This window comes from Silurus aristotelis (genome assembly GCF_946808225.1).
Source record: "Silurus aristotelis genome assembly, chromosome: 16".
NCBI classification, from domain to species: domain Eukaryota; kingdom Metazoa; phylum Chordata; class Actinopteri; order Siluriformes; family Siluridae; genus Silurus; species Silurus aristotelis.
The window spans coordinates 12984495-13128673 of record NC_139589.1 but is presented as its reverse complement, the minus strand read 5'-3'; the positions used below and the strand labels follow the sequence as shown (position 1 = coordinate 13128673).

General features: G+C 36.1%; 6 protein-coding genes and 1 long non-coding RNA gene across 10 annotated transcripts in view; 5 read left to right on the top strand and 2 right to left on the bottom strand.

Moving 5' to 3' along the window:
- The first annotated feature begins 44962 nt into the window (after window positions 1-44962).
- Window positions 44963-46307, top strand: LOC310738574. Its single transcript, XR_014537116.1, has 2 exons — window positions 44963-45038; window positions 46015-46307. It is a non-coding gene; the product is annotated as an uncharacterized lncRNA (long non-coding RNA).
- Window positions 46308-55151: 8844 nt separating this feature from the next.
- htr1ab (5-hydroxytryptamine (serotonin) receptor 1A b) lies at window positions 55152-56889 on the bottom strand. The gene has a single exon (XM_083564277.1). The coding sequence runs from the start codon at window positions 56679-56681 to the stop codon at window positions 55422-55424; it is 1260 nt and encodes a 419-aa protein (XP_083420403.1). The 5' UTR covers window positions 56682-56889; the 3' UTR covers window positions 55152-55421.
- Window positions 56890-58976: 2087 nt separating this feature from the next.
- Window positions 58977-69079, top strand: rnf180b (ring finger protein 180b). Of its 3 annotated transcripts, none has more exons than XM_083565183.1 (7): window positions 58977-59144; window positions 59755-59853; window positions 60521-60607; window positions 61466-62146; window positions 63563-63770; window positions 64938-65063; window positions 67921-69079. In XM_083565183.1, the coding sequence occupies exons 1-7, from the start codon at window positions 59127-59129 to the stop codon at window positions 68103-68105; spliced, it is 1404 nt and encodes a 467-aa protein (XP_083421309.1). In that variant the 5' UTR covers window positions 58977-59126; the 3' UTR covers window positions 68106-69079. The 3 variants fall into 3 exon arrangements, with proteins under 3 accessions (XP_083421309.1, XP_083421311.1, XP_083421310.1); XM_083565185.1 differs by having other exon boundaries at window positions 58985-59144; window positions 64938-65067; window positions 67931-68062; XM_083565184.1 differs by having other exon boundaries at window positions 59004-59144; window positions 59723-59853.
- A 5936-nt stretch (window positions 69080-75015) lies between these two features.
- On the top strand, window positions 75016-80522 carry rgs7bpb (regulator of G protein signaling 7 binding protein b). The gene is made up of 6 exons (XM_083564275.1): window positions 75016-75417; window positions 76381-76547; window positions 76639-76769; window positions 78624-78768; window positions 79311-79381; window positions 79483-80522. Exons 1-6 carry the CDS (start codon window positions 75265-75267, stop codon window positions 79572-79574), a joined length of 759 nt encoding a protein of 252 aa, XP_083420401.1. The 5' UTR covers window positions 75016-75264; the 3' UTR covers window positions 79575-80522.
- A 5817-nt stretch (window positions 80523-86339) lies between these two features.
- c6.2 (complement component 6, duplicate 2) lies at window positions 86340-98565 on the top strand. Of its 2 annotated transcripts, none has more exons than XM_083565063.1 (18): window positions 86340-86573; window positions 87965-88123; window positions 88205-88361; window positions 88458-88602; window positions 89055-89202; window positions 89356-89494; window positions 89648-89839; window positions 90784-91024; window positions 91112-91234; window positions 91951-92117; window positions 92593-92818; window positions 93342-93510; window positions 93596-93713; window positions 94261-94393; window positions 94620-94814; window positions 96470-96557; window positions 97365-97597; window positions 98184-98565. In XM_083565063.1, exons 2-18 carry the CDS (start codon window positions 87978-87980, stop codon window positions 98354-98356), a joined length of 2793 nt encoding a protein of 930 aa, XP_083421189.1. In that variant the 5' UTR covers window positions 86340-86573; window positions 87965-87977; the 3' UTR covers window positions 98357-98565. The 2 variants fall into 2 exon arrangements, with proteins under 2 accessions (XP_083421189.1, XP_083421190.1); XM_083565064.1 differs by having other exon boundaries at window positions 86346-86555.
- A 492-nt stretch (window positions 98566-99057) lies between these two features.
- On the bottom strand, window positions 99058-115501 carry LOC310739290 (complement component C7-like). Its single transcript, XM_083565082.1, has 18 exons — window positions 115248-115501; window positions 113953-114017; window positions 113604-113679; window positions 113368-113509; window positions 112399-112543; window positions 111503-111641; window positions 110939-111073; window positions 108902-109145; window positions 108094-108207; window positions 107842-108008; window positions 106543-106771; window positions 105691-105862; window positions 105522-105609; window positions 105280-105412; window positions 104017-104205; window positions 102808-102895; window positions 99742-99923; window positions 99058-99242 (listed from the first exon to the last, which is right to left on the bottom strand). The coding sequence occupies exons 1-18, from the start codon at window positions 115251-115253 to the stop codon at window positions 99073-99075; spliced, it is 2484 nt and encodes an 827-aa protein (XP_083421208.1). The 5' UTR covers window positions 115254-115501; the 3' UTR covers window positions 99058-99072.
- Window positions 115502-127109: 11608 nt separating this feature from the next.
- The window catches only part of ghrb (growth hormone receptor b), a 24519-nt gene continuing 7449 nt past the window's right edge, over window positions 127110-144179 (top strand). The window contains exons 1-5 of the mRNA XM_083565165.1: window positions 127110-127234; window positions 130377-130809; window positions 137055-137144; window positions 141682-141814; window positions 142060-142232. Coding sequence (XP_083421291.1) covers window positions 137066-137144; window positions 141682-141814; window positions 142060-142232 — 385 coding nt within the window. The 5' untranslated portion in view covers window positions 127110-127234; window positions 130377-130809; window positions 137055-137065. The remainder of the gene's footprint in view (window positions 127235-130376; window positions 130810-137054; window positions 137145-141681; window positions 141815-142059; window positions 142233-144179) is intronic.

Below are 144179 nucleotides of genomic sequence, written 5' to 3'. Positions count from 1 at the left end.
TATAATTTGTCCATTTATAAACCTTATTTGTCCCAATGTCATCCCTTCCCATCCTCAGTCATTGTTATTATTTTTTTTTTTTTTTCATTCTTTCTGTACACTCAGCATTTTGTCATACTCAGTATGTAGCACTCAGTCTTCAAGAGAGAGTTTTGCATGACAAACTGCATTCGTTCATGAATTTTCATGAGAGTGAAGAATGAGAACATGATGAGAACATGTTATATGTTTATAGCTGCTACATAACATGAATAATAACAGAAACTATAGTTTATAAAATAAAATAGCTAAGTAGATAGTAAGTAAAATTGTCATTTTTAGTAAATTCTAAAAAATAATTACACAAACTGCATGCTGTTATAAGAATGTATTCTTTATCAGACAGTCTCAATGTTGATTATTTTCTTATAGCAGAAACAGTGGTTAATTGCTTACTTCTTTTTATTGTTATGTTCCTTGCCTATACCATGTCTGTAAATGCTGATACCAGGACACATTTTAAGTATCTGTCACATGTAGTCTACTTAATCAGTGTTGGAAGTGCACAATAACCCTTTAATAGTTAAAGTGTGTGTATGGTTAGAGTGTGAAATTTGTGCCATTGCAAGTATAAAGGAGTGGCACAATTGTGTTTTACTGAAATAATGGCACAGAGAGAACCAATACATCAAATCAAAAGTTTTCTAGCAGTCTGTTAAGATGAAAGGGTTTGGATTATTTTCCAGATCAAAGGCACGTCCTTTCATTTAAAAAGCATACTTTTTGCCCCATAAATAGGAACTCAGACACTGCTGTGATACTACAAGGAAAATATTACACTTTTTTTTTCTTGCTAACAATTCAGTTACAGCCGCACGCCTATTGTTCTGCTTTATGGTGAAGCTGGAGATTTACTGCTGATACGGAGTGAGGGAAGAGTGTGAGATGTCAATATAGAGTGATGAAATCCATCTCTTGAACACACCAAGATAAACATCAGCATGCCGTCTAATCTCGGATTCAGCGTCCAGGCACGAAATAGCTTCACTACTCAATATTCTTTTCAGAAAATTGAGTGTAGCAGAGAAAAGCGGTGTGTCTCAGGGGCAGATTGTTAGTCTCTGAGTGTATCATTCCTGTGAGCCACATCTATTTCTGTTCCTTCCAAAATCTCACCATGATCAATGATGACAGTTGCAAAATTTGAGGGGAAAATCAGCAAAAATCTCGTCAGCTCGCCTCTCAAACCTGCAGAGGCAATACCAGCAATACTACCACCGAAAGGAAAGAAAATACATATCAATTTCTTTTCCATTGGGAAGTTGTTTGTCTTTATTTAAGGCTGCTTTTTCAGATTGGGCTCATTATTACAAAGCTGCGATAGCAAAGCTTTCTGTGTTTCTCCTCTAATGGCAAACTTGTTTTGGAGAATATAATATTTTAGTATCAAAAAATGGAGTGTAACATAAGCCTGTAAATCAAGTTCCAGCACTGTTTCTAAAATAAAGATATTTTTCCTTTCACTTGCAAAGTTGTAGCTTCATACAAATGATAAGTGTCAGGTATAAAATAAATTCTTTGATACAGTTTAATGTAAGTTTAATTTAGCAACTGAGGTTTAAATGCTTTGTAGGCATCGTCATACATAAACAATATTTATTTGTACAATGTAGACATGATTAAACACTTTAAATAGATAAAAACATTAGATAAAAATAGACATTTCCCACAGACAAAGATATTTTACACCCTTCACATCAGAATGAACAATTTATGAGTGCTCATAAAGATAGCAAGGTTAAAAATAATAAATAAAATCAAAATCTCAGAAATCAACAGTTAAACAATACAAAACGGTAAGAACACATATGATATCAATACAGAAAAATATCCTAACTAGCACAGATGATGAGCAAACTGAAAGACTTTGCATTGCCTTAAAAGTCCTAAGGTCCATGCAATTTTTTTAAATAGATGAAGGGGTTTATAACTCAGATGTTTTTGCCTTCTGGACATCTTCTCAGAGCAGATTTTGGGTCTGATTCCCCACCCACCCCAACACCACAAAGGCAATGCATGATTGACCCTGCCGCAAGGTTAAAAAAAGTGGGATTCATTTTCTTCAGTCATGTCCCAGGAGGCATTTTTTCTACCATGACCAGGAGGTTACCTTTACTAGGTGGCTTTGATCCATCGCAACCCCTTTTTTTAAGATATAATATAGCCTAAGACCTGTTAAGTTTGCTATTTCAAAAACAGAATGTACCTCTATGTAGGTGTAGGGACCTTTAGAAATGTGCTTTGTTTTCAATGTTGTACAATGTCAATTCATTTATTTTATTTATATTTCAAAATGTAATATTACATAAAGCATTGTTTTATTGTTTAGATATGGGTTTGTTTTATATCCAGTGAATTAATCTGTTAAATGTAAGTGTATTATTGTTGGCCAATGACTGTTGAGTTAAAGGTTAAAGGTCATCTAATGATGAGCGTTACAATGCGGGAGGAGAAACGCACATGGCGAGAAGAGATGCGTGCAGGCTGTGCGTGCTAAAGAAAACAGAGGTTAACATAGTTTCGAGACTGAGTATATTTGTTGAAATATTAGGGCACAAAGTATAACGAAACTGTATTAGTTTTATCTTGTTTGATTTTCTCAAAGTAAAACAACGTGTGTGAACAGTGACTGCAGACGGGATCTAGTTGGATCTGGGACTTTGTTTGCGACTGGACGTGTTGTGTTGTTGCTGCTGTAAAGATTGCATGTTTACACTGTGCTTGGATCGGCCTGACTCTTTACGCAGAGGAATTGATCACTATGGTAACCGGGAGTTGACGCTGTTCGCGTTTCATCTTGTTTTCCTCGGATGGATGTAAGTGAATCTATTTTCCAAGTTTGTGCTTAAGAGGATTTGTCATTAACTCTTCACACTGTGAATGTGCACTAACTGGGCCCCAACGAAAAATACTAATGTATGTGACTGAGATGTTGGTTCATATAAACTGCATACAGAACTAAAAGAGTTCTTATAGACTAAAATACTATGCATATTGTCTAATTGGGTTCTTTGTTTTATTCTTTTGTATTGCTTTAAATGTTTTGAGGTGTTTAATTTTACTTTAATTTTACTTTTCATACCATTTGATACAAGTATTTTGGTTTTTATTTTCTAAATATTTCATCCCCTACCGTTGTTTGATGGTTTCATATTTTTGTTTTAAACTACAACTACAGCAAAAATAAATAACAGAATAAGAAAATAAATATGGGTTGTTAATTTACTAATTCTCATTTGTATTCTAGTGTGTCATTAATTGGAATAGTTAATTTACTTACCAGGGTCACTGTTACTTAAGAAGATACCACTAAGAAATATTGTGATTTGAGGATATCTGATTATTGTAATAAGAGACTGATGTAAATAATAGAATACTACCAGCCAATTCACCATTCACCTGCCGGGAATCCAGGTTTCTTAGTTAGTTCAATATTTACTTATTGAAAAATAAGTAAATTGTAACCTTTAGGGTTAAAAAGGGGGTACATAGGTTATGAACAATAGTTCAAGAATTCCCATAGCACATTTCTGATAATTGTCTGGAACAATGATGGATCATTTGAGTCCACAGGGCATTCCCTGGTACTTATAGTGTCCTTCGTTGTTCTCAAAAGCAGTTGTGCCATTCATATCAGAAAGAAACAATTAAATCAATTATTTTTTTTATACTTATTTAAGTATAAGTAGTTCTTGAGGTCTTCATATTTACATAACATTTACAAAGACTGCATTGATTGTTTTTGGGTGACATACAAAAAACAAGACCAAATAAACTGTGCCTAATCCAGGTAAATTAGAGATGGACAGTAGGAGGAATACAGGGACCTCATAAATATGTTTGTGGCATGGTGCCAGAAAAGCCATGTGCTCCTAAATTTGAAAAAAAGCTCAACAAACTGAGCTGGCTGTGTCAGGGGTTGCTCACTAGAGAGTTCTGAGGTGGTTGTAGAAAAGACATGGAAAAACACACAGAAAAGAACTCACAGCCATCTGATCCATGACCTACTGATGAAACAGATAGCACACCTTTAGCAGAAGTTAAATAGAAAAAGGCAGTACATGAGGTTGTTTGTACCACCAGCGTTTAAACTGTATAAAAGCTCCAGTGAACCACAGTGAAAGCCCAGCACAGTTATCCACAAATGGCAAACCTTCCCAGGAGTGGCCGGCCGACCAAAATGACCCCAAGAGCACAGCGATGACTCATCCAAGAGGTCACCAAAGCTCCCACAACAACATCCAAGTGCAGGCCTTACTTGCCTCAGGTAAGGTCAGTGTTTATGACTCCACCATAAGAAAGAGACTGGGCAAAAATGGTTTGCATGGCAGAGTTCCAAAATGAAATCCACTGCTGAGCAAAAAGAACATAACGGCTCATTTCAGTTTTGAAAGAAAACATCTTGATGATCCCCCAGAATTTTGGGAAAATACTCTTTGGACTGACGAGAAAATTTTTTTACTTTTTGGATGGTGTGTGTCCAATTACATCTGGCATTTCAGAAAAAGAACATCATACCAACAGTAAAATATGGTGGTGGTAGTGTGATGGTCTGGGGCTGTTCTGCTGCTTCAGGACCTGAAAGATTTGCTGTGATAAATGGAACCATGAATTCTGCTGTTTACCAAAAAATCCTGAAGGAGAATGTCTGGCCATCTGTTTATGACCTCAAGCTGAAGCAAACTTGGGTTGCCTTTCAGGACCTTAAGCTGCGTCTAATCGCTTTTGGAATGCGCCTGAGTGTTCATGCTCTGAAATAATGTGTGTAATCAGTCAAAATTTGGATGCTGGCCGTCACCGGCACCAGCTTCTGTTTGTTCATAAAGCGCTTTGTGTGCATGTGTTGAATTGTCTGTCAATTGTTCGTCAGAAAATAATAAAAAAAATATATATATATATTCCTGGGAGTGGAGCACGCTAATGCATGTCAATGCCATCGCTCCGCTCCTGAGCGGCACTCTCCAAGGAGAGAGCTCGCGCTCTCGCGGTTCTGCACCCGCTCTCACTGAGGCAGAGCGGTGTGGCAGTTCCCCGGGCTTGCAAATGGACCTCGCAGAGGGCTTCGAGGCGGGCTTGTCCCTTTCTCCAACCTCACCTGCCTGGTCCACGGCTTTTGGCAGTTTTTTCCCCCTGCGACAAGATAATTAGCTCCTCCTTTCTTCCTCTGAGGAGGAGGGGTGGCGTGCTTTGCAAGCTAGGCTTGAGGAGCTATAGAGTTGGGGGCGGAGCTAGATCGGTTCCTGAGAGATCTGACTGTGCACACTTTCTGTGCATGATCTGCGCATATTGCGCCGCGTTCATTGTGCTGCACACATTCTGCTCGCATTTTTATGCGATCGCTCCACTCCCAGAGACCATTCCTCCAGGTAAAAAAAATAAAAATAAATAAAAAAATAATAATGATAAAAAATAAGCCAGTAAGCATTTTCGGGGGGTTGTGATCTGTGCCATAACCAAGCTACATAATTTGGCCGGCTCATGAGCTGAAAGTCCCTCAGTTCAGTAAGCTGGACGACCGCTCTCTGACACCAGGTCGCAACCTCCATGTCGGGGTCTTCCATCCTTTCCAGACCTGCACACTGAGGTGTCAGCCCCTTCTACGTTGTATTTACACATCATGTACACAAGTACACGGGTATGGAGCGATGCTGCGGGTTGAAGAGATGCTTGCGAGCTATCTCTCTCCCAGGAACCAAAATATGTTGTGCTCGGCAGGTCTTATGGGAATGGCCCAATCTACTTTGGCACATCAATTGCCTAAAGATGCTAGACGGGCTTCTAGCGTTGAAGCATTTTCTCTCAGACCTCAGAGATCACCATGTATGGGCAACACCGCAGTGGTTGCTTACATCAACCATCAAGGAGGTCTACGCTCACGCCCCCTGTACAGGCTGGCGCACCAGATCCTCCTGTGGGCCCATGGGAAGCTCCTCTCAGTTAAAAGTTCACATCCTGGGTCAGTTGAATGAAGCAGCAAACACCTTGTTGAGACAGGGGTTGAAACCCAGGGAATGTGGTGGACCAGATTTGGGAGAGAATCGGCAAAGTTAAAGGGGATCTGTTCGCGGAGTTCTGGAGAGAGTTCGCCAGGACAGAGTTTGCTCCTCCAGGTGGCTGCCTGGTTGGCTCAGTGCTGGATTTTCTCCAAGGACAGTTCGCAAAAGGGTTGTCTGAAAGGGCTCTGTCCACCCTGAAAGTCTACGCATCCGCCATTTTGTGGGTCAGTCTCTGGGCAGAGACCCTCTTGTGATGCGTTTTCTTCACGGCACCTGAAAGCTGAGGCTGCCAGTGCGACCTCTGGCCGAGGCATCTTGGAAGCATCTTTTTATCAAGACTGCGTTCTTGTTGGCCATTTGCTCTCTTAAGAGAGTAGGAGATCTACAGGCCCTTTCTGTGGCCCCCTCCTTCCTGGAGTTTACTCCAGGTATGGCCAGTGCCAGTATGCACTGGACACCTAAGTTCATAGGACGGGTCGCTGTAGACAACCTGACCAACTGCTCATCGGCTACGGCCCTCCGAGAAGAGGCCTCCCTATAATAAGCAGATCCTTAGCAGATGGATCATTGATGCCATCGCATTATCATATGAGTTCTCTGGTCTCACCGCTCCATTTGGGTTCAGAGCTCACTTCACCTGGAGTGTGGCTGCCTCAAAGGCTTAGTCCTCTGGAGTACCCCTCTAAGACATTTGCAACACTGAAAGCTGGTCCACCCTGCTGACCTTCGTCTGGTTCTACATCCTGGACCGCAGTGCCACTCCTGGCCAGTCTGGCATGATTGGACACTCGTTCCCAAAGCGTTTTGACATTACTCGAGTTCCTGAAAGGAAACGTATCTAGGTTACATGTGTAACCCTAGTTTCCTGAGGGAACGAGACAATGCGTCTCTAAGCCACATTGCCGGAGTCCCTTCCTTCTCATTACAGAAGCTGGCGATTGTCTCACTCCATGTGCACTTTATACTTTCTGGTCGTGACGTCACCCCACTGGTGAAGGCCAGCGTCCAATTTATGACTGATTACACACATTATTTCAGAGCATGAACACTCTGCGTGTTCACAAAGTGTATAGACGCAGCGTCTCCTTCCCTCAGGGAACTAGGGTTACATACATGACCTAGAGATATATACACACCAGCAAGTCCACCTTTGAATGGCTGAGAAAAAACAAAATAAAGACTTTGGAGTGGCCTAGTCAAAGTCCTGATCTGAATCCTATTGAGATGCTGTGGCATGACTGTAAAAACGCGGTTCATGTTTGAAAACCCTCCAATGTGGCTGAATTACGACAATTCTGCGTTGATGAGTGGACCAAAATTCCTCTACAGCACTGTAACAGACTTACTGCTATTTATCACAAACGCTTGATTGCAGTTGTTGCTGCTAAGGGTGGCCCAACCAGTTATCAGGTTTAGGGGGCATTTTTTTTACACAGGGCCATGTAGTTTTGGATTTTGTTTTCCCTGGATAAAAACCTTCATTTAAAAACTGCATGTTATGTTCACTTGTGTTATCTTTTACTAAGTTTACTAATATTTAAATTAGTTTGATGATCTCAAACATTAAAGTGTGACAAACATGCAAAAAAAAAGAAACACTTTTTCACACAAGCCAACATTATGTGTTCTAATATATTGTTGGGTTCTGTTAATGTTGTGATGATGGTGAAAAGAACATTGTTTAACACCTTTCTACAGAATCTCTGATAGGTGTTCGGCTCTGGTAAGTGTGAAGGTCACGGAAGTGTGAAGGCGTTTGATTGAAATAATTTTAATTGCCTTCAGATCATTTAGCAAGCACTCTAGTCAAGTGGATGGGGCAGAGTAAGTGACCACCAGTTATCACAGATTAAAGGTGATTTTTGAGTAACTCTTTGATTTTAATTGACTCTAATGATGAGCCAAATAATGCATGGGGTTCTATTTACTTTCATTTATACGTTTGTTAACATATCACATTAGTTTGGTGCACAAAAAAGAGACAAACAAAAGCGTAAGTAAGGGCTGGTAAAACATCTTAAAGCAATTATTGCATTTGAATGAGTTAAAATCTGCTTATGCATTAGAGTCATTTATATTTCCTTTGTGTGCTTTTTTGTAAGTGTTTTGGTCTAAGTAAAATGCACAGCAGATCTGTCCATCTGTACTGATAATAATAATAATAAATGTGAAGGTAAGTGTACATGTGCAGACTACAGATGTCCAATAATATCCACAGAGTTTCTACCGCATCAAAAGTTAATCATTTTTATGATGCAATGCTCATTGTAGAAACATTTTTCGTCCTCCCTCCCTCATTGATTTTAAAATTATTTTTTTTATTTTTTTATTGTGTTTCTTTTTTCTTCAAATGAGCTCTGGTGTGTATTTGAGATCATCATTCGCAGTCATCCTCTTTTCTCCAATGACACCAATCAGCCTCGGGTCGCGGTGAGAGTATCTTCAGCTGCCTGAGATGACACGTTTCCTCTCACGTTGATTGCTGTCATTTCAAACTGACATAATAAAAGCTGCGCATCTTCTTGTGCTGTCATCATATCTGATCTTTTCAATTCTGCACTGATTGTATGAGTCATGATGTCAGCCTGTCCTTTTTATGCTATAGGTACCATATACGATAATGATAAAATGAATGATTAGAGTATATAATATACACAGTTCGTTTTCCACTTAAGTCTGGCTGGTAAACTTATAACTTTGATAATGTAGATGGAGTGTTCTAGAAGTGAAGACAATTTTAGAGCATGCTTGTTGTCTTTTTTTTTAATGAATGAGATTGCTTTGAATTTGACGTCACATCAATCACGGCTATGACTCAGATGTTTTAGGTCAGTGCTTCATGAATGGTCCAAAGCAACAGTAACAAAGGAAATGAGAACAAAGAAGAAAAGAATAAAGGTGAATTTTGTTGAATTTTTTGTTTTTAAAGATAAAGCAGTTACATGTTCATCACACAGACACTACAAAAATGAGGTGATCTTATGGTCAGAGAGTGTTACTGGAGGGTCCAGCAACATTTTCACAAAGTATTTATTGATAAACACACACTGTTTTCGAGCTGCAAAACTCCAACACACAAAAAGGTTTTCACAGATGCAGAAATACACAGTGACAAAGTGTCCAGAGACCATTGTTTTTCAATGAGAGCTGGCAACTTACAGTGAATTGAGCAACAGCAACCATTGAATTGTTGGATGTTAATGTGTTTAGTGTTTTTTTATCTTCAGTAAAGTTTAATTCATGAAATATGGAATGACTTGGTGTCAACTACTAGTGGAATTAAATATACAGAAGAGCACACATGATCTGTCTCCTGATTTATTGTTAGAAGTGGAATGCTAGTTGCCACCCACTGACAAAAGTTACCATGGCAACCAGTAGTAGAAATGCCTACTGCCTAATGTCATAATACAAAGACTGGCGACTTGAATCAATAAAATCGCTCTATGTGTGAATGAAGCTTAGCAAAGCACTGCGACTGGAGTCTTCATCAAATCTCCTAATGTTGAAGTTTGTATCAAGAAACATGTTTCTTTGTTAAATGGTAGTGCACTTTTAAATGTGCTAAATTATTACTTGCTTGCTTATAGTTGGATTATATGGAGCATTTTCGATCAACATAATTTAAAAAAAGCAGCCTCTAGCTGGTATAATAAAAAACAATATATACCACAATTCTGTTTAATTCTTAAATCCTATTGGTCAAAAGACTTTTTGCTTTTCTTTTGGCAATATGACAAGTTTTATTAATTCAAATGACAGAGAAATAAAAGAGAGGCTTGTGAGGGGAAAAACTGTTTAAAGCTGCTATAATGTAAATGATAACAGGAATTTATCTTGCAGATATTTCATAACATATACAGTACTGTGCATGTTTTAGAAAAATAATGTGTGTAAACTAAGAATGATTTTAAAAATAAATGTGTTAGTGGTTTATTTTATTTTTTATCAATTCACAAACTGGAAAGGAAATGAACAGAACAGAACAGATCAGAAAGCCAGATCAAATGAATATTTGGTATGACCACACTTTTTCTGCAAACCAGCATAACTTCTATTTATACTATATACTATAGTGTATATATGTGTGTATATATATATATATATATACATATATATATATATATATATATACATATATATATATATATATATATATAGTGAGGAAAGTATTTGAACACCCTGCTATTTTGCAAGTTCTCCCACTTAGAAATCATGGAGGGGTCTGAAATTTTCATCGTAGGTGCATGTCCACTGTGTGAGACATAATCTAAAAATCCAGAAATCACAATATATGATTTTTAAACTATTTATTTGTATGATGACAGAGCTCTAGGAAGGGTTCTGGTCGTCCCAAACGTCTTCCATTTGAGGATTATGGAGGCCACTGTGCTCTTAGGAACCTTAAGTGCAGCAGAAATCTTTTTGTAACCTTGGCCAGATCTGTGCCTTGCCACAATTCTGTCTCTGAGCTCTTCAGGCAGTTCCTTTGACCTCATGATTCTCATTTGCTCTGACATGCATTGTGATCTGGAAGGTCTTATATAGACAGGTGTGTGGCTTTCCTAATCAAGTCCAATCAGTATAATCAAACACAGCTGGACTCAAATGAAGGTGTAGAACCATCTCAAGGATGATCAGAAGAAATGGAAAGCACCTGAGTTAAATATATGAGTGTCACAGCAAAGGGTCTGAATACTAAGGCCCATGTGATATTTCAGTTTTTCTTTTTTAATAAATCTGCAACAATGTCAACAATTCTGTGTTTTTCTGTCAATATGGGGAGCTGTGTGTACATTCATGAGGAAGAAGAATGAACTTAAATGATTTTAGCAAATGGCTGCAATATAACAAAGAGTGAAAAATTTAAGGGGGTCTGAATACTTTCCGTACCCACTGTATATATATACTATTGCACTGTTTTTGCAGGTAAGTTCCAAACATATTGGAGAACAGACCACATATCTTCTGTGCATGTAGGCTGCCTCAAATCCTTGTCTTTAAATGTATTCGCAGACAGACTTGATAAACTTTTATGTAATTTTTTTGGCTCTATGTTTTATTATTGTCCTGCTGCAGAATACATTTTTAACCAATCAGGCTCCTCTCGGATGGCTTTACATAATAATCTGCCCATATTTCTCAGCACTGAGGACACCATTAATTCTAACAAAATGTCCAACTCTATTTGCAGAATATAGATGTTTTGGCTCATCATTCCACAACCACTGCTGCCATTTTTTTGCACCCCAGTTTTCATGTTTTCATGCATATATAGTCATATAGCCTTATTTCCAAGTCAGAGGTATTGCTTTTTAGCTGCAATTTTTCCATTGAGACCTCTTCTGGCCAAAGGTCTCAAGACAGTAGATAGGTGTACCTGGGACCCACTGGTTTCTGCCTGTTATGTGCTGATGGCACTGATCTTCTGATGTTAAAGGGAAGTAAGCATGATGTGAATTTCATCCACTGCATTATGTTTCCTTGACTGACCACTGCATCGTCAACATTGGCATTTTTTTAATGTCCACCTAATGACTGTTTTTAGACTTTCATATGAAATTGATAGTCTTCAGCACCTGCTTGGTATAATTGTGTGATCATACACCTGACTCTGGTCCTACAAAATCCCAGACTTTGTGCAAGTGTAAAAAATGTGTAAACGCAAGAATAGAAAGCCAAAGGGTTTGATTTGATTTATATTTATTTTCTGTTCTGTTCATTTGTCTTTTTATTTTGTTTATTTTTAAAAATCAGTTTACACTGTCATTTTTGGAAGCATTCTGACTTCACACAAGTTAGTTAGTTCAGAATGCCGCAGCAAGAGTTCTTACTAGGTCAAGAAAATACGATCATATAACCCCAATCTTATCGTCCCTACATTGGCTTCCTATTAAGTTTAGAATAGACTACAAACTACTGCTACTCACTTATAAAGTACTAAATGGTTTGGCTCCCATGTATCTATCCAGTCTCTTAACACGCTACAATCCGTCACGCTCCCTGAGATCTCAAAACTCTGGGCTTCTAGTAGTTCCTAGAATAGCAAAGTCCACTAAAGGCGGTAGAGCATTTTCACATTTAGCTCCTAAACTCTGGAATAGTCTTCCTGACAGTGTTCGGGGCTCAGATACACTCTCCCAGTTTAAGTGTAGATTAAAAACATATCTTTTTAGCAAAGCCTACACATAACACACATCACACACATCACATCACAACCTTGTGCTCCAGAATATATGATCACATGCACATTATCAACTTGTGCTGTTAATATCATGAACAGCAGCTACGCTAATTCCTCTCCACTGCTTCTCTTTCTCTCCCCATCCCGAGGCATCCTGAGGTTTGGCCAGCTCCAGTCACGTCCCACCTCGTGAAGATTATGGACCTATGGATGATCATGGAGAAGTAAATGCCGAGTGTTTAAAGGCCCTGGCATGGAGAAGCTGATGCTGGATCTATGATGATCACAAATTGTTCTGTATTGTTGAAAGATTTATGACCAAACTTTTGATGTCACCCATATGAGGATGGGTTCCCCTTTGAGTCTGGTTCCTCTCAAGGTTTATTCCTCATATCATCTAAGGGAGTTTTTCCTTGCCACTGTAGCCACGGCTTGCTCATCAGGGACAAACGCACACCATTCACCTTCACTGTTGTTTTCTGTAAAGCTGCTTTGAGACAATGTCTGTTGTGAAAAGCGCTATACAAATAAACTTGACTTGACTTGACACAACTTTTGTAGAGTACTATGTATACATTTAACTTTAAATTGTTAAAGTACATGACAAACAAATTCATTCACACTTACCTGCCCAATCTGGTATTTATTAGTGTAAACACCTGTCTAAAGGCAAGATACTTGCCTTTAGCTTACTATTTTGTTAAGATCTGCTCACACTGTGAAGTGAGGATAAGGCAGTGAATACGGCAGTTTACTGAATATGTTGTATTTTGAGTTTTGTTTTTGTCTTCGAGAAAGCCAGTGACCACATCACTAAGTAGAGCTGAGGAGTCAATATGACAGTCCCCAGAGGGGGGAAGCAGTCTGTTCAAATCAATCTAAATTAATGTGAATACAGCAGTAGTGTCTGGTTTCCTGACTGTAAAACACTTCACAATTATTAACAGTCTTCACATAAAAAAAACAACAATGAATAAATAAATATATAAAATCAATTAGACAGTAGTGCAAAAAATAATGCAGTAAGTGATCTTAAATACATATTTTACTTTTTGTAGGTTTGCTTTTGATAATGTTTATTATTATTTATTCGTATGTAATGCTATATATTGTAAAACACAAATACTGCCACCTTTTTAACTGATGCACTATAAGCAAAAGAAATATGAACACCTGACCATCTCACCCATATGTGGTGCTTCACTAAAGTCGTGCTGCAAAGCTGAAAGCAAACTATTTTATCTGATGTCTTTATATGTTGTAGAATTTCAATTACATTTTCACAAGAACTAAGATGCTCAAACCTGTTCTATCATTGCAATTCCCCCCGTGTACAAAGCAAGGTCCATAAAGACCTAATATGCCAATGTTGGAATGGAAGAACTGTACAGAGCCTGGCCTCAACCCCACTGAACAGCATTGGGATTAATTGAAATGCCGGCTGTGCACAATTCCTTTTTGCCCAACGTTTATGCCTGACTTTATTAATGCTCACTTAGCACAAATCCCCACAACCACAAATCTACTGACAGGCCTTCCCAGAAGAGTGGCATTTAATTTAATGCAACCCCATTTCCAAAAAAAGTTAAGACACTGTAAAATGTAAATAAAAACAGAATGCAATGATTTATAACTCATAAACCCACATTATATTCTCAATAAAACAAAGAAAATATCAAATGTTTATACTGCAGAAATGTAGTATCATTAGCACTTTAAATAATGAAAAACTGTACTTTTAAATTTGATGGCTGCAACCTATCTCCAAGAATTTGGGATGGAGGCAACAAAAGGCTGATAAGTGTTAATAAATGTTAACATTTTGCAACTAATTAGGTGAATTGGCAACAGGTCAGTTAATAAAATATTTTTTTTTAAATTAAATATATATATATATATATATATATATATATATATATATATATATATATATATATATATATATATATATATATATATAAAGATTGAGCATAATAATAATATCTTAGAGACTTAGAGTCTCTCAAAAGTAAAGAAGTTCACCAATCTGAGAAAAACTCTTTGTAGAACAATTTGAGAATATTTTTCCTCAACATAAAATTGAAAAGACTTTGAATATCTTATCTCCTACAGTACATAATATCTTATAAAGATTCAGAGAATCTGAAGAAAAAAACTGTATGCAAGCGGCAAGAATGAACATCAACACTGTATGCCCATGCTTTTTTGGACCTTTGAATGTCTTTCTTTTCTAATGAAAATCACTGCACGGGCTCAGAAGCATCAACAGAAATCAATGTCTGTGAACACAGTTCAACATTTCATCCACAAATGAGGTTAAAGCTCTATCATGCAAAGAAGAAGCCATATGTAAACAGGATTCAGAAAGGCCATTATCTGTGCCAAATCATCTCTTTTGGCACATCTCTAGGCATATCTGAGCCAAAGCATGTTTAAAATGAGGTCAAGAGGGAAAACTGTTCTTTGGTCAGATTAATAAAAAAATATAAAAATCTTTTTTTGGAAACTATGAACGCTGCATCCTTTGGACTAAAGAGGAGAGGGAGTATCCGGCTTACCTTCAGCACTCAGTTCAAAATCCTGCATCTCTGATTGTAAGAGGGTTCATTATTGCCTATTAAATGGACAGCTTGCACATCTTAAAAGGCACTATCAATGCTGTTTAAGGCACCATCGATGCTTAAAGCAACATATGTTCCATCCAAACATTGTCTTTTTCAGGGAAGCGATTTTTCCAGCAAGACAATGCTAAACCACATACTGCATTAATTTCAGCAGCATCAATTTTGCTATTTAGAGTCATGGTGCTGAACTTTCCTGCCTGCAGTCCAGATCTTTCACAAATTAAAAACTTGGCACACCATGAAATTAAAAATATGACAAATAAGAACCATGGCTGTTGAGCAGCTAAAACCCTGTATTAAACAAATAGGACAACATTCCAATTGTTGTAGCCAATAAAAAAAAATTATAAATCCCTTTTAAAATGGTATATTTCCTCAGTACAAACATGTGTTGTCTGTGGTCTATTCTGAATGCAATATGGAAGCCATGAGAATGAAGAAAATTATTAATTGTTGCACTGTATGATCTCAATAAATGTTTGCCTTTTTACTCTATTTTTGATGCTAGTGATCTTCTAACAACAGATCTGTAGTTTATTTGTACATAGCTGTGCCAAGTGCTTCATATAATTTTGTGCTATTCTTATATTGGTGGCTTTTAAGAGGCACATCAAAAGCAGTATTCACTCTCTGAGAAACAAAAATTCTCACATGGACAAAATTTTGTTGGTGTCTGTCTTTGGTTGTAATGGCATTAAAATCAGCTGCTAGCAAACATGTCACATAATACTCTCTAATACCACTGAGCCTAACAAGGTTCCTAAAGTTTTACCTTAAATCCCAGAATGTTATTATTATTTTTTAACTATTTGTATTTATTTTTATCCTTGTATATCCTTCTTATCCTTGTGTTTGTGATGGTCAATATCCAGCTCTTTCATGTGTTAAATGCTTTCTGATTTTTCCACATAGTGATGGATTTTGAAGACAGTTTACATGTGTACAGTGTTTGTATGGCAAATCAGAATAATTGTGTATATTGTTTAGTTTGGACAGTCATGTTTGCCAATAATTCTGCTGCTGACTATAAATGCAAGGATGAAAACATATGCATTTTGCTTTTTTATGACACTTGGCAATGCTGACAAAATTATTATCTGCCTGATAGACATTACTGTCTTAGCGAAAGAGAATTAATCCACAGTGACACATAAGTATAGGTCTCATGGTGAAGACAAGCATGAAAACAGGAATCAATCCTCAGTAGACAGCAGGGGTAAACAGAGACAGGGTCAAAGGCTGCAGGATTCATGGCAGCTTTTGAACATAATCAGTAAGCTCAGTGAAGCTTTAAGTATGATGGGAGGAAGAAAGTGGAATCAAACCTCCTACTGGCTCTTCATTCAACATACAATATTATACTACACATCAACAATATGACTTTTTATTAGCTAGAGGTTTTTTCAGAGGTTCAGAGGGTCTGTATATATATTTTTTCCTTGCTACTACTTTAAAATCACAGGACAGAAAATTAGGTTATGTTCCACCATGTTTTTGAGAAGATCCAACACAAATAGACATTTCTAAGGTGGTAAAAACTACAAAGTCTTGTCTGTCATCAGTGCCTGACTTCACTAATATTTTTGTGACTGAACAAGATCCAAAATCTAGTGTAAATACTTAGCTAAAAGAATTGAAGCTGTTATGGCAATAAAGGGGAGACGAATTTCGAAACAGGATGTTCAACAAACACTTATGGCCAGGTATTCATATCTTCTTCTCTTTGAATGTATTCTGTATACTCCTGTGCCATAAATAGGCTATGCACAAAATAGAACAATACTAAGCTTTTAATGGAATAACAATAATTATGTTTTATATTAGTGAACAAGCCAATAATAGCATGCGATTGCATTTGTTCAAATCCCAATGTAAGGCTGATTTACCCCACCTATATTTTATTTTTTTTGTTCATTTGTTTGCTATTAGTTTTTTTAATCTTCAAGCAATATTACTCAACATTTAAGCAGGAGATTTTATTCTTCTTTTATTGCTTTATATTTGGTATGCTACTAGCTATTATAAACCATCGTCAGTGGTTCCTTCCAGTCAAAATACAGTAAATATATTTTCCCGGTTATTTAAGGAGACTGCATTAATTAGAGACACACATTTATTAAAGTTAAGCCATGACCCTTACCTTAACCCAAACCGTTACTGGAACCCTAACCATATATATTTTTAGCCCTATTTTCTGATAAAAATGGGAAAAAATTACCTTTGGTATTTCTTTCAGCATAACCCATTTTGCTATGTCCATGTTGCTATGGAGCCAGACAGAGGCAGTCGTGCTAATTGACACGAAAAAAAAAAAAAGGAAATTCATGTCCATGAAGATGAATCAATAGATTGAAGTTCGTGACTATATCACGAAATGCAGTGAGGCTGTTTGCATCGCAGAAATCTGTAATATATGGAAAAAGTATATACTGTATGTATATATACAGTGAGGAAAATAAGTATTTGAACACCCTGCTATTTTGCAAATTCTCCCACTTAGAAATCATGGAGGGGTCTGAAATTGTCATCGTAGGTGCATGTCCACTGTGAGAGACATAATAAAAAAAAATAATCCAGAAATCACAATATATGATTTTAAACTATTTATTAGTATTATATATTATATTAGTTATATATACAGCTGCAAATAAGTATTTGAACACCTGTCTATCAGCTAGAATTCTGACCCTCAAAGACCTGTTAGTCTGCCTTTAAAATGTCCACCTCCACTACATTTATTATCCTAAATTAGATGCACCTGTTTGAGGTCGTTAGCTGCATAAAGACACCTGTCCACCCCATACAATCAGTAAGAATCCAACTACTAACATGGCCAAGACCAAAGAGCTGTCCAAAGACACAAGAGACAAAATTGTACACCTCCACAAGGCTGGAAAGGGCTACGGGGAAATTGCCAAGCAGCTTGGTGAAAAAAGGTCCACTGTTGGAGCAATCATTAGAAAATGGAAGAAGCTAAACATGACTGTCAATCTCCCTCAGACTGGGGCTCCATGAAAGATCTCACCTCGTGGGGTCTCAATGATCCTAAGGAAGGTGAGAAATCAGACCAGATTTACACGGGAGGAGCTGGTCAATGACCTGAAAAGAGCTGGGACCACCGTTTCCAAGATTACTGTTGGTAAAACACTAAGACTTCATGGTTTGAAATCATGCATGGCACGGAAGGTTCCCCTGCTTAAACCAGCACATGTCCAGGCACATCTTAAGTTTGCCAATGACCATTTGGATGATCCAGAGGAGTCATGGGAGAAAGTCATGTGGTCAGATGAGACCAAAACTTTTGGGTCATAATCTCACTAAATGTGTTTGGAGGAAGAAGAATGATGAGTACCATCCCAAGAACACCATCCCTACTGTGAAGCATGGGGGTGGTAGCATCATGCTTTGGGGGTGTTTTTCTGCACATGGGACAGGGCGACTGCACTGTATTAAGGAGAGGATGACCGGGGCCATGTATTGCGAGATTTTGGGGAACAACCTCCTTTCCTCAGTTAGAGCATTGAAGATGGGTCGAGGCTGGGTCTTCCAACATGATAATGACCCGAAGCACACAGCCAGGATAACCAAGGAGTGGCTCTGTAAGAAGCATATCAAGGTTCTGGCGTGGCCTAGCCAGTCTCCAGACCTAAACCCAATAGAGAATCTTTGGAGGGAGCTCAAACTCCGTGTTTCTCAGCGACAGGCCAGACACCTGACTGATCTAGAGAAGATCTGTGTGGAAGAGTGGGCCAAAATACCTCCTGCAGTGTGTGCAAACCTGGTGAAAAACTACAGGAAACGTTTGACCTCTGTAATTGCAAACAAAGGCTACTGTACCAAATATTAACATTGACTTTCTCAGGTGTTCAAATACTTATTTGCAGCTGTATCATACAAATAAATAGTTAAAAAATCATACATTGTGATTTCTGGATTTTTTTTTTTAGATTATGTCTCTCACAGTGGACATGCACCTACGATGACAATTTCAGACCCCTCCATGATTTCTAAATGGGAGAACTTGCAAAATAGCAGGGTGTTCAAATACTTATTTTCCTCACTGTATATATTAAAATATATATCTATATATATATATACACACAGTAAATACTTTCCCCCCATATATATATTATTATATATAATTGCTACAAATCCTTTTCTCCTTCCTTAGGGTCCAACTTCACATACAGCTTTCCATATGCCTTTTCTTTTGCTTTATCCACATCCCTCTTCACCTGCTGCAGCAGCTCCTTGAACTCCTGCCTTCTTTTCTCATCACTCCGTCAATCCCAATTCTGTTCCGCCAAACTCTTTCTCCTTATGCTCTCCTGCACTTCCTCATTCCACCACCATGTCTCTTTTTCTTCCTGTCTATTTCCAGATGTCACACCAAGTACATTTCTAGCTGTTTCCCTTATCACTTCTGCAGTAGTTGCCCAGTCATCCAGCACCTCTTCACTATCACCAAGCCCCTGTCTGAACTCTTCTCTAAATCTCACACTACAGTCTTTCTCCTTCAGTTTCTCTCCTTCTCTTCTTCTTCACCTCCAAAGCCAATCATTCAGAACACCATCCAGTGCTGTTTAGCTACACGGTCCCCTGCCTTACACCCTAGAGTCTCCAATCTCTTTCAGGTTGCATCTCCTACATAGAACATAGTCCACCTGTGTGAACCTTCCGCCACCCTTATACGTCACCCTATGGTCCTCCTTCTTCTTAAAATAAGTATTTACCACTGCCATTTCCATTCTTATAGCAAAATCTACCACCATCTTCCCTTCCCTCTCCTCAAGGCCATACCTACCCATCACCTCCTCATCACCTCTGTTCTCTTCACCAAGATGCCCATTGAAGCACCAATTACCAAGCTTTCTTTCCTAGATACATTCTCCACCACTTCATCTAACTCACTCCAGTATTTTTCCTTCTGCTCCATCTCACAGCCCTGGCCCTGGCATGTGACCAATTACAGCAGCCCCATAAAAATTAAATGAGGACATAAAATATAAGGATTTATAGCTTTCAATTTAGTCAAATCACACACTTATAACCATTTAGTATTAGTATTAAAATGGGACGAAATTTTATGTTAATTCTAAAAATTGTAAATAAAATGTTTTTAATGAAAAAAAAAAAAAACATTTTATATATATATATATATATATATATATATATATATATATATATATATATATATATATATATATATATATGTATATATATATATATATGTATATATATATATATATGTATATATATATATATATATATATATATATATATATATATATATACATATATGTATATATGTATATATATATATATATATATATATATATATATATATATATATATATATATATATATATATATATATATATACACACACACAAAAATATATAGAAGATACAACAACTATGTTATATTGATGCAGATAGCAGACTCATATATCGCATAAGCATTACCACCCTGTGTGATTTGTGTCTCTTTAAGTTTGTAAGAATCAATCAGGTTAGGAAAAGAGGCTAGTCTGTCACCTCAATACACAAGGGATTTGCGATCCACATCTAAATGACGTCACCAGGGGCTCAAGGGAGGCAAATGTGCATTTGGACTGGATAGACTCTGTCTCAAGTCCAAATAAAAAGATGTTCACATTATTTAAGCCTGATTGCTTTAAAGCAATGTGGGCTTTGACACTGTAATATCATAATATATCTCCTGCCTCGTGAGGGAATTGGACTCTTAGTAAAAAGACGTTTTGCTGGTCTTCACCATTATAAAAACTATATAGAGAATTGTTTCATTTATATTTTAATCTATTTATGTTCTTAGGACATAACGTAGGACATAAATGATTGTGAAATGTTTACTAGGTAATAATTACCACATGATTCAGTGACACTTTTTACATTGTGCTAAATAAAGTTGAAAAATTGAAGCACTTGCAGTTAGGAAACCACTAATTGAAAAATATGAGGTTTAGCATTTACAGGGTCATTACCAAAGTTTCCATTACCTCTTTTCCCTTCATAACAAAATGTGTATAACTTTTCTGTCACCCTCCCGCTGTAGTGTGAGGCTGTACAATACAATTTTTATGAGTACAATACAAGTTAATTAGTTAGCTAGTGTACCTAAATGTTTGACATTAGATAACTTGTTAAAATTATTATTCTTTTTTTTTTTTTTACTTCTGAACCTGTTATGAGTTGCATACACCTTGTTTATGGCTTGTATTATTAGCATTATTGTCTGTTTAGTTATTATATTGTATTGGTTTAGCTATTATAGCTAACTAAGAAAACAATATATTATATTGTATAATATATTATAATATATACCAATATATTATATTAAGGCCAAGTATGTTTATAACCCAGCCATTTTGGATGCACAAGCCAGTGCACTCTTAGTGCCGGTCCCAAGCCCGGGTAAATGGGGAGGGTTGCGTTAGGATGGGCATCCAGCGTAAAACGTGCCAAATCAAATATGCGGATCACAAATGAGAATTTCATACCGGATCGGTCGAGGCCTGGGTTAACAACGACCGCCACAGGTATCGTTAGCCGACAGGGTACCGGTGGAAATTGGGCTACTGTTGGCTGAAGGAGGAGAAGGAGAGGAGGAAGACGTCTACAGAGACGGCAGGAAAAGGAGCAGTGTAGGAGACTGGAGGTTCGGGTCGGTACTTTAAATGTTGGTACTATGACGGGTAAAGGGAGAGAGGTAGCTGATATGATGGAGAGGAGAAAGGTAGATATGCTGTGTGTTCAGGAGACCAAGTGGAAAGGGAGTAAGGCCAGGAACATTGGAGGTGGGTTTAAACTGTTTTATCATGGTGTGGATGGAAAGAGAAATGGTGTAGGGGTGATTCTGAAGGAAGAGTACAGTAAGAGTGTAGTGGAGGTGAAGAGAGTTTCTGATAGGGTGATGATCTTGAAGGTGGAGGTTGAAGGGATGATGATAAATGTCATCAGTGCCTATGCTCCACAAGTTGGCTGTGAGATGGAGGAGAAGGAAAGATTCTGGAGTGAATTAGATAAAGTGGTAGATGGTGTACCTAGGAAAGAACGATTGGTGATTGGGGCAGACTTTAATGGGCATGTAGGTGAAGGGAACAGAGGTGATGAGGAGGTGATGGGTAGGTATGGTTTTAAGGAGAGGAATGTGGAAGGGCAGATGGTGGTAGATTTTGCTAAAAGGATGGAAATGGCAGTGGTGAACACAAGAAGAAGGAGGATCATAGGGTGACGTATAAGAGTGGAGGAAGGTGCACACAGGTGGATTATGTTCTGTGTAGGAGATGCAACCTGAAGGAGATTGGAGGCTGTAAGGTGTTGGCAGGGGACAGTGTAGCTAGACAGCATCGGATGGTGGTCTGTAGGATGGTTTTGGAGGCGAAGAAGAAGAGGAGGAAAGTAAGGATTGAAAGAAGAATAAGATGGTGGAAACTGAAGGAGGAAGAGTGTAGTGTGAGGTTCAGGGAAGAGGTCAGACAGGGGCTTGTTGGTGGTGAAGAGGTGCCGGATGATTGGGCAACTACTGCAGGAGTGATGAGGGAGGCAGCTAGAAAAGTACTTGGTGTGACATCTGGAAATAGAAAGCAAGACAAGGAGACGTGGTGGTGGAATAAGGAAGTGCAGGAGAGCATTAGGGGAAAGAGGTTGGCAAAACAGAAGTGGGATCGACAGAGTGATGAGAAAAGTAGGCAGGAGTACAAGGAGATGCGGCAGCAGGTAAAAAGGGATGTGGCGAAAGCCAAGGAAAAGGCATATGAGGAGCTGTATAAGAGGTTGGACACTAAGGAAGGAGAAAAGGATTTATACCGATTGGCCAGGCAGAGGGACCGAGCTGGGAAGGATGTACTGCAAGTTAGAGCAATAAAGGATGGAGAGGGAAATGTGTTGACTAATGAGGAGAGTGTGTTGAGAAGATGGAGGGAGTATTTTGAGCAGCTGATGAATGAGGAAAATCAGAGAGAGAGAAGGTTGGAGGATGTGGTGAAGCAGGATGTAGATAGGATTAGTAAGGAGGAAGTGAGAGCAGCGATTAAGAGGATGAAGAATGGAAAGTCGGTTGGACCAGATGACATACCGGTAGAAGCGTGGAGATGTTTAGGAGAGATGGCAGTGGAGTTTTTAACCAGATTGTTTAACAGGATTCTGGAAGGTGAGAAGATGCCTGAGGAATGGAGAAGGAGTGTGCTGGTACCGATCATTAAACATAAGGGAGATGTGCAGACCTGCAGTAACTACAGGGGAATTAAGTTGATCAGTCACACCATGAAGTTATGGGAAAGAGTAGTGGAAGCCAGGATGAGAGAAGAGGTGACCATCTGTGAGCAACAGTATGGTTTCATACCAAGGAAGAGCACCACAGATGCCTTATTTGCTTTGAGGATGTTGATGGAGAAGTATAGAGAAAGACAGAAGGAGCTGCATTGTGTATTTGTGGATTTAGAGAAAGCGTACGACAGGGTGCCGAGAGAGGAGTTGTGGTATTGTATGAGGAAGTCAGGTGTGTCAGAGAAGTATGTGAGGGTGGTGCAGGACATGTATGAGGACAGTGTGACGGCAGTGAAGTGTGCAGTAGGTACGACACACTGGTTCAGGGTGAAGGTTGGACTGCATCAAGGATCGGCCCTGAGCCCTTTCCTGTTTGCAGTGGTGATGGACAGGTTGACGGACGAGGTCAGACAGGAGTCTCCCTGGACTATGATGTTTGCAGATGATATTGTGATTTGTGGTGAGAGTAGAGAGCAGGTTGAGAAGAGCCTGGAGAGGTGGAGATATGCGCTTGAGAGAAGGGGAATGAAAGTCAGTAGGAGTAAGACAGAGTACATGTGTGTGAATGAGAGGGAGGGCAGTGGAGTGATGCGGTTGCAGGGAGAAGAGGTGGAGAAGGTGGAGGAGTTCAGGTACCTGGGGTCAACAGTGCAAAGTAATGGAGAGTGTGTTAGAGAAGTGAAGAAAAGAGTGCAGGCAGGGTGGAGTGGGTGGAGAAGAGTGACAGGAGTGATTTGTGATAGTAGGGTATCTGGGGAAAGTTTATAGGACTGTGGTGAGACCTGCGATGTTGTATGGATTAGAGACAGTGGCATTGAGTAAAAGACAGGAGGTGGAGCTGGAGGTAGCAGAGCTGAAGATGTTAAGGTTTTCGTTGGGAGTGACGAGGATGGACAAGATTAAAAATGAGTTTATTAGAGGGACAGCACATGTAGGATGTTTTGGTGACAAGGTGAGGGAGGCGAGATTGAGATGGTTTGGACATGTGCAGAGAAGGGACATGAATTATATTGGTAGAAAAATGCTGAAGATGGAGCCACCAGGTAGGAGGAAAAGAAAAAGGCCAAGGAGGAGGTTCATGGATGTGGTGAGGAAAGACATGCAGGTAGTTGGTGTGAAAGAGGCAGATGTAGAGGACAGGGTGGTATGGAGACGGATGATCCGCTGTGGCGACCCCTAATGGGAACAGCCGAAAGAAGAAGAAGAAGAAGAAGAAGGCCAAGTATGTTTATGTTTTTGGAACATAAACATAAACATAAAGAGGTTGTAAAACACTACATCTTTAGGGACAATTATTTTCACTTGTTATTTTTCTTGCTAATTAGTCATTTATTTTTATGTATGAATATGTGTGACCATGTGACAATGTATTTACTTTTTATCTTTTGGTTGCAGGTTTGGCCCTTGATTTTCAGACCTAATTCGCTTATTAATTTGTAATTGCATATTATTTGAATGATTTCATGAGTTTAAATAAATTCACGTTTGTCTGTATATTATTCACAAAAAATAAGTGCATATGACTTTCCAGTAAGGCTAATTGCCCCTGCAAATGAGCCTTGCCATTTAAGTGTGTAGTAAATCGGGACCTAAATGACCTTGTTTGCTTGTTTTCATTTGTTCTTTTGGGTAGGAACTTCTTCAGAGTAGGACCCTTCTAAGAGTCTCCAGGTCCCTTCTCTAATAAATTCTTTATCCCACCCATGGCTGCGGTGGTGCAGCTGAGCATGGTGAAGTCACACTGCACTAACTGTGCTTGTGCCACTTCAGGCTTGTTCACAGACAGGAACTAATCAAGAGGATATGGGGTGAAGCAAAACAGCAACACCACTGAAACCCTGCTTAAGTAATATTTTTGTATTTTGGTCACATACTGTTGATGTGCTGTGTGACTCTGGACTGAAGTGAGTTTTAAGCTAGCCACTCATCATGTAACTTTTACATTTGCATTTATATTTAAAGAATTTCACAGGCGGCCTTATCCAGAGCAACTTACAGACTTTCTGGTCTCCATCAGAAATGTCCTTGTGTGGGTATAAATAGGTCATGGTCAAAAGCCCTATTAGAACTGGTTGCCGGTAAAGTAATTATTACATGAGTATCTCTGGGATTTTAGTCTTGTCCAAATCCTTCATTTAAAATGTTTTACACACTGGGTTTGGAAATATCACACTATATTTTACTTTCTGTGATATGACCAGTAGAAATAACCCAAGCTAATACTGTATATAGTAAATCCTGTCTGAATTGTTATGTTGGAAAGAATTTCATTATAATCCTGTGGGAGAAGGGATGTTCCTTCTTTGTGCTTTTTTCATTTTATATATATATATATATATATATATATATATATATATATATATATATATATATATATATATATATATATATATATATATACACACTCAATGATGTGCTTTGTCTTCTTTAGTATATTTAAATACCAAACAATAACACAGACAATGTTTAAAAGGACTTTCTGCAAAAGAAATGTTTAAAAGGACTTTCTGCAAAAGATTTTCTGCTAGTTTCTTGCATGAAAATGAGATGTATGTAACATCATTTACGGGCCATGCATTTGGTACCTGGGCCTTCAGTGGGGACTTATCCAACTTAATCCACCTTAATACCAACACTATCATGTCACAATTATAGAAACCATCAATACTATATAAAAACACAATATATCAACGGGTAGCATAACAGTTTCCCTCTAACCAACCAATCAGAGGATGGAAAAATGCTGACACTATTCTGGGCCAGCTAGCTTTGAAAATTTGAAATCTGATTGGGTAAAGAAACATACACATTTAGTCTGTTAGACATGGCAGCACATAGAGGCTGAAATCTGATTGAACAAAAAATCTAACATCCACATACACGTACTGGAAGCCGTGTAGCCAAGAGAAAGGATACAAAATGAATAGAATAAACTGTTGGGAAAAAACTTCATTTACAAATACTACAAATATTAGAATTTAGGTTGTAAATGTAGGTTAGTGCTTCTGATAGTGTTTAGACCAGCAGAGAAGGCTTTGCTGGCCCTGACGGCCCACCACTGTTTAACATACATGGAACATCTAGCATCAGAAACATGCACACATTTTGAACACAGCCATATGTGAAACAATTATAGTTGCTTCAGTCCTCTGCCAATGTCATTTATTCAAATCCTGTCCAAAGTTCACAAGAAAAAAAAAACTTAGAAAAATAAAATATTTAAGATGAACCATTTATAGCTTGTTACAGGAAAGTAGCAAGAAAAGCACACAAATCAAGGGATTTGACTTATAAAATTATTTTATGGAACTATTAAATTAATGCTGTTTCAAGTGTTTGCTGGTGATGTTGGAGTTTAATTTTAGTTCGATAAGAGAGACTCCAGCTGTCCAGCCAGCTAACAGAAGTTAATTCAATCACCTAAAATAAGGACAGCCTTGCAGTATGTCTTCCTTGTGCCTTGAGAGATAAAGTATCGAAACTCAAGTGGAGCTTTTTAGACAGACATCTGTGTTTAAAATCTGCAGGAAGTCATTGGAGGGAACAGAGCAATAGAATGATGTGTGAGAAAATGGAAAGGTTGAAACCAAGTCTTGCAGGTGCATTCTGGATCAATTGTAGGGTCAGATAGTGAGCAGGTTTTGAGAATGACTGAACAAGTACCTAAATGGCCTCAGAGGACAATAATTGCCTGATACATCTGTTGTTATAAAGGAGAAACCTGCATGTCTGAATCAAGTTAGCAATGACAAAAAGAATATTAGGTTGTCCAGCAAAACCCAGGGTGCACTGCTAGATGCAGGGATTCCTGAATCATTGAAATGTTGCTTGCTTTACTTTTTACACATATAACCTTGAAAGAGCCAAAAGTATGAAGCACACAGGCAAGTTTTATAGGTCCCTCAGGATCAGTTTGTAGTTATTGACTGACAGTTGATTCATTTGGGACTCGCCTCTCCTCTATCATTAGCCAATCAATGCTGTTAATTGCCTAGCACCTCCAGACAGCTGGAATGATTTATTGAACCTGTGCATATAATATTGATTGCAATGACACTCCATTCACTGATTATAGCTGCATCCCAAAGCTGCAGCCTCTATGAGGTTCTACAGTGGCCTCAGTATTTAATTATGCAAAATGAGACATTTAAATAGGGCAATTAGCAAAGCTTTATCCCTGTATTTACAAGCATCTTCATGTTGTAATAGAATATTTGCGTAAAGTATATTTCAAGCAAAAAAAAAGGTTAATTAATTGACAATAGAACAAAGCAAATAATTTCTAGATAGATTTTCTGCAGTTTTTCATTTAATACTAACATATATTATGATTAAGATTCATTTTAATTTGCCATATCCTATACTTATTACTATTAATACTTATACAGAAACAAATGCTTGAAAAAGACAAATTCAGATTGAAACAATTTTAATCGGTCAGTCATCACATTATCCATATGTTACACACACTATGGCTGCTATATCTTGTACAAAGTTCTAAAGTAAAAAAAAAAAGATATTTGCTTATTTTTAAAATAGCCTATTAAATATAAAAGATTTAAACTGAAAGTCATGGCAGGTAATGAAGTGGCATTTGTATTGCTGTGCATGTTCAGGAAAAAATGAACTGCATTTATTTCAGTCCAAAAACTTATCACAAATCCATCTTCCCTCAGGTCACCTTGTAAGAACATCTGCCCATTTGCTATTATAAAGTCCCAGATGCTCATCATCTTCAGGAATATATTTGGATGAGAAATGTAAAATTGTAAGACAAAATAAATTCTGATTTAGCTGACAGATTGTGTGCCTGAGGTGGAGATTCAGGTGTAATAACTAATAAACTTTATTGCCATAATGCAATGGCTGATTATTTTAAGTCTCAACAGAGAAGCTATCTCTCCTTAGTGCCAATTAAACCCACAGTAAATACCTTCAATCAGTAGTTACTTTCACACTCAGTTTTGTTTATTCATCTAGCTTATGTTGTACAAAGAAGATTAGGACAGTTGCTTAGATGCGTAATAAGGAGTCAATCAACTGTAGGATGAATCTTGATATAGACATTTTTTCCCAGCTGTCCATATGTAATAGAAAGGAAGTTCTGACTCTTGCCTGCTTTAACTGCTGTGAAAGCATGCATGTGTGGTGCATTGGTTGTAAAAAAAAAACAAAACAAAACACTGTTTAAAGTATTACTAAAACAGGTACTACCCTCAATTATTAGAAAAGTATAAGTGTTGGCAAAAGCTAAAAATTAATTTACGAAGCCCCATAGTAAAATATATTTGATAATACATTTAAAAAATTTATTTAAAGTATATTCCCGTTGATATTTGACATTTTTTAGTGCATTTGGGTCTGTTCGTCAATGTGGATTACTCAGTTCGCTGGATTTTTTTTGCTGATGAATTGACATGATCCAGGATTGTTTGCTTCTTTAAAGCTTATCCTTGAGTTGCTGTCATAGCAACAGGTCTGTAAGCTCAAACCTGTTTGGGAACTCTATTATGTCACATAAACAGGATTAGATCATGGCTTTATAATGGATAATCTGGGAAGTCTGTCACAGCCATGTCCTCTCCATTTCTATGAGAGCAACATGTTAATGAATAATATTCAGATTCAGAATATTCAGATTCAGCTATTCAGATTCAACAATGAATGCTAGATAGACTGGCATCCGTTAGTGCAGCACGATAGTTTAGTTTTGGAAAGATATTATAGCATGATTAATTTGTTGGACCCTGATACTAAAATTTCAACCTGCCAAGTACAGAAAAAAAATAGTAAAATAGTAATATGTAAAACAATAAATAATAATAACAAAAAAAAAAAAGCACAACACACGTACAAGGAAACATGTACACATTTTATTTGTCAGCGTTTTTTTGCCAGTTGACTGTATATACACAGTTGATCCTTTTCAAGCAATGCATGAATATGCAATTATCTCAGACAACTCAATTCTGCTATACTAATCAAATCCACACGTGCTTGAAGAACCTACTTAGCCAGAACATAACAACCATGATTAACTCATCCTGATCTGTCATTTGATCTCAAATATAGTTAGCAATGAACGAAGAAAGGGCCCTAGGGAGACTAGGAATGGGAACATGTTTAATTATGACTTTTTAATTATATTTATACCCCTGTGAAACATCATAAGTTAAACCATTAAAATTCTGCCAACTTAGTCACTGATAGAAATTGCCAATACGTACATCACTGCCAGTTGTTTGGAAGGGTCTCGAGAGAAAATACTCTACTCCAATTTAAATACACAAACCACTGTTTGCATAGTACTACTGGAATTTCCTATGGGATCAGGTTATATGGTCAGACCAATATATAGCTTTTTGACCATAAACACCAGAGGTAGATTTGGCCATTTGGAAAAGTACCTTATGCAATGGTTAAATATGATGGTGGCTGTAACTGGGTTTACTTTTTTTTATGCCAGAGTGACTGGACATGTTTTAGAATATACTATGTAGCATCAAATATCTATCAAATATCAATAGATATTAGATGAACACCCAATTGCCTCTGTCAGGCTTAAAATAGGCAAGGGTTGGATCTTCTAGGAGGACAATGATCCAAAACATACATCAAAACTAACACAAAAATGGTTTATTGAACAAAAATATAGTAGAAGACTCAGAGCTGTTTTGTTGGCAAAAAGAGGACACTACAAACTTATGAGTAATAAGGTGGCAATTGTGGCATACATATATGTAACAAAGACATTCTATAGATAAGACTGCTGTGTTTTTCAATTTTTCTCAATTGAATAAACAAAAGATTATATTTGTACATATTTACCAAGAGAGCCAATATTAGTGAAGGTGCATCATTAATAAACAAGCTTCAGTTAGTTCAGAATGTGGCAGCAAGAGTTCTTACTAGGTCAAGAAAATACGATCATATAACCCCAATCTTATCGTCCCTACATTGGCTTCCTATTAAGTTTCGAATAGACTACAAACTACTGCTACTCACTTATAAAGCACTAAATGGTTTGGCTCCCATGTATCTATCCAGTCTTTTAACACGCTACAATCCGTCATGCTCCCTGAGATCTCAAAACTCTGGGCTTCTAGTAGTTCCTAGAATAGCAAAGTCCACTAAAGGCGGTAGAGCATTTTCACATTTAGCTCCTAAACTCTGGAATAGTCTTCCTGACAGTGTTCGGGGTTCAGATACACTCTCCCAGTTTAAGTGTAGATTAAAAACATATCTTTTTAGCAAAGCCTACACATAACACACATCACACACATCACATCACAACCTTGTGCTCCAGAATATATGATTACATGCACATTATCAACTTGTGCTGTTAATATCATCCACTGCTTCTCTTTCTCTCCCCATCCCGAGGCATCCTGAGGTTTGGCCAGCTCCAGTCACGTCCCACCTCGTGAAGATTATGGACCTATGGATGATCATGGAGAAGTAGATGCCGAGTGTTTAAAGGCCCTGGCATGGAGAAGCTGATGCTGGATCTATGATGATCACAAATTGTTCTGTATTGTTGAAAGATTTATGACCAAACTTGATGTCACCCATATGAGGATGGGTTCCCCTTTGAGTCTGGTTCCTCTCAAGGTTTCTTCCCCATAACATCTAAGGGAGTTTTTCCTTGCCACTGTCGCCACGGCTTGCTTATCAGGGACAAACGCACACCATTCACCTTCACTGTTGTTTTCTGTAAAGCTGCTTTGAGACAATGTCTGTTGTGAAAAGCGCTATACAAATAAACTTGACTTGACTTGAAGGGCGCTATGTATAGCACAGCAATTTGCCAACAAAGGTATTTTTTTCTAGAATGCAACATAGTAAAATGAATTTATTTATAATTACAATTGAAATATGCCCTGTACTGAAGGTACAGCTTCGCCTCTGTATGCTGCCACTGGACACCCAACCCCCTAAATGTTTAATTGTTCATTTAAATATAAATTTCTCTTTATAGACACATTCAACATATCAGCAATTGCAGGTTCTTTTTTGTTTGTGTCTGAAATCCCTGAACAAGTTGATACTATAAAAAAAGTTGTATTAGAAGAAGCTCATTAATATAAAACTGTTATTTGCAGCTGCGCTACTGTCATGAGGTTAATCAAAACTTTCTGACCAATCAGAATGCATAATGCAACAGTGCTGTCATATAAAATGCCAGTACTAAGGATTATTTAGGCCCATTTAAAAGACAGAAAATTAAAAGTCTTGAATGATTAACAGCATATGGGAAAAATATAGCATTGTGTAACAGAGAGACTTGTTTGGAAGGGTTTACTAGAGGAGGTGGTTTCAACTGAATTCACACATAAACTTCAGCACTTTACTGTCTGATGTACTGCATGTGCCTGTGCAGTAAAGATTCAGGGTGCACACTACAGCAATTCAAGGGCAAGTGCAGATCGTTTTTTCTTTGGTTGACCCTGAAACATAAACTTTGAATATGGAAATTGGCTGCTTTTAAAGGAGTTGATTAAATGACCCTGCACACCACATTATATGCCTATTAGGTATTTAATATTTGACTAATGAATGGCTCTTAGTAAATGCCTCTAATGGCTTCTGGAATAAATGTGATACGGCAGCCGTGAATTTATTTTCCCTTCTCTGAAATAACGCTTTACCACTGCAGACATTCATCCATTCTGTTTTCCTATTTATCCATCTACAGTCAGGTGAAAAAATAGTACACCCTATTCGAATTCTACAGTTTTACATAATCAGGACATAATTAAAATCATGAGGTCCTTATAGTTTTTTTTTTTCATCAGAATTTGGTAAATACAAACTAAGATGAACAGCAACACATGACATTACACCGTGCCATAATTATTAATATTTTTTTTTTATCAAGCTGAAATGAAGAAACTATGTGTAACATACACTTAACTGGAAGCAGTCATGTTTGTATGGCTTTAGCAGTTTCTCACAATTGTGAAGAAATTTTGGCTTACTCTACTGTTGTTCATTGAACATTTGTGAGCATTTGTTAATTCACAGCTCTCTTAAGGTCCTGCAACAGTATTTCAGTCAAGTTGAGGTCTGGACTTTGACTGGACCATTGCAGCAACATGATTCGGTTAATTTTCAGCCATTCTTTTGTGATTGTGCTTGGAATCATTGTCCTGCTGATTGACCCAATTTTAGCCAAGCTTTAGGTGTCAGACAGATGGCCTCACATTTGACTATGGAATTCAGAGTTCATGGCCATTTTGATGACTGCAAGTTGCCCAGGTGTTGTGGCTGCAAAACAAGATCAAGTCATTACCTCTCCATCACCCTGTTGGCAGTTGGTATGAGTTTTTTGCGTGTGGATTGTTTATATGCATTTATTTTTTTCATTACATTTATGGCATTTGTCAGATGCCCTAATGTTAAGGGCCTTGCTCAAGGGCCCAGGAGTAGCAAATAAGTGGTGCTGGGATTTGAAATTATGACCTTCTAATGAGAGGTCAGACATCATCTTAAAGATGCAATTTTACAAACACAAACCATGTTGCCATATTCTTCTTTGAAAAAAAAAAAAGGCTTTCTCCTGATAGCCTTTACCTTCCAAAACAAACCACACTGTCATGAACTTTAACATTTAACATTTTTCTGTTCTCTTTATAAGTTTTGCTTTCCTAGCATGAAATATAAATAGCAAGCCAAACTCTGTTCAAGAGCCAGGATATAAGCACCTTGCTCCTTTAATAGTCCCATGTGTGGTCTACACAATTAAACTTAGTGGCCATTGAACCGAGTAAAACTGTAAATGAAATGTAAGAAATATATAGAAAATCAATAATTAAAATTATAAACTTATCAGTTTATGGAGCAAATGGTATACAGATAAATCACAAACTCAGAAGAAAGTAAGAAACATTCTCAATGCAGCACACTAATGCTGATCAGCAATAACAAACATATTTGGTCCTATCACATTTAATTAAACATACTCTATTGCAATATAAACTAAACAGATTAATTATTTAAATAAACTTACAGACAATGCTTTCGATAGGGTTCAGAAGAAGGATCAATTTAAACGTGACATGCCAAGCGTTAAAGGTTAACGAGAAATATAATACTGATGAATGCAAATATCTATCACAAAATGTACACAGTTTCTAACAGAGGCAGACACTAACTTAGCATGTTTGTTCTGCCTCGGCTAGAAACTGTGTGCATTGTACATTGTACATGTGTACTGTGTAAATTCTGTGTACATTTTGTATTTTAAATCACTCTTGGGTTATTAGCATTTTCTCTTAGCATTGCTTGTACTGAGCTTGAAGTGAATTTGCTGGGACGATCTTTCCTAAGGAGATTGATACTGTTCTTTAATATTTTCCACTTGTGAATAATGTTCCTTACTGTAGAATGATGATTGAATAAAACTAAAACTGTAACACACAGTATCTCACTAGGGGTAAATCGTATCACATTGCTTTGGTAGCTGCTTCATAAGTATCCTAAATGTATCATATTATTGACTATGCATTGAGAAGAGGATCGCATTGGCCTCAGTTATGGAGAAGAACCACCATATTTTGGATCATAAGATAATCCTTTATTCCACCACACTTTTCCACATTTTGGTATAGTTTAATCTTTGGTCCAGAAATGTTGTGTATCTCCATATTTGAATTACATCTAGACTTCTGACTCTTAGTGCTGATGAATTTTTAAAAAGATTGTAATAGCTTTAATCCTCCCCCTACCCTAGTTATTGTTGATGCCAGTGACTGTTGTTTTTAAGTTCAAGTGCAGGTTTATTTCTATAGCGCTTTTCACAATTGACAGTTTTAAAGCAGCTTTACAGAACTTATGAATTAAAGTGAATTATGTGTATTTATCCCTGATGAACAACCCTGGGGCGACTGTGGCAAGGAAAAACTACCTAGATGAATGAGGAAGAAACCTTAAGATTAATCAGACTCAAAAGGGAACCCATCCTCATTTGGGTGATATAAAGGGTGTGATTATAAATCTTAAAACAATACAAAACACCAGGGAGTAAGAACTACCATGAGTACTGTAGTGTGTGTGATTATGAGTAATGCCCTTTCTACAGCCTTATACAGTCAGATGACTTTGTGGATCCAGGAGCTACTGAGCAACTCTGATTTCCTCTGCCAATCTGTTTAATGTCTGGGTGTTAGTACACCAATGCTTGTGCAGTGGCTCTGATTGATTCTCTAATTGAGATACTGTATATCTCATTTTTATATCTCACAAAAGTGAGTATACCAGTGGCGGGCCGTGCATTTGGTACCAAACCTCTACACTACCACTGCAACTGTGCACCTACATTATCTGAAGCAGTTCGGAATCAATATTTGCCTAATAACATGACAAAAACATAACATTTTAAATAAAATACAACATACTCACCAGAGATGCATACTCATAATTTGCACCGCTCCTCAGAGGCTGTAAGTCAGTGGTACGGATTTTAATCACTGGTCTGGAAGTGGTGAAAAAACCTTTGCAAAGCTAGCTAGCTTTGGAGTTGGCCGACCTCTCCTCACGATGTCTAGCCTTTCTTAAAAATGGATTTTTAAGTATGTTCGAGACTAAATCAATTTCTCTTTCTCTGTAGGCATAAAAAAGTCTAACTCAGATGTATTCATGTGTGCAGAGTGCTACAGACGTGTTTTGTCAGTCGAACTTGGCTGTAGCAGTTTCCCTCTGACCAACCAATCAGAGGACAGAAAAATACTGATGCTATTATGGGCCAGCTAGCTGGCCTTGTGAGGCAAATATGAAATCTGATTGGTTAAAGAAACAGACCTGTTGGTAATATTCTCAATGTTAAAAGGGCCAGCAGGACAGACTTTGCAGGCCCTGGGCAAATTAGATTGACATGGCAGCACAGAGGCTGAAATCTGATTGGACAAAAAAATCGAACACCCACATACATGTAATGGAAGCAGTGCAGCCAAGAGAAACGCTACGAAATGAAGAGAACAAAAATTTTAATTTAGGTTGTAAATGTACGTCAGTGCTTCTGATAGTGTTTAGGCCAGCAGAGAAGGCTTTACTGGCCCTGACCGCCTGCCACTGGAGTATACCCCTCACATTTCAAATACTACAGAAATGTAACTTGGATATATTTTACTATATAAAGTCAATGTGTAGCTTGTACAGCAGTACAGATTTACTGTCCTCTGAAAATAACTCAACATACAGCCATTATTGTCAAAACAGCTGGTGACAAAAGTGAATACACCCTAAGTAATAACTACTGTACATTACTTAACCACACAAAGCCACATGTCCTATTCTTCATGGTCTTGTTTTTGGCTACTTGTCAGGGCCATACAAATTTGTGTATTCGAGTACAATTCTCTCATACTGACCATTGGATGTTCAACATTTCACCTTATGTCAAGGAACTGTCTGAGGATTTTGAAGTTAGAAATGTTGCTCTCCACAAAGATGGCCTCTATAGGAATTTCGGTAACAGAACAGGCGTCGATTGGAACAGACAAGGGTCGATCAAAGTATTTAAGTCCTTGTGCTGTGCATCAGGTGAAGCTGGCAGACACATGAGTGCTGCCAGCATTGCATTAGAGGTTGCAGAAGTGGAAGGTACACTTGTCAGTGCTCAGACTATACACAACACTGCAACAAGTCAGTTTGCATGGCCGTCATCACAGAAGGAAGCCTCTTTTCAAGCTGGCTCACAAAAAAAGCCCACAAACAGTTTGCTAAAGACAACCTGTCCAAGAGTATGAATTAGTGGAACCATGTCCTATAGAGATAAACTTCTTTGGATCAAATAGTGTCCAGCATGTGAAGGTTGCATGTTACTGTGACATTCTGAAGCAAAACATTATGCCCTCCCTTAAGAAACTGGGCCGAAAGGCAGTTTTCCTACATAATAACGACCCTAAAAAAACCGAGAATGTGACAACTGCCTTGCTAAGAAAGCTGAAGGTGATGGACCCTATTGAGCACCTGTGGGGCATCCCCAAGCATAGGCTGACTGAGAGAATGCATAAAGTGTACAAAGCTGTCATCAAAGCAAAAGGTGGCTTTTTGGATGATTTAGAAATATTTTTTATTATTTGTTATTTATTTAAGTAATAAAACATGAGGTATTATTTAGAGTTTAAGCGGAACAATGAAAGCTCGATTTATAAGGGAATTTTAAGGGTGAAGCTTTTCATGAGGCAGATGTACCAGAAGAATGTGCAATGCTTCGTGAAGAATACTGTTTCGAGTTTAAAGTATAAAATATTAAACATCTATGCCATAGTGTAGAGACACACGTCTGTGCCAAACCCCATGGCTGACATTCATCCACTCTTTTTCTTTTTGACTTACAAAGAATCTAACATTGGCCTTTTGTGTCTGATGAGATAAATATTTATAAGCCCTGGGCCTGGGCGTGATTGAGCTGTTTCTCTGTGGACAGAGAGGCTTCATTAAACATCCAGATAAATCACTGAGGTCCAGCAGGGGAGCGGGAGCTTCTCCCATCGCGTGGGTTCTTTCAAGAGGCCATCAGTGGATGGCTGTGCAAAAATCAACCCCCTCCCCTTTTTTCTCTCCTTCATATGAAAGACAAACTGATTGCCGGCAAATGTTTAAGATTTTCATACTGCAGTCTCCTTTGCTCCTCTTCAGCATCAAGAGCCCTTTCCCTCATCACTAGCTCTTCTCTGCCTCCCTACTGAGTGCACGAGCCAAGTAGATGATAGTGTAGTGGCTCCCAAATGCTCTGCAATGTGCAGCATTGGAAGTGGTTTTATAGACATCTTTGAAAAGCAAGGTTGAGCTGCTAAATCCTGACGCTTACTTAGGCTCTAAATTATCAGAGGACCAGAATGTGAATGACTTCCCCACTTCTTCAGTCAACGCCTTTCACAATATTATATTACTGGAGATGAGTTGTAGATGATGTTTTTTTGTCCCTATCAATAAAATATACTGATGCAGAAATGAGTAACCCTATTTATTTTTCCCCCCAATTCCCTTCAATTAGAGTGACCGATTCCCACCAACTGGCTAAATCTTGGTAAATGAATCTGAGTTACAGTGCAGTGGCCAGGGTCATACAGAGGTGGTGTTCCTTGCTATAGTCACCACCAGCTTGCTCATCAGGGACAAACTTACACTTATAAAGAACATTAATTTGTTATCACCACATTATCTGCGTAAAGCTGCTTTGAGACAATGTTCATTGATTAATTGATTAAAAGCGGTATACAAATAAAATTATTTTTAATTGAATCTGTCTATTCACTGGGGACTTAACTAGGAATGGTTGGGCAAGAACAGGCTTTCTTCAAAACTGTCAGGGATCCACCAGCCACACCCTCACCAAACCCTCCAATCAGCTCACCAACTTACTAATCATCCACACCTGGTCCAAATCAGTCACCACACTATAAAGACCCCATTTATCCACATGCTCATCGTCCGTTCTACAGCTTAGGCTTACGAACATTCAGGACTGCCCAAACTACTCCGTTTGGTTTTGCTTGACTTACAAGATTCTGTGTGTTATCTGTTCTCTATCTGCCACAGTTATTCTATTAGTTCAGTTTACCCTAGTTGGGTGCTCTTTTTTTTGTGCTTTCTGCCTTGACTTTTGCTTTCACATTAAAAGGCCTTCGTTGAATTCACTTGGTTTCCAGTACGTTCTTACGCCTGACAAAAACACAAAGTCAACCTCAATATATTTTAGAAGTACTGCTCATACTGCACCACAGGGCAGTGTATTGTGTAAATTATGTATAGGTTTACAGTGTATGAAAGCGTTTGCAGTTCAAGCTGGAGAAAAACACAGTTGTGCTGTGAAAGACTGATGGACTGAGAAGGAAATAAAATAATTTCAGAAACAACAATCAGTGAATATGTGCAAGCTAGAAAAAAATCTGCACATAGTTACACTACAGATAGTGTTGATTTGTTGTACAAAAAAAAAATTGAGGAAAAAAAAAACTACTCTTTAGCGATTAAAACAGTCTGCAATTTATAAAAGGTATGTAAATAGCAGATCTGCAATAATGCAAAAAATATCAGATATTAGATAATATCTTTTCCATTACACTATTCTTTTTAAAAGACACTACTGTGGTGGTGGGATGTTACCCCCTAAAATTAAAAGAGCAAGAGATTCTTCCTCACTCACAATTTATTTATCAGTAATGCTCAATGTAATATTTATGAAAAATACAGCCAGAAATAGTGGCTACAACAAATGCTTGAATCAAAATCCCACAACACTCAAAATCCCTGAATATAATAAAGTTTCAGTTACAGCAAAGTCTTCGCCTTGGCTAGTTAGCATTCTACAAGATGACAAGTTTGATTATGGCATTGAAGCTTTTGAATCTCTTCTGTTTATACAGATGAGGAGACGGGAAAGCTAGACAGACTAAAGGACTAATGTCACTGGATTTTTTCCTTCTTTAGAATAGGGGTCTTCAGTCTTATGCAGAAAAGACTGATGTTGCAGCAGGCTTTCATTCCAACTAAATAGGAGCCACACCTGATTCCACTTGTTTAATCAATTTGGTTTGGTCTCCAATCAACTATCAAGTGTGCCTCCTATTTAGCTAAATATCTCTGTCAGGCTGATGACGCGGAAGCGGAAATAACGCTATCATAGTCTTTATTAACAACTCTAACAAATGCACTCACTCAGAAAACAGAGAGTCATGAACTGAAAGTATATCCGCTCGAAACGAGTAATCCACAACGAAAAGGAAAAGTCCAACGGAAAGCAAAACCTGAAACGAAAGTAAACTCTAGCGGGAAGAAAAGTAATCCATAAGGAACAGAACCAGGATACGGCCCCAGCGGGGCCTGCTGGCGGTCGCGTAGCCACGGGTATCACCAGCATGACAATTCAAGAACCGACAGCCTGTGACTCGAGAACGTGAGTTTATATAGTCTAGTCCTTAACGAGCCACAGCTGTCGGTGATCCTGGCAGGCAAAGGATAACGAGGAACCGTGACAGCTACTGAGGGGGGCGTGGCAGGGTGAATCTCTGACAGCGGCCGAGGGAGGCGTGGCAGGGGAATCCCTGACACTCTACTTTAGAGGGTAACTGAACAGTATCATAAGTAAACCATAAACCAAAATAAAAATACAAAAATAAAAGCCTGATTCAGAAATTAATCATACATTTTGATATTGATTAGTAATACCAGTATTCCAACTCTTTATTAAAGCTCGCGACAGCTTCATGTGCTGTAACCCAAGTTTCATTATATTCATGAATTTTATATTTAATTATATGTCTCAGCATTTTGACTTAAATATATAAAATAATTTATTTATAGTAAGTGATTATCCTATTTAGAAGATCACTGCATTTGGAGCCTATCCTGAGCTTCTGGGTGCAAAAAAAAACAGTACACAGTTTGGATATCAATCTATTGCAGAACGCTATGCATGCACAAATTCACACACAATCAATCATAAGTGACAATCAGCAAAACAAATCCACCTATCAGATTATTTTTGGGGAACTGGGAGGAAACTGATAAGCCTGGAGGAAATTAACATGAACGCTAGAAGAAGACATGAAACTTCATACAGTCATTAAAGTAATATCCAATACCATTTTAAATCATTTATGACCAGTGATTATTATATTTACTGTGCATCTTTAAAGAACATTAATTCTTGTTGAATTCTTTCCTACAGCGATATACAGAGGCCACGCTTATTCCTTTACTTCTTATTCATGTGTATTGTTTAGACTCACACTCATATGGCTCATCATCTTCATTTGTGAAACTAGCTGATTTTAGCGAATGGGTTTAGCCCTGCCATGTTTGGGAAAGGATTCTTCATGACAGCCAATCCCTGAGGGTCATCCCATGTACGGAGGTGATAGCTGGATAACCTTGTCATATCCAGTGTTCAGTGAAAAGCCAATATGACAGAGGACAGCCCTGGGCTTTTTAACTATGTGTCCTCTTGAAGGACTGCAAGAAATATAACAGGCTATCATATTAAGAAGAACTACACTAACTCCAGGAAGAGAGAGCAGACATATTTGAATAAATAAAGAATTACAATTAATCAGGATAGTTAATGAGTCCTTTAATTTCAATCTCATTTCTCACATTCACAATTTTTCCAGTACTTGGAAAGACCTGCTGACCTGGCTGTAATTGCAAAACATTGTAAAACAATTCTAGACATCACTGGGAAATCAGCAGATGGGAAATTGTTCATAAAGCAAAAGGCTTTCATCGATGCATGATGATTTTCTTTTTTACATTAGCTTTTCCGAAGTGTTTTTTGATGGAAAAGATAATTTAATAATAGGTACACATATTAATAAAGCAAATCAACTAAAACTTAAAAAGATGTGAAGATATGTCTAAAGTAACGCACAATGATACAGATCATTCATAGTATATTTAATATTGTCTGTAAAATGTCATGACTAAGGGGACAGTCAATTCTCGTCCTGAACAATAGTTGTGAACTTCTAACTTTCTTTAATGCAGAAAGTGGGGTTTGGAGATTTGGTTTGAGCAAACACACACACACACACACACACACACACACACACACACACACACACACACACACACGGACACACGGACACACGGAGTGACTGATGCCTGAGCCAGCTGAAGGAGACTGAAGGAGCTTCTCTAGGCGATGGTGATGTCAGGGGTGACGCACGTCAATCAGGCACAGGAAATGTAAATAGCTCAAGCAGCAATCACACCAAGCCACTCAGAACAACTGCAACAGACCTACATTAATCGGAATATATTTAAGAGAAAGGCTCATGAATATTTGATGTTCAAGCATCATTCACTAAAAAAAGAAATTTTTTTTTTGTTTTTTTGCAGGTGGGGAAGAAAAGTGCAAGGGACTTGCAATTATGATTTATTGCATTTATTTATTTTGTAGCTTAAGCTCTTTTGTGTCTGAGGCAAAAAAAATCTTAAAATAAAATGTTATAAACGAAGCAAGAGGTCCTGCAAAATTTTCAGCCTTCAGTTAAATACATTCAAGTGTTTTTTTTTTTTTTACCACATGGAGTCTATAACTATTTTAGATGGGTGGTTGGATGGATGGATATATTTCAGTTCACTGATTATACTGTATCTTACTCCAACTCCCTCACTGGTGTTTTCCTGATAAAAACTGAATGTAAAGTACAGGGAACTGTCAGATCACAACCATTGCTATGTATTTTGGTAACTTTTGGGATCCTCTTAAGTTAATTTCAATCGAAAAAACATTTTAGCGACAAACATTTAAACCTTCACTATGGACAAATCACATAATTGTTCCCAATGACCTGGATAGCTTTTTTTTTACCAAGGCATTGGCCTTTGTTCAATATTTTAAGCATTTCTTGGTGATATGTACAGTAATAAAAGTGAGTTTTTCTGTTTGTAACCATTTCCTTTTTTTCCTTTCTTGACCCCTGCAATATCACATTTTGTCTGCATTCTTGTTAGAAATTACAAAGTTTTGTGAATATTTAAATAGTTAGTCTATTGTGACCAAAAACTTTCTGTTAGAAGTCACATTCATATACTATTTGAACCCACAGCCTGTCTGAATGTTCGATTATGATTGGCTGGAAGTAGTTCCAGTCATTTTCAAAAATAATGCATTGCCTTTAAACAGTTGTAACCATAATAACACCCAGTCACAGGTGCATATAGCATGAGCTTACATGGTGCACGCTCTCTCTCTCTCTCTCTCTCTCTCTCTCTCTCTCTCTCTCTCTCTCTCTCTCTCTCTCTCTCTCTATTATAATTTATTTAATTATTTACATCAAGAAAACAGCAGAAGCTGTTTTATTCTATAAGTCTTCAGAAATCCTTCTCTCTATGTAAAATATTATGATATGCTATGCAAACGATTGTGATTATTATATGAATATGCAAATTAGCCTGTGATGCCACCTGGTGACTTCTAGTGACTTTTTGAGCATGCATTATTCACTTTCTCCTAAAATGAGTTGACAAGACTGCAGAAAATATCAGGTGCTTTGTATGTGAGCAAAGACACTGGGTGTATGCTGGGGAAATTCAAGCCTATGGGATGAGGGCACCAGAGAACACAGACATTTCAATGTCATTGAATTCAATTTGAATAAGAATATTAATTAAGTAAGCATTTGCATATGGAACTCTTAATATGGAGTTTTGGGGATAGCTGAGTCAAAGAAGTGTGTTTGAACTGTTTTCTGAAGAAAAAAAATGCACCAGTGAGCCTGATAAATTCACAGAAGTTCCAGCCCAAACAAGATCATGGTAGAAAAAGCACAGCATTTGTTAATATGCATGGCAGTAGACATCACATTGTAATCCTTTACAAATAAGAAGCAAATTTAATTATCAAATAAGAAAACTTGAAGCTTTAGTTGTGCAAACTGTATGTCTAAATCATCACACACTCACCTCTACAGGCTTAATAGAGTTTTTTTGTGTAGCCAACAGGCTTGCTGATGTGTCAGGGATCCACCAGCCACACCTTCACTTAACCCACCTATCACTCCAAGCAGCTCTCCTACCTACTAATCATCTACACCTGGCACTCATCAGCCTCCACGCTATATATCCTCCGTTCCCCCCCCCCCCCCCCACTAGCTCATTGTCCATTCTACAGTTCAGGCTGATGTCCATTGTTGGACTACCCAAGCGGTGTGTTTGCTATGTGTCCGCTATGTGTCCAGTTGGCTTTATTATTGTTTGTGGGACTCTGTTTAGTTCTCTGAACTTTCTCTGGTCATAGCATTCACCAGGTTTAGTTAAACTTGGAGCTTAGTTCTGATTTGCTGTTTTCTGCCTTTGCCCTTTTGTTCTTCATTAAACATCGTGAATTGCACTTCGGTTTCCGGCACGTTCTTCCGCCTGACATGATGTTATTTATGGCACAGAATTATCTATAGGCAAGATATATGTTGAATTGTTTTCTTTTATAGTACATACAAATGTATGGACATTTGCATAGACATACAAATGTATAAATCGTTTTTGTAGAGTGTGCATAATTTTTTGTTACTGTATTTTAAAAGAATTCTCTTTCATTTGACATGATGCTCAACATAATTGCCTCTTATTTTCCTTCCGATATTGAGTAGCTTTGAAGGCAGTAAAGGTCTTTAATGTGCCTTTATAATAACAGACTCAGCTTTACTAGTAATGGACCTTCTTGAGTAAAAGCCATTAGCAGTGTAGTTTGCACTTGAATGCATTGCACACATAATGTTTTCATATTTAAAAGCCTGTGTGATCTTTATCTTTTAATTGCCAGAAATGTACATTTTTGTTAGATGACCAGCTCAAGTAAATAAAGCAGAGAAACGAGGTTCAGGCTCTCTTTTAATTATTGCTTTTGGAAAAAAAAAAATCTAATTAGATACAATGCTGTGAAAAAAATATTATTTTTAATGCATTTAATCACACAAATGATTCAGATCATCAAGCATATCTTTATATTACACAAAGCTATCCTAAGTAAATACAAAATACAGTTTTTATAAGATGAGTTTATTTATTATTCATTTATTGGCAATGAGTCTTTAACATCTCCATTGAGGAATTTTGGCCCAGACTTGTTTTGATTGTCACGTTGGAGGTTTTTAAGCATGAGCATCCTGTTTAAGGTCATGCCACAGCATCTAAATCGGGTTTAAGTTCGGACTTTGACTAGGCCACTCCCAAACCTTAATTTAGTTTTTTTTTTTTTTGCCATTCAGAGGTGGACTTGCTGGTGTGGTTTGGATTATTGTCCTGCTGCATAATGGCTGGATATCCTCCTTCAGGGTTATTATGTCGAATGCACAATTAATGGTTCCATCAATTAAGGCAAGTTGTCCAGTTTCTGAAGCTGCACTTATACTACAGAAGACAATCATACTACCAACACCGTGTTTGACTGTAAGTATGATGTTATTTTTATAAAATGCAGTGTTAGTTTTGCAAACTAAATAAAACTTTTGTTAAATGAAACAAAAGTTTTATTAGTTCACAGAATATTTTAACAAATGTCTTGGCGATAATCAAGATGTTTTTTGGCAAATGTAAGACAAGATTTGGGGTTTGTTTTGGTCAGCAGTGGCTTTTGGCTTGGATCTCTCTTATGATTGGCATTTTTGCTGTCACATTCCTATTGTTGAATCATGAACACTGACCATAACTGAGGCAAGCGAGACCTGCAGTTTTTTAGATTTTCTGCTGGGTTCTAGAATTTTACACTTTTGGAGTAATTCTCTAAGATTCACTGTTTCTCTATTTGTGGATAATGCCTCTCACCATGGTTCGCTCGAGTCTCAAAGCCTTAGAAATGGCTTGGTAAGCCTTTTCAGACTGATAAATGTCAATTACTTTATTTCCCATCTGTTCTTGAATTTCTTCAGATCGTAGCATGATGTGTTATCTTTAGCATGATAACACATTTAGGTAGATCTTTAGCGTGCTTTATTTTGTTAGACAGGTTCTATTTAAGTGATTTCTCTATTAATCAGGCCTGGGTGCGGCAATTACTTTTTTTTTTACATAGATTCAGGTAATTTTGATAGCTTTTTCCCTTAATAAACAAAATCCTTATTTAAAATCTGCATCTTGTATTTACTCAAGAAACCTTGTGTAATAATAAATTTAATAATTTGAATAATTTGAATCAATTTGAATCATTTAAGTGTGACATGCACAAAAAAAATCTGGATACTTTTTCACAGCACTGTATAAATTAATGTCTAGGACACAGTGATCCTTTGGCCATTTTCTGTATACACCAATGTGACCAAATCAGCAGGCAGAATGTGTTAAAGGAAATGCTCTGTTTCCTGAAAACTAAGTTTCCTTCTAACCAGAGAGCTTCAGACCTGACAAATTCTGTCTTTTCAAATGGTCTCTACAGCTAGAAGGAGCTTATAGCATGAACACTCAAGTAAGTCCAACTGTTCTACTGTACTGTTTTAAACATGTAGATTTTGTAAGGTTTTATAACTTATTATTTATCAATATAATACCACAGGGTTATTGAATTCTGAATTAATTATCTACTTAGTAATGCTTTAGGGCAGAAGCTCTGAAAATAGTACAGCTACATATGCTCATTCTAATGTTATTGTTTCCATAGTAGCAATTTATGTGTGATGTAGGATTTTACAATTTAAGTGTATTTGATATGTAACACAATTAGGAGATTTGGGAATTGAAAGGGTGTACCCAGTAACTAAAAAGAGTTAGAGTTCTCTATTACTAGTTAGGTATAAAAAAAAAAACACACACAACATAAATCTGAGACACAAAGATTCCTCTGAAATGCCTGGAATCCAAAGAATTTAGCAAATGAATATGAAAGCGGGTAGACGTAAATTATGACTGTGTGGACTCATTAACCAGAAGCTCTTTTGGAACCTGATGAGACACTAAAATAGTGCTTTATAAAAGACAGGTGCACTTGCAGGGTAAATAAACAGCAGATAAAAGACCTAGCTGTGTGCCAAGTATCTAATTACAGTGATTGAGTGATTTGTCTTTTTTCTAATTAGATCTAACTTGTTTGTAAATACCTAAAAAGCCACAAACATTTCTTAGATCAGCCATACCCATTTCTTACATATATTTGCTTAATGTGGAGAATTTGCAATTAGATCACTATAAATTATGCAGAATATTATTTGACCTGAATAGATACATTCTGTGCTAGTAAATAGACAGTATAAGTATATATCATTATGCATCATAGTTAGCTCATTTGTGACGTAGTCTACTAATTAACTTATTACTAGCCTACCTCGTGCTGAACTAATAAGTGCAGTCCTGTGTTTATGACATTTGAGTTAATCTACTGGAATGCTTTTATTTATTTTAATGCAATATTTACTTTCTTAATTATTCTGTTATTTATTTTGAGGTAGCCTGGCTTTGTTTTGAGTCCTGAAGTCCACAACGTCGACTTCTCCAGATTCTGCAGATACAGTATACCAGTCAGCACTGGTGTGTTGTCTGTAGTGTTTCTGTAGTGCCATGCCACCTGCATCAGTCACTGAAAGGACTGCTGGGCAGTTTCCCACACAGTTTGTGGGGAATTCTGATGGCCTGGTACCTCAGCACATGAAACACATGCCATCCACTGAGAGTCCACCAACTGTCAACTGTAAGACAGCTGCTTCTCAGGCTTGCTGGGAAATAAATGTGGTCTTGGTACTAATGGTTCTTGCTGGGTTTCTCATTTTGGCTCTATTTTACTATGTCTTTCACCTGTGGCACAAACTGCATCTGGTTCAGGCTGGAAATGCTTTAGAGTATTTTGGCTTCTACCACATGGCTAACTACAGCCTGAAACAAATATATGAACCTCCAGGTTTAGCCTCAGTGGACACTGATAGAACCCCTGAGGAAGTGCCTTCTTGTTCACCACCTCCAACTGTTGTTCCAAATCATCCGCTCATCCCTTCACTCCTTCATTCACCACCTCCACTTTTATCTCAACCACCCTCTGCTGTGCCACTGCCGCACCCCTTCATCTACACTACCCCACCCAGCCCTCAGTCTGACGCAGAGGTATATTCCCGTATAGGCAATCTGCGGCTCTCCAGGCTCTCAAACGTGAGTCAGACACAGGTGGTTCTTTTTGAACACTCGTCCCTCTGACCCTTGAGAGAAGAACTTTGTCCTCTGCCTCTTCCATCAGAGAATTTGCTAAGAGACTGCCTTTCACAGTCTAGTGATTCATGTCATGTTTGTTTCTTTTTTGTTTGTTTATTTTTGGGAAGCTTGCATCATCAGAACTGGACTATATCTCATCCATCTTCGCATGGACATAATAGTCTGTTGAGGCTGTTTTGTCCATTCATAGTATAACCATTTCACAATAAAATGATTTGCTGCTTTAGATTTGCACTAAAGCAATGTGTATTGTAATTGACAGGGTTGATTATCAGCATTGATATCATCATGTACTCAGCTTAAATAGTGTTTAGACATCATTTGTACATTAAAATATATTTATACAGACAGTATGTAAGGAATATGAGGTGTAAAAATATGTTTAAGGAAAGTATGGTATTATATGGACCAATTGCAAAGTTGAATTAATGTCCTGTAACAGGACATTCCAGAGTGTTTTATTCATCCTATACCACAGTAATTTGCCAACAATTTTATTTGTCTATTTATTAGCTTTATGTGGTTTAAACCAAAGTGTACATTTCTGTACTGACAATTTTCACTTGCCACAATATTTACTTACAATTACAAAAGGCAACCAACACTGGAACTCCTTCCATAAATGTTACAAATTTCCTCTTACAAAAACGTTGGTTATGTACAGCATACAATCCCTTATGCATGAACTTTAATTAAAGAAACATGTAAACATTAGTTAACATGTGCATTAATATAAACCTATATTAATAGATCAGCACTAAGGTCAGAGCTGCTTTCTTCCTATGGGGAAATTGTGCATGTTTTTGTAACTACTGCTACATTATTTATTTAAATATTTAGTATAGTACAGATTTTAGTCAGAAATGTTCTATATATGATGCTCTTTGCTCTGTCTCTATTAGTTGTTCATCTAAGATAAAACTAGTGTCAAAATTTTTTTGACCTCATTATTCCTGACTGTGTTTTTGATCTACAGTAGCATGTGCCTCTTATTTCCTTTGTAACGCTGGCTTTCCTTTATAGGGTGGGATTTCCTGGAGAGCTTTTCCACTGCATTCTTTTTCACTTCCTCTGTTCTGGCTATAAGGAGAAGAATAGCAACAATTCCAGAAATACATTTTATTTTATGCCACACTTTCTAAATGAGTCTTTTGAGTTTTGTCCATGTTTGTAGTTAATAGTTGTCAAAATGACATATAGGTATAGTATAACTAAAAATAAAACAAACTAAGCTTAGAAACTTAAACCAATTGAAAATGACCATAACTTTTAATCAGTTTAAAGTTATATTTTATTATTTTATCTTTTTTTACTAAAACCAATACCTAGTTGTTAAAGACTTGTTTCTATTTGCTATTGGAATGGTAAATAAAGGCAGTAGTCCCAGAAAAACATTAATTATGTTAAAAACAGCAGAAGGAATTATTTCAACTTTCAACATTATCAATAATTTAAGATTATGAATAATGCAACAGCGCTTTAATAGCCCACACTGGGACTTTTTTTTAATGATAATGTTCTGCTGTTTGCAATAACATGTCAAGTGCAAAAATTTACATCCATGAAAAAAAAAAACAATAAAGTAAATTCTGTCTACAAAAAATTAGGTTTAAAGCAGTTACAAAATGTTGGACATGTTTAAATAAACTCTCACTGTATGAAATTTTTAAATGGTATTAAATATTGTATTTGAGTTATATTTATGTACGTGATCTGGCATTTATGTGTATAATATCCTACTTTTCATTTGTGATATAGTGTGTGTGTGTGTGTGTGTGTGTGTGTGTGTGTGTGTGTGTGTGTGTGTGCGCGTTTGCTGACATCTGAAGTTTTCCAAACTTTTATAACTTTTAAAAAATAATAACAGGTATATTGTCTATTTTCTTTTCTTTTCTTTTCTTTTCTTTTCTTTTCTTTTCTTTTCTTTTCTTTTCTTTTCTTTTCTTTTCTTTTCTTTTCTTTTCTAATCTTTACCATGCACAAACCTTTCAGTTTGGAACAGATGAAAGCAGGCCTTTATCCAGTAAAACCTTTTAGTAAATCATCAAATACTACTGTGAGTTTAAGCGTAATTTTTTTTTTTATGTAAAGCCGGGGGAAAATGTTCACAGCTGTTTTATTAGATTGCGAATGCTTTGGTACGTCATTTAATCGATTGTGTACATATTTTGACAACTAGTTTAACCATTTTGCATTCATTGACCTATGCAATGAACTGATACCTAAATGGTTTTAACCCCCAAAACATTTAGGCATCAGTTCATTGCATAAGTCAATGAATACAAAATGGTTAAACCAGTTATCAAAATTTGTCAAGCTCTTCTTCTTTACAGTTCTATTAAACTTTTTTGGTAAATGTGTCTTGAATTGATGAATTGTGCAGATGAACCCTTGAATGTCACTAATAAAGATCAGCCAATAATCAACTAGTTCTCTAAAATAGGTCAAGGCTGAATCTCATGAACCTTTACTGTAATTGGCGAGTGTATATAAAAAGAGCAAAATACAGATTTACAATTGTTGAAAATGGATGAACAACTAGGAAAGAAACATGGACGAGAGCCAAGAATAAGGATGCATGCTGGAAGGGTGAGGAGTAATACAGTAATGTGTAAATTTGTGCTGTTGAAATTCATAGTTGCCCATTCAGCCTTGTGCATTTTCAATACTTGTAAGCCAAAACATAGTTTACATCAGGAAATACTAAAATAAAGCATTGTCATATTGAAAAAAAAAAAAAAAGACATTTTGACTCTCTTATTCATAAACAATGATAAAAGAACTTACTATTTTGATGGCAATTATATGTTCAGTGACACAAATACTTACTTTTTAAGAACACCTCTAAACCTGCTCAGTTATTCAGTCAGCCAATCATGTAGAACAACATGATTGGCAGCAGAACAATATATGAAATCATGCAAATGCAGGTCAAGGTCTATAGTAATGTTCACATCAAATGTGGAAAATGTATCCATGACCTGGTTGTTGGTGCCAAATGGGAATGGTGCAAGAAAATCCACTTAGCAACAGTTTAGTTGGTGGAAACACTGTTGTTACAACCATGGTGAGCAGGAAAAGCACCTCAGCATGCACAAACATTGAGAGGACTTGTGAGAATTGAGAGGAACGAGCCAGCTGATAAGGCAGCACTTGACAGCGAGATGTCAATGTACCACATCATTTAACAAAGTGAAGAGCAAAGGCTTGGCTGAAGAGATGGGCTTACAACTAGTGACAATTGATGTGGAAAGTGAAAAATTAAGAGAGACACCTGGATTCTATGCAACTAGCTATCTATCGAACTGACCTGAATAACAAAAAGAGATTTGGAGAACGTTTATGGACAGAAGACGTGATGCTACCAGAGGTGGCAAAAGTATACACATCCTTCACTTAAGTAGAAGTACAGATACTCATGTTATAAAAAATGTTGTACTGACTATCCTTTTATCCTTTTACTCAAGTTAAAGTATAGAAGTTTGGGGTCTGACATGTACTCAAGTTAAAAGTGGCCATTACTAATACCTGTTTTGGTGTCATGCTGGTAACTGGATCTCATGTTATATTAATATTAGGGCTGTCAATCGATTAAAATATTTAATTTCGATTACTTGCATGATTAATATGTTATTATACTTACGATTAATCACAACTTAATCGCACATTTTAATCTGTTCTAGATGTACATTAAATTAACAACCTGCTTTATGCAGATGTATGTTTATTATTAGTGAAACCATACCGAACATAGAGCATGGAGACAAAATATTCTTGTAAATGTTTTAAAGTAATTATGGTGTTTCAAATTCCATTAATCATCAGAACACCAAACAGAACCTTCACTATGTTTTCACACAGATGTTTAATGAGGTGATACCGGAGAAACTGTACCTCTTCTAACTTTCATATGGATTAAATAATCAAAGAATTCGTTTATTGAGAAGAGAAAGATTTCACCAAATAGATTAAAACTAATGTAACGAGCCTGTTTTGAAAATGTAAGAAGTGGAAAGTATAGATATTTGTGTAAAAAATTGAATAAGTGAAAGTAAAAATTTAAAAACAAATAGTGAAATACAGTAAAGATACCAGAAAAATATATTTAAGTAGAGTAACGAAACTATTTAAAGGCCTTTATGCAAAGTATTTGAGACCTTTTTTAAGCAAAAAAGCACAACAATATGCAAGAGCAATGTGTTGTCTGATAAGGGTCAAAAATTAAAAAAGAGGTATCATGTCATGAATATTGTAAGTCTTCCTTCAACTTATTGAATACAATTATAGAAACTGGCTAAAAAGTCTGTTTCTATAACTAGCATTAGAAACTAGCATTAGTGTAAGTAAACATGGTAATTTTTAACTGCCTTTTAACAAACAGACCAATCATTAACTAGCAGGATACATGCTAACCCACAACCTAGCATTATTTGAAAAATGCAACCAGCAACTAGCATTATTAAAATCATACAAACCAGTAGCTAGAATTATAGTAATAATATGATTCTATTAACATTCTTTCTACTAATAAAAAAATTACTTAGTAATATAGTAAACAGACTTCTAAAGTGTCAAACTAGTAAACAAGCTAATGCATTAAGCAGCATTATAGTAAATATTCCACATTAAAGAGCTGACAGTATATCTACCACAAATAATTGTGAAATATTTGCATTAAAGTACAGTGGTATAGTGACAGTACAACATCATTGTATGTTTACCGTAATATATTGTACATTTCCTAAATGCATTAGATACCTTTTTAAACAGGGGTATTTATGTAAATATAATAATCAGGGGGCTTAGCTGTAGCCTTATCCGCTCATCTGTTTAAGGTTTTACTGGCATATAAAATGTGAGAGGGTTTGTGTTGACTCAAATAAAGATCACAAATAATTCATCCAATAATTTGCACACTTTGTTTATTTGCTTAATTTACTCTTATTAAACTGATAAATTTGCTAATGACTGTGAATGAGAATGTGTTGCTGAGTACATGTGTGGCTGCTTGTGTGTGTCAGTTAAAAATATAGATACATTATGCCTTTGTATTCAATATATTTGGGCTCGAATAAGCAGTTTTGATTTGAGGTGAAGAATGTAAAGCAATCACAACACGGATCACAGCTCGTCATTCGGTTCAGTGCCAGGGAGAGAATTTGAAGCCTCTTATCTCCATCTTTAGGTCCTGAAGGAGATCACACATTCTTAGTTCTGCTCGGTCTGACAGCTCAAATCAACAATGATGCTTTGAAAGGTAGCTGACTCAAAAAAAAAAAGAGTTCTGTTTCTCATTCTTTCCTGTTTCCAGTGCCATCATCAGCCACCACCCTCACCACCTGATGAGCCTACATCTGCCTTATGAGTAGGCGGAAGTAGAGCATGTTCGGTAACAGGGATCAGGCAAAGAAGAAAGAAGCATATTTCAGATGTCATGAGGTAAATGTGTAAATAGAAAAATAGCAAAAATAATGATTAACCAGAGTATTCATTTATTTAAAATAAGTAAATAAATTTATAGGGAAATGGATTAAGGAAAGGTTTTAAGTGCTATACAAAATAAAGAGAATTAGATTTAATTAAATAAATAATTATAATGATTTTTTTGTCTAATTGTCTAGAACAGCCATTGTATATTTTATATTATTAATTCACCTGTTACTTTTTTAACATAAACCATAATTTATATTTAAATGTATTTTTGTACACAAAATGTACAATTGATGAAGGAGTATTTAGTTTTAGTGCTTTGTAACAGTCAGGGATACAGCTCTAATGTTACATTTTCCAGGACTGAAAGTTTCACACTTTGCAGTTTGACAAGATGCAATTATTTTTTTCTGTTTAACTTTGAGAGAGAGAAGCAGAAAAAATGGTGACAGAACATGTTTCTATAGCTCTAATGTAATGAGCTACATTGTTAAATGGACTTCCAACAACATTAAATGTAACTAAAAATGGATAAAAAGTTTAACTTGTCATTTATTGAGCATTTTTCAATGTGGTTTACTCCTCATGTGCTGTCATTTACGTATCTCTGTTGCATCCTCACCTGGAGGTTCAGTAGCTGTGTGTGAACCCCCTCGGCTTCTGTGTCTGTCCAGTTGGTGGTGCCCACGTGACTCTCGCTCTATTGTCCTGGGCTTTTGATCAGATAATTGCTCCTCAAATCTGGAGTTTTCAACCTCTGAGTGTCACTATGGAGACCAGCATTTCAGCCAGCTGTGTGGAGTGGCTTTTAGTGGTTTCAGTTTGACCACTGGAGTTACTCGGGTATATGAGCTCTGCTTACCAATATGAAGTCATTTGAGTATGTGAAAAATTATCATCTGGATGTGAAAAGAACGTTTGTCTTAAATTTTTTTTAAACATGCATTTTGATAACAGAACAGAATAGAATCACACACACAAAAAAAGATTATTAATAATTGTTTATTTTTAATATTTTTAATAGTTATTTTTATCACATTGAAAAATTAAAAATAAGTAGTCTATAGAAAATCCAATGTTAAGAAGGTCTAATATCAAGTGGTTAAAAAAAACATCTAAAATACTTTTAAAAATCTGGACAGACTTAAATTAAAAGTATGCAAATGTTCTTGCTTCGGTGTTTAGATGTTGCTGTACCTTTCTATAAATTGTACCAGACTAGCTAACATTTCGTGCTAAAAACACCGGTCGAAAGATGTAAGATTTCAAGGTTGACTGAAATACAGTGAGGTTCATAAGTATTCAGGCAGCGACCAACTTTTGCTTCTGTACACCACCTAAAAAGATCTGGCATAAAGCAATCAGGATGTGATTAAAGTGTAGACATTTGACTATAATTTAAGAGGTTTAAAAAAATATATTGCTTTTTAGGATTTTATAGCTAATACATAAGTAAAAAAAAAAGCTATAATTTCGAAACAACACATGTAATTCTATACTTTACTCACATAAACACACATTTTAACCTTTATTACTTGATTTATCCAGTTTGTGGTAAATGAAGACAAGTAATAAGTGTATACTGAAATATTTTGTGTTTTGATTCTAGTGTCACTTAATTGGTTGGTACTGTATTTCTGGTATTCCTATAAGAATTCTGCATTCTTCATACTATGCTGGTCACAGTAGGATATTATTATTGCTAGTGAAGTGTTACTGGTGTTTAACAGAAAAGCAAAATGAATCCTTTATAACTGTCAGGTTTCTTTGCAAGCCCTAGCACAAGCTTCTTTTTCCAGTCACTATATTCCAGATATGATTTACATTATATTAATAATACATCCAGCAAAGAAGTAGTGCAAGGACACCAAACATTGGACCCAGATTTACACATTGAAGTGCAGCTGTAGGTGTAATGCAGAGTTAAAATGTTGAGTTAAAACAGATATTCGAGTCTGACTGGTTAGCACAATATGATATGTGATGTTATTGATGGTGTTGTTAGCCTAAACTGAAGGGTTAGAAACGAATCTGTCTGTGCAGAGAATAGAGATCAGGAGGTGAGACAGCTGGAAAGATTAAAGGACTAATACAATGCTGAATTTCATTAGAAATGTAATCTTCACTGCTACTAAAATTCAAATATTAATTAAAAATATGAATATACCAGATGATTTTTTTTTCAAAAAAAATCAAGACAGTAGTTTGGTGAACAACATGTATTCTGTATACTTGATAGTGACCACTACCTAATTCAGGAAATGTTTGCAGACATTTTACCATCATTCATTTGCATCACTTTGCATTTGGTTGCCTGATCATGTAAAAATAAATTAAATTTGCTTCATCGGCTGTTTGCTCTTTTGCAGTGAGGGCTGGAGGTGGAAATTAGACATGAGTTTCAATGAATAAATTGAGCTTTATCAATGTATGAGCCTATTTCCTATCATATGTTCCTGTTTTCCTAATTATTAAAATGATATGTGAAAAATTAAAAAAATCATCTATATAGGGATATAATGTATTCTTAAACACACTGAAATTAGCAATACAATATTGTCCTATTTTTATTTATGATATAATTTTACATAGCAACAACAAAGAAGATGGATAAAGATTATAATTAGTTTCAGTGTGTTCTTATTAAAAATTAAAGAAAGCAATGGTCACACCTTATGACGCACTATAAAACTAAAACTTAATCTAAAACCAAATGTTTGATTTAAAGTTTCCCATTATCGTAATACATTAGTATTGCATTATTTTATCAAATATTTTAATTCCATTATTTCCAAGGGGCTAAGCTGCATTCTATGATGTCAAAATATATTTGTGACTCTTTTGTATAACAGAGTTTTGCTGTATACAATAATAATAATAATAAAAAGCTTATCAATGATGCAAAATATTTGTTTTATTTCTAAGCTCTGGCACATAAAGAAGCACAGAGAATCTGTTTTGAGAGTCATTTACGAGTTTATTTCAAAGCATGAACACATTCATGCTTCCAATGGACATGAGCAGTACATGGAGTTCTTTCATACACAGTATCATACATCTTTTCTGAAAACAGAAAAAAATTTATAATAAAAATGATAAACGATGAGAATAATGACCTATTTCCACCACGGGATAAATGTCATCATTCTTTATCCCACCGAAGGAATGTTTGACTAAAGATTTTCCCGTCAATTCAGCAAACTGGGTACCACTAAGCAATCCACCGCTATTTTCGACAGAAGTGACATTTGATGATTTTCTGAAAGGCGCTCTGGAAGTCCTTGTTGAAGTACGCGTAGATGATGGGGTTTAGCAGCGAGTTGGAGTAACCGAGCCAATTGATCACGTCCTGTAACCACACGGGCATCTTGCACGTTGGGCAGAAGGGCATCACTAAGGCTTTGATGAAGAAAGGCAGCCAGCACAGGATGAACGTGCCCATGATGATGCCCAGCGTCTTGACGGTTTTGCGCTCCCGCGCCATCGCCAGTTTCCTCTTTGCCTCCGTGTTCTTTTCGTGTCGGTTCTCAAAGAGCGGCGCCGAGCTCGGCGTGTTCGGCAGCGGCAGCTCGTGCTTTGAATGGCCGTGCACCTCCACGATCTCCACCGACTCGCCGTCGTCCGTGTGCTTTACAGCGCCGTTCACGCACGACGCCGCCGGCTTGGGTTCCACGCTGCTTCTCCAGCTTTTGCCCGGCTCTCCATTAGCGCGTTTAAAAAGCGCCGGGGACACGGTCAGACATGTGACTTTTTTCTTCTCAGTCCGGCGTACCGTCTTGCGGATACGGAACCGAGCCGCTTTAAAGATGCGGCCGTACAACACGAGCATGAGGATGAGCGGGATGTAAAAAGCGCAGAAGGTTGAGTAAATGGTATACCAGGGGTCGTGGCTGATCGCGCACGCTTCGGGGTTGGCCATGTCTTCTGCCTTGCTTTTGGGCTGCGATTTCATGATCAGCATTGGGGGCACGGATATCAAGAAGCCCACCAGCCAGGTAGCGCCGATCAAAACCGCCGCACGTTTCAGCGTCCTTTTTTTCATATAGTCTATGGGCTCGGTGATGGCCCAGTAGCGGTCCAGCGCAATGGCGCACAGATGCAAAATCGAAGACGTGCAACACAGGACGTCCAGCGAGATAAAAATGTCGCATGCGACCTGCCCGAGTGTCCATTTGTCCAAAACTTGGTAGAGACACGCCATTGGTAAGACGAGTACCGACACCATAAGGTCCGTCACGGCAAGAGACCCGATTAGATAGTTGGCCACGTTTTGGAGTGACCTCTCCAAAGCTATGGCCGCCACGACGCACGCGTTTCCAAACACCGAACACAGGATCAGCGCTCCGATCAGCACAGACGTCGATATCTGATAACTTAACGGCACCTTAGCTGTGAGCGACACCTTGTCATTGTGCTCCTCTAGATTGCTGTCGTTTTGGAACAACGAGGACGCGTTCTCCGGTTGTCCATCCATGTCTCTGTTCATCAACAAGCGCGTGAAGGTTAATAAAAAAAAAAAAAAAAAAAAAAAGCGTCGGTCACCTACTTACTGAACTCCTTCTGCAGGAGCGCGCGCGAGCAGGACATGGGCATCATCACTTACGGCTTGTGACGAGTGCGCGAGCTTTTATACCAGTACTGGAGCATACGTCAGTTACCGACGCAGGTGGATCAGAGTTCACACTCTGTGTGTATCCGCGCATGTAAAACCTGTCATCATTAAAAGAAGACATGCCAATGTTTAAGGCCAATAGTGTCATATATGCCTTTTTTTACAGCCTCTCGTGCGCACTTCATGTCAGATATACAAATGGATTAAAATAATGGGCAACTTATTTTGTGCCACCAAAGTTTCCACCGTCAGCTTCGTGGCGATACGCACAAACCTGAAAAATGCAACTGCTGCCACCTGGTGTAACTAGCACTTTGTTCATTCATTAATTCATTCATTCATTCGTTCATTTATTTGTTCATTCAGTCTTTTTTGCAACCACGTTATCCTGATCAATGGCTCGGAAGCCTTTTCCAGGAACACTAAACATTTGATCAAAATAAATCACAGAGAAAGAGGCCAATTCATTATTTTATGGAGATAAAAAAAAAACTGAAAACAGAAAATATAATACGTTGGTTGTCCAGGTTAAAGGACAATATTATTGTTTTAGAATATGTGGCACCCATACAGTTGCTTTAAAACCATTTGGAAGTTTAAGACTGAAGGACTAAAGTCAGGTTTGAGATCAACTTTAAATTTTAGACCAGACTTTGCCAGAGTCATATGCACCTTAATCATACTGTACAGTGTCTTTAACTGAATGTAACAATATGTATACTTAATATTATTCATTCATATTATTAATTAATCCTTATTTCTCTACCTGTCACCCCTCACCTGCGTGTGTGTGTGTGTGTGTGTGTGTGTGTGTGTGTGTGTGTGTGTGTGTGTGTGTGTGTGTGTCAAGTTAAACATTCTCGTGAGATGCCAGCAACCACAGATCCTGTCTCCTTCTTTTCTTTGTATCTGCCTGAGTCATCCTGATGCCCTACAGTAGCTCTGGATTGAGTTCTCTTTATTTGGAGACCACTCTGTGCAGCTGAGAATGGTTCCACATGAATAGCCTAAAGATCCCTGAAGAACTCAAAAACTATGAGGATGGATGTTAATTGTAATTTAATATTAACAATCTGCTACAGTGGCTTATAACTGCAGTTTGCATGAACAGTTTTGCAATTAAAGACCCATTACTGAACATCACACCTCAACAATGATGGAAATGTAATGAATGGACATTCTGTGCCATCCAGAGAACGACAGGTTTCCTTTAGAGTCTGTTTTCTCTCATGGCTTGATCATCTCAGGGAGTTTTTCCTAGCCACTGTCACAGTGGCTTGTTCATAAACCTATAAGGGAAAAACCTATATGCACTTTATAAACTTATAAATTCAAATATCTAACCTTTTTTTTCTCTGTAAATCTGTTTTGGCATAATGTCCATTGTTTAAAAATGCAATACAAATAAAAACTAAACTTTCATCTCCTGATATTTACCATTTATTTTTTAGGTGATCAATACTATAGGAACACATCGTTTTAAAATAAATGAAAATAAATAAAAAAATATTATTGTTTACATATGACTTGCTCACAATAATATTACCGAGCCTTTCATACCACCTACGCCATAAACCTTTTCTTCTTTCTTATCAGGCTTGTACTGGGGCTTAGTTGTTTAATATTTTTACTTCTTTTAGGCTTTCTCTTTTAAGTCTTCTTCTTGTGAAAAACATGCTTAACTGGGTTAAGGACTGGTGATTGATTTGACCTTTTTCTTTATACCCTAAACAAGACTTTTGCCTCATGGGCAGTTTTGGGTCGTTGTCTTGTATCATGAAAATCCACCTAATTAGACTGGATGCATTTCCCTATAAACTTGCAAACAAAAGGTTTCTGTGGACTTTTCGCACCGCTGCTACCATCACAAGTTATTTAATCAATAAAGATAAGTGAGGCTGGTTCCAGAAGGAAGCATGCACACAACCATTGTAGGGTCACTGCTTTAATAAGAATGGTGATAAGTGACAAGGAATAAGTGATAGCACCACTCAAATAATATCTGTTCAGTGCTCAGGTTGGTTTCCTTCCACTGATAGATGTAAAAAATGATAGAGAAAGTGTTCCTGTATGACAGTGTCCTTATAAAATGATAAATGAATAAAAATAGCACAAATGAGTAATTGACTAGATATAAACCCAAACAATAAGCATAGACGTGAATGGATCATTTCGAACCGCGTTTTTAGACATGTCCCCGAATGGCTTCCGTATCATGTTTGTTAGGAAAAAGCCGACTCAACGTGTTATTTGTTTTTAGCTGGCTTGCTAGTTAGCTTCAGTTTCATCCAGGGCTTTCTCGGAAATATCGTTCGAACAATGGCTTCAGTTGATACGGTATTTACATTTTACATGATTAATTTGACATTACTAACTATAATATTTATTTGTCATTAACAGTAAGTGTCCTGATGTTTAAAACAATAGCTGAGCCCCATATTAGCTAAGTATAAAAGTTTTACAGGACCATATTTGAAAAGCACCCAAGTGTTAACTTATGAATTATTACTTTAAACATTACAAACTGTAGACAGTTATCATTAACAACATTACAGACTGTAAACATTTAACAACATGGTGGCTCGAATAAACACAGATCAACATTCCCATGTATTCAGTGATCTTTATAAAATGTTATGTCTTTTAGGCAAACACTGTAACATCGGATTATGTTACTTAATTGTTGTTTGCCGTTATTCTGTGTATTGGCTTGGGTTTATTTAAATGAGCCAACATTTGCAACATATTTTGATGCTCTTTTGATTAAAAATATTTAAGTAAAAAAATTACAATGTTTATCAAAAAAAAGTGTCTGATTTATGTGATATATACAATAGTAATAGACTTGACATTTCCTCCTACACCTGTCTTTTAGAACAGCCTCTAATATTTTACCTCATTTATGTGGTTATCAGAGACAACAAATGTTTGACATTTTCGAATACAGGACGAAGTACCAGATCCTGGTGGAACCCAAGAGGAACCATCAATTCTCCGCTGTAAAAAGTGCAGAAGATGTGCTGTAGACTCATCATGCCTACTTGCGGTGAATTGATTCATAGTTAATAGTGAAAGTTTGTGTATGTTCATTTGCTAAAAAGTGTTTTGTCATTTTTCACAACATAGACCTGCACATACTACTGTTATGTAGACTTGATAGAAACCTATAGTATATGAGCATATGTTTATTAACTTTAGAGACCTATACCAGAACTATTCAAATAGTGTGGACAGAATTGCAGGAACTCTGCTTAAACAATGAAATTAGGGGACCAGAGCTAACCCTGGTAATGAAATAAATAAAAAAAAACCATCAATCTAATTTAACTATAATAGAATGTATACAACAATTAGATTTGCTCTGCTGTGTTGATCGGACATGCATTCTTTTAGGTGTGCTTGAAATACTAGTGGGCTTATAAATATGAGAGGTGGTGCTCATAGGGGAAAAGCTTGAATATGATTCTTGTTAAAACTTGCTGTTTATGACTGTTGATGATTTTTGTCTGTAGAATACAAGAATTGCACATGAAATCAATCTTATTCCATCAGTTGAGCATAATTAGCCAATTTAGAGCAGTTGGGAATCTGATATAGGCTTGAGCCACTACTTCATAGGTATCTTCTTGTTTGATAAGTAAATTATCTTTATATATATTTTATTTAGTTAACACATCTGGGCAATATCTGCTGTTATTTCTTTCCTCTCACAGGCCTCAGAAGACCACATGGCTAAATGCACAGTGTGGCATGTGAATGTTGATGCATTGCCTGATTGGATTTTGTCAGTTATTAATCAGGTACCAACCTTGTAAAGTTTTTAAATGATCAGTTCAATTCTTGTCATGGTCTTGTGTCTAAAACTAAAGAGTGCATAAGGAATAAACCACGTTGGGGCATGAGTTTGATTGCATTTTTTATTTATTAAAAAATGACCTGTCATGCTTTCCATCTGTGTTTTGTTCCCTTTATTGTAGAATTTTTAAAACCAGGTTTTGTTCTTGATAAGGGTAAAGCGAGATAAATAGTTGTTTTTCTTACTAGCTTTTCTTTTTTCTTAATTAGTGAACAAACAATGCTTTTTATATGTGAGATACCATAAAGCTGAAAACAACTCTATCCTGAAGATTTATCATTGTAAATGAAAGTAACAGCTTCACCTCTGACTGTTCCATTAATGAAGAAAAACAGATGTGTCCTTACCAGAAACTATCAACATATCAAACAGACATTTTGTAATCTTTTTATCTGGATCGTTTGCTATGCAGGAGCTGTGAGCTGTTAGTATAGAGCTGATTATATAGTAGATCATAGTATTGGATTTACAGGCACTCTTTCGTCAAAGCTGCTGTTATGAAAATAATTTAGTCAAAGACTTGATAATGCTTAATCAATTTGAACATTAAGCAGCAATGGGGGTAAACAATAAATGCAATTGTATTGAAACAAAACACTTGTATAAGTCATGGAACCTGATAGAAAAAAAAATCTATAAACATGTGAAGATTCTTGCAATGTAAAACATTCACAAACATTCTAATGCCCAAAACCCATCTTTAGTTAGGGCTTTGGGGCATTAGAATGTTTGTGAATGTTTAAAAAAGTATATATTTTAAAGAAATATGAGTGAAGGAAAAAAACAAATTCATCTTTCGCAGGTTCACTGGACGACAGGAAAACTGAACTGCCAGCACTGTGGAGCACGTCTCGGCGGTTTCAACTTTCTAAACTGTTCACGCTGCCCCTGTGGAGAAGACACAACTGTGCACCTTAATAAAAGCCGTGTTGATCAGTTTGTAAAGCATCTGGTCTACTTGAGTAGACCAGGTACAGCTAGAGTACACACAGGGCTTCGGGTTAAGCACAAAGTTTCAGAAGGTCAAGTAGATAGAACCCTCAGCTGTGAGCTACATCAAGTCACTCATGTTGTAGGTCTAGAACCCGAACCCCAGATAAGACAAACACAAGCAACTCATTTCTATAGTGAGCAGCCCGTCATCTCTCTATGCAGTCGTCCTATTCCTTCACCTCCCATTTGTCCTGTACATGAGGAAGTGAATGAGGCAGCAGCTCAGGATACCGACAGCCACACATGGATGTCAGCAACAGAGCTATCGGATCCTCTGCAAGACCAGGACAATCATACCGATTCCTTTAGATTGCCTACTCAAGACATCAGACAAGTGAATATCAGTGATGGTGTTACAGAGGATACACAGGATCATATTCGCTTCACCGCTGTGCAGATGTTGACCAAAAGGGAGAAGAATCACTTAAAAAACCTGAGGAGAAAGCAGAGGAAAAAAGATCGCTGGATTCAGAGGCAGCTTGAAGAGAAGGTACTGGTGAGATAGTTTACAGACAGATTCAGATCAATATTCACTGGATGTGATGTCGCTTTTTCTAGGACAAATTCTTTTAATTTGTAGCAAAGAACTCTACTTCATGCACATTTTTTTAATGCAGTTGGTAGTGATGTAATGACAAAATGTCCAAAATATAAACTGAGGAATAAGTTGTTCAACAGATCGAGGTTCTCTCAGGTCAGGATCAAACTTTCTATCAGGAATAAAGTGTACCAATTTCTACAAAAAAATAACAAAGTGAAATTTGGAACTGTAGTGAAGAAAATCCTCAACAAACCATCTCAGACATTTAAATGCACAAATTAATGAGATGCATGTCATATCCTAAAAGGCTGTATACCCTGCTGTGTAATACATTCATTTTCCAAAAGAGCAAACCAGATACAATCCACTCTAATCCAAGAGTATGCAAGCAACCATATTCCCACCTTAGTGCTAAAAGATTGTAATTGTAGGCATCTAAATAATAATAAGCGCTCACTATCTCTCTGGTGTAAAACACACACTATCAATACAATAGTGATGCACTTCAAGTGCTATGTGAGGGCACAAATTCAAAAGGCTCTACTGAAATGTGTTAAGAATATACAAACTTGATTATTGTTTGCTACAAATGGCTTGAATAATTTTCTCTCTTTAGTCACTACACTGTTTTGGTGCAGAGAAATTTGAGATTTTACTGCATAGTTGCATGATGTCGTTTCAAGTGACCATTCACAGATGATGTTTAGCAATCACCTACTGCTCAATAACCTCTGACAGTATCATTAAATACAGACAATAGCGTTTAACACTCATTAATGAGTCGACTCTTCTGGTGAAGGTTGGTGACTGAATAATTTCCAATGCACACACATTTGACATATCTTTAGAGTTTTTTCTTGTAGAGAATTTTATAGAAATTTTCTATATATGCAAATAAGTTTTCTTCTTTTGGAAAATGAATGTATTACACAGCAGGGTATACAGCCTTTTAGGATATGACATGCATCTCATTAATTTGTGCATTTAAATGTCTGAGATGGTTTGTTGAGGATTTTCTTCACTACAGTTCCAAATTTCACTTTGTTTTTTTCTTGTAGAGAATTTTATAGAACATTTCTATATATGCAAATAAGTTTTCTTCTTTTGGAAAATCTTTTTAAGATTTGATGAAACAATTAATACCACAGTATTGTCAAATCCTGTAATTGTCTCATTGGTCATTTAATTGATAAAACATTTGCAAATTACCACATAAAAGGAAATAAACACTTGCATTAAGAAAATAACAGCCCACATTACATGGTAACATTACACCACCTTGTCAAACATTATACAAAAAAAATGAATCAGATTTGTAGGATCATTTAGGCATGTACATAAATATGTGAAATGTGTGTGTTCCAGAGGGTGAATCTGCTAAGCAGTGATGATGAGGAGAAGGAAGGCGTGCTGTGTGCTGTTTGTCTGGACATATACTACAAGCCGTACATGTGTCAGCCCTGCAGTCATGTGTTCTGTGAGCCCTGCCTGAGGACGCTGGCAAAGAGCCGGGCTAGCAGCACACCATGTCCCCTCTGCAGAACTCTCATCTCGCATGTTATTTTCCAGGAAGGTCAGCAAAATCAATGAAAACAATCTCTTTGTAGCATCTAGGTATGATTAGATAAATATAATAGGAATAGGAATGACCATTTGTAACCCTTGCAACACATTTCAGACATTCTTTATTCGGTGCCATGACTTTTCCATCTAGGAATATTTTATACGTTTCTGTATTATTCTAATACTAGTACAATAATCCCCCAAAACCTCCCGCGATAAACAAAACAACGCAATAAAGGAAGCCACCCCAAAAATGCTATTTTATGTATACTGTACTGTATTGACATTTTACTTTATTTAAGTATTTTGGTCTATTGTGTTATCCGCGAGACACCAGGAAATTCAGCAAAACAAATGAGTTATGTGGCAAATGCAATTCCGAGATAAACAGGGGGTGCGAGATTCGAACATTTTTGTACAGTAGCCATTCAGGTACTACGGTAATATTAAGAAAAGGGTTACTGCTATTTTTTTTTTTTTTGTATATAGCATTAGCGAAACCTTATAGTAGGTCGTGGTAGCAGTAGACAAACAAGAGCTGTGAATTATGTTAATTGTGAGGTTTTGGCATTAACTACAGCAATATAGTTAATTATGGTTAAGATCACTATATTAAACAAACTAATTTCAGCGTAACTTAAAAATTAAAGTGTAAGATTTGTTTCTAGGTTAAAATTTGAAACATAACTTGACATTTGAATTAAAATTAAAAAAAATTGCCTATTTCAGTGCCAAATACACTGTTGTAACTGTATTTACATAATAAGAAGAAGAAGAGGAAGAAGAAGAAATTAACAGTACAGTTTAATGCCATCACAAGACAAAGGAACAACATTAAACTTGTTAGACATGTTTGGCCATCAGTCTTCTGACTTTAATGAATTTTTGTTTCTGTGTGAAAATATTAGTGATAGGTGCTAGCTGCAGTGTGAGTTCTATTGAAAAAAACGAGACTGTAATAATCATACAGCATATGATTGGCTTTATGCAACAGAAGAATCTATAAATTGATTTACATTTCTTTTTGTGTGGGTTTTGCACATCTTGACGTCTATTCAAGTACTGAGAATGATTTACGATAACAAAGCGTTTTATTAAAAACAGTGTTACCCAGTAAGAATGTTGCCATAAGTCATTTCTGATGTGTGGAAGAATCATGGATGCGTTCGTGTTTCAGAGCTTCACCAACACACTAAGACCCACTTCCAAAAAGAATACCGGTTGAGAAACGAGACTTTCCAGAAGACCAACTATTCTAAATGGCCCCTGCCCAGCTGCCCGAAGCATTTTCGCATTTTATGGGGTTGGTTATTTAAAAGATATTTTATTAATTCTGTTTTTTATATATTATTCAGCTATATGTGTGTTTTGATGCTCAACTGCGAGTCATATCAGTACAACAGAAGCTAGGGGTGTAACTATACACGTATTTGTACACTAATTTTTCAGTACAGGGCTTTCGGTTTGTTATACATATGTACCGAATGTGCACAGTTCAAATCTGAGTTCCCTCAGGAATGTAATAAGTGGTGGAATGCAGGGTTGTTTAATCACTGCCTCGCAATTTAAGTGCATTTTTATTTATTATTATTATTATTAAACTCGGGGTATATATATATATATATATATATATATATATATATATATATATATATATATATATATATATATATATATATATATATATATATATATACATACAGTGAGGAAAATAAGTATTTGAACACCCTGCTATTTTGCAAGTTCTCCCACTTAGAAATCATGGAGGGGTCTGAAATTGTCATCGTAGGTGCATGTCCACTGTGAGAGACATAATCTAAAAAAAAAATCCAGAAATCACAATATATGATTTTTAAACTATTTATTTGTATGATACAGCTGCAAATAAGTATTTGAACACCTGTCTATCAGCTAGAATTCTGACCCTCAAAGACCTGTTAGTCTGCCTTTAAAATGTCCACCTCCACTACATTTATTATCCTAAATTAGATGCACCTGTTTGAGGTCGTTAGCTGCATAAAGACACCTGTCCACCCCATACAATCAGTAAGAATCCAACTACTAACATGGCCAAGACCAAAGAGCTGTCCAAAGACACTAGAGACAAAATTGTACACCTCCACAAGGCTGGAAAGGGCTACAGGGAAATTGCCAAGCAGCTTGGTAGAAAAAAGGTCCACTGTTGGAGCAATCATTAGAAAATGGAAGAAGCTAAACATGACTGTCAATCTCCCTCGGACTGGGGCTCCATGCAAGATCTCACCTCGTGGGGTCTCAATGATCCTAAGGAAGGTGAGAAATCAGCCCAGAACTACACGGGAGGAGCTGGTCAATGACCTGAAAAGAGCTGGGACCACCGTTTCCAAGGTTACTGTTGGTAATACACTAAGACGTCATGGTTTGAAATCATGCATGGCACGGAAGGTTCCCCTGCTTAAACCATCACATGTCCAGGCACGTCTTAAGTTTGCCAATGACCATTTGGATGATCCAGAGGAGTCATTGGAGAAAGGCATGTGGTCAGATGAGACCAAAATAGAACTTTTGGGTCATAATTCCACTAAACGTGTTTGGAGGAAGAAGATTGATGAGTACCATCTCGAAAACACCATCCCTACTGTAAAGCATGGGGGTGGTAGCATCATGCTTTGGGGGTGTTTTTCTGCACCTAGGACAGGGCGACTGCACTGTATTAAGGAGAGGATGACCGGGGCCATGTATAGCGAGATTTTGGGTAACAACCTCCTTCCCTCAGTTAGAGCATTGAAGATGGGTCGAGGCTGGGTCTTCCAACATGACAATGACCCAAAGCACACAGCCAGGATAACCAAGGAGTGGCTCTGTAAGAAGCATATCAAGGTTCTGGCGTGGCCTAGCCAGTCTCCAGACCTAAACCCAATAGAGAATCTTTGGAGGTAGCTCAAACTCCGTGTTTCTCAGCGACAGGCCAGAAACCTGACTGATCTAGAAAAGATCTGTATGGAGGAGTGGGCCAAAATCCCTCCTGCAGTGTGTGGAAACCTGGTGAAAAACTACAGGAAACGTTTGACCTCTGTAATTGCAAACAAAGGCTACTGTACCAAATATTAACATTGACTTTCTCAGGTGTTCAAATACTTATTTGCAGCTGTATCATACAAATAAATAGTTAAAAAAATCATACATTGTCATTTCTGGATTTTGTTTTTAGATTATGTCTCTCACAGTGGACATGCACCTACAATGACAATTTCAGACCCCTCCATGATTTCTAAGTGGGAGAACTTGCAAAATAGCAGGGTGTTCAAATACTTATTTTCCTCACTGTATGTATGTGTGTGTATATATATATATATATATATATATATATATATATATATATATATATATATATATATATATATATATATATTGTGCCAATTTTATTGATTACTCAGTTTAATCAATATAATAAGTGTATTGCATTAATTTAATTTATTCTGTTTTATTTTTATAAAATACTATTTTAGGTATTATTTAACCAAGCGGGCATTTTATTTTAATTGTTTTAAAAATGTTTAACTTCAAATGTTGATGATCTCAAATGTTAATAATAATGATAAACTGCGTTAATGAAAAAAGACAAGCAATTTTATGTTTTGCGTTTCTTCCCCCTGTCTGTACCGTAATGGAACTGAACAGTGACTTAAAAACTGAGGTACATACCAAACTGTGAATTTAGTGTACCGTTACACCCCAAATAGAAGCTCTATATTCATATCATGTCTTTTATATTGTCTTTATATAATATATATTCTATTTTTTTAAGATATTGATTATATTTTAATGGCAGCAACTCTGACATTAGTGCAGCTGCAAATCACAGGTTTATGTTAATGTTCAACAGTATTGTTTCTTTAGTACCAGCTCACTCACAGGGACTTGTATAGCAGACTGAGTTAATAAAAGATTATAATTGATATGGTGGTGATTTCTGTAATGGGTTTTAGTGGCAGGGCTTTGTAAGAAGGGTCTTTGAGAGGGTGATTATTTATAGATGTTATAAGTAAAAGGATATATTACTTTTGTTGTTAAGTTGTCTCAAGATTCAAAGATTAAATGTTATATATTAAAATTGATAACATCAAAATTTACTTCAATCATATTATTCACTATTCATTTAACTGTTTTCCATATTTTAGGACTGCAAAGACACAGACCCTCGGCTGATCAGTTGCAGTTCCCTCTCAGAGCACTGGGACTGAACAGATTGGGAGTGGACGTTATTAGGGGCTGGACGTTTTACTCTGATATGATCACCTCTTTGAACTGGGTGCTTCCCTCCTTTATCGTCTTGTGTGGCCTTTTCTACATCCTCCTCTGGTGATATGATGAGAACTCGAGCATGCCAGAGATGTATAAAGCAAAGTTGTGGATACATATGATAACTGTAAGGATTATGTACAGTTTTTAGAGAGTTTAAAAAAAGTATTTATTTTTAATGATAGACATTCATATATATTTTCCAGGTCATTTTGAGCAGAGAGAAACAAAAATGATAATAAAAGTGTTAATAAAGAAGAAAAACTGCAAAAAGATTATTTTTATTAGTGCCCCTTTCACTCTTACCTTTTATTTGCACTCCCAGTTCCAATTCAGCAATCTCCCAGCATGGGAAGTGACTTTGGAGTTTATATTGCATATATGAAGATAGGATGGCATGTATTTGATGGCATGTAATTTTGCATTGCATTTGACCATTTATTGTATTTAAGTTTGTCCATTCATTTTCAGTAACTGATTTGTTTTCTGATCAGGGTCATGGTGAATCCAGAGCCTGTCCCACAAAACTGTATGCAAGCTGAATCAATTTGTGTAAATCAACATCTGTATTGTATTTTGCAGATGGCAAGTTGACAACCATGCTTAAAAAAATCAACATAAAATATAATTCATTGCTTAGACAATTTTTGTTAAAAAAAATAGAAATTTTGTTCATTTGTGAAGATAAAAGCATCTAGAATATATAATCAATTTTGTATAATAATTAAATGATATATGCATAAAGTAAATATACAAACAATAAAAACAAGAATTTGAACATTGTAAAGCTGCAGTAAATTATATTTATAAACAGATAAGTTACTGTCGTAGTAGACAAATGCTATAAAAAGAGAATGAAACGGAGAAACGCAGCAAGCGAACATGCCTGATTGAAAAAGTAAAACAATATGCATTGGTGTACAAATGCATAAGAATTCGCTGAAAAACACAACAGTTACTAAAAATGCACTGACAACGAATTTCATTATCGATTTAATCGTTTAGTTGTTGCAGAGCTAGTTGCGATACTGTAAGGAAGGCAAAATATTGGGATAGTTCTTATTTTAGAAATAGGATATAATTTTAGGACAGTTTTAAGCACATACCACCATATGCAAACCTTAGCAAAAAATATATATTTATTTATAAATTACAGTGGATTTTGCATTTGCATTAATTAAATAAAGTATTACCATTAGCATTAGGCTAGTAGTAGAAGCATGCTCTGAGCACTAACTAGTGGTTATACATTTAAAAGCTACAATCATAGGAAGACTATTATTACTTCTATAAAGGTAGAGAATGCAGTCAGGCATGGCAAGGCGGGCATGTCATGCACTCATATTAAACTTCATCTGGTTCAGTGAACGCACATGTTCCTGTTTTTTTTAATGCCATTTTAACATATTACCGCCTGAAAAACAAACTGCACGCAAACAAAACGTATTTCCGTTTTGTGCAAGTTAGTCAATGCTACTATTACTTCTGGCGGAAGTAAATAGTTTTTCCAGCAGCCCCCCAGGAAACAGGTGGATATTAATGCTACATTAGTGGCATGTCCATATCCTAATACTTACTGTCACTGTCTAAGTTCAGATCTATCTAGCGGTAGAGATATAAACTAAAAACGAAACCGCAGCCATGCATCTTGTATGATTTTTATTATTTTTTTTTTTATATTGATTTTTGAGAATTTATACAGTATCCCCAAACAAAATATCGTGATACTTACGTGTATCAATATTTTCTTACACCCCTAGTGACTATGCAGTCCAAGTATGAGTTTATGGAGGTGGAAAGAAAATGGTTTGTTATTAAATTTGACTAAAAAAAAAAAACTCTTAAAGTGTACCCAGCTGATTACCAAGCACATTACACTGATTTTAAGTCTCAGCCGGCCAGAAAGACACTCTTCAACACACAAATGAATGTATCATGAGTGTATTCAGGATGCCTAATGAGGGCACAATACACTGGGGAGCATTCATCATGTTCATTTTTCACTTTGCACACATTAAAAAAGAGACCAGGGCTAGAATTTACTTTGTTGAAATTATGCTTTCTTCAATTATTAATTCTTTCCCTCGATAGTTAACAATTTTTTCATAAAACAATTATGAAATTTATTGCATGAATAATCTAAAAAAACAAGCTGTAAACTCGACAATGTAATCCATATGCACTTGTAATTCACTTACCAGGAAGAAGATGAATGCTCTAGAGTTGATTTCAAGTGTCAAATTTGCAATTGCAATCTGTTGCTGATAACTCTTTTTATAAAGTCCAAAGAGCTGGTACTTACAGTGGTGCAAGGCTGGGAAAATAAAAACTAGACAAGACAAAAGCCAGCAAAATAAATAAAAAATAAAATAGAAAAAAAAAATAGAATGTGGCTAAACTTTTTTGGTACAGAGTTAAATAAATAATGGTGATCTTGAAAAACACCACACGGCCATGAAGACCATGAAAAACAGCTGTGGTAATTGTTAAAAAAAAAATCCTTTACAACAGTTGTTTGAATTAAGAACTCTTTCCAGAAGGTAGGACTATTTGTGTCAAAGTCAACAATCAAATAAAAAACACACTAGAGTTAATACAGATTTAACATATTAAAAGAACAGCCTGTACATATTTTCAAAAGAACATTTTATAGACAGATAAGGCTAAGTTCAGCTTGTAGAAGAATAAAATGAACTGACCATGATCCAAAGCATAGCACCTTACCATATCGTGTGGATGTGTGGAACTGGTTCTCTTGTATTCCTGATGTGACTGCATGTGAAGCACACTTTTTATGTTTACACAGTGACGTTTTTATTGTCAGTTATTAGAATTTACTTACATTCAACAGAACTGTATTGATTTTTTAGTCTACTAGCTGTCTGTTTAAAGATGAATTGCATTTATATATTATAATAAGGCTTAACCCAGCCATTATGGCTGCACAAGCCAGTGCACTTTTAGTGCCGGTCCCAAGCCCGGATAAATGGGAAGGGTTGCGTTAGGAAGGGCATCCAGCGTAAAACATGTGCCAAATCAAATATGCGGATCACGAATAAGAATTTTATACTGGATCGGTCGAGGCCCAGGTTACCAACGACTGCCACAGGTATCGTTAGCCAACAGGGTACCGGTGGAAATTGGGCTACTGTTGGCCGAAGGAGGAGAAGGAGAGGAGAAAGATGTCCACAGAGACGGCAGGGAAAGGAGAAGTGGAGGAGAGTGGAGGTTCGGGTGGGCACTTTAAATGTTGGTACTATGGCTGGTAAAGGGAGAGAGATAGCTGATATGATGGAGAGGAGAAATGTGGAAATGTTGTGTGTTCAGGAGACCAAGTGAAAAGAGAGTAAGGCCAGGAACATTGGAGGTGGGTTTAAACTGTTCTTTCATGGTGTGGATGGAAAAAGGAATCGTGTAGGGGAGATCCTGAAGGAAGAGTACAGTAAGAGTGTAGTGGAGGTGAAGAAAGTTTCTGATAGGGAGATAAACGTGAAGCTGGAAGTTGAAGGGTTAATGATAAATGTCATCAGTGCTTATGCTCCACAAGTTGGCTGTGAGATGGAGGAGAAGGAAACATTCTGGAGTGAATTAGATGAAGTGGTAGAGGATCTAACTAGGAATAAAATATTTTAAAGGGCAGAATTTAATGGGCATGTAGGTGAAGGGAACAGAGGTGATGAGGAGGTGATGGGTAGGTATGGTTTTAAGGAGAGGAATGTGGAAGGGCAGATTGTGGTAGATTTTGCTAAAAGGATGGAAATGGCAGTGGTGAACACATATTTTAAGAAGAAGGAGGAGCATAGGGTGACGTATAAGAGTGGAGGAAGGTGCACACAGGTGGACTATGTTTTATGAAGGAGATGCAAACTGAAGGAGATTGGAGACTGTAAGGTGTTAGCGGGTGACAGTGTAGCTAGACAGCATCAGATGGTGGTCTGTAGGATGGTTTTGGAGGTGAAAAAGACGAGGAGGAGTATTAGGACTGAAAGAAAAATTAGATGGTGGAAACTGAAGGCGGACAACTGTAGCGTGAGGTTCAGGGAAGAGGTCAGACAGGGGCTTGTGGTGGTGAAGAGGTGCTGGATGATTGGGCAACTACTGCAGAAGTGATGAGGGAGACAGCTATAAAGGTAATTGGTGTGACATCTGGAAATAGAAAGAAAGACAAAGAGACGTGGTGGTGGAATGAGGAAGTGCAGGAGAGCATAAGGAGAAAGAGGTTGGCAAAACAGAATTGGGATCAGAAGAGAGATGAGAAAAGTAGGCAGGAGTACAAGGAGATGCGGCAGCAGGTAAAGAGGGATGTGATGAAAGCCAAGGAAAAGGCATATGAGGAACTGTATAAAAAGTTGGACACTACGGAAGGAGAAAAGGATTTATACCGATTGGCCAGGCAGAGGGACCGAGCTGGGAAGGATGTACTGCAAGTTAGAGTAATAAAAGATGGAGATGGAAATGTGTTGACTAGTGAGTGATGGAGGGAGTATTTTGAGCAGCTGATGACTCAGGAAAATGAGAGAGAGAGAAGGTTGGATGGTGTAGAGATGGTGAAGCAGGATAGGATTAGTAAGGAGAAATTGAGGGCAGCTATTAGGACAATGAAGAGTGGAAAGTCAGTAGGATCAGATGACATAGTACCGGTAATAGCATGATGTTTAGGAGAGATGGCAGTGGAGTTTTTAAACAGATTGTTCAACAAGATTCTGGAAGGTAGGAGGATGCCTGAGGAATGGAGAAGAAGTGTGCTGTTACCGTTTTTTAAAAATATGGGAGATGTGCAGACCTGCAGCAACTAAAGGGGAATAAAGTTGATCAGTCACACGATTAAGTTATGGGAAAGAGTAGTGGAAGCCAGGCCGAGAGAAGAGGTGACCATCTGTGAGCAACAGTATGGCACCACAGACCCCTTATTTGCTTTGAGAATGTTAATGGAGAAGTATAGAGAAGGTCAGAAGGAGTTGCATTGTGTGTTTGTGGATTTAGAGAAAGCGCCTGACAGGGTGCCGAGAGAGGAGTTGTGGTATTGTATGAGGAAGTCAGGTGTGTCAGAGAAGTATGTGAGGGTGGTGCAGGACATGTATGAGGACAGTGTGACACCAGTTGGTTCAAGGTGGAGGTTGGACTGCATCAAGGATCAGCTCGGAGCCCTTTCCTATTTGCAGTGGTGATGGACAGGTTGATGGACGAGGTCAGACAGGAGTCTCTGTGGACTATGATGTTTGCGGATGATATTGTGATTTGTAGGGAGAGTAGGGAGCAGGTTGAGAAGAGCCTGGAGAGGTGGAGGTCTGCGCTGGAGAGAAGGGGAATGAAAATCAGTAGGAGTAAGACAGAGTACATGTGTGTGAATGAGAGGGAGGGCAGTGGAGTGGTGCGGTTGCAGGGAGAAGAGGTGGAGAAGGTGGAGAAGTTCAGGTACCTGGGGTCAACAGTGCAGAGTAATGGAGAGTGTGTTAGTGAAGAAAAGAGTGCAGGCAGGGTGGAGTGGGTGGAGAAGAGTGGCAGGAGTAATTTGTGATAGAAGAGTATCTGCAAGAGTGAAAGGGAAAGTTTATAGGATTGTGGTGAGACCTGCGATGTTTTATGGTTTAGAGACAGTGGCATTGAGTAAAAGACAGGAGGTGGCTCTGGAGGTAGCAAGATGAAGATGTTGAAGTTGAAGTTGATAGTTGAAGATGTTAAGTTTTTTTTGGGAGTGATGAGGATGGACAGGATTAGAAATGAGTTTATTAGAGGGTCAGGGCATGTAGGATGTTTTGGAGACAAGGTTAGGGAGGCGAGATTAAGATGGTTTGAATATGTGCAGAGGAGGGACATGGGTTATATCGGTAGGAGAATGCTTAGGATGGAGCTACCAGGAAGGAGGAAAAGAGGAAGGCCAAGGAGGAGTTTCATGGATGTAGTGAAGGAAGACATGCAGGTAGTTGGTGTGACAGAGGCAGTTGTAGAGGACAGGGGGTTGTGGAGACGGATGATTTGCTGTGGCGACCCCTAATGGGAGAAGCCGAAAGAAGAAGAAGAAGAAGAAGAAGAAGAAGAGGAGAAAGAAGATATGTTAATATAGCTTAATTTTAAACAATTTGGCAAAAGAACCATTTATCCACAATGCAGCTTTGCAGAAAAAATAGTAATGTTTAGATGTGTTTAAATGGTTTCTCTATTCATTTTGTTTTCATTTGTTTAAATGCATAATCTGTAATCTGAAGTGTACATATACAATACATATACAATACAATGGAATGTATAACAAAATACTGTGCCCTACCTTACTCTTAAGGGTCCTAAAACTGGCCCTAATTGTATAATGTGTTAAAGGTGCCATTAAGAAAAGTGACAGGAACTGAGAGAGAGGTGTACAAGCTCTTTCTATAATAATGTTTTATTTGGAGCAGCAGTAAAAGGCAGCATGTGCATGTGAAATTGTTACAGCTTTCTCTTAAAGAAAGTTTTGGTTTTGGTAATGAATGTCTAATTATTTTTCAGACAATCAATGAATTTATTAGTTAAGATTCATGAATTTGTTTTGCTACAAAGTAATTATTACATATACCTTATACCTTACAATATAAGATAAATAATGTAATTTCTATTTTATTGTACTATTGTTTAAGGGGGGTGGGGGGTTGCAGGGGTCCACAAAATGTGTGCAACGCCGCATTGCCATTAGAAAACCTTCTGCATACCTTCATTATAATATTAAAGTACATGGAAAGCTCGGGCAAAACATTTCAGGTTATTACGGTTCCACGCCACAAGGTTTTGCAGGAAAGCCAAAGCAATATGCAGTGATGGTTACTGTGGAAAATCCATTTGTCCTTTAACATATTGTAACAGCATGCAGACCTACAGAGTGTGTAGTGCTGCAGCAGCGTCGTGTCTAAAGGCTGCCTCGTCTTATCGGCCCTTGCGTCCTAAAAAGACAAGCAAAAGACAGCGTACTGGCGCATGCGCGTGCGTGGTGTGCGCGCGTGTGTGTTTGTGTGTGCGTTAGTTAGACAGAGCGTGTTTGTGCGCGCGCGCGCGGTCGCTGTGTGCGCCGCTCGCTTCATCCGAGGACGAGATGCAGAGGAGTCGAGCGCGTCCGTGCGGCTCTCCATCACGCTGAAGGAAAAAAAAAACAAACGAAAAAAAAAAAGAAAAACCCCGACAACTTGTGCCGAGCACGAACACGCGGGGTCGTTTGTTGGCGCGGGGGGTGGTCTCGTCCGAGGACGCGTATATGCATGTGTTCCGCACCGAACGGGCGAAAGAGCCGCCCCGGATCCGCAGGCCGCATGTTTCAGCTGGGCAAAGCAGCGCGCAGCGAACCCGAGCGGCGAGAGAGCACGGACAGCGCCCGCAGGGGAGGACACCGCGCTGTGGAGCACTGCAGAGCGGTGGGTAGACTGTGGCTTTTATATATATATATAAATATATATATATATATATATATATATATATATATATATATATATATATATATATATATATATATATATATATATATACCGCAGTGTTCACGTCGCGTCAGTCTTATCCGCATTTCATCACGCTTGGGCTTTTTCAAATTTTGCAGTGTTTTTTTTTTCCCCCTAAAATGCGCACCGCCGCATTTGTCGGTAATTGTAGCAAATCAGTAACAGGCTTTATAATGACCGATTGTACCCTGATGTGATTGTTGTCAGGCTGGTTGTTGGTAATGCCCTGCTACGGGTGTCAAATGATCTGTTCATTAATAATAGCAAGATGTTTTGTGGGTAATTTGCCCCGGAGAATGAGCTTTCCCAGTATCGTGACTCACGCAGATTAATTTTCAGGCTAGAACGCAGTCATCTGGAGATGTCACATCCACACCATGATACATCGAAGCATGATATGTGATGGTAACTATTCAGTTTTTAGCAGCGCACTGAGAATGCTTTGTGTTTATGTCTAAGTTTGACCCTTTGCATGGTCATATGGACCATTACGAATCTTTTAGAACGCCTCATTGACCAATGGACACCTCAAATAAGACTGTTTTGTCTAATTGTTGTGAACTAACAGAATGTCATGTAACATGTCAAGTAATGTTCAGGTGAAACACTCAGTACAGAGAACACCAAGCATCACAGATACGGAACATAAGCATCTTTCTATTTTAAACTATAAAGCCACATCAATGGCCACAAGGTCACCATTAGACTTGAGCAGACTTCTAAGAATTTCAAGCCTTCCTGGAAAAGCACAGAGATAGTCACGTAATACTGTACACTTCCAGAGAAACCATGTATTATGATACCTTACATAATGATGTGTGATGCTGGTCACTGTCAGCTTTATACATCATCACCCTTTTAAAGCTTTGTGTTTGTGTGCAGGCGGTACAGGAGTTTAACACTCTGGTGGCACTCCACCGTGAGCAGGTCATCTCCATAGGAGAGATCACGGCTGACTGTCCAACTCTGAGGGCACGTATGCACAGCACACGCATCAAAGGTTGCACGGTGGCTCAGAGCGCCTACCAGCACCTCACACTCATCTCTGGGTAGGCAACTTTACAGTGATTATTAGTTTTATGCTTTGGACAGATAAGTGTCCCTCTCATACGTGACACATCGTTCTTTCTGGATTCATAGGCCAGAGGATGGCGAGATCCACCCTGAAATATGCAGGCTGTTCATCCAGCTGCAGTGCTGCTTGGAGATGTACATCACCGAGATGCTCAAGTCCTTGTGTTTGTTGGGTGTGCTGCAGCTCCACAGGAAAGGTGAGGTACTGCATGAGAACAGCAGGGGGCGACATTAACATAAACCAGCCAGCCTCAGTCTTGCCTGGTGAAAGCTAGTCAAAGCGTGTACAGCAGGTGGCAGTGTTAACACCATACAGTTCGCAAAAGTCACTGCAGAAGATCGTGGTTTAGGAAAACATTATAGAAATCACAGTCCACTTGACCCGCTTGCACAATTGGTGTATTGTCAAAGTATTACAATGATATCACTATTATATTAGGTCTAATTCACTACTGCTACTAGAATGACAATTCTTCACAGAGTTATTAAGAATACAAACAGAAATCATTTAATCTTAGATAAAGGGTTTTTTAACATTTACATTTAAAGTAAATAGGTGCATTTACACACCTATTACTGCACACCTTAACAATGGGACTGCAATGAATGGACATTCGGTGCCACCCTGATGAGGATGGGTCCTCTCAAGGTATCTTCCTCATAAAATCTCAGGACCATCTCAGGACCATCTCTAGAAGTTTTTCCTTGCCATGGTCACCACTGGCTTGCTCATCAGGGATAAACAATTATAAGGAACTACCTTATTTGCCATAAACGTACACATTCTTTTATTTAACCTTATTACCATTTTATCTGCGTAAAGCTACTTTGACACAATGCCCATTGTAAAAAGTGTATACAAATAAATAAATTAAATTGAACTTTAAGAGTACAGTGAGTGATTAGGGGTTCTTAGTTTCCATAAAAGACCATATAAAGCTTAAGGTAACATAGGATTTAGAGTGGGATGACTGAAAACAGTATAAGGGATCTATAATGCCATATATTACAGTTAAACAAAGTTTGTATAAAGTTTTTAGACTGGGGGTCATTATTTCAGTTTAAATTCTGGCTACATTTCCTATTGTCACACTGATATGATTATAATAATAAGAATAATAAAAATAATAATGATGATAATAGGATCCCTGCTTGGGTTACACCCTATGTGGAGATTTTTTGCATGTTCTTCCCATGTTCTCTGGTTTCTACAGTTCGAAATCTCATTAAATTTTAATTGGCTTAAGGTTTGCCAAAGCTAAATGTGAAGTGAGTGTTTGCATATTTACAGAACCTTGCCTTATTAAACTTAAGTGATACATGCAAATTAAATGTTTTTTTGTTTGTTTGTTCTACACAGAAGCAAAAAATTTGAATTGTTACCAAATTGCTGTCAACAAATCAACAGTAATAGCCAGTACACTTTAGCACACCATCTCATCACTGATTATATTCCTAAAGCATCATATTTCCATGAGTTTTATTCTTGTTTTTGGCAGTTAAAAAAAAAAAAACCTTGTCAAATTTCTATTTCTGTTTCATATGTTTTTGCAAAAATGCTAAAAGGAAAATTGCGGAAAAAAACAACATATTTCAGTTCAGTTTTTTTTTTTCAAATACTTTTATAAAATCACACTATATGCAAGTACTTGTGAGTTTATTAAATTATTGAAGTTAGACACTATATTTATTTTGGGTTTAAGGCATGTACATGCGTTTAACCAGCAGATGTCACTATTATGTTTTATGGTGATGATTCTCTAATTACCAGGTTTAAAGCAACAATATTCCCAAACATTATTCTGTTGCCTTTGATTTGAAATAAATGGCCTTTTTCCTGTAGATTTTCTGCATACTCTCTCTACATACAGTACAAATGATAGATAGATAGATAGATAGATAGATAGATAGATAGATAGATAGATAGATAGATAGATAGATAGATAGATAGATAGATAGATAGATAGATAGATAGATAGATGTCCCCTTTTCCAATAACACCTCAAAACTGTCTAATGGTATAGCTCTCTATACCTTTTTGCTTCCTGCAGGAAACGAGCCGTGCCCTGAGTCAAATGCAGACTGCAGGGTGGATGAAAGTTCTGATGTCCCAATATTGGAGGACAGGTCTTCATCACCTATCGACTTCCCTCATGAATCCTGGCTTGTGTGCACAGATATTGAAAACATAGAGAGGTATTTACTTAAATGAGCTCTGTGCATTAATGGAGTTGTTAGAAGCTACCCTAAACGTTTTATATGATTTATTATTTAAATAAAACTTTATCAAGATTTCAGGTAATTGCACAAATTAGTCAAAATGCAAGAATCACATCCTATTTATAGAAATGTTTCTTGATAATAGAAAATTGGCCGACATGCTGTTATGTATTATTTTTCTTGTTATCCGACCAACAGTGTAAAAAAAGAAATGGCATTAAAATAAGTAATTGCATTATTTTCCTGATAGGATTGACAGTAAAAGTAAAATCTTCAGAAACTAAACATGAAAATATCTGATCCAGATTCAGTCAAAAAAAAATTTTTTCAGCGACTTTATATCATATTTTGTAAGTTGTAAATGAAAACTCCAGATTTAATTAGTTGCAAAAGCAAACATCAGATTTACTTCAAAAATTGTTGTTCACATTGTCAAAAAAACCATTTCAATTTAAGAATAAACTTTACTTAAGAATCAACTCCACTATTAACCTGCTATATTTTTCTTTGACTTCTAGTGACATGCGTGAGATGAGAAATCTGCTAAGCAAACTCAGGGAGACTATGCCTTTGCCACTGAAGAACCAAGGTTTGTGCTAAACAATGAGTCCATTTATAAACAGATAACCAATGAACCCATTTGTAGTGTTAAAGGGTGTAAACTGTCATGGCTTTTCCCCTTGTGTGTAGATGACAGCAGTTTGCTGAACCTGACACCATACCCATTGGTGAGGCAGAGGAAGAGGCGTTTCTCTGGGCTCTGCTGCCTTGTGTCAGGATGAAGCACCCACAGTCTTTGCCTCTTGATGGAGACCTCGAGTTTCACTTGTCTATTTTGTTCACTGTAATGTGCAACAGTAATCTAACTCTGTCAGCATCCTCACTACAGACTTAATTCTTTACTAGAGTGCAAACAGAAATGCTACCTGCCTCACCCTGCCTCATCTTAACTCATCTTGCACCCTATCCCATATTGCCCCTGTCCAAATCTTGCCATCCATTTTCCATTTACCCTATTCTCTAAACATTCTGCCATGTCCACCATGCTGCCCACCTCAACCTGTCCTGTCCCACTCTGCTGAGCCTCTGAATTCACTAAAGAGGCTTTTATCAAAACCTTACCTTTTTTATTGTCGATTGTCCTTTTGTTTTCTGTCATTTGTGGTACAGTACGTATATGAACATGTCTTGAAAAGAAAACTCTAGAATCGGACATACTGTATTTTGTAAATATAATACTCCTTTTTTTGGTCCTTGTTTTATTTCCTCAATACTCGTCTTTGTCCCAAGTTGCAGTCAGGAAGTTTGTCCTCAGCGAGAGTGAACATATGCAACGATTTTCAGTGCAGGCTCCATGACTTTACTCCAGTTTAGTTCGGTCACTGTGCAAGGCTTCTTATTTAGTCTTCCATAAATGGGTAAAAAGTATACAATTACAATTCATTTTTAAGGGCACACAAGTGCTCTGCACTAAAGCCATTACTTCTTCATTATTAACATGAAGACAGAATAGATTTATGTACATAATACAGTGTAATGTATACAAAAAGCTCAAGATTATTCATGTCCTGTTCTCTGGATGTTTTAAACATTCATTTGTGTGATTTGTGTGTGTTTTATGAGAGTCTGCAGCATGCTTCTAATGTCCAGTATATTGGTATGCATAGAGTCCAACATTCATCATGTAAAGGCCATTTTATAATGATAATAAACTTCTTTTTTTTTATTATAAGATGTTTATGTTCATCTTTCCAGTTTTAAACATTACATACATTTGATACTTTTATTGAAAGAACTGAAAGTAGAAGTTTCTGGAATTTTCAGGCCATAGATAAAGTGCCTCACTAAGTTTCCTCACTTTTCCCAAATGTAATACATAGACCAAGATTGCAACTGCAATACTAATGCATTTTACATAAAATGTAGGCTTCGAGCTGTTAATTTAGCATCATGCAAACTAGACACCTAAACCATCATAAGCTCAAATTAAGAAAGAATGTGAAAAAAATGAAACATTGGTGGCAGTTGTGTATGGAAAATTCTTCCAGACTGCAGTAAAGCAGTGACCTTCTGAAAGTGACATTTAATTTGAGGACTGATCATTTCTGAGCTTTTGTTTGTACTGCTGGAGTACGACAACTGGCAACTCACAATAACAAATACAGTTTATTATGCCATTTGGGGTTTCCAAATGCTTTAGCATCATACTACGTTAAAGAGACTTTTGACCTGTCATATGTACTTTACAACAATTAAATACCAAATGATGCAGCACCCCTGGAGCACAGAAAAGAAAGAGCCTTGCTCGTGGACACAAGAGTGGCAGCTTGGTTATATTGTGGCTTGAGCCCATGACTTTCTAATCAGTAACCCACAACCATTGAGCTACCACTTGCTAAGGAGTGTAGCCTTAAGTTTGAGTTATGTGAGTTAAGTTGAGTTAAGTGTTAAAAGGGATTTGTAGGTAAATACAGTAAGTATATAATTTGTAACAAAGTTTTTTTTTACTTTATAGCAAAAAGTATGTGGGCACCTAATAATCACAACCATATCTGGTTAGTCAACAAACTGTTGCTACAAACTCAATACCCACAATTGTCTAGAATGTGAAAAAGTGAGTAAAATGCAGAAAGTGAAAACACTTTTTTTGTGATGAACTGGAACACTGATGGCACACCGGGTCTTCTGGAGAGTGAAGACTAAATCAGCTACTATACTATACTATACTATACTATACTATACTATACTATACTATACTATACTATACAATACAATACTATACTATACTATACTATACTATACTATACTATACTATACTATACTATACAATACTATACTATACAATACTATACTATACTATACTATAATATATGATACTATACTATACTATACTATACTATACTATACTATACAATACTATACTATACTATACAATACTATACAATACTATACTATACAATACTATACTATACAATACTATACTATACTATACTATAATATATGATACTATACAATACTATACTATACAATACTATACTATACTATACTATACTATACAATACTATACGATACTATACAATACTATACTATACTATACTATACTATACTAAACTATACAATACTATACTAAACTATACAATACTATACTATACTATACTATACAATACAATACAATACAATACTATACTATACAATACTATACTATACTATACTATACTATACTATACTATACTATACTAAACTATACAATACTATACTAAACTATACAATACTATACTATACTATACTATACAATACTATACTATACTATACTATACTATACTATACTATACTATACTATACTAAACTATACAATACTATACAATACTATACTATACAATACTATACTATACAATACTATACTATACTATACTATACTATAATATATGATACTATACAATACTATACTATACTATACTATACTATACTATACAATACTATACTATACTATACTATACTATACTATACTATACTATGCGATACTATACAATACTATACTATACAATACTATACTAAACTATACAATACTATACTATACTATACTATACTATACTATACTATACTAAACTATACAATACTATACTAAACTATACAATACTATACTATACTATACTATACAATACTATGCTATACTATACTATACTATACTATACAATACTATACTATACTATACTATACAATACTATACTAAACTATACAATACTATACTAAACTATACAATACTATACTATACTATACTATACTATACTATACTATACTATACAATACTATACTAAACTATACAATACTATACTAAACTATACAATACTATACTATAATATACTATACTATACTATACTATACAATACTATACTATACTATACTATACTATACTATACTATACTATACTATACTATACGATACTATACAATACTATACTATACTACACAATACTATACTATACTATACTATACAATACTATACAATACTATACTATACAATACTATACTATACTATACTATACTATACTATACTATACTATACTATACTATACTATACGATACTATACAATACTATACTATACAATACTATACTATACTATACAATACTATACAATACTATACTATCCAATACTATACTATACAATACTATACTATACTATACTATACTATAATATATGATACTATACAATACTATACTATACTATACTATACTATACTATACTATACTATACTATACAATACTATACTATACTATACTATACTATACTATACTATACTATACTATACTATACTAAACTATACAATACTATACTAAACTATACAATACTATACTATACTATACTATACAATACAATACAATACTATACTATACTATACAATACTATACTATACTATACTATACTATACTATACTATACTATACTATACTAAACTATACAATACTATACTAAACTATACAATACTATACTATACTATACTATACAATACTATACTATTCTATACTATACTATACTATACTATACTATACTATACTATACAATACTATACTATACAATACTATACTATACTATACTATACTATAATATATGATACTATACAATACTATACTATACTATACTATACTATACTATACTATACAATACTATACTATACTATACTATACTATACTATACTATACTATACTATGCGATACTATACAATACTATACTATACTATACAATACTATACTAAACTATACAATACTATACTATACTATACTATACTATACTATACTAAACTATACAATACTATACTAAACTATACAATACTATACTATACTATACAATACTATGCTATACTATACTATACTATACTATACAATACTATACTATACTATACTATACAATACTATACTAAACTATACAATACTATACTAAACTATACAATACTATACTATACTATACTATACTATACTATACTATACTATACAATACTATACTAAACTATACAATACTATACTAAACTATACAATACTATACTATAATATACTATACTATACTATACTATACAATACTATACTATACTATACTATACTATACTATACGATACTATACAATACTATACTATACTATACAATACTATACTATACTATACTATACAATACTATACAATACTATACTATACAATACTATACTATACTATACTATACTATACTATACTATACTATACTATACGATACTATACAATACTATACTATACAATACTATACTATACTATACAATACTATACAATACTATACTATCCAATACTATACTATACAATACTATACTATACTATACTATACTATAATATATGATACTATACAATACTATACTATACTATACTATACTATACTATACAATACTATACTATACTATACTATACTATACTATACTATACTATACTATACTATACTATGCGATACTATACAATACTATACTATACAATACTATACTAAACTATACAATACTATACTAAACTATACAATACTATACTATACTATACTATACTATACTATACAATACTATACTATACTATACTATACTATACAATACTATACTAAACTATACAATACTATACTAAACTATACTATACTATACAATACTATACTAAACTATACAATACTATACTAAACTATACAATACTATACTATACTATACTATACTAAACTATACAATACAATACTAAACTATACAATACTATACTATACTATAGTTTACTATACTATACAATACTATACTATACTATACTATACAATACTATACAATACTATACTACACAATAATATACTATACAATACTATACTATACTATACTATAATATATGATACTATACAATACTATACTATACTATACTATACTATACTATACTATACTATACTATACTATACGATACAATACTATACTATACTATACTATACTATACTATACTATACAATACTATACAATACTATACTATACAATACTATACTATACTATACTATACTATACTATACTATACTATACTATACTATACTTTATGATACTATACTATACTATACAATACTATACTATACTATACAATACTATACTATACGATACTATACGATATGATACTATACTATACTATACTATACTATACTATACTATACTATACTATACTATACTATACTATACAATACTATACTATACTATACCATACTATACAATACTATACTATACTATACTATACTATACTATACTATACTATACTATACTATACTATACGATACGATACTATACTATACTATACAATACAATACAATACTATACTATACTATACAATACTATACTATACTATACTATACTATACTATACTATACTATACTATACTATACTATACAATACTATACTATACGATACGATACGATACTATACTATACTATACTATACTATACTATACTATACTATACAATACTATACTATACTATACTATACTATACTATACTATACTATACTACACAGCTACTATACCAGGGGTCAACAACCTTTTTCTACTTCTTAATGTGAAGGGCTGATCTATGTGGAAAAAAGAATTGTCCCAAACTTAATAACTGGTTGTACTACCAATGGTGGCAACAAGTGCAATCAAGTGTTTGGCATTTCGCATTTTGTCAACTGGCATTTAGTCTTTTACATTGCTGTGGAGGAAATTTGGACCACTCTTCTTTGCAGAATGGTTTGAATTCATTAGAGGGTTTTCAAGCAAGAACATCCTTTTTAATAACATGCCACAGCAGCTCTATTGGATTTAAGTCTGGACACCTACTAGGCCTCTCCAAAACCTTAATTTTATTTTTTTTTTGAGCCATACAGAGGTGGACTTGCTGGTGTGTTTTAAATCATTTTCTGCTGCAAAAACCAAGTGTGATGGAACTTGAGGTCATGAACTGATGGCCAAATATTCTCCTTCAGGATTTTCTTGTGGAGTTCAGAATGTGTTCCATCAATTATGACAAGTTGTCCAGGTCCTGAAGCAGCAAAGCAGCTCCAGATCATCATATTAACACCATCTATCATGTTATTTTATTATTATTATTATTTTTTTTTATAAAATGCTGTGTTAGTTTTATACCAGATGTAACAGGACACACCTTCCAAAAATAATTTTTTTTTTGTCTCATCAGTTCATAGAATATTTGCCCAAAAGTCTTGAAGATATGAAATATTTAACTGTGACAAATAAGCAGACAAAAAAATCAGGAAGGGGGCAAATACTTTTTTCACTGCAGTGTATAAACTTTATTACCTAATTAGCTCCATTGGAAAAAACAAAAACAAAAAACTTGAGATGGTAAAAATGTTTTGTTCATAAATTATGATCGATAAATTACTTCATGGTGGAGTGTTTCAACCTCTCTGCACGTCCCCCTCTCTCATTTTAACAACGGATGTCCAAGAGGGTCAGAGGTCAGAGGTTGTGCAGAGTAGAACCAGGAGGAGAGCTTCCAGCTGCTGGATTTACGGTAAATTGAGGGCTGGCCTGTTGGATAAGGGGCCGGGGGATGAGGGGGAGAAAGTTGAAAAGGAAGGACACATAGACAGGGTAATAATTCACTCTGGATTCTTGCGTCAATGGTCATTTCTTTAAGTCTAACCTTTGCAGTGGGACATCTTGTGAAAAGGACCAGTGAAAGCAATGAACTGTGAATAAACATTATTTGAAACAGCTTAGGGCATTGAACACAAAGCTAATCTGGACATATTAAGTGAGTCTACAGTATTTGGTAAGTCACTGATTATTTATTATCATTCTGTTAACATTTTAAAAAGCATATCTAATTCATGTTTCTTTACTTCTCCTCTAAATCATATTGTTGTACTTCTCTAAGGCATATGTTTCCATTTAGCTCAAAAGTGTGAACTTCTCCTTTGTATATTTCTGTTCTTCTCTTGTCAATCACACTGTTCTTCTTCTCGAGTGCATACATTTTACTTTTCAATGCATGTTTTGTGCTTCGTTTCTTGCTTCTACAATGCTTACTATAATATAATGGTATTTAAAAAGTATATATGGGTGTAAATGGTTAAGTGTCCACAAACCATATACTACATTTCAGAAATACAAATTAGCTTTAGGACTTGGTGGTGGAGGTCACTGAAGGAAACTGAAGTCATCTTCAACTTGCTCTACCAAATTCTGAATGTCAGAGATTTTCTAGTCAATTTATTCAAATTAAATTGGCTTAAAGAAATCACAAGTCCCCTTGTCTCAAAAGTTGCAAGTACAGGGCACACAAATAAAGCAAAATATTGAAGCTATTGGACAAGGACCTAAAACAATTTTCTATTTTAAGGTACAATAATTTCTTCTTCCCTTGTTATAATATATACACAAGAGGAGACCTGAGATTTTCCATTTAAGATACTGACCAACCAAATTATTAAGAACTCCATTACAATATTGGGTTAAACTACATTCTTAGATGCATTTATATATTTACCATGGTTGTAAATAGTTCTTATTTGTGTTGTATCTTATTTGAGTGCTTTCTATCCTTCCTGTCAGCTCAGACCCATCCGAACACTTTTTTTTTACCTTATCTAGGAAATAAAAATGCAATTGCACTCACCTCCCAATTATGAACTGTGAACTAGTGCTGTAGCTGTAAACAATTGTCAGAACTAGAATTCAAACATTATGCTGATAATTAGCACATAATTAGCACAATAGTATTGTTGTATAATTTATATAAACGCACGCACACACACACACACACACACACACACACACACACACACACACACACACACACACACACACACACACACACACACACACACATTAAATTGCATATTTTGCACAGCTGTACTTTTTTTTACGTTATACAATCTCAATTTCACTTAAATTCATATATTTTTATACTTGTAACAATATTTCTATTTTGTATTGTTGATTTAATTTCTATTATTTATTATTCTCCTTTTTATTTCATTTTATTTTATTAAATATTCAGTTTTTTTTTTTTTTTGCAAAATTTTTTTATTCTGCAGTTATTTTAATCGCATTTTAAGTAATACAGCGTTGTGTAAAACTTCTATGTTGAAACTTCATGTACTAGGCATATGCCACTGAAAAAATCTCTACTGTATTTAACCCAAATCTGCCCTCCTTTAGAATTTGTGCTTTAATGGGTCACATCAGGTTCCTCCTCACATTCCTTTTAATCCTGGCCTCAGTCACAGCCATTTTTGGCTGTCACTGTGATCATTATTCATGGACTTCGTGGTCCATTTGCACTAAGACTTGTGAGCAGGGGACTCAGGAACGTACCAGGTATGCTCGATTCAACGTATCATTTTTAACTTGAGTTGTATCATCCCAGTTTTCTTGAAAATTGTATTGACTATTTGACAGAAATGTCCAGTATGATGATTACTGGAACAAGCACAACTGTGCAAGGCTGTGTCAAACACATGAGCGCCGGACATGTAACGTGGATCCATGTCCTATAAACTGCGAACTGACTAGTTTTGGACCCTGGTCAGAGTGTTCACCCTGTGCCAAAAAAATTGTGGGTAAAAATCAATTTAAACTCTCTTTTGTTCTCTCTCTCTTTTTCCCTTTATTTTACCTCATTTCTTCATGTCTTGATGTTGTTTTTCAATAGTTTAGAACCAGGTATGTCCAGAGGCCTGCCCAGTTTGGAGGACAGGACTGCAATGAACCTTTGATGGAGGAACTACCTTGTCATCCTTCTAAAGAATGCGCAATTGAAAAACTCAACTGCAAGGACAAATTCACTTGTGATAACGGTACTTGACCATGTTCCCACTGCAGCTTCTAATTCAGATTTTCATGCACAACAGCCTCAATGGTTTACAATAAATTATGCAAAAACAAATTCAGTGAGAATCATTTCTGTGGACAGAAAATAAAGAACTTGTGAGCTTTGCTGACATGTTTGAAACACAGTGTGGTCTTCCGCTGTTAGAACCCTGGAGAAGTTTTGTGTTTTCCCTGTTTCCACCTCATATAATTTGACCAATCAGCAAAGTTCAAGTTATTTTAGAGTTGTGTTGGAGCAGGAAAAACACACACACACACACACACACACACACACACACACACACACACACACACACACACACACACACACACACACACACACACACACACACACACACACACACAAAGACACACACAGTTTAATTTCACTGAAGATCCATACTACAGAAAATAATTATTTTCAATAAACTTTCAACAGGCAGATGTATAAAAGCTAACCTTGAGTGTAACGGCCAGAATGACTGCCTGGACAACTCTGATGAGAAGAATTGTGGAAAAATTAATTATGTGTGTCCTGAACAAAGAAATTTTTACATAATTCCTGGAGTGGATCTAATTGGAAATGGGTAAGAATAATCTGGACAACAGATCTCATGATTTAAACATCATAGAATTGTCAAGCAAGTTAGAGTGTGAGATGTGAGATGAATTCATTATGGAAACTTTACTGATTTACAAAATTATTCATGTAAAAGCTGATTTATTTTGTTGGACTCCAGGTTTGATGTTATTGCAGAGAAGAAGAGAGCTGCTGTCCTAGACAACTCCTTCTTAGGGGATGAATGTGTCTTAAACCGCAGCAGAGAAAACAGAAAAATCTACCGCATCCCAGCCAACATTGAGATCTATAACATACAAGTGAGTTTATTTCTTATCTTTAACTGTGCTTGTCTCTACCCATTTGTATTTATTTATTTATTTATTTATTTATTTATTTATTTATTTATTTATTTATTTATTTATTTGACAGTTGTGTTGACTTTTATTTCTCCCTTAATTTTGATCTATCAGGTGGAACAACTTGAGGACATTAAGGAGAGCCCACCCGCGCAAGCAAATGAGATCACCTTGTCTAGTCAGAAATCATATACTGGAGATATTCTAATGGACTCAGGCTGGGGAGTACCCATCTTGCTCGGCTCCTTCCAAAAATCACATGAGGGAAATTCCTTCAAAGAAGAACTGAAGGCATTTCAAAAAAAGGTAAAGAAAGTTAGGTAATATGTTACAGTAAGAGTTTCAAAATTATAATCTACAATGCTGCAATGCTGCTTAAACCACTGTTTATTAAGGCTTAGTTACTAATACATTAAACATAAACCATTTTCTTTTCATAAATTATACCTAATTATATCCAAGGTAAATAGGTGTCACACTGCTCATTATCATGATTACTAATATTCTTACAAGTATTTTTGTATCGACACTTTAGTAAAATGTTTTTATTCACTTATTCGAATGAGGGTTTAATTGAACTATTCATTAAATAATCACTTTATCCTGGTTAGGGTGCCACTGGATCTAGAGCATGTCCCACCTGTTCATCACAATTATTTGATAGACTTCAAAATTACATAATCTTGACACCTCAATGCCCATTCTCTTCCAAAGACTTTTATCAGTCTGTGGTCAAAACACACACATAATGAATCTACAGTTTACTCTTGAATTTGTTTGCCTAAAGTTGCATTTCTTTCTTGTGACTGTTTAGGTGTTTCTGTGAATGCGTTAATAGTAATAGTAATAGTATTAGTAATAATAATAGTAATAATAATAAAAAAAAAAATAAATAAATAAATATATATATATATAATAATAATAATAATAATAATTATTATTATTATTAATATTATTATTATTATTATTATTATTATTATTATTATTATTATTATTATTATTATTACTACTACTACTCTACGAATGTATTCCATTCATTAATTAATCCCTGATTAGGATAATTTGTTTGATGATGAATAAATAAAATGCTAACAAAATACAACAATATTAAAAGAAGTTATAAAAAGTAATTATGCCAGAGTGATATTGAGAAATGATAGGAAACCTGAAAAATAAAAAGTAAATAAAAAAACATTTTATTGACATTCAAATATATTCTTATAAGAAAATGTTTCTAATCTGTGTTGCAGGACTCTGCGTACATCCATATTCATCAGGTTATTGCCACGGCCACTTTTAAAACAAAATCAACTGACCTATACCTTTCGTACCCATTTCTGACCTTCCTCAACAACCTGCCTCTGGAATACAACTATGCCCTTTACAGGCAGATCTTCGAGATTTATGGAACCCACTACTTAAGTTCTGGTACAATAGGAGGGCAGTATGATCTGCTTTTCCAATATGATCGTGAACAGCTCAAATCTGAAGGTATTTAACACAATGGCATAGCTGAGATATAATAAATAACCAAATGTTCTTTCTTGCAGTGTCACTTTTATTGTTTATTATTTTCAGGTTTTAGCATGGCGCAGTCCTCTAAGAACATCAAAGATGAATTTTCAGTCTTCCTCCTCCTTTATTTTACAAGTTCACATAGTCAAACTCATGGAAAAACCACCGAAACTATAAAATATGAAGGTATTGTCGGTTTTGCCTCTTACCTAATGTATCCATTAGTACTAGGATGCTTGCACCCTAAAGATCTTCACAAGCTATAATCTATGTATCTAAACTCTAAGTGAATAGGCTCCACATGGATATCTACGATCAGCAACCACAGAATATTTATCTGTTCCAGAAGCAAAATACATGAGAAGCAGTGACACTGCAATTAGTAAATTAGTAAATAATCCAAACTGTAAAAAATCCTTCACTCTAGACATTTTGTAACAGAATTTGTAAATTAGTCCTTCTCAAATGTTAACATTTAATTAGCAATTATTTACTTGTAATTATATTTTATATATTTCATTTTTCCCCCTGAGCTATAACCCCCCAGATTTTCCTACATTACCACTTTATCTTTACCTATTAATTTAATGATAAATTAAATTTTTGTTCTTACATATTTCATCCTTTTCTTTTTTCTTTTTTCTTTTTTTTTAGCACTTGCTTATTTTAGCTCTATTGTTGTTATTTATAATAATTATTTCATATTGAAAATCTTCACAATTATGCAAAAACTAGCAGTCACAGTTCAGGTATAACTAATTAAAATTTAAAATGAAACACTTGATTACATTTGGAATAAAGGACATTCGTTTTTTTTTTTTTTTTTTTTTAAGGTAGACTTCAAATTTTTTCTTTTGCTATACATTTGCATATGTAAAGCATCATATTGATATTTTCCTCAGGATCATTTATGCAGAAATCTGAGAAATCCATATCATCAGTGAGGGGAGGAAGATCAGAGTATGCTGCAGCTCTGACTTGGGAAAAGGAAGGATCTCGACCAGACAGCACGACTTACAAGGATTGGATTGCATCTACCATAGACAACCCCGATCTCATAGATTATGAGGTTTGTTTTAACTTTATTATTCAAACTTACACACAGATCCAGCTCCTTCTACCTGGGTGGAGTCAAACAAAACATCCAGGGGGTGTTGATTTGCCTTTAGCGTTCAGCATTGTTGCAGTACTTGATCAGGTCCAGCTCCATCCCTACCATCCCTAAACTTTTGGTTCTGCTGCAAAAACTGTCTATTCTCAGCCACTTTTTTAATTTCTGTTTTTTATTTTATGTATATGCAGTTTAAAAGTACAGCAACTCAAATGAAGTCATATTAAATTCAGATTTAAAAATAGATAAAATATAACCATAGTTTATTTCTAGGCAATCAAATCATGGAACTGTGCAGAACCCTGAAGCCTCTAATAATTAACATATTCACACTGAACACACACGCATCCTGCTTTTGAATAAAAAACATACAAAAAATGTTAGTCAGTCTATCATGTCAGATTTATACTTTCTACTATACATTTTTACCCAGCTGAAGCCCATGCTGGATCTTGTGCGTGGCATTCCCTGTGCTGTGACTAAGAGGCGGCACATGCGGAGGGCTATGGCTGAGTATATGCAATCCTTCGATTCATGTAAATGTGCCCCATGTCCCAATAATGGTCGTCCCACATTGTCAGGAACAGAGTGTGTGTGTATATGCCAGACTGGAACCTTCGGCGACAACTGCGTTAAACAAGCTAAGGACTACAACTCAGGTTTTATTTTTTTATTTTTTTATTAAGCACTTAAAATAACTGACTTAGGGATGCGGTGATTATATCATCATTAATATAGAATGAAGTCAAAGAGGTCGATTAATCAATATACCTTTGCTGTAGAAGATGTAATAATGCATCACATTTTCTAACTTGATTAATAAAAATATTAGTTTATGATGTGTTTATGACATGGTTATGCCAGTGTTAGGTTGCAGAGTGTAAAGGGTGCTGACACCATTTTCTGTCTACTAAAGATTTTACAGCTGCAAATAAGCAAATTGAATGTGTGTGTATATATATATATAATAAATTTAAAGTACTGTAAACTATTTTTTACAATGTGCTTAAAAAGGGCTACTTAAGGGTCTTCTAAAGGTGCAGTGGTTCTAGTAAGAAATCCTCTGTTCTACATAAAATCTCCACTAAAGAAACAAACAGAAGAATGATTTACAATATTAGATTATATAATGGTACAGATGAGTTCTTTTAAATGCATGTGTGCTATTTTCTTCATGTGTAGTGGCAGTTGATGGTTACTGGACCTGCTGGAGCTCTTGGAGTGTTTGTGATGGGAGCTTAACAAGGAGCCGCACCCGTTCCTGTAGCAACCCTACTCCCCAAAATGGAGGTAAACCCTGCCCGGGCCTAGCTCGTCAGCAGGAAGAGTGCAAAATCTCTATCTTCCAAGAGTAAGTGTACACAGCAACTTGAGGAAATATGTAGCTGTGATTCTCTAAAGCACTTCCTATATCCTTATTTATTTATTTCTTATAGGAAGGATGTGTGCATCAATGATGATGACTTTACGTATGAAGGAGACTCTGAGAGTGTTCTGCCACCGGGAGCGACTGGTTGTGCCAAACCCAGACCTCCTGCCAACAGTCATCTAAGAGTTAGCTCTCTCTCTCTCTCTCTCTCTCTCTCTCTCTCTCTCTCTCTCTCACTCTCACTCTCTCTAGCTCTCTCACACAAACACACACACACACACTCACACACATACACACACACACACACACACACACACACACACACACACACACACACACACACACACACACACACACAATGTTTAGATTCACAAAGAACAGATAAAAAAATAAAAATGTTCCTCAAAGGTTCTGTGAATTATTACAGAATGAAAACAGAAAATAGTTTTCTAACTTGATTAAGTTGATTTTGAGGTGTATGTAAAATTTGTTATTAAGCTTCACTGCATTTTGGATGTAAGATTCATTGCTGTTCTGTGTTGTTGGTAAAAAAGGACTAACTAAAATGTTTTGAAAAAGTGTACTCATTATTGACAAATGTTTGTGACCAGTATATCTCACAATCCTTTCTTTTCTTTTCTTTTCTTTTCTTTTCTTTTCTTTTCTTTTCTTTTCTTTTCTTTTCTTTTCTTTTCTTTTCTTTTCTTTTCTTTTCCTTTTTTTTTATTTTAGTTTAACAAGCGTGTATATGATTATGGAGATCCTGAGGAGTTTGTGTGTTTCACTGGTTATGAGCTGAAAGGTTTCCAGATCATTCGGTGTCGGCAGGATGGAAAATGGGAGAAGGCAAAGGGCAGCTGCATCAGTACGTCTATAATCTCTTAGTTATCAGCAAATGGTAAAAATTATATGAACAAGCATGATATGTTTGACATCCAAGTTTGGCTGCTTATGTTTTGTTCTAAGGCTATGGGTAAATGCTAACAAATTATGTAAAAAAATAAAGTACTCTGTATGATTTTATAAGAAAGTACTTAGTCACTTTTGATAATTTTCCTTTAAGATCTAGATTCTGAATTCACTTTTTTCAGAGAGGGTATGCTCCAGACCTAATCTGCCAAATGATGTGAAGATAAGCCCCATCAAAGAAGAGTACAGTATTGGTTCCAGTTTCTCTCTAAGCTGCTCAGGCAGAGCCATGAGCCTATCAGGACCACGCTACTACACCTGCACTGAGGCACTTACCTGGGACCCGTCCATTCCTACTAACATACACTGCAAAAGTGGTAATAATAAAATCTACATCCTTGAACAATTCTTAACAGACTGTGTTTAAATAGTGATGGTTCATTATTTCATTCATCTCTTTAAGTTTATTAATCAGTCAAAAGTAAAACAAATAAATAAAAAATGCTAATTCTTTCCTAGTAACTTAACTAAAATACTAGTATATTAGAGTACATTTTTAGAGTACATACAAAGTATATTTTTAGAGTACATTTTTTTATTTAGTTTCGCACGGCCTGAAGATTATCTTAATATAATAAGCATGCAAACTATTTTTATGAACACATTATTCCCAAACAATTAAACTATTTCCCTAAGTATCATAAAAGCTAGTTTACACTTTTCTGTAGAGTTGTTATTGAATATTGAATATTAAATAAGTCACTTTACAGATAATCATGATAGACCATGATCGAGTAAACCAGGTTTACTCGTGCCAATCCATGGTTAAAAATTCTTAACATTTTCTAGAGAAATAAATAATTATCGAATGTATATATAACAAATTCAGATAACTAATTTAAACTAAATGAATGTTTTTAAATAGGGCACAGTGGTCAAAAATATTGTACAATTCTAAGTTGCTAACATTGGCTACTCTGGGGTAATTAGTTCCACAAATACTGTAGCATGTATCTAACAGCTTATAGAAAATGCAACAAAAATTAAGACTATAAAATGAGATCACTTTCAATTTGTTGGAAAAAAACGACATCTTTGAAACCGAATCTTTCATGCGTATGCTTCATCAAGGCATAGATGATATAGCTAGATGGAAATCGTGCTCGAATGCGCATGCATAATAGAGGGATTTTGAATTTTTTTTATTTTACCAACAATTAAACATTAGACAAAAGTTATAGAACAGAAAACTCAACAATTTGGTTAAAATCAGGTAAAGGTACTGATATTTTTATAGTAAAATGCACTATTCCATTATACAGTAAACTGAAGACACGACATGAAAATAAAAATGCTGGAAGCATGAAAAAGTTTGTTATAAGAAAACTGTATAATGGTAACCCAACTGTATCTTTTCCAGCAATTTCAGAATATAGTCTAAGTAACACAACACTACACCACAACACATGACACCACATCATGGGGCTCTTTAGGAATACTGTAGTTAATTATGGCATAACCTCTAAGCCACATTTGAAAAATAATCCTACTATTGCAGGCTTCTACACAGGTCATTTAATGCTTCTCCCAAAAAGCAAACTAAACATAATGTAAGGTAGAAACTTTACATATGTAAACTTGTCATTTATTTTACTTCAATTTATTTCATTTATTTCCCTTGTCTAACCTGAGATTTCAGCAGGATATCTCAAGAATGAATTGTTCAATAAGATTTTAGTGATAATTATTATTGTAAACCACAACCAACTGATTAGATCCATAAAATGATCCAAACAAGGTCAAGGACACAATGATGACAAATGTCTAAAAAGCTTCCTTTCTCTTCTTATACATAGTACACATGTTTTAACATCAACAAACTTTTTTGTTTGTTTTGATTTGACTTTTTTTTTTTTTTTTTTCATTAAAAAGTTTTATATGGTTAAAGCATATCCTGCAGGGGAAACCTATTTATAGGTGTGTGCTGCTTTTACAATTTCTAAAAATAATAGACATTATTATTTTACCATAGATGAGGTCTTTAAACAAGACAGCAGCTGTCCCTTGGGACAACACCGCATGGGTTCCACATGTGTCTGCATTCCTCGAGAAGACTGCAGGTGAGTGCTTATTTATAACACACATATAGGTTATTATTATAAATAAAATAATAAAAAATATAAATATAGCTTATTTATAACCCACATATAACAAACGTTTTAGTGATTTGTTATTTGTAAAAGACACATTTACTTTGTAAAATGTTAAATATATTTGTATAAATGTTTTTATAAATGATATAGTAATATTATATAAATACATTTATATAAATTAGATTAAGTGAAGGCCACATTTTTCACAAAGCATTGTAGGTTATATTTCAAACCTTTAGTGTAAATGTCAAAGACTTAAAATAAAATAGATTAATATGTTGATGAGAGAAATTCTAATTAAATACTGCATGCTGACTAATATACTAATATATGAATTCTATTCAATAAATTTGATTTATTTTCTTGCATATTTCTTGCAGTACTGACACAAGTTCCAGTTTAACACAAATGTTAATAATAATTAGCTTTTTAGAGTAATTTCTAATACTTCTTTGTTTCTACAGTAGCAGTTCATTCACATGGACATGACGCACTGAAAAAAGGAGTGAAATTTATACATATAACGCGTATAGAGGATTTTGTATTTTTTGATTTCTTAGACAAAAGAATGAAAAATGAAGGGTGATGATTATACATAACTAGAAATATAAAAATTTTTAAAGCAATGTGACAATATATTCCTAAAAATAAATTAAAAAGAGTTCATGTTCATGTTCGCGCATGTTTAGATTTGATCATACTGTAAAGCAATTTTTTTAAGTGTGTGCCTTAACATTATCAGTGTGTTTTGGAAAATCCATTAATCTCTTGTAGGAAGTATAAGGACGATGTTTGTGCTTTGGACGTGACAAAAGGCAGTGCCGCAATGATGTCCATCTGCTCCTTTCACGCCAACCGTTGCCATGGAGACAAGCTGCAATTCATTAACGATGGCCCATGTAAAGGGAGCGTGAACTGGGCCGTGTTCAGGGCCAGCCTTTCTCAGAAGAGCTCGGTGCAGGAACCATGTGGATTAGACACCTGTTACGAGTGGGAGATCTGCACAGGTACATCTGCTCTCATGCCAAACACACTTCTGCATGCATGGGTTCTTATTTCTCTACAATAATTAACTGAACAAATGACATCAGAGTGACCTGTTGAACACTAGGTCTATGTTAATTGAATGCTGAGGCTTTTCAGTGCGGCAAATCAAATCCTTTCTTTTAAGTTGTGCAACTAGATTAATATCTTCCTTCAACATTTTTGTAACAATCTTTGTATTTTTTTTGGTAAATATGATCAAAGGACTAGCTAAAATACTATCACAGATAAAGTATTAGCTAATATACTAGTTCAGCAAATAGTTTAGTGAATATTGTAATATAACTAATGAGAACTTGCTAATGTTCAAGCAAAGCCTATTAGGTAGCTAATAAAGCAATATAGCTACTGGAGTAGCTAATGCAATAGCATAGCAAATTGACTAGCTAATACTGTACAGTGTACACTAACATAGAAATTAGAGCAGCTAAAATAGTACCATACATCACTGAGTAACTAATGCCTTGGCTAATTCCTAATTGTGACACCCATTATACTCTCTCTTGTATTTTTATACAGCTGTATATGTTTCTTTGTGTTTATTCACAGCTTTGGATATCTGTCACTGCAAAATTCCCAGGGACTGTTTAACGACTGAGGGAAAAGCCTACTGTGTGAATATCCTAAAGCCTTTTAGGCAGCAGACCATGAATCTGTGCAAGTTGGCTACCATGAAGTGCAGTGGGATACAATTGGAAATTCATCATGAAGGTGAATGTTAAAGTCTACTGTAAATTTTGATTTATATTCAATATTTACACAGAGAAAAGCTTAATCTGTGACATTTAAAGTCTATATTTGTACCCAAACTTGGATTTATAACTGATCATCAACCAAAGAGCTTACATTTTATATACATTTCACTTTGGTTCACTGAGTATTAAATGTTTATGTGGAACACTATTGTGAATAAAATCATTTTCAAGTGTAATGTGTGTCTTGTCCTTTGAGCCAAATGTTTATAATGTTGTAAATCATAATTATAATGTTTAGCAAGTAATGGGACAAAGATTTTTTTGTTTTTGTGTATTTTGTCTCCTGACCTACATTTGTAACCTGTCATGATGAAAGACTGTGTCTGATTATATTCTCTATGTAAAAAAATATATATTTTTTAAAATAAATATAGACATGAGAATAAAGATAATTTTTATGTGCCAATTACATTAACCAGTGGGATCTTTTGCGCAGGCTCACATAAACACAAGTAAGCTTAATGTAATATGGACATATTTTCTTATTACAAATTATAATTAATAATTGGTTAAATGATGAGTAATTGATTTGAAATCAATTCTGAAGAAATACAGAACACTGTATTCAGTCCCGAAATACAAAACAATTTGTATTTGCAGCCATTTAAGCAACCAAACAGCATGGCACACAGTGTTTTAAATAATAGTAGAAATAACATACAAAATGATTACACTGAAGTTGTTTAATTTTGACAATTTCCAATGTTGATGACTTTGACATCTTTTCCTGAGCACCTCCAAGCTCCAGCCTCACACTCAGTCATTAACTCATGGTTGCCATTCTCTACAGACACGCAAAGGTGAGCAGGTTCTTCTGAACAATCTTCTGGGTCCTTACAATTACATGCAACACCTGAAAAAAACACAGAAATATTCAACTTTACAAGTCTTAGACAAACACCTCTCTGTTGTGCAAGACCTGCGTGTTCAATATAATATATCATAATAAAGAACTGTTGAATGATCAAATCTGCCTAGACATAAGGTGACACATGTTGGCAAATTATTGTAGCATAAGAGGAGCAATATATTAGACTGTGCTGTTATAGGAAGACAATTAACATCAGGACCAGGACTACCAATAGCTCATTAATTATATATATATATATATATATATATATATATATATATATATATATATATATATATATATATATATATATATATATATGTATATATATATATATATATATATATATATATATATATATATATATATATATATATATGTGTGTATATATATATATATATATATATATATATATATATATATATATATATATATATATATATATATTATGACAGCATGTTCAATATGTTTTATTCCAAAAATATTAATCAATATGTCATACCATTGCACTCCTCCCATGACTTGCAGTCTTGACAAGATGTAAATTTAGTCTCTGGCCAATCACATGCAGTGTCCTGGAGCAGAGAGACTTTCCGGCCCAGACACTGCAGGGCACCAAGCTGGCACAAGCCCATTTGTTTCACCATGCCAGGACGCACAGAGGCACACACTTGCAATGAAGACCTGTGGAATGAGACAGGAGGCAATATTACAGGATTTACTTTGCATATACAGTATATAAAGAAATAGTTCACAAATTTTATTAATCTGTGTTTTGCTCAGGTACAGCACCTGTCATAAGTTTGGAAACAACTAGTCTGTTATGTTTTTTAAGAGACACATGCATGTTCATTTTGTTTATAGAGAGATCCAGTGATTCCCAGAGCAATAGGAGTCCAATAAGATTTAGGTGCTGTGGATGGCCAGGCCATTCTATAATTGATAACACTCCAGCCGACTGTTCGCTTTGCTTATACAGCTTAAATGTATGCTTCAGGCCATTGCTTTATTGCATGGTAAAAATTAGTTTGAGTTAGCTGCAGTCTATATGAACTTGCAAGGTTGTTAAAGTATGGAATGATAGCATGTTGGTTCAGTATTCATATAATTCATGTTCATATCCATATTTCATATGGAAAAAAGCTCCAACCTCTCCCACCTCAAAAGCAACTACAAGCTTACACCTCTATGTTTGACTGTGGGTGTGGGGCAGTCTGATAATATTTGCTCTCCTGTTCTTCAACTTGCATACGATCTCCTGTTATCTCAAATGTCAATGTCAAATTTGAACTCATCTGTAGAACGTTCTTCCAGTTATTTACCGTCCAGTAGCTCTGTGTTTGTTGTTTTGTTTTTTTTTGCCTAGTTTTTTTCTTCGCATATCCCACCAACTTTAGTCACTTTAGCTCTGGGGTCAGAGCTGGGGTCAGCCATGATACAGCACCACTAGAGCAAAGAGGGTGAAGTGCCTTGCACCAGGAGCAACTTGGTAATGATTGATGTCCCTCTAACAAACTTATTTCTAATCCTGTCCATCGTCGTCACTCCCAACGAAAACCTTAACATCTTCAGCTCTGCTACCTCCATCTCCACCTCCTGTCTTTTACTCAATGCCACTGTCTCTAATCCATACAACATCGCAGGTCTCACCACAGTCCTATAAACTTTCCCTTTCACTCTTGCAGATACCCTTCTATCACACATTACTCATGCCACTCTTCTCCACCCACTCCACCCTGCCTGCACTCTTTTCTTCACTTCTCTAACACACTCTCCATTACTTTCATTACTTTGCACTGTTGACCCCAGGTACCTGAACTCCTCCACCTTCTCCACCTCTTCTCCCTGCAACCACATTACTCCACTGCCCTCCCTCTCATTCACACACATGTACTCTGTTTTTGGATCTGTGCATGATGTTTAGCTTTTTAGGATCTTTTGGTCTACTTCACTTTGTCAGGCATGTCCTCTTTAAGAGATTACTTGATTGCGAACAGGTGTGGCAGTAATCAGGTCTGGGTGTGGATAGAGAAATTGAAATTAGATGTGATAAACCACAGTTTTAACAGGGGACAAACACTTTTTCACACATGGCCATGTAGTTTTGGATTTAGTTTTCCCTCAATAATAAAAACCTTCATTTAAAAACTGCATGTTGTGTTAGTTATTAGTTGTATCTTTTACTAATATTTAAATTAGTTTGATGATCTGAAACATTAAAATGTGACAAACATGCAAAAAAATAAGAAATCAGGAACCTTTTCACTTTTTTACACCACTTCTTGGAAAAATGTCCTTTGTTGTAGTTGTTTAGTATAGTTTGTTAGTTTTTGACTAATTACTGATTTATGTCTTAGTAAGCAAGAAAGAGAAAAAATAAACGAAGTTAGAGAAAAGCTTGAGAAAAAAGATAAAGAGAGAGACGGACACAAATAACTGGGTGCATGCATGTGTGTTGAAGAAAAAAAAAAGTCACTGAAAAATGTCCTGGAAGTCAAATAAATCCACGTTGTTATGTGAACTGTGGCCTGTCCCCCCTCTTTTCTCTTCCTTAGCCAGAAACACACAGGGCCATGTAGTTCCCTCAATAAAACCTTCATATAAAAATTGCATGTTGTGTCCACTTGTGTTATCTTTTACTAATATTTAAAATAGTTTGATGATCTGAAACATTAAAATGTAACAAATCTGGAAGGAGGCAAAAAATGTTCACACCATTGTGTGTGTGTGTGTGTGTGTGTATGTATATATATATATATATATATATATATATATATATATATATATATATATATATATATATATATATATATATATTAGAAAGCGAGAGATTAAATTACTGACTACACTTTTCACTCAGCTTAAAGTACAGAAGTTTGGGCTCTGACAAAAAGAAGCCATTACTACTACCTGTTTAGAGTCACACTGGTAACTGGATCTCACATCATTTTAATATATTAATACAAACTAGTTATAATTTTGTTATATAATGAATGTATCCAGGCTCAACAAGCACCATATAGAACACAAGCAGAGAAAAGATGATGATCATTAATGTCTCTCTCTGTTCTCAATCATGTTTACATCGCTGACTTCCACTGTCTCATCCATGTTGGCCCTATACTTGTTTCATATACAAGCTTGGCTCTGCCTTGCTTGTTGTTAGCTATGTTGTATAGCTATTGTTAGCTATGGTGCGTGATAGCCAGGAAAGGATACATGAGTGGTAAATTAAAAAAGGAGGAGTTGTACGAAAAAGAAAAATCTTCTTAAAAACAGTACTAAATATTTGTACTTCATTAATTCCCATCTCTGGCAGTATGTTATATTATCTGACAAGCCAATGTTATATAAATAAAATCAGAAAAAAGTTTCTTTGTGTGTGATGGAGAGGCTAACAATCTACAATCTACTCTTGTTTACTTATCCAATGATGCAAAAAAATATATAATCAAACCAACAAAAGGCAAAATTTTAACTGAATAAAATATGAAAATATGTGTGTGCCTAAGCCTTTTTTGCAGTGTATGTAAAATGATACATGAACTGAAGCCATAAGCCAGCTTACCCACATTCATATGGCATTTTGCACACACACTGGTTTCGCCCAGGTTTCTCCCATGGTTTGCAGCTCAGGCTGGACCCTACCTGCACCACTAAAGCACACATAACATGTCAGTGTAAGAAAATTAGAGGATATTATTATTCATATTATTATGAATAATATTTTTATTATTGCACAATAACAGAGTTACCAAAGAAGTCAGTATGTTTCATCAGGATTTTCACACTGATGACATTTTACAAATGTTGTGCAATTCAAGTCGGTTTTATAAAAAGTCTGGCCAGCATTAAAGGGAGCATAGTGCATATGTCTTGTTTGACTGTTATATCCTATAATTTGGGATGACAGGCTAAACTGTTGTTCCAAAAAGAACTTTCTTTTTGCTAATGGAAATAGATTGCTTGTCTCATGGTCAGTTGTCCAAACAAGACTATAGTTAAAATTGGCAACTTAAGAAAATGTTTGCACAGCCAATGTGTCTAGTTTATGTGGTTAACTTGATATGACTAATTCTAATAGGCTAGTTAGCCTCACTGTTATAGTGTTAATATCCTGGTTCAATTAGCCTCAGTTAGCAACAGTAGCTGTAGCAATTGCTGTATACAGACACAAAAAATAACCTCCCAATTTTAAAGGATGTTTCTTAAATTGTTTTTCTCTTAATTCATTACACACATACACGATGCAGTTTATCTTTCCAGGAGTTGTGGGGCCATCAATTTTGCCATCGATTTTGCCATCAAGACAGTAAACTAATATCTTACTGAATGATATTATTATTATTATATTATTATTATTATTATTATTATTATTATTATTATTATTATTATTATTATATTTGTTTTATTATTATATTTGTTTTATTATTTTTATTATTATTATTAATAATAAAAATTAAATAAAGTTTTTTTCTTTTATGTCAAATAAAAAAGTCAAAATAAATAATTTTATGTTATACATTAAATCAAAATATTGAGATAGGAAATTTTTTTTAACTTTATATATAACCCTTTATCTAATATGGTAATAATAATTGTTATTTTGCATTCCGTTTTCCTAAAAAAGCTCTGAATCACACTTGTTGAAGTGTTATAGATTTAGGGCTTCTGTAATGGACCATTTCCAAACTGGATTAAAATAGATTTTCAGTGTTTTAGCTAGTAAAAAACTTTCTTTCGGCTTCTCTCATAGCTGGGAAATTAGAGTTTGTACCTGGATTGCATTTAAAGTTGTTGGGTATTGGAGACCAGCTGAGACTAGAACGGCAGATGATCTCCTTCTGTCCTTCAAGCTGCATTCCATTGGGACATGACAAAGACACAGACTCTCCTATAGAATATGTCTGTTTCAAGGGTGAGGCGATGAGAGGATTCGAGAGTGGTGGAGCATCACATGAATTTCCTGGTACACAGGACAAAGGTTAGATGGTTACAAGTTATTAAGCACTTGATTTATACACTGTTGGACTGTTTTTGGGTAAATCTGAAATATTTCTGAAACGGCTATACATACCAAAATCATAATTTTGGTTCTCGCTGTACTACATATGGAAACTGGACATGTGGAATAATCATCAATATGGTTTAGACTTGTCCAAGTGTCTCAGTTAATAACTTCCTATGTTTTTTAACAGGCAATAAAAGGAAAGGAAAATTTTGCATAATGTCAAAAATAATTCCCCCATTAATGGACTGACTGATGAATCTGATTTACTATTACTGTTAGTTGATTATTGTCCTATAACAGTATGTCCTTTTTTATTTACTTACTGGAGATTCCAAATTAATGTCTCCTTACAGAAAACATATTGTGTTTATATGTTTTTATGGCATATTTGCCAAGGATATGCAATAAATACAATCACCTATGTCTTGCAGCTGCACTATTGTCAGGTCTTCATCTATTGAAAACTAATCAACATCTACTGAGCAATCAAAATCCAGAATTGTGTTGTGTGGTCATATAAATTCAAATATTGGAATGAAAAAGAGGAACACTGACATTATATTCAATAGATTTGCATTAAAAAAAATGTATACAGGTTTTGCACTTATTTGTGTCCATATTCTGGTTTTATTGTTTTGTTTCTACTACTAGATATTCTCATTGTTTCCCATGTCATTCTTTCCTCTGCCTGTCAATAGTGTTATTATTGCCAACTGTATTTCATTTTCCTGTGTGTATTTTAGTTGGCCTGGTTCCTAGTTTCCTGGCTCTGTGTTTAGTTGTCCTAAGGCCAATCTTTCATATCCCTTGGAAGTAATTGTTGCAATTTCTAGCCTGTTGAACAGTTTGTTGTTGTGGGTTTTTATTCTGTGTTCTACTTTTAACAGTGCAATTAGATTCACCATCTCCCTGGTGACTTAATTTGCTGATCTGAAACCCAACTTTGATACATTTGAAGTTTATTTTAGACTTAAATAATCTAAAATACTGAATACCTTTTAAAAATCTACTGAGGTTTATATGACTTACTCTTGCACTCCATGCGTCCTCTTCTCCAGTTCAGGCTCCCTGTACATTCAGCAACAGAATCCCCAACAAGGTGATACCCCTCAATGCAGGTGTATTCAATCTTACTGCCAACTGCATAAACATCTGTAGGGCTCTGAACATAGACAACAAATAATAAAAAAGAAAATGAGTATCGAGTGAGCCAGTTTGTCAATTTGTTTACAGAAATATTATGTTAAATTATAACAATTAGATAACCTCACCAAAACAAACCCATTTGGTAAAGGAGGTGGAACCTTGCAGGACTTCACCGGGGTCAGGGTTGGATCAAAGCAATGTGGCTCCATAAATCTAAAATGTATTTATGTCATTAGGCTAAAGATGATAGTATAAATATGATAGTACAACAATTGCATTTTTTCAGCATCATACATTAAGTGGTCAAGATCCGGGTCCCCACAGGCTTTGTGCTCAATGGAAGGGCCTACACAATGCTTGCCTCCATTTTTTGGTACAGGATTATTACATGTGCGAGTCCTTGAATTCTGACCCTGAGAACAAGTTCCCCAGGATGACCAGCAATTCCAACCACCATGAACCACTCCTGTAAAATAATAGCAATGTTCAATGACAATCAGTTACTGTATGGTGTCATGAAACATACACTGTTGCCACCCCAGTTAAATATTTTTCTATAACCTCATATCTCCAGCATGTGATTATTCTTTTCATACCACAACAGTTTTGCAACAATTAAGAAAAAAAAAGTCAGTCCTACTTTATATACATTTATAGCAACAATTACTATTTTAAAGACTCCCTCCATAATAGTTCATCTTCTTTTATTATCATCAATGATTTTTCTCGGCTAAATAAAAACACATGTAAGTCCTTGTGAATGTGCTGCATTACCATCAGAAATTCAGTTATAGGAAATGAATCACTACATTAAGAATGAATCAAGATCTCAACAAATTAACATGTCTGAGTCTGTATAATATACATTATTACATAAGTATTACATAAGCATACCTTGTATCCATAAATATACCTTGTATATACACTTTTTCCTATATATATCTTTATATATTTTATATTTTACATAGTTTATTCTCTTTATTTATCTGCCTTCTTTTTTCTTTGTTTTATTTTTCTCCCCATCCCATTCCCCAATGTCGGACAGTCGTATAAAGCATTTCACTGCATGTCGTACTCTGTATGTACGTGTGTATGTGACAAATAAAATTTGATTTAATTTGATTTTGATAATACACTCAGCTGTACCTAGCTGTTCTCCAAGGACATGGCCGTTTTGGCAGGATGTGCCGCTGGTGTCGGGTTTGCACACACAGGTACACACGCCATCACTTAGCACAGGCCTGCCATTGTTTTGGCATGGCCTGCAGTGGCATGGGTTTTCTTCCTCAAGATAGGCCTCCAACGCCCTCTTCAGGTGTAGCTTCTTCAGCTGTGCGCATGATACCTCCTTCACCAGTTCATAGATTGGCCTCAGCTAAAAATATTACGACAAAAACCTATGCATATAATCTGTTGGGATGGTCTAGATCTTTCCATACAAAATAAAGATTTTAGTAGCGTGCAAAAGTTACTCATAGCACAAATGAAGAAGAGAAAGAAATCTAATGTATAGTGCAAAACAACTGATAGGTAGTATATATATATATATATATATATATATATATATATATATATATATATATATATATATATATATATATATATATATATATATATTATTTATTTATTTATTTTATGAAAAACTTTGCAGGTTTCTTTCCTATGTCTTTAAGACTGCCTACAACCTCTTTATAGCTCATAAACAGCTTTTGCATACTGTCAGTTTATTTTTTTGCCTCCCTGCAATTCAATGCACATTCTTCATAAAATCCGTAAAGTCTGCCAAATGTCAAAGTGCATTCATCAATTTGGTTATTAAACTACTAAGAGGTTTATAGCATAGTTTTTCTTTTTTTATACTTCTAAGTAAAGTTTTAATCTATTCATCATTTGTAGATCATTTCTAGATCAGTGTAAAAAATATTATAATATGATTCATTCTGATAAGCTAATCCTTTTATACAATTCATATTAAAATACAGGAACTAGTTTTCAGCATGTGTCTTATTCCTTTAAAATACTAAGATTTACAAACATTTTTCCTGCATAACTACAAGTTAACAATATATCTTATATAGTAACTTCTTAACAAATACTGATTTATTAATGATATTCCTCTAAGAATAGGAAAAAAGTGTGGGTTTTGTAGTATACTGGTGAAGATATTGGACTACTAATTAGAAGGTCATGAGATCAAATCTTATGACTGCCAGGTTTGCTTTGAGAAAGGACATTAACCCTTTAACTACTTAGTTGTATAAATGAAATAAATGTAGTTAAAAGTTGCTCTAGATAAAATGTGCTACTCATTTACTTATTTGTATTTGTGCCTAGTTACCTAAGGTTATAAACTTTATATTGTATTGTAAAGTTATATATAGTGTTATTAAATACAAATTGTATTAATTATATCTTTGGTAACTTTATTAATTTGCTTTGACATACCTTCTGTTTGATCACCTGTGGAAACTCCTTTACTGAGCCAGCCCATTTAGCATACATGGCATGGTTCTGCTCAGGGTTCTCCAGGTCCAGAATGCGTAAACCAGCAATGTAAGTGGAATACCCTCCAATTACATTGATGTTCACTGGCATATTCTGGCTGCTTTGCTCTGTTAACAACATTTAAACATTCATATATGCAGCAAATTTCAGATTGAATTGTGGAATGTAGTGGATGAAAAGAAATATAGTAACCATTGTAGCTCTTAATTGTCTGGATCAATTTCTCACACTTGGTTGTTGTCTTTTTTCTGAACAGGCGTCTCTTGACACGGGTGATACATCTGTGAAAGTCGATATCTTCTTGATCTGCATTTTTAAACAGAAAAATATAAACTTCACAATAGAAAAATTAGGCCTTATAATAAATAAAACAATTGGGGGCATGTTGTTATAAGAATATGATTTCTATAAAAGCAGGTTTGATAATTCAACGTGTGCTATAAAATCATTTATTTATTAATGTCAAAGTGTGTCAAAGATTTTACCACCTTTAATTACAGTCTACAATTCTTTATTTTTATTTTTTTGCTTTTTTTTTCATACATTCCTGCATTTCTAATTAGGAAACGCTCTCTTATCTGGTTCTACATAAAGCCTTTAAAGAGTAAACAGTGTTTAATAAAATATAATTTCATTCAAAAGTTTGTATCCAATATATGAAAAATTCTGAATCAGCAAATACAGCAAAGTTACTTGGAAAGTTAACATTAGAACAAATATTTCTTTGCCATCCAAAGGGATACTACTTGAAGCCCACTCTGAAATGAAAAAGAAAAATGAGCCCCTTTGTTGTAAGTTTCTATGGGTCCATAGAGACTTTTAAGTGACCTCTGGAACCATTTAGGTTGTTGTATAGCTATAGAACTGCAAATGATTTATGAGAGTGAGAACACAAGAACACAAGATCTTGGAAGTTGGTTTTTAGCTACAGACATTTCACACCCTTCACCTTTAATAAAAAAAATAAAAAGAAAACAGATTTAGGTAAAATAACACGTACTCATCTCACTCATAAACTTGGAGTCAAACTCCAGCAGGAGCTGGTACTCTCCACCCAAAGAGCCCTCAGTCATGTAATGTGTGCCGTAGAGCTGCAGAAGTGAACGGTAGGCAGCAGGATCATATGTACTAGGCAGAGCAGATAGAGCTCTCCAAAACTCCTCAGAGAGCGGCAGGTAATCTGGGATATTGTTCTGGAACTGAGCCACTTCCACCTCGTTCTTGATAATCAAGAGCTGGTAAGCCTGGAAAAAGAACATCAGATTTTATGTTCCTTTTTATCATTAGTACTTACAGGAAGTCATTTGTTTTTGCAAATCAGGAATTTAGTTATGTAGTTATGCATCCAGATTGAGACCAGCTGAGCAGATTTAAAGCTGCATAAAATAAAAGCATTTGCATTGTATAGTAAGATAATGTTCACTAGAACCTTCCAGTTAATCGAATTTTCAACCTTTCTCAATAATATGATGGATTGTTCACCTCTAGAAAGGGTTCCTTGAAGGTTTATAAAAAGTTGGATATTCTTTAGGGTGTTAGATGTAGCCTTTATTTTCCTAATAGTATACAGCTTTGAATAACTGTGACCAGAGATGGCAAAAGTACACACATCCTTCATTCAAGTAGAAGTAGAAAAAAAGAAGCCATTGGTACTACCTGTTTTAGTGTCATGTGGGTAACTGTACCTCACATCATATTAATATATAATACAAAAGAATTACAAATTTTGTTATATAATGTATCCAGTCCTATAAACTTTCCCTTTCACTCTTGCAGATACTCATCTATCACAAATCACTCCTTTCACTCATTTCACCAACACATTTCTTTGTCTTTCTTTTTCTTTCCAGGTGCTACACCAAGTACCTTCCTAGTTATCTCCCTTATCATTTCTGCAGTAGTTGCCCAGTAATCCAGCACCTCTTCAAACCACCCACGAAGCCCCTTTCAGACCTCTTTCCTGAATCTCACACTACAGTCTTCCTCGTTCCATTTCCACCATCTTATTCTTTTTTCAGTCCTCACTCTCTTATTTATCTTCTACTCCATAACCGCCCTGCAATCCTCCATCTGATGCTGTCTAGCTACACTGTCCCCTGCCAACACCTAACAGTCCCCAATCTCTTTCAGGTTGCATCTCCTGAATAGAATATAGTCCACCTGTGTGCACCTTCCTCCACTCTTAAACATCACCCTGTGCTCCTCCTTCTTTCTAACCCAACCATTAGTGTTGCACAAGCCAGTGCACTCTTAGTGCCGGTCCCAAGCCTGGATAAATGGGAAGGGGTTGCATTAAGAAGGGCTTCCAGCAGAAAACAAATCAAATATGGTTTGAAAATGTAAGAATTAGAAAGTACAGATATGTGTGTAAAAGATTTACTTTGCATGAAAAATAAATATTGAAGTAAAGTAAAAGTAAAGTAAAAAAAATCTACTTAAGTACAGTTACGAAGTATTTGTTCTTCATTACTTTCCACATCTGACTGTGACAACTGTGATTACATTTTATAAACGAGCTGCTTTGTTTCAATTAAGGAGTTCATTGGCGGTGTAGACAAATAAAAGCAGTAGCCTTAATGGCACATATTAATTGAAATCATCACAGGTATATTAAATATTGCAAATATTTCTTATGGATTATTGTATAATAGCATTTACAATAGCAGTGCTTCCAAGTGTTTTATGGGGGTTCTGATTTTAAGGTACAGAGGGAAAGCTTTTTTTTTATACTGACTGGCTCAATGACCTTTTAACTTTAATTAACCTTGGTCACTTGAGTGTCCTTGTTGAACAGACAGTAAAAATTTACAAATTAATACTGTTCATTGCTGCAGTTAGGCACAGTACAACTAATCAAATTATTCACAATCATTAAATCAATAAATAAATGTTGTTGTTTTTTTTTATAATAATAAAGTTTAACCCCAAGGGTATAATTTAAAGAAAAATCTAAAATACTGTAAATGTTGTAAAATGTTGTAAAAATGTCAATGTATTGTCAGTTCAGTAAATTTAATAAGTCAGAGCTAAATCTTACCTGGTTCCTCTTCAGTTCCTTGTGGAAGGTTTTGTGATCATGGCCTCCTCTGATTTCTTTTTGCCGCTCTACATGTTCGATGTAGGACCAGGAGCTGTTGTAGAACTCATCACTAAAGTCATTTTCAACAGCCACCTGATTAAAGTGTAAAGATTCTTGTAAAGAGTTATCTTATACAACCTATAAGATAATAACGTGATTTTATAGCTGGAACTTTATACAATGTTAACATTTATATACTGATATAACTAATTACAAAATAGTTAGTTCCACAAATATGCTGTGTAGGTTATTTAAACTTATGAACACAACGAGTAAAGTGTCACTGATTTGTAAACCTCCTACAGGAAACAGATTTTAAAGAAACCTGACATACCTGATAAAGTTGCCGTACTATTTGAATATTATATCAGCCCAATTTATGTCATGGCAAACTAATATCATCAACTTTAGGCAACTTTGATCACCATTAAATGTGCACAGAATAGTGTGTCTCTTATTCTTACATGCCTAATAGATACAATTTCTTTATACAATGAATCCTTTATGCATGCTCTTGCTCACCTGAAAATTGTATCTGAGGATACTCTGTGGGAGTCTGTAAAAGTCACTGTGATCCCCACTAAACACTTTTCTGCACTGGCCACCAAAGCTGCGAGTGTTAATAACATTAGCTTTCAGTTTTCCTGTCAACACGTTAACCCTGTAGAATACAAGAGCAAAAACACATTATAAGAATACATTATAAATTACATGAATAGCACATGTGAAGCTCAGGCTTCATAGGATTGCTTCTGCATTTTTTACCATTTTAATCCCCCATTCACTCATATGTGATTAGGATAGACTAAAAATGTAAGCATTCTCCTACTCATATAGAAGATCAAAGAAATAGAAGGGCAGTTGTCTGGACCAAGATGTCTTGGGTTTTGTTATTTTTTTCAAGTATTTTCAAGTAAAATTAGTGCGGTTAAAATAAACTTGCATTTTCACAGCCCAAATTAATATATTATAACAAAAAAAATTAATAAACCACAAGCAGAGAAAAGATGATGATGATGATCAGGTGATTAGAAATGTCTAATGACCACTGACATCCTCTGTCTCATCCACCGTAACCCCATATTTCTTGTTGCCCTATGCCTTATTGTTAGTTTCATAAACTAGCCTACATCTGTGGTGTGTGAGAGCCAGGAAATGATTCACCAGTGATAGATTAAAATAGGTTGATTGGTTGAAAACGGCATGCAGTGAGAAGAAAAAATATTGATCATGTCACCAAATAGATTAAAACTAAAGTAACAAACCTGTTTTAAAAATATAAGCAGTAGAAAGTACAGATATTTGTGTAAAATGTGCTGAGTAAAAGTAAATAGTGAAGTGAAGTACTGATATCAGCAAAATCTATTTAAGTACAGTAACAAAGTATTTCTCCTTCGTTACTTCCCACCTCTGCTTACCCGCGTCCAGTGATATCAGAATTGGGGGGAGGCTTATGCAAGTTACACACGATAGTGTTGGACTGTGTACAGTGCTGCTCATCTAAATTATCCTCCTGGCAGTCATGATCCCCATTACACACCAGAGTGGAGCTGATACACTGACCTACACACATATCACAAAGAGAAGGGGGTTGGGGGGGAAAGGGTGACAGAGATGATTTTAAACTAATGATCTTTAAGGGAATATTCTATGTACACAATTCTCCTCCTTGTTATAAATAGAATTAATAACCCGCAAGCTCAATCTGACTTTAGGTTCTATAGATTTACACTTGATCTCTGATGTAATCAAAATAAAAGTGTGGTATGTGCCACATTATAAAAAAATGTTTTCATTATGTAACAGAATACTGGAATGTTATACAGTGGTGTGAACAAACACATTTTCACACAGGGCCATGTACTTTTGGATTTTGTTTTCCCTCAATAATAAAAACCTAAATTTAAAATGTGTTCACTTGTGTTATCTTTGACTAATATTTAAATTAGTTTGATGATTTGAAACATTAAAGTGTGACAAAGATGAAAAAAAAAAAACAAATCAGCAAACACTTTTTTACACCACTTCTTGGAAAAAATTCCTTTTTTATAGATGTTTAGTATAGTTTGTTAGTTTTTGACTAATTACTGATCTCTGTCTTAGTAAGCAAGAAAGATGAAAAAACTAAATTAGAGAGAAGCTTCAGGAAAAAAGATAAAAAGAGAGACGTACACAAATAACTGGGTGTGTGCATGTGTGTCGAAAAAAAAAGTCACTGAAAAATGTGAACTGTGGCCCGTTTCCCCTCTTTTCTCTTCCTTAGCCAAAAAGCTCTCTACAGTGACATTTCTGATTAACTGCTTACTGCTTGATGTAAGGGAAAATTTGTCAAACTTGTTTGGGCCAAACATTTTATTTTGAAGGGTCAAATTTGCAAGGCTAAGTACCAGAAAGGCAGCGGAATCGAGATCCACATCCTGCTTCCAGGGGACAGCTTTTAGTAGGCACGCATGCTTGTCTTTGAATGGCTTTCCCTGAGCAAACACTCCCACCAAACTGAGAAAACACTTCTATCGCACGTGCTCTAACCTAAGAGAAGCCAAAAAATATATATTAGTAAAAATATTTCATAGGTATTGAAGCTTTTATGTAGTCATTTCAAAGTCCACATGTATCTGTCTACTTGTGTTTTGGTGCAGCCATCACACTCTGACCAGGTTCCATAAGCTCCCCATACACAGTTTACTGGCTGCTCACATCTGTCAGAGCAAATACAATCATGATTCAGCCACCATGTGATCATTTTACAGACTGTTCAACAGTCATGAATGTGAATGAATGCATTTTGTGTTTTACACAAATAATAGAAACAAGTCTATCTTATTTCAAATGTATGTCAAGAGATAATTGATGTCCTAGATTTGATAACTTTGCATTGGTGCTACAAGGTTGGCAGACTGATCTACCTAAAGGAGCAACCTAAAACAGGAAGCTTGTTTATCAGGTTTACAGAACTGCTTTTCTTAACCTACCTAATATGTGAAAAGCATGTGAGCAGGATTAACAGGCAGGATGAAGTGACAGATAGCAACAGTTTCTGAAAAAAAGACAAGTTATGTAACCACACAAAGTCTTTGTCTTTTAGTATAAATCATGAGCAAGTAAAATATCCACAGTGCTTATTAATAAAAGCATTAGAATTGACCAAAATGAAATATCAACAGGAAAAATATACCAGAGTGATAGTGGAGGTAGATAATCTAAATTATACCTTAGTTAAAAGTCATGAATGGGCTGCTGTAATATACATTTGTTTCTAAAAAAAAATTGGAAGTCGTGCCATTTTTTCCACTATTGCTTCATTTTATTTTTTGTTTGTCACAAAAAATGTATTTGAGTAAGAGACTTTGATTTACAGAAAACTAGGAAACTAATAAGCACTAACTGGTAGAAAAACATAATAAAAAGGATGGCTGTGGCTGAATTCTTTCTAACTTATACTGTCATTTTTGCAACTAAAAAATTACAGTAAGGTCAGGGAATTACACAAAATTCCCACATTATTCTTTTTATGTCATCTTCATGCCAATTTTAGCAATTGATTCATCTAATTAATTCATTTGGAGAGAATGTGATACATTTGTTTAATTCCTCCCAGAAGTGCTTTCCTCCCAAAAAAACCAAACAACTGGACATTCACCGGGTTTTAGAATTGATAAGGTTTATCAAGATAATATTTCTGTATAAAAAAAAAATCACCTGTTATCTTATATTTGCAAAAAAAAATTATTTGTAAAAAATTATTTGTAAAAATAAAAATACAAAGTACACCTGCTTTTGCCCTGACAATCTACTTCCTGTGTCAGAATTGTTACAGCTTTAATTGATCTCTTTAACACTGCTTTGAGACAATGTGGATTGTTAAAAGCACTATGCAAATAAAAAATGAATCGAATTGAATTAATTCTGCTACAAGAACCTTCCAAAAGACATTGAAATAAAAAAAATCCTCAAAGAAACCTTAACCAGTTTAACAATTATTTATTATATAAATAAAAAATTTTTTATTAATACATTATCATGGGCTGAAAAACATATTTGTTTTTAATCTGTATTAAATATATAATGCTATTTTGGTATTTGTTTTAAATGATGAGGTCCTTGTAAATGAGCCATTACTATAGAAACAAACATAAAAAATAAAGAAAAACACTGTGATTTGAATTATAGCTACTGTCAACTACTGTTACTATTACTTTTAAAAAATTAGGTTAATAATTTTCGTACATTATTTTATCCAGCATAGTGGATGGAGATTAGTGCTTACCTTCATGCTAGAGGCCTGACTGACGCAGTTATCTGGCTAAAGCAGAAAAAGGCCGTGCTCATATAATAGCTCATGCTCAGAGATTACTCAACCCAGTGATTCCCTGCACTTACTCAACCTAAGGGCTTTTTTTCTGCACAAATGTGTTTTTATCTTTAGTTTGTCTTTTTTTTTTTCTGGAAGAGCACCAATGTGTTTCCACAATCTGATCTCCTACATCAGATGTAATTTCCAGTTCACTAACTGCTGTACTTGTTTAGCAACATGAACAATGTGGCAAAATAATGTTTTTCCCCTAAAATATTTGGAACTGCCAGATCTATGAGCTACAGAGGCTTGTGCAATAATTGTTTTTTAATGGATGAGAAGTCACAAACTGTTAATGGGGTCAGCTTTTTCGACAGAACACTGGTCTCCAGTGCATTCACTGAATCTTAGGCCAGTTTTTGAAGAAATAAGATAGAAATGTGTTTCATATTGGATCCAAGTCAAATAGTGTTTTGATCAGGCTGTTCAGTGATGATAGAAAAACAAACAAACAAACAAACAAACAAACAAACAAACAAACAAACAAACAAACCCTCAGAATAATGTGTCCTTGTGTTTTAAGAACATTGCTAATGACCTTCGGTCAAGAAACTAAAAAACCCTCCTTCTAGCATGATTTCCTTGGACTCTTCTGTTAAAACTTTCTAACTTTCTAAACAACTATATATCTTATATCTGCATGTGTATCAGTTTAGATATAGTTATCTGTTTAATTTAAATGTATTTGTTTGTTGTTTTATGAATGTATGTTATATTATTGTATTTGCAAATGTTTGTTTAGGCCTGTCTTCAGTACTGTTACCTAATACCTAATACCACCATGACCCTTGCTATGCAATTAGGTACTGTCATATGTTCATATTAATAAATGTATTAGCCTCACTTCATGTTCCAGGACAACTTTTACCAGCTAGAGAGTTTTTTCCCCATTGCAGTCTTACCAGAAAAAAAACAACAACAAACTTAAATTATCTGTCCATACGGTTTTTTTTTACATTATCTGTTCATTTAAAATATTTTGTTCATAAAAAGTAAGGAACATGTCTGTTTATGTGCGTTTAAACCAAAAGCTTTGAAAACGTGTTCTTACACACCTTTAAATAAGCATATACAAATAAGACTACACTGGCACCTAGTGGCCAAACTCATAATTAACTATTCATATAATTTCATTTCATTTCATTTCATTTCATTTCTTTACTCCTGTAATGTTCCAATGCTAAGTGTGGACAAATTGAGCAGTATACTAATTATTACAAAACGTTATTAAAATTTTTAAAATGTAAATTAATTTGGCCACTTATCAATTAACCACTGTATTTAAACAGTGTTGTACACTACATAATTTTTTTTTTTAGCATGTTAAAAATGCTTTTACTGTCTACAGTTATAATTAAAAATACATACTGTAGAGTTTGGCAATGGTATCACGGTCTTTAGAATTAAACCTTATAAATTTAATATTTGGATTATCTACAATATTGCTCTCTGGCTAAATAATAGGTGTGGTTTTCTTTGTTTTATTTGTGTGTCTGTGTGTTTTGCTAATTACAGAATAATGCTTTTCACTTTAGATAGCTGAGATTCATTGTGAAGACAGAAATAATGAATGGGTGTTATGCAGTATTTGTTATTCTCCATTATTATTGCCATTTGATTCTTTTTTTAGTCAAGGATTTCAACAGCAAATCCTTATCCTATACCTTAGCAATTTGCTATTAATAATTATTTTTGTTTTGGTTATCTGTTGTGAAACATCTGTAAAACTGCTGAGCTTTTTTCATTTTTGAAGTAACTAAGAATTCTTCTCATCATTCTTCTAATTGTCTGCAGCTTTACCTATTACAGACAGAAAAGACTGACATTATAGAATCCTTCCTTACATGTAAAAAGGTCTCCTTATGGAAAATTCCACCATTCTTAATCAAATAATAGCACATTTATAATAACTTTATCATGTTTCCAGTAAACAGTCACTAGTGAGCTTTCTGTCACTATAAAAAGGAGTACATTACAATGAATGAATCAACATAAAACTTTATTTAAAAACATTGCAGCTGCACTATCAGATGATATTATAGGAAATTAACATCTTCAATCAACATTTCCTAAGCAATCAGCATCCAGAATTAAACAACACTGTTTAACACATTGCAAAAATGACATCTTAGCAGTCTTTCCAATTATTAGATAAGATTTGTCTATTAATACAATGTTGCTAAACTTGAAAAAAAGTGGGCATCCATTCAATTATGTAAATTCTTCTTCTTCTTCTTTCGGCTTTCACCACAGCGGATCATCCGTCTTCATTCCCCCCTGTCCTCAACATCTTTCTCTTTCAACCCAACTACCTGCATGTCTTCCCTCACCACATCCTTAAACCTCCTCCTTGGTCTTGCTCTTTTCTTTCTTCCTGGTGGCTCCATCCTCAGCATTCTCCTACCGATATACCCCATGTCCCTCCTCTGCATGTGTCCAAACCATCTATATCTCGCCTCCCTCACCTCGTTTTCAAAACGTCCTACATGCTCTGTCCCTCTAATAAACTCACTTTTAATCCTGTACATCCTCGTCACTCACAACGAAAACCACAACATCTTCAGCTCTGCTACCTCCAGCTCCACCTCCTGTCTTTTACTCAATGCCACTGTCTCTAAACCGTACAACATCACAGGTCTCACCACAGTCCTATTAACTTTCCCTTTTACTATTTTACTCTATCTTAAAAGATACTCTTTTATCACAAATAACTCCTGCTGTCACTCTTCTCCACCCACTCCACCCTTCCTGCACTTTTTTCTTCACTTCTCTAACACACTCCCCATTACCTTGCACTGTTGAACCCAGGTACCTGAATTCCTCCAGCCTTCTCCACCTCTTCTCCCTGCATCCTCCACTGCCCTCCCTCTTATTCACACACATGTACTCTGTCTTACTCCTACTGACTTTCATTCCCCTTCTCTCCAGCACGTACCTCCACCCCTCCAGGCTCTTCTTAACCTGCTCCCTACTCTCGCCACAAATCACAATATCATCCACAAACATAATCATTATTATTTATTTGATGTTATCTTATAATAGGAAATTCTAGATAAATGTGACTATATTCAAAAATATTTTATATACTAAGATTTATTTTTTTTCAGAGTGAAGAACATTCAACTATACCCTGTCCTTAGTATGAACTTACATGTCAGCATGTTCACTGCTCTCCTACTCCTCAAATTCCCTTTTTCCTGTGTTCAGAATAGACCAAAGCGATTTCCCTCTCACATTGTCCAACATGATTGGACAGGAAGCCATCCTGAAGGCATGTTGTAATAACACAATGTTTTCTCCATCATTAATTAAATGGAGATACATTGCTCAGACTGCATTGTTACTGACACCTATGACATGTTTCACTCCTATTTTCAGCAGACCAGAAATGAGATCTTCTAGTATAACACTCACACACACACACACACACACACACACACACACACACACACACACACACACACACACACACACACACACACACACACAAGATAGATAAAGTCCCAACATGTGTGATTTGTGTGGGAACATTGGTAAAGGAAATTATAGCCAAACAGCATCTTATCAGATAGGAATGAATCCAGTCATAGGACTCTAAAATTAAGGGAGGTTTGTTACATAGAAAGAAAGATGTACACTGCATCTGTTTATAGTATAAATTAATTCAAATGCTTTAATAGTTAAACAATTGCATGAGTGGATTGAGAACTTGAAAATATAATAGTAATGTTGCAAATATATATATATATATATATATATATATATATATATATATATATATATATATATATATATATATATATATATATAAATAAAATACTTTTCATCCCTCTCATAAGTGTTATTCTGTAGCTGTGTTTTCCTAATTTTTTTTTCCTCACAGTAATATATTGTATTATTAAATAAGTTAATATGTTTTGAATGTAGACTCAAAACACTAAAAAATAAAATTTTCTATAAAATTGGATGTTGGGGTGTTGAAGTATGCATTATGGCGTTTATCATTCTTAGCATAGTATTGCCTATGGTGAGACAAATTGCAACAGAGCAATGATAGAGGTTTAGCTAAAAATGTCACATGATTAGGGAGTGACCATGTAATATGAATGAGCAGAGTGTTATTGTAGGTTGCAATATACTATGCCCACAATATCATTTTACAATAAACAGTACACGAATGTTATTGTGGTGCAGGATTTAACTGATTTAATAGATAAAGATGTAGGGGACATTGGGTTAAGGGTGGTTCATTCATTTTGTGTATTTATACAACAATAACCTTTGCTAGCAGCACAAAGAATCTGACGGTAACTTTATTGCCTCACAATATTTGGGTCCTGGGCTTGATCGTGATCTGTCTGTATAGAGTACATTTGCATGCTATTCTCATGACTTTGTGGGTTTCTTCTGGGTTCTCTGCCTTCCTCCCACTTCTCAGAAACATCTCAGAATTTCGATCAGCCTAGATAAACTGTGCCAGGTGTAAATGAGCATGTGAATATACAGTACAGTATGTGTGCCTGGTTCCTGCACTTTCATCACATTAAGCGTGCATTCTTGCCTTATGCCCTGTTATTGAGATCCACCATATATCTACACTATAGATCCACCTTTACATGGAAATGCATTAAAAGCAAATGAGTGGGAATGGATTTTCTGGAATATGAAATTGTGTAGCTGTACAATATTTTTTTTTTGTATCTTTTAATTTGAATTACATGGTAGCATCACTGCTATACGTAAGTAATTGAGTGACATTTCCCCTACATCTTTGCATACCTTTTCCCTCAACCCAATGGAATTTTCATCTTTGCTTTCTGGCTTCTATAGAAACACGTTCTTCTCGTTCAAGGGGAGAACCAGCAACAGCTGCATTCCTACAGAACACACAGACACATGATACAAATCCTGAAAACAATGCACACATTCAGAAAGGTCAGTGTGAGTAGGGCAATCTCTTGTTTTGCTGGTTTAAGCAGAGACTAAAAAAGTCTAGCTTAAATCTTTATATACTTAATAAAAATACATAATATGCTTTAATGTATTCAACAGATGTCATAGTTTTTAAAGTTTGCTGAAGGTTCTCGTTAGAAACATGATGTGCAAGTGTGGACATAATATTTGCTTGTGCAAATAAAGTGTTTATTTGAACAGTGAGTCTATGTTCTGACTTAAGTGGGGTAGTGAAAAGTCCAAATCAAACATATCAAGTATTTTTACTAAGCAATCAGATTATCGTGAAAAAATACAAACTCTAAAATGTACTTATATTCATATTTCAAAAACAGAAACAATTCTTAATAAAGCTCACATAATCAAACAGTCACATAATCAAACAGGGACTGAATCCAAGGCCACGTAACGCTTTCCTTATCACACAGATAAAAGCAACTGCCATTGGCTTGAACTGCCGCAGATAGATGATTAATTTCTGATTTAGAAATAGTAGAATAGTAACTAAACTAAAAATATAATTCAGAATAATATTCATAGTAGATAAGAGCAATAATTTAGATGTAATTTAAAAATCTTAAATGCACATGTTGAACCATGGGGCAGATGGGCTACAGCAGCACAAGACCACATCAGGTTCCACTGCTGTCAGCCAAGAACAGGAATCTGAAACTACAGTTGGCATAGTCTCACCAAAACTAGACAGCTAAAGATCAGAAAAAAAACCCACCACCACCAGGTTACTTTCCAAGACTACTCACACTTCTGTTCTTGGCTGACACAAGTGGAACCTGATGTGGCCTTCTACTATTGCAGTCTATCTGTCTCAAGGTTCAGCATTTTGTTCATTTTGAGATGCTTTTTTTGTATCTTGTTGTGTATCTTCCGCACTGATTTAAATAGTGGTTATTAATGTAATCTGTATATTATTATTGAACTTTTTAACATTATTAAATTTTTGCAGCCAGGTTTTGCTAATTGAATGCACTTGATTAAATGATCACCAGTAAGTGTGATCACCTCTATAAAAGCCCAAGTTGTTACAGTTTGCTGGTCTAAAGCATAAAGGTGTGGGTAAACACAACGCCAAGGAAGAAAGACATCAGCAGTGATCTTTAGAAGCAATTGTTGCTGTACATCAATCTGGGAAGGGTTATAAGGCCATTTCCAAACCATTTAAAGTCCATGATTTTACAGAGAGAAAGATGTAAGTGTAAAACATAAAAGACAGTTGGCAAGATTCCAAGGAATGGACATCCAAGTACAACGCTTAGAGAAATTGCAAACAACTCAAGAGTTCAATCTCAGAGCCTACAGGCCTCAATTAGAATATTAAATGACAGATCAATGATTTTGAATTTAAAAAATATTGAACAAGTACAGTTAGTTTGGTATGGTTGACAGGAGAAAGCCTCTTTTCTTTAAAAAGAACATGGCAGCATCCGAACAAACTACATATCCTCTGGAACAAGATCCTTTGGACAGATAAGACTAAAATGGAAATGGCCATAAACACATTTTACAAAAACACAACCTATCAGCACAAATACCTCATATCTACTGTCAAGCACAGAGGTGAATGGGTAATGATTTGAGCTTGATTTGTAGCCCCAGATCCTGGACAACCCGCAGTCATTGAGTTGACCATGAACTCCATTGTATACCAAAGTTTTCAACAGTCAAATGTGAGGCCACCTGTTCGATAGATAAAGCTTGGCCAAAACTGGGTCATGCAACGGGACAATAATCCCAAACGCACCATCAAATCGACAATAGCATGGCTGAAAAAGAACAGAATCAAGGTATTGCCATTGCCCAGTCAAAATCCAGACCTCAGCTTGTCTGAAATGCATTTGCAAGAGCTTAAGAAAGCTGTGCATAAGCAAATGTAAGGCAAACTTCAATGAATTGAAGAAACATTTTAAAGAAAAGCCAAAATTCCTCCACAATGATGCAGGAGACTGATAAAGTCATAAAGAACACGATTACATCAAGGTATTGCTGCTAAAGGTGGTTCTACAAGATATTGAATCATAAGGTATACTTAGTATTTAACACATGGCTTTGCCATTTTGGCCTAATGTTTGTAAAAAAAAAAAAAAAAAAAAGATTTGCCATGTTCACCTGAGGTTGTATTTAGATGATTTCCAATACGTCCTAAAACCAGAGAAATCAAGGAGGTTGTACTTTTGTATTTACACGACTGTACAGTGAGGAAAATAAGTATTTGAACACCCTGCTATTTTGCAAGTTCTCCCACTTACAAATCATGGAGAGGTCTGAAATTGTCATCGTAGGTGCATGTCCACTGTGAGAGACATAATCTAAAAAAAAAAATCCAGAAATCACAATATATGATTTTTAAACAATTTATTTGTATGATACAGCTGCAAATAAGTATTTGAACACCTGTCTATCAGCTAGAATTCTGACTCTCAAAGACCTGTTAGTCTGCCTTTAAAATGTCCACCTCCACTATATTTATTATCCTAAATTAGATGCACCCGTTTAAGGTCGTTAGCTGCATAAAGACACCTGTCCACCCCATACAATCAGTAAGAATCCAACTACTAACATGGCCAAGACCAAAGAGCTTTCCAAAGACACTAGAGACAAAATTGTACACCTCCACAAGGCTGGAAAGGGCTACGGGGAAATTGCCAAGCAGCTTGGTGAAAAAAGGTCCACTGTTGGAGCAATCTTTAGAAAATGGAAGAAGCTAAACATGACTGTCAATCTCCCTCGGACTGGGGCTCCATGCAAGATCTCAGCTCGTGGGGTCTCAATGATCCTAAGGAAGGTGAGAAATCAGCCCAGAACTACACGGGAGGAGCTGGTCAATGACCTGAAAAGAGCTGGGACCACCGTTTCCGAGGTTACTGTTGGTAATACACTAAGACGTCATGGTTTGAAATCATGCATGGCACAGAAGGTTCCCCTGCTTAAACCAGCACATGTCCAGGCACTTCTTAAGTTTGCCAGTGACCATTTGGATGATCCAGAGGAGTCATGGGAGAAAGTCATGTGGTCAGATGAGACCAAAATAGAACTTTTGGGTCATAATTCCACTAAACGTGTTTGGAGGAAGAAGAATGATGAGTACCATCCCAAGAACACCATCCCTACTGTGAAGCATGGGGGTGGTAGCATCATGCTTTGGGGGTGTTTTCCTGCACATGGGACAGGGCGACTGCACTGTATTAAGGAGAGAATGACCAGGGCCATGTATTGCGAGATTTTGGGGACCAAACCTCCTTCCCTCAGTTAGAGCATTGAAGATGGGTCGAGGCTGGGTCTTCCAACATGACAATGACCCGAAGCACACAGCCAGGATAACCAAGGAGTGGCTCTGTAAGAAGCATATCAAGGTTCTGGCGTGGCCTAGCCAGTCTCCAGACCTAAACCCAATAGAGAATCTTTGGAGGGAGCTCAAACTCTGTGTTTCTCAGCGACAGGCCAGAAACCTGACTGGTCTAGAGAAAATCTGTGTGGAGGAGTGGGCCAAAATCCCTCCTGCAGTGTGTGCAAACCTGGTGAAAAACTACAGGAAACGTTTGACCTCTGTAAATGCAAACAAAGGCTACTGTACCAAATATTAACATTGACTTTCTCAGGTGTTCAAATACTTATTTGCAGCTGTATCTTACTAATAAATAGTTTAAAAATCATACATTGTGATTTCTGGATTTTTTTTTTTTTAGATTATGTCTCTCACAGTGGACATGCACCTACGATGACAATTTCAGACCCCTCCATGATTTCTAAGTGGGAGAACTTGCAAAATAGCAGGGTGTTCAAATACTTATTTTCCTCACTGTACATGAGGCAAAAAAATTTCAGAAATGTTGGGACAATTTTTTTATTTTAATAAAATGTAAACTAAAAAAACTGTCAAATCACATTAACCAACATTTTATTCACAATAAAACATTGAGAACATCACAAATGTTTAAACTGAGAAATTGTACACTTTTATGCACAAAATAAGCTCATTTCAAATTTGATGTCAACAAATCAGTTTAACAAAACAGTTTAAAGATGTCTGAACATTGAGGTTATGAATTTCTGGAGTTTTGCTGTTGGAATTTGGTACCATTCTTGCCTAATATCGGTTTTCAGCTGCTAAAGAGTTTGTGGTCCTCTTTTGTGTTTAATGCCAAATGTTTTCTATAGGTGAAAGATCGGGACTGCAGGCAGGCCAATTCAGCACCTGGACTCTTCTACTATGAAGCCATGCTGTTGTGAGAGCACTATGTGGTTTGCATTGTCCTGCTAAAATACACAAGTTTTTCCTTGAAATAGACGTCGTCTGGAGGGGAGCATATGTTGCTCTAAAACTTTTATATATGTTTCAGCATTCATTGTGCCTTCCAAAACATGCAAGCAACCCATACTGTATGCACTTATGCACCCCATACCATCAGAGATGCTGGCAATTTGAACCGAAAGCTGATAACACGTTGAAAGGTCTCCCTCCTCTTTAGCCCGGAGAACACGGCATCCCTGATTTCCAGCAAAAATTTAAAATTTGGACTCGTCTGATCATAGAGCACTTTTTCACTTTAAAACAGTCCATTTTTAATAAGCCTTGGTCCACAGGACATGACGGCAGTTCTGGACCTTGTTTGTATATGGCTTCCATTTTGCATGATAAAGCTTTAGCTGGTATCTGCAGATGGCATGGTGGATTGTGTTTATTTAGTACTGTCAATGACACAATCATGACGATAAGTAATGCAGAGTCATCTGAGTCTCTCTGAAACTTTTGAAGATATGTCCGTGGGTCAATTGGTACCGGGGGCACAGAAAGAATACATAACTAACATTTTTTCCGTTTTATTTCTTATCTGATTCTGAACAATGTTTAATTTTGGAAAATTACCGGATTCTCTCCACCACATCGGTCTATGATTCACTCTTGATGCATGTCAAGATGTTTGCCTCGATCACATGTCTTACCTACATCCGCTAACACAAAATACATTACCGATAAATTAAAACCCCCAAGCTAGCAAAATTAACAAAAAAGGTTGGGGACCACTGCTGTAGATTATGAGGTTTGCAAAGCCTGTGCAATTTAATGTTGTTTTTAAAGTATTCCACAATCTTTTTGCGCACTCGTTCACAGATTGTAGAGCCTCCATCAAACTTTACTTTTGAGAGAGTCTGCCTCTCTTAGACATCCCTTTTATAGCAAATCATGTTACAGACCTGATGTCAGTTAACTGGATTAGTTGCTAGATGTTCTTTCAGCTAAATCTTTTCAAAATCCCTGGCTTTTTAACCCCTTTGTTGCCCCCATGCCAACTTTTGCGAGACCTGTAGCAGGCTCTTTTCAAATTTGATGCCTGCTACAGGTCTCAAAAAAAGTTGGCATGGGGGCTGGGGAGATTTACTTAAAATAAGGACCATAGCATGATTGGTTTAAAAAATAACCACTTAATTTGTATCATTCTGTACCATTCACATATCAAGATCAGCAACAAAGACTTAACTATTTGAATTGTAATGCCACTACAAGGAAATCTTTACATGTGTAAATGAACAACCTAAACAAATAAACTAAATATATAAAAATCAGTGAAACATACTGCTGTTCCTATCTCTTGGGTGTAACTCTCTCTGCAAAGAAAATTCATATTGTCCAACATTTGCTGAGAAATTCTGCTAATGTGGAAGCTAGCTAGATCCCATATTGCTCATTTAAACCATGTAATTTATAATACTATAGTAATAGCATAGTTGTACTACATTCATCTGTTTATGTCTACATTTTAGCAGTTATTAATTATGTTATGATTCTAGTGGCGTTCAAAGTTTGCATTAGACCATTATTATAATCTAGTCTCCCTTTGCTTTTATAACATAAGGTTATTTGCTAACACTTTATACCATACAGCATAGATAGTTTGGCTAGCTGATGTGGCAATTAAGTCAACAATGTGTGCTTTGATATAAAACCCAAATCATGTCCCAAATCAAATGCATTCAGGTGTCAAATAAAGTGTCCATCTATTGATTTAAGGTCAGAGAATGGATATATAAAATAAAGTAAAATCAGACCATACTCATTTTATATTTTGACTTCTATGGAATGAATGAATGTATGAATGAATATATAAATGAATGTATGAATGAATGTATGAATGAATGTATGAATGAATGTATGAATGAACACCCAACCAAACAAGGTACTAAATAAAGACATAAAAATGATAATAATAAACTAAAAATAAGAGCCATTTTAAACCTAATGAGCTACGTCAAATAGTCAACTAAATAGAGAGACAAACACCATTATATGCACTACATTTTCTACTTACAGAAAATTTATTTCCACTTGCTGCAATTCAGCTAATAAACTGAGCAAGCAATTGCACTCAAGGCACTTTAGTTTGTTTGTGTTCTCAGGTAGAGTTAAATCAGAGAGAGCTACAGGACATGCTGTGCAGTGCTCCCAACTAATTTCTTATATCTGTGTAACTGCTTGAGATAAGAAAATAGTACAGTGGCTCATTTGTTTGCTTTATGTATATACACGTCACTCTGCATTGTCTGGGGTTAAAGATCATTTCTTTCTTCGGGTATGTGACAACACTCAGCACAGAGGGCTATAACCTTGCGTGAACACAAAAAAAACGGCACCCTATATTAAGTGTTTAAAATGAGCCACTCTTGTGTTTCCATTGTATCTAGAGATCATGTTATTCATATCAGTTCAAGTGCGTTGTCGTTTTGCTTTCAGCTCCCGTGTTTGTGAAAATGACTGAAAACTGGTGTAACAAGTCAGTTGATTTTGTATCTGAATCGTCAAGTCGTGTCCCAGTCACCAGAAAAGCGAACAATTTATTTCCCAGAGTGTAGTGCGTGTCTGTTTACTTAACTAATCGTCGGTAATGAAGTCCGTGTTCATGGCGCCGAATCAAAGCAGGACTTTAATTAAACGCGTTACTAGAAATCAGACGGAGAACCCAGCCATTAGGGGGGCACAAGCCAGTGTACTCTTAGTGCCGGTCCCAAGCCTGGGTAAATGGGGAGGGTTGCGTTAGGAAGGGCATCCAGCGTAAAACATGTGCCAAATCAAATATGCGGATCACAAATGAGAATTTCATACCGGATCGGTCGAGGCCTGGGTTAACAACGACCGCCACAGGTATCGTTAGCCGACAGGGTACCGGTGGAAATTGGGCTACTGTTGGCCGAAGGAGGAGAAGGAGAGGAGGAAGGCGTCTACAGAGACGGCAGGAAAAGGAGCAGTGTAGGAGAGTAGAGGTTCGGGTTGGTACTTTAAATGTTGGTACTATGACGGGTAAAGGGAGAGAGATAGCTGATATGATGGAGAGGAGAAAGGTAGATGTGTTGTGTGTTCAAGTGGAAAGGGAGTAAGGCCAGGAACATTGGAGGTGGGTTTAAACTGTTTTATCATGGTGTGGATGGGAAGAGAAATGGTGTAGGGGTGATTCTGAAGGAAGCGTACAGTAAGAGTGTAGTGGAGGTGAAGAGAGTTTATGATAGGGTGATGATCGTGAAGGTGGAAGTTGAAGGGATGATGATAAATGTCATCAGTGCCTATGCTCCACAGGTTGGCTGTGAGATGGAGGAGAAAGAAAGATTCTGGAGTGAATTAGATGAAGTGGTAGATGGTGTACCTAGGAAAGAACGATTGGTGATTGGGGCAGACTTTAATGGGCATGTAGGTGAAGGGAACAGAGGTGATGAGGAGGTGATGGGTAGGTATGGTTTTAAGGAGAGGAATGTGGAAGGGCAGATGGTGGTAGATTTTGCTAAAAGGATGGAAATGGCAGTGGTGAACACGTATTTTAAGAAGAAGGAGGATCATAGGGTGACGTATAAGAGTGGAGGAAGGTGCACACAGGTGGATTATCTTCTGTGTAGGAGATGCAACCTGAAGGAGATTGGAGACTGTAAGGTGTTGGCGGGGGACAGTGTAGCTAGACAGCATCGGATGGTGGTCTGTAGGATGGTTTTGGAGGCGAAGAAGAAGAGGAGGAAAGTAAGGTTTGAAAGAAGAATAAGATGGTGGAAACTGAAGGAGGAAGAGTGTAGTGTGAGGTTCAGGGAAGAGGTCAGACAGGGGCTTGGTGGTGGTGAAGAGGTGCCGGATGATTGGGCAACTACTGCAGGAGTGATGAGGGAGGCAGCTAGAAAAGTACTTGGTGTGACATCTGGAAATAGAAAGCAAGACAAGGAGACGTGGTGGTGGAATGAGGAAGTGCAGGAGAGCATTAGGGGAAAGAGATTGGCGAAACAGAAGTGGGATCGACAGAGTGATGAGAAGAGTAGGCAGGAGTACAAGGAGATGCGGCAGCAGGTTAAAAGGGATGTGGCGAAAGCCAAGGAAAAGGCATATGAGGAACTGTATAAGAGGTTGGACACTAAGGAAGGAGAAAAGGATTTATACCGATTGGCCAAGCAGAGGGACCGAGCTGGGAAGGATGTACTGCAAGTTAGAGCAATAAAGGATGGAGAGGGAAATGTGTTGACTAGTGAGGAGAGTGTGTTGAGAAGATGGAGGGAGTATTTTGAGCAGCTGATGAATGAGGAAAATCAGAGAGAGAGAAGGTTGGAGGATGTGGAGTTGGTGAAGCAGGATGTAGATAGGATTAGTAAGGAGGAAGTGAGAGCAGCGATTAAGAGGATGAAGAATGGAAAGTCGGTTGGACCAGATGACATACCGGTAGAAGCGTGGAGATGTTTAGGAGAGATGGCAGTGGAGTTTTTAACCAGATTGTTTAACAGGATTCTGGAAAGGGAGAGGATGCCTGAGGAATGGAGAAGGAGTGTGCTGGTACCGATCTTTAAGCATAAGGGAGATGTGCAGACCTGCAGTAACTACAGGGGAATAAAGTTGATCAGTCACACCATGAAGTTATGGGAAAGAGTAGTGGAAGCCAGGCTGAGAGAAGAGGTGACCATCTGTGAGCAACAGTATGGTTTCATGCCGAGGAAGAGCACCACAGATGCCTTATTTGCTTTGAGGATGTTGATGGAGAAGTATAGAGAAGGACAGAAGGAGCTGCATTGTGTATTTGTGGATTTAGAGAAAGCGTACGACAGGGTGCCGAGAGAGGAGTTGTGGTATTGTATGAGGAAGTCAGGTGTGTCAGAGAAGTATGTGAGGGTGGTGCAGGACATGTATGAGGACAGTGTGACGGCAGTAAAGTGTGCAGTAGGTACGACAGACTGGTTCAGGGTGAAGGTTGGACTGCATCAAGGATCGGCCCTGAGCCCTTTCCTGTTTGCAGTGGTGATGGACAGGTTGACGGACGAAGTCTCCCTGGACTATGATGTTTGCAGATGATATTGTGATTTGTGGCGAGAGTAGAGAGCAGGTTGAGAAGAGCCTGGAGAGGTGGAGATATGCGCTGGAGAGAAGGGGAATGAAAGTCAGTAGGAGTAAGACAGAGTACATGTGTGTGAATGAGAGGGAGGGCAGTGGAGTGATGCGGTTGCAGGGAGAAGAGGTGGAGAAGGTGGAGGAGTTCAGGTACCTGGGGTCAACAGTGCAAAGTAATGGAGAGTGTGTTAGGGAAGTAAAGAAAAGAGTGCAGGCAGGGTGGAGTGGGTGGAGAAGAGTGACAGGAGTGATTTGTGATAGAAGAGTATCTGCAAGAATGAAAGGGAAAGTTTATAGGACTGTGGTGAGACCTGCGATGTTGTATGGATTAGAGACAGTGGCATTGAGTAAAAAACAGGAGGTGGAGCTGGAGGTAGCAGAGCTGAAGATGTTGAGGTTTTCGTTGGGAGTGACGAGGATGGACAAGATTAGAAATGAGTTTATTAGAGGGACAGCACATGTAGGATGTTTTGGTGACAAGGTGAGGGAGGCGAGATTGAGATGGTTTGGACATGTGCAGAGAAGAGACATGAATTATATTGTTAGAAAAATGCTGAAGATGGAGCCACCGGGTAGGAGGAACAGAGGAAGGCCAAGGAGGAGGTTCATGGATGTGGTGAGGGAAGACATGCAGGTAGTTGGTGTAAAATAGGCAGATATAGAGGACAGGGTGGTATGGAGACGGATGATCCGCTGTGGCGACCCCTAATGGGAGCAGCCGAAAGAAGAAGAAGACTAGAAATCAGACGGAGAAGACGGAGCGCGCGCGCTGAGGGCGGAGTCCCCGCCTCGTTCGGGACACGACTGCGAAAACACGTCTGAGCCGCAGCTCGAGGTAAAAGCTCGAGAACTTTACACATCGTCCGATTGAGTTGTCCTTGCTGTGTTTTTTTATTTTTATTTAATATAAAGAGTCTCAACACACGGGCGATCGCCAACGGAAAGTCATATAACATATGCTGGATAACTCTGGAAGAGCGACACGGACGCAGGAATCTAAACTAGATTTGAACGCGCACGCGGAAATCTGGAATCGAGGAATCCGATACTCACGCAGCTAAAGCGTGTTTGCATGCAGCTCCAAACGATTGGATTTCTCACAATTCCTTGGGAATTGCAGAGGTTCTCCCTTGAGGTTTGAAGGGTTGATTCCTCTCTGAAACGGTGAGTGTTCAACTGCATTTCTCAAACAGGATATTTAAAATAGTGAATTCCCAATATCCTACTTTTCCCATAGCGGGCTGGGAATGCTGAGGACATTCCCAGTGTGGAATTTTGTTTTTCTTGTCAGGGTTCTTTCTTATGGAATATTTGGAAGAAAATATGGAAATGAGCAAAAACAAATTGGATAGAGAAATAAAAGTTTTCATAGATTTTGTATTTATTTGCAAATAGATTGTTTGTTTTTGCTGTTTTCGTTTCGCACACTTTCTATGTATTATTATTATAAAAAATTAAATGCCATATGCCCTTGACATTAAATAAGCAGACGCCTAAAAATTAACAACCTCAAAGTATAAGATTATCCACCAGTTGCACAAATTATTTATTATTTTATAGACTTATAAAACGTCCCCTTGAATGATTTTTAGGAAAACTGAACATACAAAGAATAGTCTTTCTGATAAAAAAGTATGGGTCTTTTTTGTTGTTGGGTATATAGAACGTTAACATAACCTTCAGCATTGTCAACACTGCATTTTAGGGTTATTGCACAATACACTGGGACATTGTTTCAGGTTACAGGCAATACAAAGTTTGTCTGCTTATTTGCAATTACATTTTATTCGCAGATTACAGTAAATATGTGCACTGAACTGAAGAATCAGAGCTAAGTACTTATAGATTGAGCGTATATAACATGTAAAGTGACTTCTATGGTGCAATATGGACCCAAGCACATTTAGCCTGTGGTCCAGAATCCAAATGGTACAACCAGAAAAGGGTTTCTTGGAAACTTGGAATCTTGGAGACATGATCAGTTTTAGTTTGCCAAGTCCTCATGAATATACTCATGCACATAAGGAGGTTGAAAAATTGAAATCCCTTTATGGATTTAGACAGTCATGTGATACATGTAATACATCAATGGGTCAAGTATAACAGGTATGCAAAGATATTGAACTGAAATTTCTAGAACAATATGCGGATTAAGATGTAAAAATGCATTTAAAATGTTCATTTTGAACCCTGGTTCCTTATCAAGCCAATATAAATACATAATTGCTATTAAAGTTTATATAAAGTGGGATTTATTATGGGATTTATCCATAGCAGCTCTGTGCTTCATGATGCAGATGTAAACACTCAATATATATATTGCATTGATTTGAATTACATGCAGTACAAATGAAGATTAATATGGTATCAAATTAAATCATGAGTAGTGTAGGTACCATCACCAAGATTCAACATAACACACTAAATGATGATTAAGTTCCGAGATTCTTGTGCTGTATAGGCATTGAAATAGAAAATAATTTCTAATTAATTTGTTTTGTATATATACTTAAAAAATATTCTTTACATTTTTTATGGATATTTAATAATGCAAGATCCATGAGGTTAAGACAGAGCTGGAGGATTTCTAATGAATGTATTTTTCTTTAGTTAAATCATTTTAAATTTCCATGTTTGTAATATAAAATCTGTCAATAATGTTATATTTCCACATCTATCCATGTACATTAGTTTTCTCACAATAAAATCTAACCTGAAATTAGCATGATGCAGTGCAGATGATTAGGTAACCAAAAATAATTTATTAGTAAGGACATAACCTATCAATGCTTTAAGTGATCTGTTGTTTTTATTTGGCGCTAACTGGAGACAATTACCCTATGACTGTGGGTGTGACTGAAACGCTGCTCCTGCAATAGGAATAGCTGTGACTGAACTGTGATGCCGTTTCTGAGAATTCACTTTCCAGTAGCAGGAGAGAACAGACTAGAGCACAAACATTTCACAAGCTCTCCTCACAGCCCAGGCAGTTTACCAAATGGAGGGCTCTATTTCATTCTGACGTGTTTACTATGTTTAGTTTCATTATCCCATTAACAGCATTACAGGTGGCTGTACAAAGTGACCACAATTTGATTGACAAATTTTGAGGACATTAGAGGGTTGGGGGTCGGTGCATGCATTGATCTGCATTTAACTTGCGCCTCTATGCCCCTTCATGAATCAACAGCATAATGAAATTGCCTGTTTGCTTGTTACAAAATTGGAACATAATTGGACTCAGGTCAGTGCAATCATTAGTATTGACCACTGGTCTGTACTTCAATGCCATGCAATTCCCTCTGGACTGCGGCTAATTGGAACCAACTTCACCATGCATCAAGACAATGACCTGAAACATACCCCTAAGCTCTTTATGTGCTATTTAGAGAGCAAACATTGTCTGGAGTGTTATCTATCATGGAAGGCATGTCTAGTTACTGCACCTAAAACTGGATTGCAAGGTCAGAAAGAAATATCTGACTAGTTTTGCAAAAGGCATGGCAAAGTATTCCAGCTGAATGTTTTGCAAAACTAACTCTCCAGATGCCAAGGGTGTCTAAAGCTGTTATTCATGCTAGGGGGAGATTTTTCAATGAAAGCAAATTTAACTTAGCATCTGTTAGGGGTGTAACAGTACACAAAATTCATGGTTCGGTACCAACCTCGGTTTTTAAGTCACGGTTCGGTTCGGTTCAATTTCGATACCGTTAGGGGAAGAAAAGCAAAACATAAAATTGTTGGTTTTTTTTGTTAACGCAGTTTATTATTATCAACATTTGTGAACATTAACAGTTTACATTTTTTAAAACAATTTTAAATAAAATGCCTGCTTTGTTAAATAATATATAAAATAATTTTATCATGTTTTATAAAGTATTTAATATAATAAATCAAATTAATGCAAATAACTTTATTATATTGATTAAATTGGCACAAAATAAATTGATTAAATAAAATTTAAACAAATTTCAAATAGTTTACATTTCTTAGACACCATATACATTTGTGTATATAACCTGTGTGTGTGTGTGTGTGTGTATATATACTGTATATGTATATATGTATATATGTATATATACTGTATTTTTCGGACTATAAGCCGCTACTTTTTTCCCACGTTTTGAACCCCACGGCTTAAACAACGAAGCGGCTAATTTATGAATTTTTCCTGGGTTTTTCCCGGTTTCACAAACCTTAAGCCAAAAAACTGAACCCCATAACATTAGACCAATGAAATTTCCGAACGGAAATGAAAAAATGCCCTTCACCTGTGTTCTGAGCTGCACGGCTTCGGGAGAAAAAACTTCCATCGGGTGATTTTTAAATGCATGACGATGCCAAAAGATAAACTCCCGAGAGAAATTGTTGTGAAAGGAAGGAGGAAGACAGTGAACAATGACTTTCTTGGTAGGCTACTGTTCAGATACAAGCCGTTGTAACGCGTTGAGTCTGGGTGAAGGGCGAGCTCGCTAACTCCAGTTGCAACAGAAATCATATGAGCACAGACAGGTTTCCAAAACTCGTGCTTTTTAATTTTTCTTGGCAACAGCGTTACGGGTAAGTCAAAGAAACTTGAGCATCAGAAAATAATGAGGACATAATCCTCAGTCTTACACACACGCAGTAATACCGGGAGAATGCAGTGGCATGCTATTCCCAAAATACCGCTATGCTCCTAAAGAAGCGCAACATATTTCACCCGTTACACCGTGTGTAACGTGTCTTTCGTTAAAGCCTGTGTAAAGTACATTAGTGTAGACACTACAATTCAGTGGGTACGGCTTATATATTGGTGCGCTTTATAGTCCGAAGATTACGATATATACAGTGAGGAAAATAAGTATTTGAACACCCTACTATTTTGCAAGTTCTCCCACTTAGAAATCATGGAGGGGTCTGAAATTGTCATCGTAGGTGCATGTCCACTGTGAGAGACATAATCTAAAAAAAAAATCCAGAAATCACAATATATGATTTTTAAACTATTTATTTGTATGATACAGCTGCAAATAAGTATTTGAACACCTGTCGTTCAGCTAGAATTTCCTGTCGTCCACCTGTCGTTCAGCCAGATAAATGGGGAGGGTTGCGTTAGGAAGGGCATCCAGCGTAAAAACGTGCCAAATCTAACATGCGGAGGATCCGCTGTGGCGACCCCTAACGGGAGAAGCCGAAAGAATGTTTATTCTATTATTTAACTGTTCTGGTTATTTCAGCATATGTAGCATAACAAATGTTTTAATTCCTTCCAACCTTCATTCATTCACTCCCTCAATATGCAAAATTGTCAGCATTTTCTCCTTTTCAATCAAATTCTTGAAGCTGGACATAAAATGCTAGTGCAGAATTAGCTTCAAGAATTTCTCTTAAAAGGAGAAAATCCTGACAATTCTGCATATCGGAAATAAGATTTGTTTTACGCATGCATGAAACGACTAAAGAATCGATAGTGCTAGCGTTATCAGCTGGCTGCTTCCTGGTTAGCAGCTAATGCTAGCGCTATGGATTCTTTAGTCGTTTCACGCATGCACAAATCTTATGTTATTATTTATTTTCTTATTTACTGCGCTAACTCTAGCTTTTTTTTTTACCCCTGGTATTGTTGTGTATGTTTGTGCAAGTTTAATAATAGTAAATGCATTTAGGCGAAGACTGAACAAACGTGCGGCCCGCCATTAAAGCATCTGTAGCATCTGTACATTTTTATGAGTTTGGTCAAAGTCATTCTTCATACCGTTAAATTACTTAGTTTGTTGCATATGGACAAAAGGATCATGAATGTGACTCTCAAAAATGAGCAAAGTCTAGATGTTTTTTTTTTTTTTACAATTCTGTATGTTCAAAACTATAATGTGGATTCGCAATTACAACTGAGCAGATGAGGATTGAGAATCTTCCTCAGGGCCTCAATTGTTGTAGTTCTGTAGTACTCACAAAGTTCAAATCCGAGCACTGTTTAGTCTTTGAGCAAGACCTTGTACTTTCATCTGCACCGTTTTAAATGCTAATTCTTTCAATTGTGTATAACCCACATTAGTGTCTCTAAATCAAATAGACGTGGCCTAGTTTGATCTGTCTTTTTTTTTATTTCACATTTTTGTGGGTTTCTGGTTTTCTGGCTAAGTTCAGTTAGAGGAAAATAAACATTGAGAATGAGTGTGTGCACACAGGATACCATACAGTGTAGTGTTGTTTTGTCTAGGGTGTGTTCCCACCACACGCCAACATTCTCACGACTAGAATAGAACAATTACTGAAGATTAATGAATGATCCTATGCACTGCATTTTGTATCTGTTTTTTGTAATAAGATCAGAAAATAAACTGTATACATTTAGGTCAACGAAGGAAAAAGCCAGGAAGTATAAGGTTGTTGGTTGTCTCTATGCCTCGTTACTATAACAACTGGAGTACATCTACAAGCAAGTCTGAGCAAACAGATCAATGGCGATTAAGAGTTCTTTAGTTATTCCTCCTTAGAGACTATGCATAAAACCCTACACCACCATCAGGAGGAGCTAAATATTAAACTTGCCTTTTTTTAAATCTGTAATTATCCAGTGAATCTTTAAGGGAAGCCTAACTATTTTTTTTAAAGTTTGAAAAATAAATTAGATTTTAAATCAACAGGGTTTTGATTTTTTTTTTCCAATTTCCTTTACATAGTTTGCCAATATAACCTAGTTTGTTACAGATAAACACAAGAATCATGCATGAGTCTTAAAATAATAATAATTACTAGTTTTTTCAAGCCTTTCCAAACTGGCACCCTAATGCAGATTAGTGGTCAATACTAATGATAGCACTGACCCCTATATCCAGTTATGATCCAATTTTGTAACAAGCAAACAAGCAATTTCATAATGATATTTCCAATTTCCACACGTTTTTTTCTGGATAAGAGCACATATTTTTAGCTCTAATGTTTTTAATGTCTTCCTCTTTAATCTTAATGTCCTCTGTCCGCCTCATTGTGAACTGTGTCCAACTGTCAGATAAACATTTTTTCTTTTTTTTTTCTTTTAAACAAACCCCTCCACATTTCCTAGCAACATCTGGTACAGAGTTCACGTGATTGCCCTGTCACGCAGTGTGCACCTTCCAAACATCCTCTACTAGTACAGGAACAGGAATATACAGGCTGCTTTTTAAATGGTCTACATTATTTCTAAAACGGAGCTCTTAAAGCTATATGAAAATCTAATTTCAACAACCATTTTAGTATATTATATTATCAGGACCATTCAAATTTGTGTATTTTGTCTTCGAGCAAATAAAATATTATATTATATTTTGTGTGTGTGTGTGTGTGTGTGTGTGTGTGTGTGTGTGTGTAATATATATAAAATGTATGTATGTTTTCATTAAAATAAACAAACATTTGAGTTATTAACCTTCTGTGTGTAGGTGATCGTGCCATGGGGATCCATATCTCCTTCATCTGTCTCTTTCTTGTTGTTGCTGTTTCAGCAGAAGATGTACAAGCATCCGTGCAAGGTACAGTCTTCATTTTTACTTTGCGCATGGGCAACTCCAGCATTATGACTATCATTAGAAATTGCATTGACTTGCAAAGTTCATTCTTGGAAAGACTTGCTAGTGTGTGTATATGACCACACAGATGTTAAAAAGTGTACCATAATTATTTATATATTAAGGTAATAACATTTTTGGGGCCTGACATTTGCATTGAAATACCCATCATAAATCCATGAATAACAACTTAATCCTGGAAGGGTCTTTGTTTGGGATCTGGCACATTGAGGCTACAAGGACCATTGACCATTTGCAAGATGCAGGATATTTTGCCAAAAAAACCAAAACACAAAACCCTCCACCTAATATCAGAAGAACAATCATTATTGATTGGAAATAAATTGGTAACCTAATAAAGAACCCATTCTCCATATCACAGGGCCTTTTTAGAGATTTAACTTCCGCCTCTAGGCACCACTAGGTGTGTCCTATGGATTGCACTTGTAGTACTCACAGTTGTATGAATGAACATATTTTGAGTTATAGTCAAAATAAAAATAAGATCGAATTTGCATTATGGCTTGTTTTTAATGCACATTGTCACAAAGTAGCGTCATAGAAATCCAATTACAGGTAGACCCCAACTTCTAACTTCTAAATCCAATTACAGGTAGACCCCAACGTATATAGGAACTGAAAAACCGGTTGTAAGTCCTAAGTCCATCAGGTCGTAAGTCGAGAAGAGTGACTGCTCTGTTATGCGTTCTGACGCAGACATAAAGAGGCACTGTAATCACATAAAACATTTTTTTACATAGTACTAATAAGGTAAATAAAAAAATTCTTTTTTATATATATATATAATATATATATAAATTATTATTATTTTTTTTACATTTTTTACCGTTGGAGGTGACATCGTATCTCCGAAAGGTCATAAGTCGCGTGGTCGTAGGTCGGGGTCTGACTGTGTAGATATTATTTGTTCCATTGTATTGTATACTGTCTTTTGTGATACTTTTGCCAGCCAGCTGCTAGAAGTTTGCATAGTTTGTAAATATAATTTAAGGTGGATTGTTGGGTAGTTGCAGTATATTTCACCAACCACGTTTAATTTCAGAAATATTAAAGTTTTTCTTGACCTTAATGTTAAAGATGCATTAGTGAAACTTGTCAAACTCTGCACATTAATATTTGGCAAGTCACTTGGCAAGAACATTCATTTCAGGAATACATTTCACTTCAGTCTTTACATTCTTGCTATTATGAATCAGCGCTCATAACTTTCTTCTTAGCTGTTGTTATTTAGATATTCTGTGGGTTGCTTGATGTTAAATTATAATTAGGCATGTATTTTTTCAGTAAAATTTTACTGTTGGATTCGATTTTTAAATACCACCTCTTTTGATTGAAATGTGTAGAGATCTGTCTAAGGTTTCTACTACTAGTACCAACAGTTAGAACCAACAGTATGGTACATTGATGAAGTAGAGAAACTGTTGAATATTATTTCACAGTACATTCCTATAACAGTGACATAGACATGTTAGAAATAGTACCTCACTGGGCTTTTAATTGGAAGGTTGTGAGTTTAAATCCCAGCACTTCCTAGTTATCACTGCTGAACCCTTGAGCAAGGCTCTTAAACCTCAGTTGTACAGGTGAGATAATTAGAGGTCGCTCTGACTGCCAAATGCCATACATTTAAATGTTGTATTTGTCTTATACTCCAGCATTTTTCCTAACAAATACAATATACATGTTATTCATAAATGTGTCACAATTGCTTAACTGTTCATAATCACATTTAACGTTATGGAAAGCTCACAGCTCACATGGAAAGAGACAAGTTAGTTTCTGCTCTTACCTAGCAGCTGGAGAAAGTCATTCCTTTTACTGTCTCTCTTTAAGGTAAGACAGGATAAAAATCAGCTTATGTTATCAAGAAATGAAAGCCCTCTATGCATATTTGTGAGAGCAATGTCATATACACCGTTGATTTGCATTACACCCAGAAATGCTGTTAGAAAATATTTTGTTTTTTCAGAAAACCAACACGTTCTCACAAATCAGCTCGATTGGTTAATGGTGACCAACAAAATATATTAGTGGAGAAATAATATTTTAAAGCACAAAAATGTAGCGTAAGCAACTACTAGCAGGTTTCAAGATCCAAGATACTGACCAAAAAAGAGATATTTTGGTTGCATATTCGTACAGATATTACAATGTTTTTTATATTCAAATGTAAATCTCAAAGAGGTGGTATAATTAACATTTATTTACATTTTGACAAAATGCAAAATGTCTTTTTTTTTTTTTTTATAAACATTCATAAGAATGATTCAAATGTTTATTTGCATGATTAAAACTTCATAATAATTTCAATGCATTTACTATGCGTCTAAATACATTTTTGTGGGAATAGTATAAGGGGAAAATTAGAGTAGGGAGTAGTACACTGACTGATCAATTACACTGCAGTATCTCTGATAGCTTCATTCTTGATATGCCCCCTGTAGGACGAACAGAGACACTTCAGATCTGGCAGCGTGTGATAAACAGGATATTAATACTTTGGCTTCAAGCCAAATAAAGGAGCCGCTGCAGCATGCTCACTCCTATTCCAAATACGCCACACTCACAGTTTCAACAATGCACCATTCTGTCATTGATGTTGTCCTGTGTATAACTGAACGCTTATATGGCAAAGATCTAAGTACAAACCATTTAACAAGGCATTCTGAAAGTGATTTAAGCAGCTGGAGTTGTATCTGTCCTCCTGAGTCATTATTTAAAATACACATTGAACTGTAATGGCTCAGTGGAGGGAGGGATTCTGGAAGCTTTGGCAGAAGCCCCATGCTGACACACCAATGGTTTTGCATGTAAAAAATGTGAGCCAATACTTCTAGGAAAAAGCGACCCACTGGCCTCTCAGGCTGCACTACAACTGGTATTAATGTTGCATCTACTAACTCCAGTAGTGGGAATAAGAGCCCAGGAGAGCTTCTGCTTTCTGAGAACACCATGATGGTCATGTCAACACCTCCACAAATAGACTTATAGACTAGAAGTGGATACGTTATACTTCAAATTGATCATTTTAAAGAGTAAAAAATGTTTATAAGCTTTAATTATTGCATGTACTGATTCAATTACAATGGCTAAATGATCACTCTAAGCTAAACTGAATCATTTCATCTGTATTATTTCTTTCTTTAGCTATATAAAAGTAACGGATGCACTGTGACAGGATTTATTTCAGCGTCTTCTGGTGATAAACATGGGAGTAAAAATTATGTTTAGGAAATTAATTCAGCATTATTGTCATTATGTTCATTATGCAATTATTATAATAATTTTTTATTGCTTATTTATTTATCTGCTGCAGTTATTTGCTGCTTTTAGATTTAGTGTTTGATCCATCACTATATTGTGAGCGAGTTGATTGTGCAACCCGATGCTCACGAGTTGATTGTGCAACCTGATGCTCGTGAGTCACGGCAGAACAGATAAAGTGCGACTGTCCCAAATTGAGCAAACAAACAGTTTACACAATAGCACTTAATTAAACTATACTATTTAAAAATATGAGGATTAAACTTTTTTTTTTTTTGCTTATTGTGCTTATGTTTCGCCTTCATCAGTGACACCAGTGTGTTTTCTTTTCATGTGCTTCTGTATTACTGTGGAACTTTCATGCCCCACAAGCTCAGCTTCGAATAACTTGCAGGATACTTGCAGGTTTTAGGTTTTCTTTGTTGTGTTTGATATAAAATGCTTCCATTGCCTTGGATGACTTGGGATGCACACTTTTTCGTTCGCATTCGTTGACAACAAATTTAATTATCGATTATTAGAGATTTAATCGATTGGTTGTTGCAGCCCTATTTGAATGACTATAAAACAAGTAAAGTTGGAACCCATTTTGTTTACTATTGTTAAAACAGTACAGCAACACCTACACACTAGAATAGGCAGGCGGACATTCAGTCAGACAGCCAAATACAGGCAAAGTGATGTCAAATGTCACGGATGTCCATTAATACAAAATATGGCAAAGTCAATGTGAGGAACTGTTTAGTGGCCTGCACAGAGCCTTGAACTTGACCCCATTGTACACCTTAGTTATGAATCAAAATGCTCCAAGCCTTCACAACCAACATTAACACCGACCTTACTAATGCCCTTATGCCTGAATGAACAGAAATTTCTACAACCACAATCAAAAACTCAAGTGGAAATCCTTTCCAAATGAGTAGAGTTTTTGACGTGCTTTTGGTGGTGTAGTGTAGCTTACTTACATGGATAGAAGGAAACGGTTCTTGTCATATAGATACCATGACAGGTATGACTTTCTTCCTATGCCCCATTTGTATGTATCCTATTTGGCTTTAAAACTTTGACTTTCATCATTGAGAATATGTATATATTTTCTAAAAGCATCTTATTTGTTTACATATATGTATCAAAACATTAATATAATATTTTCATTTTATTGTTTTAATGTGGAATAAACCCAAGCTGCTGTATTTAGATTGTAATTCTTTTTCAGCTCAGAACAAATCCCTGCCTTTTCTGATTGGCTGCTATTCCCGGGAATTCGTGACATTTCGCTGCAACTGGGATGCCGGATCTTTCTGGAACCTGACAGAGACGGGCGACCTAAGACTGTTTTACATGCATAAGTACTGACAGTCTTGTGCTAAATTTACTTAGATTATCCATTTGCATTTCATATTTCCCTGCTCCAAACCCTAGGTTTAATACAGAAAAAATTCTAAAAATCTCTAAAATTAAACCTATTTTTTTATTGAATTGCTTTGATTAATAGGTTAACTGTACCCTGTTTGATCAGATAGGTTGTGGTTTTGCTGTTAGCTTGATTCATCCCTGTGCTTAACATGCCTTATTTTTCTCTTCTGCTCTGCAGGGAATTAAAGAATGATTGCAAATGGCAAGAGTGCCCAAGTTACAGCAGTGCAGTAGAAAATGAGTGCTACTTTGATGCCAACCATACAGCTGTCTGGTTTCAATATGTCATCCAGCTGCGGTCACGGACCAATGATGTTTATGATGAAAGGATTTTTTTATTGGAAGAAATTGGTAGGTCAATTATGTAAATGCAGATTTGCCATTTAGCCTATTTGCCTATTATCCATTGTTATTTAGCAAAAATCTATTTCAAAGTCAAATAATTTTTACAGTATTTAAGCATAAGGTATGGGGTGGAATCACGTTTGGTGGCTTTTTTTAATAGAATACTTTCGCCACAGCAGTGCTATAAAAAAAAAAAAAAAAAAAGCTTTTGTCACCAGTATACACTATGTCCCACTTTAATTATGACTGTGTCATGCTGTAGAGGCCAGTCACAAAGACAGCAAAAAATTTTCTGATTTTCTGCTTCCAAAGCTACAACCTCCTCGTTGTCAAACAATCTTTATTTCATTTGCATTAATATACTAATGCGGAATTGGAGCAAGGTAGGCTAATAAGCTAGGACTGGGAAGAGTGATGCTTACAATATACCGTAGTCCAATTGGTACATTGTGTGAATTGCATGAACCACTAACAAAAACAAAAGCCTAAGCATACTTCATGAAGAATACAACAAACAACATGACAAGCACTAAAAGTGGAACTTATTTTTGAGTATAACTTGGGCATGGATAAATTGATTAATTTTCAAGACTAATAACAAAAAAGGTTTGGTGTATTGAGTTAAGCTCAAACAAACCAACGTTAGCAAACTTTAGTAATCATTTGAAAGCAAACGTTCTTTCCATTTCAAACTTAAGACTTATGAAAATATGATGTAATTTTGGGTAAAGGAATGCACTTTTTAATGCGGATCTTATAGCAAATTTTCCAATGCTTTGGAAGGATTTTGCAATTGAGATAGCTCTAAAAATTACAGACTACCTGATTAGAGCTCTGACTGTGGAACTAAGGAACATTTTTATAAAATTTTTTGTCAAAATAATTTCCTGAGATTTTGAAAATCCTTCTGTAACCAATACCATTAGTATGTTTCGCAACATTAAGGTTGCGTAGGTCTTGAGAGAGCTCTTTGCTTTTACCCATCATGAGATGTTCCTTGTGTGACACCTTGGTAATGTGACACCTTTATAAAGGCCATCAGTTGGGATTGAACCAGCTAATATTAATTTTGCACTAACAAGGAGCAGGATTGCTTTCTAATTACTGATTACTGATTTTTCTTGGCTCTCCATGCCTTTTCCACCTCCCCAGTACTTTCTCCCTGTGTCATTTTACCTTATTACACATAACTTAATTCATGGATATCTACAGTGGGTACGGAAAGTATTCAGACCCCCTTAAATTTTTCACTCTTTTTTATTTTGCAGCCACTTGCTAAAATCATTTAAGTTCATTTCTTTTCCTCATTAATGTACACAAAGCACCCTATATTGACAGAAAAACACAGAATTGTTGACACTGTTGCAGATTTATTAAAAAAGAAAAACTAAAATATCACATGGTCCTAAGTATTCAGACCCTTTGCTCAGTATTTAGTAGAAGCCCCCTTTTGATCTAATACAGCCAGGAGTCTTTTTGGGAAGGCTGCCACAAGTTTTTCACACCTGGATTCAGGGATCCTCTGCCATTCCTCCTTGCAGATCCTCTCCAGTTCTGTCAAGTTGGACGGTAAACGTTGGTGGACAGCTATTTTTAGGTCTCTCCAGAGATGCTCAATTGGGTTTAAGTCATTGCTCTGGCTGGGCCATTCAAGAACAGTCACGGAGTTGTTGTGAAGCCACTCCATCGTTATTTTAGCTGTGTGCTTAGGGTCATTGTCTTGTTGGAAGGTAAACCTTCAGCCCAGTCTGAGGTCCAAAGCACTCTGGAGAAGGTTTTCGTCCAGGATATCCCTGTGCTTGGCCGCATTCATCTTTCCCTTGATTGCAACCAGTCGTCCTGTCCCTGCAGCTGAAAAACACCCCCACAGCATGATGCTGCCACCACCATGCTTCATTGTTGAGACTGTACTGGACAGGTGATGAGCAGTGCCTGGTTTTCTCCACACATACC

What these genes read in the sequence shown, in the direction of transcription:
- htr1ab (XM_083564277.1), bottom strand. Translation starts at nt 56,681, where the DNA reads ATGAACAGAGACATGGATGGACAACCGGAGAACGCGTCCTCGTTGTTC.
- rnf180b (XM_083565183.1), top strand. An exon ending in AGAGGCAGCTTGAAGAGAAG is followed by an intron (nt 62,147 to 63,562) that starts GTACTGGTGAGA and finishes TGTGTGTTCCAG; the next exon opens with AGGGTGAATCTGCTAAGCAG. An exon ending in GCATGTTATTTTCCAGGAAG is followed by an intron (nt 63,771 to 64,937) that starts GTCAGCAAAATC and finishes TTCGTGTTTCAG; the next exon opens with AGCTTCACCAACACACTAAG.
- c6.2 (XM_083565063.1), top strand. Translation starts at nt 87,978, where the DNA reads ATGGGTCACATCAGGTTCCTCCTCACATTCCTTTTAATCCTGGCCTCA. An exon ending in TTGAGATCTATAACATACAA is followed by an intron (nt 89,495 to 89,647) that starts GTGAGTTTATTT and finishes TTGATCTATCAG; the next exon opens with GTGGAACAACTTGAGGACAT. An exon ending in AAAATCTCTATCTTCCAAGA is followed by an intron (nt 93,511 to 93,595) that starts GTAAGTGTACAC and finishes TATTTCTTATAG; the next exon opens with GAAGGATGTGTGCATCAATG.
- LOC310739290 (XM_083565082.1), bottom strand. An exon ending in TCGATTCCGCTGCCTTTCTG is followed by an intron (nt 112,544 to 113,367) that starts GTACTTAGCCTT and finishes ATATGTGTGTAG; the next exon opens with GTCAGTGTATCAGCTCCACT. An exon ending in AAAATGCCATATGAATGTGG is followed by an intron (nt 99,924 to 102,807) that starts GTAAGCTGGCTT and finishes CTCATTCCACAG; the next exon opens with GTCTTCATTGCAAGTGTGTG.
- rgs7bpb (XM_083564275.1), top strand. Translation starts at nt 75,265, where the DNA reads ATGTGTTCCGCACCGAACGGGCGAAAGAGCCGCCCCGGATCCGCAGGC. An exon ending in CACCTCACACTCATCTCTGG is followed by an intron (nt 76,548 to 76,638) that starts GTAGGCAACTTT and finishes CTGGATTCATAG; the next exon opens with GCCAGAGGATGGCGAGATCC. An exon ending in TTTGCCACTGAAGAACCAAG is followed by an intron (nt 79,382 to 79,482) that starts GTTTGTGCTAAA and finishes CCTTGTGTGTAG; the next exon opens with ATGACAGCAGTTTGCTGAAC.